Source organism: Hemitrygon akajei, chromosome 5 (assembly GCF_048418815.1).
Source record: "Hemitrygon akajei chromosome 5, sHemAka1.3, whole genome shotgun sequence".
NCBI lineage: Eukaryota > Metazoa > Chordata > Chondrichthyes > Myliobatiformes > Dasyatidae > Hemitrygon > Hemitrygon akajei.
In genome coordinates this window covers 115,376,920-115,521,098 of record NC_133128.1, presented here as the reverse complement: position 1 = coordinate 115,521,098, position 144,179 = coordinate 115,376,920, and the positions used below count along the sequence as shown (strand labels likewise).

Sequence of the window (144,179 nt, the reverse complement as noted above, 5' to 3'; positions counted from 1 at the left end):
GTGGATGGGGGTGGGCGAATGGGAGTGGGTGAATGGGAGTGGATGGATGGGAGTGGATGAATGGGAGTGGATGGATGGGAGTGGATGAATGGGTGTGGATGAATGGGAGTGGGTGGATGGGGGTGGATGGATGGGAGTGGATGGATGGGGTGGATGGATGGGAGTGGATGGATGGGAGTGGATGGATGGGGTGGATGGATGTGAGTGGATGGATGGGAGTGGGTGGATGGGAGTGGATGGATGGGAGTGGATGGATGGGAGTGGATGGATGGGAGTGGATGGATGGGAGTGGGTGGATGGGGGTGGATGGATGGGAGTGGATGGATGGGGTGGATGGATGGGAGTGGATGGATGGGAGTGGATGGATGGGAGTGGATGAATGGGAGTGGATGGGAGTGGAAGGATGGGAGTGGACGAATGGGAGTGGATGGATGGGAGTGGATGAATGGGAGTGGAAGGATGGGAGTGGACGGATGGGAGTGGATGGGAGTGGATGGGGGTGGATGGATGGGAGTGGAAGGGAGTGGATGGGAGTGTATGGATGGGGGTGGATGGATGGGAGTGGATGAATGGTAGTGGATGGATGGGAGAGGGTGGATGGGAGTGGATGGATGGGAGTGGACGGATGGGAGTGGATGAATGGGAGGGGATGGGAGTGAGTGGATGGATGGGATTGGACGGATGGGAGTGGATAGGAGTGGATGGGAGTGGATGGATGGGAGTGGAAGGGAGTGGATGGGAGTGGATGGATGGGGGTGGATGGATGGGAGTGAAAGGGAGTGGTTGGATGGGAGTGAATTGATGGAGGTGGGTGGATGGAGGTGGATGGGAGTGGGTGGATGGGGTGGATGGATGGGAGTGGATGCAAGTGGGTGGATGAGGGTCGATGTCGGGGTGGATGAATGGGGGTGGATGGATGTGGGTGGATGAATGGGAATGGATGGGAGTGGATGGATGGGAGTGGGTGGATGGGAGTGAGTGGATGGATTGGATTGGATGGATGGGAGTGGATAGGAGTGGATGGGCGTGGCTGAATGGGAGTGGAAGGGAGTGGATGGGAGTAGATGAATGGGAATGGATGAATGGGAGTTGATGGATGGGAGAGGGTGGATGGGGTTCGATGGGAGTAGATGAATGGGAGTGGATGGATGGGGTGGATAGATGGGAGTGGAAGGATGGGAGTCGACGAATGGGAGTGGATGGATGGGAGTGGATGAATGGGAGTGGATGGGAGTGGGTGGATGGGAGTGGATGAATGGGAGTGGATGAATGGGAGTGGATGGATGGGAGTGGGTGGATGGGGGATGGATGGGAGTGGATGGATGGGAGTGGATGAATGGGAGTGGGTGGATGGGAGTGGATGAATGGGAGTGGGCGAATGGGAGTGGATGGGAGTGGGTGGATGGGAGTGGATGAATGGGAGTGGATGGATGGGAGTGGATGAATGGGTGTGGATGAATGGGAGTGGATGGATGGGAATGGAAGGGAGTGGTTGGATGGGAGTGAATTGATGGAGGTGGGTGGATGGAGGTGGATGGGAGTGGATTGGAGTGGATGAATGGGAGTGGATGGATGGGAGAGGGTGGATGGGGTGGATGGGAATGAATGAATAGGAGTGGATGGGAGTTGATGAATGGGAGTGGATGAATGAGTGACTGGATGGGAGTGGATGGATGGGGGTGGATGGATGGGGTTGGATGGATGGGAGTGGATGGATGGGGGTGGATGGATGGGAATGGAAGGGAGTGGTTGGATGGGAGTGAATTGATGGAGTGGGTGGATGGAGGTGGATGGGGTGGATGAATGGGAGTGGGTGGATGGAGGTGGATGGGGTGGATGGATGGGAGTGGGTAGATGGAGATGGATGGGAGTGGATGCAAGTGGGTGGATGAGGGTTGATGTCTGGGGGTGGATGAATGGCAGTGGATGGATGTGTGTGGACGAATGGGAATGGATGGGAGTGGATGGATGGGGTGGATGGATGGGAGTGGGTGAATGGGAGTGGGTGGATGGGGGTGGATGGATGGGAGTGGATGGATGGGAGTGGGTGGATGGGAGTGGGTGAATGGGAGTGGGTGGATGGGGGTGGATGGATGGGAGTGGATGGATGGGAATGGATGGATGTGGGTGGATGAATGGGAGAGGATGGGAGTTGATGAATGGGAGTGGATGGACGGGAGTGGATGGATGGGGGTGGATGGGAGTGGATGGGAGTGGATGAATGTGGGTGGACGAATGGGAGTGGATGGATGGGAGTCGACGAATGGGAGTGGATGGATGGGAGTGGATGAATGGGAGTGGAAGGATGGGAGTGGGTGGATGGAGGTGGATGGGGTGGATGGATGGGAGTGGGTGGATGGAGATGGATGGGAGTGGATGCAAGTGGGTGGATGAGGGTTGATGTCTGGGGGTGGATGAATGGCAGTGGATGGATGGGAGTGGATGAATGGGAGTGGGTGGATGGGGGTGGATGGATGTGAGTGGATGAATGGGAGTGGAAGGATGGGAGTGGATGGATGTGAGTGGATGGATGGGAGTGGATGAATGGGAGTGGGTGGATGGGAGTGGATGGATGGGAGTGGGTGGATGGGAGAGGGTGGATGGGGTGGATGGGAATGAATGAATAGGAGTGGATGGGAGTTGATGAATGGGAGTGAATGGGAGTGGATGAATGATTGACTGGATGGGAGTGGATGGATGGGGGTGGATGGATGTGAGTGGATGAATGGGAGTGGGTGGATGGGGGTGGATGGATGGGAGTGGGTGGATGGGGTGGATGGATGGGAGTGGGTGGATGGGGTGGATGGATGGGAGTGGGTGGATGGGGGTGGATGGATGTGAGTGGATGAATGGGAGTGGGTGGATGGGGGTGGATGGATGGGAGTGGGTGGATGGGGTGGATGGATGGGAGTGGGTGGATGGGGGTGGATGGATGGGAGTGGATGGATGTGAGTGGATGAATGGGAGTGGGTGGATGGGGGTGGATGGATGGGAGTGGATGGATGTGAGTGGATGAATGGGAGTGGATGGATGGGAGTGGATGGATGGGAGTGGATGGATGGGAGTGGGTGGATGGGGGTGGATGGATGGGAGTGGATGGATGTGAGTGGATGAATGGGAGTGGATGGATGGGAGTGGATGGATGGGAGTGGGTGGATGGGAGTGGATGGATGGGAGTGGATGGATGGGGTGGGTGGATGGGAGTGGATGGATGGGAGTGGATGAATGGGAGTGGGTGGATGGGGGTGGATGGATGGGAGTGGGTGGATGGGAGTGGATGGATGGGAGTGGATGGATGGGGTGGATGGATGGGCGTGGATGAATGGGAGTGGACGGTAGCGTATGAACATAGAACACATGCTCTTTGGCCACTTTATTATATACACCTGCTCGATAATGCAAATATCCAACCTGCCAATCGCCTGGCAGCAACTCTATGCATAAAAGCATGCAGACATGGTCAGGACGTTCAGTTGTTTATCAGATCAAACATCAGAATGGGGAAGAAATGTGATCTAAGTGGCTTTGACTGTGGGATAATTGTTGGTGCCAGACGGGGCGGTTTGAATATCTCAGAAACTCTGTTCTCTTGGGATTTTCACACACAACAGCCTCTCGAGTTCACTGAGAATGATGCAAGAAACTCCACATGCAGTGAGCAGCAGGTTCTGAAGACAAAAACACCTCGTTAATGAGCGAGGTCAGAGGAGAGTGGCCAGACTGGTTCAAACTGACAGGAAGGTGACATTAACTCAAGTAACCACATTTTACAACAGTGATTTGCAGAAGAGCATCTCTGAACTCACAACATGTTGAACCTTGGAGTGGATGGGCTACAGCAGCAGAAGACCGAGAACATACACTCAGAGGCCACTTTATTAGGTACGGGGGTAGAACATAGAACCGTACAGCAGAGTATGGGCCCTTTGGCCCATGATGTTGTGTCAACCTATATAATCCTATTCCATGATCAATCTAACCATAACCCTCCACTTTCCTTACATCCATACACCTATCTAAAATTCTTTTAAATGTCCCTAATGTAACAGCCTCTACACCCCCCCCCCCCACCCCCAATCTCACAATGTATTCCAGGTGCTCACCGCTCTCTGTGTGTAAAATACTCTCTGACATCTCCCCTAAACTTTCCTCCACAATGTCCTCTGGTACTGGCCATTGCTCTCCTGGGGTAAATGTTCAGGCTGTCCTCTCATAATCTTAGAGTCAGAATCAGGTTTATCATCACTGAAATATGTCTTGAAGCATGTTGTTTGCATGGCAGCACTACAGTGCTATACAAAAAAAATTATCTACCTCAGACATTGGCCTCTATATTTGCCTCCAAACACCTTAAAACTATGCCCCTCATTTTAGCCATTTCCAGCCTGGGATAAAGTCTCTGGCTGTCCACTCTACCTAAGCCTCTCATCGTCTTGTATATCTTTCTCAAGTCACCTTTCTACCTCCTTCGCTCCAAAGAGAAAAGCCCTAGCTCGCTCAACACATCCTCATAATACCTGTTCTCTAATCGAGGCAGCATCCTGGTGGAAGAGTGGGCCGTTGGGTCCTGTACGAGGTCAAAATACTTCAGTACTGTTGAATCTGTACTTATCCAGGCATGTGATATTTTCTGTTGTTAGTCAAGGCATGGAATATAAGAGCTAGGTGTCTCTGTAAGATCTGTACAAAACTTTGGTTAGGCCTCAATGAGCATTTAATCTCGTTCATCATATTACAGGAAAGATGTGACGGCTTTGGAGACTGTGCAGCGTGGATGTTGCCAGGAATGGAAAACTGGAGCCATGAGAGCCAATTGGATAAACTTGGTTTGATTTCTTCTCCCACATCCCAGAGGTATACAGGTTAGGGTTAGTACGACATCAGCATGCTTTGTTGGCACCAGAAGAATGGTGGCACTTGCGGACGGCCCCCAGCACAATCTTCGGACAGTGTTGGTCGCTGATGCAAAACGAGGCATTTCACTGTATGGTTCGATGTACAATAGAGCTAATCTTAAAAAACAGGGGCAGCTGAGACGAGACTTAATTGACACAGATAGAATCAGGTTCATTATCACGGCCTCATACGAAGTGAAATACAATACAAAGGCATACAATTACTTTAAATTGCAAAATAAATAGTGCAAAAAAAGAAGTAATGAGAGAATGTTGATGGGTTCATGGACCATTAAAAAATCTGATGGCAGAGGGGAAGGAGCTGTCCCTGAATCACCGGGTGTGTGGAGTAGGGATGAAAAGCTGGGCGGCAGATTGGAGAGGTGGGCAGGTGAGGAGGGTGGTGGGAATTTGGAACTTACTGCTTGGAAAGTTTTGGAGACAGACTCCCTCTGCACATCTATTGGAATTGAGATGCACCAAGGTGCAGAGCAAACTTTATCCTGCCTACTGTTCACAGAGATCAGACTGTTCCACAGGGTACTGAGGTAGAACAGGTAAAACAGTAACAACGCAGAATAAAGTGTAACAGCTACCGAGAACGTGTGGTACAGGTAAACAATTACCTGCAGTCTCCTCTCAGCTGCCTCTGTTTGTAAAGATTAGCTTTATTTGTCACTTGTACATCGAAACACACAGTGAAGTGCGTCAGCTTGCATCAACGACCAATGCAGTCCAGAGATTGTGCAAGATCTTAATAAGGTATTTTGTGAGGTGCAGAGTCCAATATAATGAAGCGCCCACAGAAATTCCACGCAGTCACAAGGAGAACGTATAAACTCCTGATAGACAGCAGAGGGAATTGAACGGGGTTGCTGGCGCTGTAAAAGTGTTATGCTAACTGTACAGTACTGTGCTGCCTATAACAACATTTCCTATGAATCTGCACCTTTAGATTAGTAATGATATAGAGAGGTGGTTACACCCAAGGTGCAGGACACAGGAAACTGATGACAGTCAGGAAGGGGAAAGGGGTGAAACAGCCGGTACAGAGTAACCCTGTGGCCATCTCCCTCAACAACAGTAAATCACTATTGATACTGTCAGGGGGGAGATGACCTAACACAGGAAAGTCACAGTGAAACATAGAAACATAGAAAACCTACTGCACAATACAGGCCCTTCAGCCCACAAAGTTGTGCCAAACATGTCCCTACCTTAGAAATTACTAGACTTCCCCATAGCCCTCTACTTTTCTAAGCTCCATGTACCTATCCAAGAGTCTCTTAAAAAACCCTATCATATCCACCTCCACTACCATCACCGGCAGCCCATTCTACGCACTCACCTCTCTCTGTGTGAAAAAACTTACCCCTGACATCTCCTCTGTACCTACTTCCAAGCACCTTAAAACTAGGCCCTTTCGTGTTTGCCATTTCAGCCCTGGGAAAAAGCCTCTGACTGTCCACACGATCAATGCCTCTCATCATCCTATACACCTCTATCAGGTCATCGCTCATCCTCCATCGCTCCAAGGAGAAAAGGCCGAGTTCACTCAACCTATTCTCATAAGACATGCTCCCCAATCCAGGCAACATCCTTGTAAATCCCCTCTGCACCCTTTCTATAGTTTCCACATCCTTCCTATAGTGAGGTGACCAGAACTGAGCACAGTACTCCAAGTGGGGTCTGACCAGGGTCCTATTTAGCTGCAGCATTACCTGTCAGCTCCTAAACTCAATCCAAGAGACCCAATCCCAGAGTTATTCCTGATGAAGGGTCTCGGCCCAAAACGTCGACAGCACTTCTCCCTATAGATGCTGCCTGGCCTGCTGTGTTCCACCAGCATTTTGTGTGTGATGTTGTTTGCAATCCCAGAGTGGTTGGGTCTCTGGCACTGAGTCTGACTCTGTGACTCAGAAAGGAAGGGAGGAAGAAGAGACGCGCTGTGGTGATGGGGGATTTGTCAATTTGAGGTACAGACAGCTGCTTCTGAGGGTGAGAACAAGATTCCCAGGTGGTATGTTGCCTCCTGAGTGCTGGGCCTGGGATATCTTGGATCAAGTTCTCAGCATTCTTAAGTGGGTGGGTGAACTGCCAAAAATCGTGGTCCGTGGCAGGGGCAGGATGAGAGATGAGGTTCTGCACAGGGAGTTAGGTGCTAAGTTAAAGGGCAGGGCTTCCAGGGTTGTGATCTCAGGATTGCTACCTGTGCTACATGCTAGTGAGGCCAGACCAGGAAGATTATACAGTTTAATGTGTGGCTAAGGAGTTAGTGTAGGAGGGAGAGCATAAGATTTTGGATCATTGGGCTCTTCTTCCAGGGAAGGTGGGACCTGTACAGTAGGGACAGTTTGCACCTGAACTGGAGGGGGACTAATGTCCTAGCAGGGAGGTTTGTTAATGCTGCATGGTGGGGTTCAATCTAGAGTTGCAGGGGACTGTGAACCAGAGTGCAGAACAATTAGTGGAGAGGTTGTGGAGACATATGTTGGTAAAACCTCAGACAAAGTTAGGAATCAAAAGGTTGAGCATGGTGCAACAAAATCAAAAAAGGTGAATACAGGACTGAAGGGATTGTGATGAGTGTGCGCAGTATACGGAATAAGGTAGATGAACTTGCAGTACCGTTGCAGATTGGCGGGTATGATGTGGGGATCTGATTGAAACATATAAGATTATTAAGGGATTGGACAAGATAGAGGCAGGAAATATGTTCCAGATGCTGGGAGAGTCCAGTACCAGAGGGCATGGTTTGAGAATAAGGGGTAGGTCATTTAGGACAGAGTTAAGGAAAAACTTCTTCTCCCAGAGAGTTGTGGGGGTCTGGAATGCACTGCCTCGGAAGGTAGTGGAGGCCAATTCTCTGGATGCTTTCAAGAAGGAGTTAGATAGGTATCTTATGGATAGGGGAATCAAGGGATATGGGGACAAGGCAGGAACTGGGTATTGATAGTAGATGATCAGCCATGATCTCAAAATGGCAGTGCAGGCTCGAAGGGCCAAATGGTCTACTTCTGCACCTATTGTCTATTGTCTATCACTGAATCATGGCTGAAAGATTATAGCTGGAAGCATAACGCCCAAGGATACACATTGTATCGAAAGGACAGGCAGGAAGGCAGAGGGGGTGGTGTTGCTCTGTTGGTAAAAAATGAAATCAAATCATTAGAAAGAGGGGACAGAGGGTCGGATGATGTTGAATCATTGTGGATAGAGCTAAGGAACTGCAAGGGTAAAAGACCCTGATGGCAGTTGTATACAGACCCCCAAACAGGAGCCTACAAATTACAACAGGAGATAGAAAATGCATGGCAAAAGGACAATGTTACAACAGTCATGAGAGACTTCAATATGCAGGTAGATTGGGAAAATCGGGTTGGCACTGGATCACAGGAGGGGGAATTTCTAGAGTGCCTACAAGATGGCTCCTTAGAGCTGCTCATGATTGAGCCCGCTAGAAGATCAGCCCTTCTGGATTGGGTGTTGTGCAATGAACCAGAATTGATTAGAGAGCTTAAGGTAAAAGAACCCTTCGGGAACAAGTGATCATAATATGATTGAATTCACCCTGAAATTTGAGAAGGAGAAGCTAAAGTGAGATGTATCAGTACTACAGTGAAGTAAAGGAAAATGCAGAGACATGAGAGAGGAGTTGGCCAGAATTGATGGAAAAGAACACTGGCAGGGATGACGGCACAGCAGCAATGGCTGAAATTTCTGGAAGCAATTTGGGAGGCACAGGATATATACATCCCAAAGATGAAGATATATTCTGAAGGAAAGATGACATTAGCATGGCTAACAAGAGAAGTCAAAGCCAACATAAAAGTCAAAGAGAGGACATATAATAGAGCAAAAAATTAGTGGGGAGTTAAAGGATCAGAAAAATCAACAATAGGCAACTAAAAAGTCATTAAAAAGGTAAAGATGGAATTCAAAAGCTGGCCAATAATATTAAAGAGGACACCAAAAGTTTCTTCAGATACATAAAGGGTAAAATAGAGATGAGAGTGGATATCAGACCCCTGGAAGGATGCTGGAGAAATAGTAAAGGGGGATAACAAAGTGGCAGATGAAATGAATCAGTATTTTGCATCAGTCTCCACTGTAGAAGACACTAGCAGTATGGTGGAAGTTCCAGGAGTCAGGGGTGTGAAGTGTGTGAAGTTACCATAACTAGAGAGAAGGTTCTTGGGAAACGGAAAGGTCTGAAGGTAGATAAGTCACCTGGAGCTGATGGTGTACACCCCAGAGTTCTGAAAGAGGTGGCTGAAGAGGTTGTGGAGGCATTAGAAATGCTCTTTCAAGAATCAATAGATTCAGAATGGTTTCAGGGGACTGGAAAATTGCAAATATCATTCCACTCTTCAAGAAGGGAAAGAGGTTAAAGAAAGGAAACTATAGGCCAGTTAGTTTGACGTCAGTAGTTGGGCAGATGTTGGAGCTGATTATTAAGGATGAGGTCTCAAGGTACTTTGAGGCATGAGATTTGGCAGAAGAAATGAAAGGGTTGTCTATTTTCTAAATGGAGAGAAAATACAAAAAAATTGAGGTGCAAAGGAACTTGGGTGTCCTTGTGCAGGATTCCCTAAAGGTTAATTTGCAGGCTGAGTCTGCAGTGAGGAAGGCAAATACAATGTTAACATCCATTTCAAGTGGACTTTAAGGAGCATTTGATGTCCCTGGGCCTGTATTCACTAGAATTCAGAAAAATGAGGGGTGACCTCATTGAAATCTAACGGTGAAAGGCCTTATTAGAGTGGATGTGGAGGCAATATTTCCTATGATGGGAGAGTCTAAGATCAGTGGACACACCCTCAGAATAGAGGGGGGTCCTTTTAGAACAGAGATGAGGAGGAATTTCCTTAGCCAGAGAGTGGTGAATCTGTGGAATTCTTTGTCACAGGCAGCCGTGGAAGCCAAGTCTTCTGTATATTTAAAGCAGACTTTGATAGATTCTTGATTGGCCAGGGCATGAAGGCAGGAGATTGGGACTGAGAGTAAAATTGGATCAGCCATGATGAAATGGTGGTGCAGACTCAATGGGCCAATGACCTGATTCTGCTCTTATATCTGATGATCTTATGATCTTCCAAGAATCAATAGAGTCTGGCATGCTTCCAGTGGACTGGAGAATTGCAAATGTTACTCAACTCTTCAAGAAAGCTGGGAGGCAGAAGAAAGGAAATTATAGGCCAGTTAACCCAACCTTAGTGTTTGGGAAGACGTTGGAGTCCATTATTAAGGATGAGGTTTTGGTGTACTTGAAGATACATGATCACATAGGCCAAAGTCAGCATGGTCTGCTTAAGGGAAAATCTTGCCTGACAAATCTGTTGAAATTCTTTGAAGAAATAACAAGCAGGATAGATAAGCGAAAATTGGTGGACGTTGTGTACTTAGCTTTTCAAAAGGCCTTTGACAAGGTCTTACAGGATAAACAGAGCATTGACTGGCTGGCATGAGGCAAACAGTGGGAATAAAGGGAGCCTTTTCTGGTTGGCCTCTCTGCTTACATTATATGTCAATGATTTGGATGGTAAAATTGATGGCTTTGTGGCCTAGTTTGTGGACAATATGAAGGTAGGTGGAGGCGCAGGTAGTGTTGAGGAAGCTGTGAGGCTGCAGAAGGACTTGGAGAGATTTGGAGGATCTGCAAAGAGGTGGCAGATGGAATACATTGTCAGCAAGTGTATGGTCGTGCACTTTGACAGAAGGAATAAAAGCTTACGCTACTTTATAAATGGGGAGAAGCTTCAAAAATCTGAGGTGCAAAGGGATTTGGGAGTACTCGTGCAGGATTCTCTGAGGTTAATTTGCAGGTTGAATCGCTGGCAAGGAAGGCGAATGCAATGTTAGCATACATTTTGAGAGGACTAGAAGATAAAAGCAAGGATGTAATGATGAGGATTTATAAAGCACTGGTGAGGCCTCACCTGGAGTATTGTCAGCTGTTTTGGGTCTCTTATTTAAGAATGGATGTGCTGAGATTGGAGAGGGTTCAGGGGAGTTTCATAAGAATGATTCTGGGAATGAAAGGCTTATCATATGAGCAGCGATTAATGGCTCTGGGCTTGTACTTGCTGAAATTTAGAAGAATGAGGGGAAATCTCATTGAAACCTATCCAACGTTGGAAGGCCTAGATAGAGAGGATGTCTCTTTTGGTGGGGAAGTCTAGGACCAGAGGGTTCAGCCTCAAATTAGAACCAAGATCAGGAGGAATTTCTTTAGCCGGAGAGGGGTGAATCTGTGGAATTCGTTGCCACAGATGGCTGTGGAAGTCAGGTCACTGGGTGGGTATTTAAGGTGGGGTTGATAGGTTCTTGATTAGTCAGGGCATGAAAGGTTATGGGGAGAAGGCAGGAGAGTAGGGTTAACAGGGAAATGGATCAGCCGTGATGAAATGACAGAGCAGACTTGATGGGCCGATTGGCCTAATTCTGCTCCTGTCTCTTATGGTCTTTGGAGTATGGGAGGAAATTGGAGCACCCAGAGGAAATCCACACAGTGACGGGGAGAATGTACAAACCCCTTAGATAGCGGCAGGAATTGAACCTGGCTCGCTGGCGCCGTGCCTTGTAAACATTGTAAACGTTTCCTCCTCTGGCAGCTCATTCCAGATATCATCTATTCTTTGTCTGAGAAGTTTACCCCTCAGATCCCCTTTAAACCTCTTTCCTCTCGTCTCAAACCTATGCTTCCAGTTTAAGAACCTGTATCCATGGGCCATCTACTTCATCCATCACCCTCATGACTGTATCAACCCCCACCAGGCTCCTGCACCCCTGTGAACACTGCCTCAGCCCGTTTACATAGGAGAAGGTGCAGAGATTCATCAAGATGCTCTCATGTCTTTTGAGCATAGAATGAGCATATTTGGGGTTTTTCTCTTTGGAGCAAAGGGGAATGAGAGGTGACTTGATGGAGGTCTGCAAGATGATAAGAGGCATAGACAGAGTGGACCTCCAGAAGCTTTCTCCCGGGATGGAAATGGCTAATAAGAGGGGGTATAATTTTTGTGTGAGTGGAGGGCAGTGTAATGGGGATGTCGGAGGTAGTTTTTTTTTTAGAGTGGTGGGTGAGTGAAACACACTGCCAAGGGTGGAAATAGACACAAATACATTAGGGATGTTTAAGAGACTCTTAGATAGGCACATGGATGATAGAAAAATGGAGGGCTGTGTGGGAGGGCAGGGTTAAATTGAGCAGGTTAAAAGTTCGGCACTTTGTCGTGGGCTGAAAGGCACAGCTCTGTGTTTTGTATATTTCATTAGACAGGCACACGAATGTGAGGAAAATAAAGGATGTGGACATTGTGCGGGCAGAGGGGATTAGTTAAGTTGGCCACTTGATTACTAATTTGTTTGGTTCAGTTTAACATTGTGGGCTGAAGGGCCTGTTCCAGTGCTGTACTGATCTATGTTCAAGGCGACTGTAAGCCCTTGAGTTTCCTGATGATACCAAGGCAGTGAGTCGTATCTCAAATACGGAGATAGAGAGCCTGGTGACCTGGCAACAACCGATGTCAGCAGGACGAGAGGGCTGGTCACCGACTTCAGAAAGGTGCTTCTGCCTCCATCAGTAGTGCTGAGGCTGAGAGCTGCTGATCCTAGGTGTGAACTTCACCGATAGCTTGTCCTGGTCCAACCACATAGACACCACAGCCAAGAAAGCACATCAACGCCGCTACTTCCTCCGGAGGCTAAAGAAACTGGGCATGTCCCCATCAACCCTTACCAATTTTTATCAATACACCGTAGAAAGCATTCTGTCCAGATGCAGCACAGCTTGATACGGCAACTGCCCCAGCACGACGGCAACAGACCGCAGAGAGGTGTGGGACGCATCACATTCCCTCCACGAACTTCTCGCTGCCTCAGTAAAGCAACCAGCATAGAGACCCAACCCACCCCGGACATTCTCTCATCTGCCCCCTCCCACTGGACAGAAGATACAAAAACCTGAAAGCACGTATCAGCAGGTAGGACAGTTTCTATCCTGCTGTTATGACCATTGAATGATTCCCCAGTCTGATAGGATGCACTCTTGACCTCACAGTCTACCTTGTTATGGTCTTGCAGCTTCTTGTCTACCTGCACTGCACCTCCTCTGTAGCTCTTACACTTCATTCAGCACCTGTCCTCCCTCGATGCACTGTGCAACGGTCTGATCTGCATGAGCAGTGTGCAAGACAAGCCTTTCACTGCATCTTCGTACTCGTCAGAATCTGCATCAGGTTCAATATCACTGGCACGTCGTGAAATTTGTTGTTTTGTAGCAGCAGTACAATACGATACGTAGTCAAAAACTACAGATTACAAAAGGAATATAAAACTTAACTTAAGTAAGTAATGCCAAAAGAGAGGAAAAAAAGAAAAAAGATAGTGAGGCAGTGTACGTGGGTTCATTGCCCATTCAGAAATCTGGTGGCGGAGGGAAGAAGCTGTTCCTAAAACACTGAGTGTGTGTCTTCAGGCTCCTGTACCTCCCCTTGATGGTAGCAATGAGAAGAGGGCTCGACAATAATAGAGCAATTCCAATTCCAAATCTAAAGGCTCAAGTGACCGTAAATCCTCGTGCCTCTCCACAGCACGGAACCTTCTGGTTCACGCCCTGCAGGTTATGCGAGGGTGCAGGCTGTCACTTGCTGGGTAAGCGTTGTGGGCCGGGGGAAGCAGTCGCCTTACCCACACTAGCAGTTGCAGCTGAGCGGACGGGAGCGTCCAGCACCGTTTACTGACAGACCCAGCTGTGTCCCTGGGCTAAGGAGGGGGGGTGGGGTTGCGCATTATGGGTGTAAATAGCTCTCAGGACCTCCTGCTCCAAACTGGGCTATTTATACTCCTTCTAAATATCATCTGCCCACAGGATCCTGCACTTTAGGGCATTGCGCTGGCCTGTGTGCATTGAGTCCACGGTCTGGAGCGGCCCCTCCGTTCTTACAGGCGGGGACGCGGGCAACGTGAGCATAGTGATGTACAGCACCAGCAACCCGGGCTCATTTCCTGCCGCTGGCTGTAGGGAGTTTGTACATTCTCCCCACGACTGTCTAGGTTTCCTCTGGGTGCTCTGGTGTCCTCCCCACCCCAAAGACGTACGGGTTAGCAAGTTTATTGGTGACATGGGTGTAACTGGACAGCATGGGCTCGTTGGGCCGGAAGGGCCTGTTACTCATATTTTGCTGATGCCCAGTGGGTGTGGGGTGGGATGGGGGGTGGGGGAGGAGGGAGGGAGTTGGATGGATTTCCTATCCTCCATCTCATGGCCAAGAAAACTAAAGTTCAGTCAAACTGAAGCACAAAGGGTCAAAGTTCAAGAGGAAGACACCGGCGCCATCAAAAATCAGAGTCATAGCGTTTTAAAAAATTTTTATTTAGAGAGACAGTGCTGTAACAGGCCCTTCCAGCCCATGAGCCCGCAGTGCCAGTAACATCCATGTGAATAGTTAACCTACTAACCCGTCTGTCCCGGGAATGTGGGAGAAACCCGTTAAGTCCTTGGGATGTGGGAGGAAACTGGAGCACCTGGAGGAAACCCACACAGTCACAGGGGAGAACGTGCAAACTCTTAAAGACAGTGGCAGCCGCTGGTGCTGCAATAGCGTTACACTAGCCGTCACACTAATGAGTCACCCGAAGGATGCTGCCAGGACTTAAGGGACTTAGTTCCAGAAGGAGGTTGAGCATTAAATCCTTGTAATGTCGGAATCGGTGGGGTGACATATAGAGGTGTATAAAGTCATGAGGGGCTGTCCCAAAGTGATGCCACACATTCCAGTGCCAACATAGCATGCCCATCATGTTCCGCAGAACAACACAAGCAGCAACAGCAGCAGACAAGTCCGTTTCCCATCCTTCCCAGCAACTCACACACCCAGACAGGCCTCCAACCTAGGACAGACCGCCTCCAGGCCTCCAACCCAGGACAGGCCACCTCCAGGCCTCCAATCCAGGACAGGCCGCCTTCAGGCCTCCAACCCAGGACAGGCCGCCTCCAGGCCTCTAACACAGGATAGGCCGCCTCCAGGCCTCCAACCCAGGACAGGCCGCCTCCAGGCCTCTAACACAGAACAGGCCGCCTCCAGGCCTCCAACCCAGGACAGGTCGCCTCCAGGCCTCTAACACAGGATAGGCCGCCTCCAGGCTTCCAACCCAGGACAGGCCGCCTCATGGCCTCCAACCCAGGACAGGCCGCCTCCAGGCCTCTAACACAGGATAGGCCGCCTCCAGGCCTCTAACACAGGACAGGCCGCCTCCAGGCCTCCAACCCAGGACAGGCCGCCTCCAGGCCTCTAACACAGGACAGGCCGCCTCCAGGCCTCCAACCCAGGACAGGCCGCCTCCAGGCCTCCAACCCAGGATAGGCTGCCTCCAGGCCTCCAGTCCTTGTTCCCAGTTTCTCAGACTCAATGGAGGCTGAAATTGCTCACCTGAACCCAGCAGTGAAGCCTGTCTCTAACTAGGTTTAGCCTGCCTCGGTGCCACGTATTGCTTCACCTCCTGTCAGCGCAGGCTCCTTGCCAAATAATAAATCCCTGCATCTGGGACTCCCTCCAAGAACAGGCCCAAAAATGGGCAGAACAAAGCTTGAGCACTGCTCCTGCCAACTCACATCAAGCACAGGACCCTTTGCCAATCAGGCCTTTCACCCTCACAGACTGAAGGATTAAACTTTCCCTCTAACTTCCTTGGAGGGTTCCTACTGAGGTATGGCTAGTGTTGGGCGAGGGGCTGGGGTATTGTAAGTTAGAAGAAAATAGCTTCCTCCATACTGAACTTCCTAAAGCCAACTGATAAAACGTGTCAAATAAACTCCTAAAAGAAATGTCGTTATAATTTTGTTTAAATGGATTAATTCAATAACCGGCTATGATTCACTGAGTAGAAATCTCACCCTGTAGCAAGGAGTGCGGTGGGTTCAAACTTCCCTATGGAGAACAGTGTGTGTAATGTAGACGGACACATCAGTGCACGGGGAGTGCTGTGTTACAGAGGGTGTTGGGTTTCAACTTAAAGAGACTTGCGTCTGTCCAGAGGATCATAACACATAGGAGAGGAATTAGGCTGTTTGTCCCATCGAGTCTGGTCCGCCATTCCACCATGGCTGACTTATTTTCCCTCTCCTGCTTTCTCCCCATAAAGTTTTACGCTCTTACCAATGACCTATCAACCTCCGATTTAAATATATCCAATGACTTGGCCTCCATGGCAGTCCGTGGCAATGAATTCCACAGATTCACTCTCCTCTGGATAAAGAAATTCCTCCTCATCTCTGTTCTAAAGGGATGTCCTTCTATTCTGAGGCTGTGCCCTCCGGTCCTGGACTCCCCACTGTAGGAATCATCCTCTCATATCCACTCTATCTAGGCCTTTCAATATCCGATAGGTTTCAATGAGATCCCCTTTCATTCTTCTAAATTCTAGCAAGTACATGCCCAGAGCCACCAAAAGTTCCTCATATGATAACCCTTTTATTTCGGAATCATTGTTGCAAACCTACTTTGGACCCTCTCCAATGCCTTTCACAACCAAGAGTCAATAGTCATTGAAATACTTCTTGAACAATAGCAGAAAAATGGTAACAGTCTCTGCATAGCAAGATTTCAGAAAAAGCAGCTTCCCATGAGAACATCAAGTATTGATGGAACAGTATGGCACGGGACAGGCCACTTGGCCCATGATGGTTACTAATTTTCTTATTTATTTAGAGAAACAGTGCAGAACAGGCCCTTCTGGCCCAACGAGCCACACTGCCCAGCAACTCACCTGCTCAACCCTCGCCTAAACAATTTAGAAAGTCCAATTAACCAGCTCCTTTTTGTACGTTGGGTGGAAGCGAAGCACGCGGAGGAAATTCCCATACCCACGGGAAGGAACGTTAGAACTTCCTACAGAGGGTGCCGGAACAGAACTCCAAACTCCGACACCCAGAGCTGTAATAGCATCGCGCTAACCGCTATACTACCGTGGCACCCCCATGCTGATATTGAAGCTAATTTGTCCTAAGTGTCTCCCTCCTGTGTATCGTCCATGGTCCTCCATTCTCTTCATATTCATGTACCTAAAAGCCTGCTAAACTCCACCAATCTGCTTCACCTCTACCCCCGGTAACCCACTGACCACCCTCTGTGACAGAAACAAAACTTGCCCCTCATATCACCTTTAACCCTCTCTGTAACCTTAAAACAATGTTGTCTAATGTTTGACATTTCTATACTGGGGAAAAGATTCTGACTGTTAACCATATCCATGACCCCCATAATCTTTGAAACCTCTGTCAGGTCTCCCCTCAACCTCTGAAAAGATGGGTACTGCTGGACAGGTTAAGAACATAGAACACTACAGCACAGAACAGGCCCTCTGCCCACAATCTTTTTAACCTATTCTAAGATCAAACTAACCCTCCCCTCCTACATAGCCCCCTACTTATCTTTCATCCAGGTATGAGTCTCTTAAACATCCCTAATGTACCTGCCTCTACCACCTTTACACAGTGCATTCTACGCACCTGCCGCTCTCTGTGTAAAAAAACTTACCTCTGATATCTCCCCTATGCTCTCCTCTAATCACTTTAAAGTTATGCCCCCCTCGTATTAACCAACTCTGCCCTGGCTGTTATTATAGAAAGGTGGCGAAAGGACTGGCAGCTCAATGTTCTGTGCTACAGATGCTACAAGCGTGATAGAGGTGAAGAGTGAGAGAGGGGTGGAAGTGCACTATAAGTTAAGAAGAGCATTGTGGCAGTACTTGGAGATGATATTCCTGGGGATTATCCAGAGAGTCCATATGGATACACTGGCATGACTCCCCCGTGGTGGGCTCCTTCGGAAAGTCAGGTTCCATGAGATGCAGCGGAACCTGCTGTGTAGATTCAGAATTCGCTTGCCTATAGAATGCAGAGGGTGGTTGTAGATGGAGAGTATTCTGCCTAGAGGTTGGTGACCAGTGGTGTTCCACAGGAATCTGTTCTGAGACCTCTGCTCTTTGTGATCTTTATAAACAACTTTGATGAGGAAGTAGAAGGATGATTTAGTAAGTTTGCAGATGACACGAGGATTGGTGTTGTTGAGGATCATGAAGAAAGCTGTGGATGTTGTAGAAGGTTGTCATAGGTTACAATGGGACATTGGCAGGATGCAGAGTTGGGCTGAGAAGTGTTGGGCAGATGGAGCTCATTCTGGAAAACTGTGAAATTATATATTTTGGAAGGTCCAATTTGAAGACAGAGTACAGGGTTAATGTCAGGATTCTTAGCAGTGTGGAGAAACAGAGGGATCTTGGAGTCCACATCCATAAATCCCTCAAAGTTGCCACACAAGTTGGTAGGGTGGTCAAGAAGGCGCAAGATGTGTTGGCCTATATTAGTTGAGGGATTGAGTTCAAGAGTCGCGAGATAATGATGCAGCTCTATAAAACCTTGGTTAGACCACACTTGGAGTACTGCGTTCAGTTCTGTTTGCCTCATTATAGGAAGGATATGGAAGCTTTAGAGAGGGTGCAGAGATTTACCAGGATGCTGCCTGAACTGGGAGACATGTCATATGAGGATAGGCTGAGCAAGCAAAGGCTTTTCTCTTTGAAAGGATTATAGAGCAGGGAAAGGGACAGGATTATAGAGCAGGGAAAGGGACAGGATTATAGAGCAGGGAAAGGGAAAGGATTATAGAGCAGGGAAAGGGACAGGATTATGGAGCAGGGAAAGGGAAAGGATTATAGAGCAGGGAAAGGGACAGGATTATAGAGCAGGGAAAGGGACAGGATTATAGAGCAGGGAAAGGGACAGGATTATAGAGCAGGGAAAGGGACAGGATTATAGAGCAGGGAAAGGGACAGGATTATAGAGCAGGGAAAGGGAAAGGATTATAGAGCAGGGAAAGGGACAGGATTATAGAGCAGGGAAAGGGAAAGGATTATAGAGCAGGGAAAGGGACAGGATTATAGAGCAGGGAAAGGGAAAGGATTATAGAGCAGGGAAAGGGACAGGATTATAGAGCAGGGAAAGGGAAAGGATTATAGAGCAGGGAAAGGGACAGGATTATAGAGCAGGGAAAGGGAAAGGATTATAGAGCAGGGAAAGGGACAGGATTATAGAGCAGGGAAAGGGAAAGGATTATAGAGCAGGGAAAGGGACAGGATTATAGAGCAGGGAAAGGGACAGGATTATAGAGCAGGGAAAGGGAAAGGATTATAGAGCAGGGAAAGGGAAAGGATTATAGAGCAGGGAAAGGGACAGGATTATAGAGCAGGGAAAGGGACAGGATTATAGAGCAGGGAAAGGGAAAGGATTATAGAGCAGGGAAAGGGAAAGGATTATAGAGCAGGGAAAGGGACAGGATTATAGAGCAGGGAAAGGGACAGCAGGCAAGTGGGAGGGTTTGAAAAGTGAAGGGCAAGGAATGGTTGGGGATATTGAGGATCCGGTTAGGATAAAGGAGGCACATTTCAGGTATAGGCAGCCAGGATCAAGCGAACCCTTTTATGTAAGGAATGTTTGTCTGAGGCCTCAGTCGGCTAGAGTTGACCATAGATATTGCATCCTATCTGTCCAGATACGCAGGCCTGGACAGTACAATATGGAGAGCAAGCCACTGCCCAGTGGCAGGCTCCCTCTCCATGCATCAGATGAACCCAAAGGAACGGCAGAGACCAATACAGTCGGTACCAGCAGTGCTGCAGGAATTGCCAGGCAGCATTAAACTCAAAGTAGGACTCCAGCTCCGGATTTTACCCTCGTGGTTCACGAGGCCTTCCTCATGAGTGTGTACAGCCACAAGGCAGCAGGAGTTTCCCTTCTCCTAGGTGAGCTGCCAACCATCTGCCCAAAATGTAAGGAACGTAAAGAGCTTAATACTGATAAGACCTTGTGGACCTCCTGTGATTTTTGCCCCTCCCTACTGCCCAAAAAATCCCCTGAGGCAGGGAACCACTACCCAGAGTATAAGGGGTTTTCCACTGCACTGCCTGATGTTAGAACATGGAACATAGGACAGGCCATACAGCCCACAAGCTTGTGAAACCTTCATATCAATTCATACTAATTGTTCTCCTCCTGTGTACCATCCACATCCTTCCATTCCCCTCATATTCTTGCATCTATCTAAACTCCTCTTAACCTCCACCGGGCCTCCTGCTTCCACGACTACCCCCGGTAACCCATGTCCACTCCTTGAGTAAAAACTTACCCTTCATGCCGCCTTTAAACCTCCTCCCTCTAACTTTAAAGTAATGTGCTCTGGTGTTTGACAATTCTGTTCTGGGTCAAAGATTCTGACTGTTTATTCCATCTATGCCCCTCACAATTTCAAAAACCGTTGTCAGATCTCCCCTCAGCCTCCAACGCTGGCACAATGGGTGGCAAACCTTTTGAGAGTCAAATTAACAATATTCTTCTGAAACAATTTTCTCACGTGCTATGGTAATCTTGAACAGAGATGATCATTGATCAATGAATTGGTAACAATAATTATGGACTTTTTTAGGAAAAAGAATGAGTCTTGTAGCTTATTTACATGTATTCATTGTTCAAATATTAACAAAAGTATAACAGAGACAGATCAAAATAAATGAAGCATTTTAGAAAACCTGTTCAAAAATTTATTGATATTAATCTTTTAAAAAGACGATTGAATAACACCATTTCTAAATAGTAACACACACAAAATGCTGGAGGAACTCAGCAGGCCAGGCAGCATCTATGGAAATGAATAACCAGTTGACGTTTCGGGCCGAGGCCCCTCTTCAGGACTTCTAAATAGCATTGTTACTGCAACTGTTTACTATCCAAATGCTGATGTGTTCAGCTGTTCCACAAGGCTTGCTACACAGATCATGCAATGTCACGTGTTCTCACAAGCGGCAGGACCCTGTCCTTGTGAAAATATCTCATTGCAGTCAGGCTGTCAAAAATCAATCGCCCTTTCGTTTAGCAGTAAAGATCATTACTGTGCTTCTTCGGGTGCAGTTTAAAAAGTCAAGGGGTGGCACTGCACGTTGCGGCCAGGGAAACATTTACACGTGTTGACGATTCATCACCCCTTCTGGGGAGAACAACTCAAGTTTGTCCAACCTCACCTGCCCTCTAACCCAGGCAGCACCCTGGGGAGACTCCTCTGCACCACAGTCTCCATGTTTCCGACAGTGGGGCAAACAGAGCTGTACACAACACTCAAAGTACAGTCTGACTAAAGTTTTACACAGCTGCAGTGTGACCTTCTTATACACAGCACCCCTACCAAGGTGTGCAAGCTACATGTACACCCTCTTATCCACTTGCACGGCCACTTTCAGTGAACTGTGTACCTGGACCTCGGTACCTCGGTGTTATTATCAGATGACTGCAGATGAATTAGAGCATAGAACATAGAACAGTACTCTCCACAATGTTGCAGCGAGTCCTTAACTTACTCTAAGATTAATCTAACCCTTCCCTCCTACATGGCCCTCCATTTTTCCTTCATCTATATGCCTATCTAAGAGTCTCTTAAATGCCCCTAATATACCTGCCTCTATCACCAACCCTGGCAGGGCATTCCATGCACCTCCCACTCTGTATACAAACCCTGTACTTTCCTCTAAACATCTTAACATTATTAGCTATTGCCTCTCTGGGAAAATGTGTCTGACTTCCCAAAAGGCTACCTATGCCTCTTATCATCTTATACATCTCTATCAAATCACTCTCATGCGCCTTTGCTCCAAAGAGCAAAATCCTAGCTCTCTCAACCTCCTCTCATAAGACATAATCTCTACTCCAGGCAGAATCTTCTCTGTGTCTTCTTTAAAACTTTTGCATCCTTCTTATGATGAGTGACCGGAACTGAACAGAATATTCCAAGTGTGGTCTGACAGCTCCAAAGACGTTCAGATTAGTAATGGTTACCGAGTTGCAAGTATCACACGTTGCCACTGGAAGCATGGAGACACTTCCAGACTGCCCGAGCACATCTTCAACAAAACACCGCATCTCACTATGTTTCAATACACATGTGAGAAATAAAGACATCCTTAATTTTATCAAGTCCTTCTCCTCCGACACAAAGAACTTCTGCTTCTGTGATACGGCTCATTCCCAACTCCTCTTAATAGGAATCTGTCTCTGGGATTCGTTGTTCAAAAGCACTCGTGGCAACAGTCCCAACTCATTGGTGCCAACTCCCTAAAACCTTGCTAGTTGGTGCACGTTCCTGCTTCCCCCAAAAGACCTAGCACAGAGTTCATGACCCAAATAGCCCTCTGCTGAATTCTAACCCTCCGTACAAGCTGAGCCCGAACCCTCTGTACAAGATCAGCCTGAACCCCCCGTACAAGATCAGCCCGAACCCTCCGTACAAGATCAGCCCGAACCCTCTGTACAAGATCAGCCCGAACCCTCCGTACAAGATCAGCCCTGACCCTCTGTACAAGATCAGCCCGAACCCTCCGTACAAAATCAGCCCTGACCCTCTGTACAAGATCAGCCCGAACCCTCTGTACAAGATCAGCCCGAACCCTCTGTACAAAATCAGCCCTGACCCTCTGTACAAGATCAGCCCGAACCCTCCGTACAAGATCAGCCCGAACCCTCCGTACAAAATCAGCCCGAACCCTCTGTACAAGATCAGCCCGAACCCTCTGTACAAAATCAGCCCGAACCCTCCGTACAAAATCAGCCCAAACCCTCCGTACAAGATCAGCCCGAACCCTCCGTACAAAATCAGCCCGAACCCTCTGTACAAGATGAGCACCAAACGTGTGCTTGCTAAATAAACGCAGCCATGTCATGAAAGCAAGAATTCTTTCCCCAACACCTCAGGTTTATTTCAAAGTTTAATGCAACAAACATCCATAACTTCCCCGAACTGGGAATAACTGCCACCCTTTGAAAATGGGCTGGGTTCTGGATACCCACAACAGAGATGCAAAAAATAGACAGGGGTTGTTAACTCACCTTACGGACGTTTCCTTAAACACTTGACTGTCTTTCTTTTCCCAGTTGCTCTCCAAACCTTTCCTTTGATTGAAGTCTCTGAGTGGAATTGAACTCTTTGTTTTTGACAGTTTTTGCTCTTTTCCCCCTTCTTGTGTACCCTGCCCCTTTCCCTTTCCCCCCACCCCCTCCTCCGGGGTTGCTTGAGCTGTTAATTTGCCTCAGTGCTCTCCATTGAACAAGCTGATGTTACACGGTTTCTGTCTCTGTCAACAGCTGACACGCGGATTCCAGCTCTAATCGGCAGCACATTAACTCCTGCCTCTCTGCTCCGTGCTTCCTCACACTGTGGGAAACGTTGAGGGAATTGCACCTCACTGGATGGCGGATTCTAAAAGTTATGAGAGGCCTGGATGAGGCGGACATGCGCAGTCTTTTCCAGCAGGGAAGAGATGCTGAATTCCAGAGGACATGTTTCAATCGGGGGAGATCAGACCTGGAAGTCCTCTTGCAGGATTCCCTTAAGGTTAATTTGCAGGTTGAGTTGGTGGTGAGGAAGGAAAATGCAATGTTAGCATTTGTTTCAAGAAGACTAGATTATAAATGCAAGGATGTAATGCTGAGGCATTGGTCAGACCAGATTTGTAGTATTGGAAGCTGTTTTGGGCCTCTTATCTAAGAAAGGATGTGCTGGCATTGGAGAGGTCACAAGAATGATCCCAGGGATGAAATGGTTAATGTATGAGGAGTGTCTGATGGCTCTGGGCCTGTTGGGGGAACTCAATGAAACCTACTCAATATTGAAAAAGCTAGGCAGAATGGACATGGAGAAGATGTTTCCAATAGTGGGAGAGTCAGAGGGCATGTTCTTACAAGGACATCCCTTTATAACAAAGATGAGATGAATTTCTTTAGCTAGAGGGTGGTGAATCTGTGGAATTCATTGACAGAGATGGCTGGAGAGGCCAGGTCACTGGGTATATTTAAAGCAGAGGTTAAGTTCTTGATTAGTAAGGGTGTCTAAGGTTACGGAGGGAAGGCAGGAGAATGGGGTTGAAAGCGATAATAAATCAGCCATGATAGAAATGGGGAACAGATTTGATGGGCTGAATGGCCTAATTCTGCTCCTACATTTCATGGTCTTATCTTAAAAGTTCCCTCCCCCAGACAGTTAATCTGATCAACCACCCCCACCCACCACCCTCTCTATTACTTCAGTCACTGGGTGACAATGCTGCTCAGCTTGTAAACACTGTACATTCTGGTATTTATGCACGTAATGGGTTAATTGGTGTTCCTAGGGCTCATGGTCTTATGCTTTAGGATCGGAGAGGGAGAGAGGAGTTTGAGAGGCAAGTTTTGTACAGACTGGGGTGTGCCCGAATGAGGTGCCAGGATGGTAGAGGAAATAGATTCAGATTCATTGTCACATGTACGTACAAACATACATTGAAATGTGTCATCTGCAGCAACGACCAACACAGCCTAAAGGTGTGCTGGGGGCAGCCTGCCAGTGCCACCCCACAATCCGGTGCCAACATGTTGTGCCCACAATGGCCATCAGAACAACACTGAACGGAATACAAGCAACGAAGAACAGTAGCAACACACGAGCCTTTCCTCGCTCCCACCCACCCACACACCCACACAGACCATCCTCCAACTCCAGGACAAGCCCTCAGCCTCCAGGGCTTCAGATCCCCTGACCACTGATTGACCCTCAGGCTCCCATCTCTGGTATCGAGCCCCATGACAGGACCCCGAACTCCAGGTGCACGGACTGACTGGACCTCGCGCCTCCTGCTCGCACCAGCTCCTGGTCTCTGGTCTTCCAGCGCAAAGGGGCGGCCAGGAAGGCAGAAGTCCTTCCGCATTCGCCCACATGGGCAAGTAGTTTGGTGGCTTTTAGCTGGGCACGTGGATGGAGGGGGAGTGGAGGGACATTGATGATACGCAGGAGGAGGACATTTAGTGTCTATTGGCGTCAAAGATGGTGCAAAACCGTGGGCAGAATAGTCTGTCCTGTGCTGTGGTGTTCTATGTATCCCTTTCTCTGTCAACATCATTAGTACCGATATGAACCGATATGAACCGGTACGAACCCATTCGCTTTGTCCCTCCAGAACTGTCTGCCATCACTGTGATATCCTTATCACAGAACATTAAAGCCCACGGTTTTGTGTTGACCTTTTAACCTACTCCGAGATCAGTCTAACCCTTCCCTCCCGCATAGCCCTCCATTTCATCTATGTGCCTGTCTGAGAGTCTCCTAAATGTCCCCAATGTATCTGCCTCTACCGCCACCCCTGGGTGCACTCCACACACCCACTACTCTGTATAAAAAACTTTACTCTGACATCCCCCTAATGCTTTCCTCCAATCACCTTAAAATTTAGCCCGCTCATATTAGCCATTTTCGCCTTGGGAAACTGTCTCGGGCTACACACTCTATCCATGTCTCTTACCACCTTCTGTCTGTCAAGTCACCTCTCATTCTCTTTCATTCCAAAGAGAAAAACCCTGGCTCGCTCAACTTATCTGCACAAGACATGCTCTCTAATCCAGGCAGCCTCCTGGTAAATCCCCTCTCCACCTTCTCTAAAGCTTCCATATCCTTCCTACACTGAGCACGCTATTCCAACCGTGGTCTAAACAGGGTTTCATAGAGCTGCAACATGACATCGCGGCTGTTGAACTCAATCCCCAATTAATGAAGGCCAACACACTACATGTCTTCTTAAACACCCTATCAACTTGCATGACAACTTTGAGCCCATGTCCATAATGATCAACTTAAATTTTACTTTCTTTTGAAACAAAGTTAAACAAAGTAGACAGAGTTGTAAAGAGAACTATTGGGACATTGTCCTTCATAAATCAAAGTACTGAGTACAGAAGTTGGTATGTTATGTTGAAGTTGTATAAGTTGTGGGGCCTAATTTGGAGTATTGTGAGCAGTTCTGATCACCTGCCAACAGGAAAGATACCAACAAGACTGAAAGAGGACAGAGAAAATTTACAAAGGCTTGCCAGAACTTGAGAACCTGAGTTATAGAGAAAGGCTGAATAGGTTAGGACTTTATTCCCTGGAGTGTAGGAGAATGATGGGAGATTTGATAGAGATATACAAAATTATGAGGGGTATAGACATGGTAAATGCAAGCAGGCTTTTCCGTTGAGGTTGTGTGAGACTAGAACTAGAGGTCATGGGTTAAGGGTGAAAGGTGAAATGTTTAAGGGAAACCTGAGGGGGAGCTTTTTCACTCAGAGGGTGGTGCGTGTGGAACAAACCCCAGTCAAAGTTGTTGGAGTGGTTTTGATTTCAACATTTAAGAGAAGTTTGGGTAAGCACATGAATGGGAGGTTTATGGAGGACTATGGTCTGGGTGCAGGTTGCTGGGACTAGGCAGAATAACAGTTTGGCATGAACTAGATGGGCTGAAGGGTCTGTTGTAGTATGGAATGGAGGTGACTTCATGGGAACGCAGAGATTAGAGGGAGCTAATTCAGGCATGGTGATTAAATCGTTGACAACCTTCAAGTTCAATAGCTTTGAAGACTCTCAAGGGGACTGAGATCAGGAGCTATGGAGTCACATGCACTCAGAAACCTGCAAAGACTTGTGAGGAGCTTTAATTTCACCAGCAGATGCAGACTTGGGAAATGGAGGGTATTGTGTGACAGGGTCAGGGAACTGCAAGTAAAAATTGTGCTTATGTACTGTCCTTACATTCTTTACACACAGCGAATTGGGACATTGAACATAGAACATAGAACACAGAATACAATGTCGTACCAACTTTTTAACCTACTTTGAGATTAACCTAACCATTCTCTCCCATATAATTTTCTATTTTTCTATCATCCATGTGTCTATCTAACAGTTTCTTAAATGCCCCTCATGTATCTGCCTCTACCACTACCTCTGATAGAGTGTTCCGCACACCTACCACTCTCTATGTAAGGAACTTACCTCTGACATCCCCCTTACATTTTCTTCCAATCATCTTAAAATCCTGCCCCTCCTAAAAGATACTTCTGCCTTGAAAAAGTCTCCGGCAGTCCACTCTATCTATGCCTCTTATCATATTGTACACCTCTATCGAGGCACCTTTCACCCTCCTTTACTCCAAAGAGAAAAGCCCTGGCTCACTCATCGATCCTCATATGACATGCTCTCTAATCCAGGCAGCATCCTGGTAAATCTCGTGTTCACCCTCTCAAAAGCTTCTAAATCCTTCCTATAATGAGGCAACCAGAAATGAACACAATACTCCAAGTTTGGTCTAACCAGCATTTTATAGCAATGTTACCACGCAGGCCAACACACTATAAGCTTTCTTATCCACCCTATCAACTTGCATGACGATTTTGAGGGATCTATGGACCCATACCTCAGGATGCTTCTGTTCCTCCACACTGCTAAGAATCCTTTCATTAACCCTGTATTCTGCCCTCAAGTACAACCCTCCACTATTCTGAATTGATCTCCATCTCCTGCTTCTCAGCCCTGCATCTCTGCTTTCTGTCAAAGTCCTGTTGTTATCTACAACAAATTCCACACTGTCTACAAAGTCCATGTCATCTGCAAATATAACCAATGATTCCACCATCTCAGATAATTTCTTCTCCCCCCCCACACCCCCCTCCCGCCAATAGGCAGAAGATACAAAAGCCTGAAAGCTCATATCACCAGCCTCAAGAACTATCCTGCTGTTATGAGACCAATGAATAGCTCCCTAGCATAATAAACTGGACGCTTGACCTTACGGTCTGCATGGTTATGACCTCACTGTCCGCCTGCAGGACACATATTCAGTAACACGTTATTGCGCAAACTGTTACTGTTTTCCCTTATACTACCTCTGACGTGGAGTTATCCGTAAGGTTGGGCCGCAAAACAAAGTTTTGCAATGTACCTTGTATCTGTGACAATTGTCAATATCTGTGACAAGATATTGGCAAAGTAGAGTGATAATCAGTTTGGGTTGATGTAAGGAACAGCCTAGGGCAGCAGACATGATTGGGAGCTGTGTCTCCTATCAGTGGTGGTAATACAGTGGTATAAAGCAGACAGTCACAGAATCATCCAGCAATACAGCTCGTTACAGGCCTTTCTGCCCACCTAGTCTATGCTGACCATGGAGCCCACCCAGTTAGTCCCAATTTCCTGCGTTTACTCCGTATCCCTCCAGACCCCGCCCCAAGTACCTGTCCAAGTGTTCTGTAAATTCAACTATAGTACCTGCCGCAACCACTTCCTCTGCCAGCTCGTTCCATCCACTCAACACCTTGTCGTGGCACAATCGCTTTACAGTGCCGGCATTCATTTCCTGCACTGTACGATGTTTGTATGTTCTCCCCGTGACTTCGTGGGTTTCCTCCCACAGTCCAAAGACGTACGGGTTAGGGTTAGTAAATTGTGAATTGCTGTGTTGGGACCAGAAGCGGAGTATCCTTGGACTGTGTCAGTTGTTGATGCAAAGTTACACAATGTTTCAATGTACAGTACTGTGTAAAAGACTTAGGAACACACATATATATAGCTAGGGTGCCCAAGACTTTTTCACAGTACTGTAGTAATTTTATATCTTGCACTATACTACTGACCCCCCCCCCCAAAAAAAAATCAAATTACATGACGTATGTGAGTGATGATAAACCTGATCCTGATATGGGTCTCTACTGTGGACTGAGAGTGGGAAGGGGGCAGGGAGAGGGGAATCATGGTTGGGAAAAGGGGAAGGGAGAGGGAAGGGGGCAGAAAGCACCAGAGAGACATTCTGTAATGATCAATAAACCAATTATTTGGAATCAAATGATCTTGCCTGGTGTCTCAGGGCTGGGTGTGACTGCACCCACACCCTCTGCCCCCTGTCACACACCCCTCCCACGGTGCGCCACCCTCACCATTCCCAACATACTTTGCTCCCACGAAATTTACAAACTCGCTCCCCGTTTCACATTGACTAATACAGTTTTACGCGCCCGAGCTATGTATATGTATAAATGATAAATAAACCTAATCTTTAACCTCTCATTTTCTGCATCAAAAGTTGCCTCTCACGTCCTTTTCCCTCTCAGCCTAAACTTATGCTGTCTAGTTCTAGACTCCTCTATCCTAGGGAAAAGGTTGTTATTGTTGCCTTCTCTGTGCCTCCAATAATTTTAAACACTTCTGTAAGGTCATACATTCCAAGGAGTGGAGACCCAGCCTGGCCATCCACTCCTTATAACTCAGGCCCTCTAGTCCTGGCAACTCCCTCGTAAACCCTCTCTGCACTCTTTCCATTTTAACCACGTTTTTCCTGTAACAGGGCGACCAACTTTGAATGCAGTATTCCAAATGCATCCTGAGCAATGACTTATAAATGAGTAAAGTGGAGAATGTGTACATACCAGGGAAGCACAATAGTCATGGGCAAAAGAGATTCTGCAGATGCCGGAAATCCAGAGAAACACAGACAAAATGCTGGAGGAACTCAGCAGGTCGAGTAGCATTTATGGATAAGAATAAACAGTTTTTGTTTTGGGCAGAAACTCTTGATCAACACTGGAAAGGAAGGGGGCAGAAGCCAGGATAAGGGTGTACAAGCTGGCAGGTGAGAGGTGAAGTCAGGTCAGGGGGAAGGTGGGTGGGGAAGGCGGAGATGAAGTGAGAAGCTGGGAGGGGATAGATGGAAGGGATAAAGGGAAGTAGAAGGGGCACCAGAGGGAGATGATGGGCAGAGAAGGGATGAGAGGAGAACCAGAATGGGGGGAAGGGGGGGGGCAGAAATTACTGAAAGGAAGAAAAATCAATGTTCAGGCTGTCCGGTTGGAGACTACCCAGACCGAATATGAGATGTTGCTCCTCCAGCCTGACGGGGGCCTCATTATGACATTAGCCATGGAGGACTTCAGTCCAAAAATAGATTACTGTACACAAACTAAATTAACGGAAACATTGCGGGGATGAATGCATGGAATTTGTAAGAGAATGTTATACATATACACTGGGTGGCCACTTTATTAGGTACTTCCTATACCTAATAAAGTGGACAGTGAGTGTATGTTTGTTCATGGTCTTCTGCTGCTGGAGCCCATCCAGTTCAAGGTTTGATGTGTTGTGTGTTCAGGAAGGCTGTTCCGCACACCATTGTTGTAACACGTGGTTATTTGAGTTACTACAGTATCACCTTCCTCTCAGCTTGAACCAATCTGGCCATTCTCCTCTGACCTCTCTCCTTAACAAGGAGTTTTCCCCTGCAGAACTGCTGCTCACTGGATTTATTTTTTTGTTTTTTGCACCATTCTCTGTAAACTCTAGACACTGCCGTGCGTAAAAATCCCAGGAGATCAGCGGTTTCTGAGATACTCAATCCACCCCGTCTGGCACCAACAATCATTCCACGGTCAAAGTCACATTTCTTCCCTGTTCTGATGTTTAGTCTGAACAATATCTGAACCTCTTGACCATATCTGTGTGATTTTACACATTGAGTTGCTGCCTCATGATTGGTTGATTGGATATTTGCATTAACAGGCAGGCGTACAAATATACCTAATAAAATGGCCACTGAGTCTTTATGTTGAAAAGTCAATAAAAGATCAGGGGATCTCATTGAAACCTATTGAACACTGAAAGGCCCAGATAGAGTGACTATTGAGAGGCTATTTTCTACAGTGAGGAATTCTAGAACCAGAGGGCACAGCCTCAGAATAGAGAGATGTCCCTTTAGAACAGAGCTGAAGAGGAATCTCATTAGCCAGAGGGTGGTGAAGCTGTGCAATTTATTGCCACAAAGGACTATGGAGGTCAAGTCATTGGGTACATTCGAAGTGGAGGTTGGTAGGTTCTTGATTAGTCATGGCAACAGAGGTTATGGAGAGAAGGCAGGAAATTGGGGTTGAGAAGAATAGTAAATTAACCATGATGGAATGGAGTGCAGATTCGATGGGCCAAATGGCCTAATTCTGCCCCTATGTCATATTTTAGAGTTGAACAATGAAAGGGGGTTAATTAGTAATCTGGTAATTGAGTAATCAGAGAATTGTATATAAAGATTGAAAGAGATTTAGTACAATCTGAACTCTGAATAATGCAAACAATGAAAGATGGGATGTGAATTACCAACAGCAAATTATGAAAGCACGTCAAAATGCTAACCAGAAAATAAGCAATGGCTAATATTTAACCAATGGAAACATAGCCTACAATGAATATATTTCCCTTTAAGGCACTAAGATCCAAGAGAAAATATTTTCCCAGCCATGACTAACAGGAGAATTTAAGGATGGTATTAGATCAAAGCAAAAGGCATTGTAACATTGCCAAGAAACAGCTGTAGCGCAGATTAGGAGGAGCAAGGTTTTGTTAAGGGCTCCAACAATTATTTGCAAGCGATAATTCAACAAAGAATTATCTCGAAAACTCCATGACTCTATAAATCAATAAAAATTAAAAACAGTCTGTAAAATGTTTCTACAGCTAGAATAGAGGAAAAGATTACCTAAAGGTAATGTGGCCCCTTAACAAGACAGGAGGCAGCCACATCTCGGGATATCATTTTATAAACTCAGTCAGGGCTCCTAATGATTAAAGAGCAAAAGTCAGCTTTATTTGTCACGTGTGTTTCAGAGCGTTGAAACATACCGTGAATGCATTGTTTGGGACAATGAGCAACACGGTCTGAGGATGGTGCTGGGGCAGACTGTAAGTGTCGCCATGCTTCTGGCACCAACATAACTTGGCACAACTCACTAACCCTAACCAGTACATGTATGGAAACATGCATGGGAAGAAACTGCAGCACCTGGAGGAAACATGCATGGTTACGGGGAGAATTTACACACTCGTTACAGACCACAGTGGGAGTTGAACCCATGTCACTGACCTTGTATTATCGTTACCCAGAACTCTACCATGCCAACTATTCAATTAACGGGAACTGTCTGCTCCTATGTCTTGTGGTCTTTTGGAGGGATAATAAATCAGCCATGATGGAATGGTGGACAGACTCAGTGGGCCAAATTCTGCTCCCATGTCTTATGGTCTTATGGTCCAAAATCTCGTGCACTTTAATGAGGTCCTTTTGTAAAATCCCTCCAAACAGAAATCAGAGCCAGTGAGCGCAATTGAGTGGTTAGAGCTCATTCAGTTATAGCCACGGAGTACAAATATTGGCCTTTCAGCCCAGCATGTCTGTGATGGCATTTATGACCCAAATCCCAGCTGCATGCATTTGGCCTGTATTCTTCCTCAGGAGGCTAAAGAATTTTGTATTGATGTACCACTGGAGCATCTTATCCAGATGGTAGAACAACTTCTCTGCTTGTGACCACAAGAAACATGCTCAGTGAAACAGAAAAACCAATCTCCTTTCCATGGGCTCTGTCCACACTTCTCGCTGTATTGGTGAAGCAGCCAGCACATTCAATCTCCCCCACCCACCACTAACATTCTCTCTTCTCCTCTCCTCCATTGGGCAGGAGACACAAAAGCCTGAGAGCATGTCCCACCAGTCTCAATGAGAGCTTTGACCCCACTACCATGCTATCGCCTGATCCCCTTCACAGTCTGCCTCATGACCTTGCACTTTACTGTCGACCTGCACTGCATTCTCTCTGTAACTGTAACACTTTACTCTGCATTCTGTTATGTTTTCCCTTATACTACCTCAATGTGCGGTGTGATGATTTGATCTGCGTTAACAGTATGCAAGACAAGCCTTTCGCTGTACCCTGGTACATAAGGCAATAATAAACAAATACAAATGAACTTAATGTCTTATCTATTCAACAACTTTTAAACATTGTGGTTGTATCCGATTCCAGCATCTCCTCCAGCAGTGAGTTTCAGATATTAACCATTCCTCTAGTAAAAACTTTACTCCTTAAACTCCCTTTAAACCACCTTCCCCTCATCTTAAACCTTTGTCCTCTTGTTTTTGATATCTCTACCTTGGAAAAAATAATTCTATCTACCCTATCTGTCCATCTCATAATTTAACATACCTCTATCAGGACTCCCCTTAATCTCCTTCCCTCTAGGAATTCAACCCCATCCTATCCGATCTCTCCCCATAAGTAATGTCTTCCAATGCAGACAACATCCTGGTGAAAGGGAGACTGCGGATGCTGGGACCCGAAGGAAAGAACACACTGCTGGGAGAACTGAGCATCCACGGAGGCAGTTTCTTGGCCTAAAAGGTCGACCATCCCTCTGACTGCACAGAGGCTGCCTGATCCGTTGCGTTTCTCCAGCGGTTTTTGCAAATCTCCTCTGTCACATCCTTAGAAGAGTCCTGCTGTTCGGAGGGAAAGAGGCGCCTTTGCAGGTGAACCACAAACAGTTAACATGCAGGTACACCAAGCAAAAGGCTAATGTTATGTAGGCCTTTTTTGCATAAGGTTTGAATACAAGAGTGAAAATGTCTTACTCCAGTTACATAGGTCACTGGTGATTGTACCCCAGAATACAATGATCTCCCCACCTATGGAAAGATATTGTCTTAACAGAGAGCAAGAGAAAGACAGAAAGAGAAAGAGAACAACTTAGAACACAATGAGCAACAAAGCAATCACAGCAGAACAAGGAGCCTGAGACAAAAAGAGAGCGAGCCATGGAGAGAGACAGACAGAGACAAATAGAAAGAGAGAGACACACACAGTGCTGGAGGAACTCAGCGGGTCAGGCAGCGCCTATTGAAATGAATAAACGGCTGATTTTTAGGGCTGAGACCCTTCACCGGGACTGAAAAGGAAGGGGGAAGATGAGGTGGGGGAGAGGAGGAGGAGGACAAGCCAGAGGTGGTGGGTGAAGCTAGGTGGGTGGGTGAGGGAGGGATGCAATAAGAAGCTGGGAGGTGATAGGTGGAAAAAGGCAAAGGGCTGTAGAAGAAGGAATCTGATAGGAGGGCAGAGTGGACCCTTGGAAAAAGGGAAGAAGGAGGGTCACTGAGGGAGGTGATAGGTAGGTAGGAGGTAAGAGACCAGAGTGTGGAACTGGAAAAGAGGGAATGGGGAGGGGAAAAATGACCAGAAGTTGATATTCATGCCACCAGGTTGGCGGCCCCCTACGTGGAACATGAGGTGTTTCTCCTCCGACCTGAGAGTCGACTCATTGCGGCAGTCGAGGAGGGCATGGACTGACTTGTCAGAACGGGAATGAGCATAGGAATGAAAATGTTTGGCCACAGGGAAATTCTGCCTTTTGCGGATGGAGTGGAGGTGCTTGACAAAGCGGTCCCCAGCCTATGTCGGGTCTCACCAATGTAGAGGGTGCATCGGGAGCACCAGGTACAGTAGATGACCCCAACAGATTCACAGGTGGAGTGCTGCCTCACCTGGAAGGACTGTTAGGAGCCATGAATGGAGGTGAGGGCGAAGGTGAATGGGCAGGTGTGGCACTTGTTCTGCTTGCAGGGGTGTGTGCCAGGAGGGAGATTAGTGCGGAGGGATGAATCGACAAGGGAATCATGGAGGATGCGAGCCTTGTGTAAAGTCCTTTCTGCCCTCTTTCCACTCTAACCATGTCTTTCCCATAACAAGATTATCAAAACTGTACACTGTGCTCCAAGTGCAGCCTTACCAATAATTTAAACAACTGCAAGATAACACCCCAACTCGTGTACTCAGTGAAGGCCAGAGAGCTAAAAGCCTTCTCACTGCCATCTATCTGTGACGCTTAAAATTAAATTGCACTCCTTGGACCCTTTGTTCTGTGACACTCCCTGGTGCCTTATCATAAGAAAAGGAGTAGAATTAGTCTTTTTGGCCCATCAAGTCTGCTCTACTGTTCCATCATGGCTGATTTATTATCCCTCTCAACCCCATTCTCCTGCCTTCTTTCCATAACCATTGACGCCATTCTGCTTTAAAAGTACCCAATGATTTGGCCTCCACAGATTCACCACCCTCTGGCTAAAGAAATTCCTCCTTATCTCTGTTCTAAATGGACATTCTGCTATTCTGAGTCTGTGCCCTCTTGTATTAGACTCACTCACTATAGGAAACACTCTCTTCACATCTTCTCTACCTTGGCCTTTCAATATTTGATAGGTTTCAGTGAAAATATATACTATTCAAAGTGTAAATCCTACACTTGTTCGAGTTTCCAAAATGCATCACCTCACGCTTATCTGTTTTGAAATCCCCTTGACCCACTTCCCTAATTGATCAATGTCCCCCTGCGATCTATAAAAACCTTCTTCACCATCAACATCTCTTCATTTCATTTCATCTCAAACTTACTGATCAAGCCTTGGGCATTTGCATCAAAATAAGTTTTAGACTTCAGAAGCATCGAGTGGTATAAGTTAAATGCAGAAAGCATTCCTGAAGTAAAAAATCAACCTGGAGTTACTGAGCAGGGAATGTAAGAAGATAAGAAATAGGAGCAGGAGTAGGCCATCTGGCCCATCGAGCCTGCCCCGCCATTCAATAAGTGGTCAACAGGATCGCCTACCCACCTTTTTACCATAACTCTTCATTTCCCTGCTATTCAAAAATATATCTAACTGTATCTAAAATATATTTAATGAAGTAGCCTCTATTGTTTCCCAGGGCAGAGAATTCCCCAGGTTAACTATTCTCTGGGAAAAGCATATCCTCCTCATCTCCATCCTAAGTCTACTCCCCAAATCTTGAAGCAATGTCCTCTGGTTCGAGTCTCATCTACCAGTGGAAACAACTTTACTACCTCTATATTATGTATTCCTTTCATAACTTTATGTTTCTACAAGATTCCCTCTCATTCCTCTGAATAACAGTGAGTATAGTCCCAGGCTAACCCTCTCATCTCAATTTTTGTTCCAATTGCATTATTGTTTTGTAAAAGTTATGCTTTAAATAAATTATGTGTATATAGTGTAGCAGTTAGCATAATGCTCTACAGCACCAGTGATCGGAAGATTGGTTTTCAATTCCAGTGCTGTCTGTAAGGAGTTTCTCCATTCTCCCTGTGACCACAAGGCCTCCTCCCACATTCCAAAGATCGACAGTATGGGTTAGGGGTGGGGAACTGTGAGCATGCTATGTTGGTGTAGGGTCCTGTTGAACCCTTACTGGCTGCTCCCGGCACTCCTGCACCGTGTTGGTTGCTGACACGAGCAACACATTTCACTGCATGTTTCGATGTTCGTGTGGCAAATAAAACTAATCTTTTTGTTGAAGATCTGGGAGGCTGTGGAGGGCAGTTATGAGCACACTCCATCTCGAGAACCAGCCTGAAAATGTGCCCCTTGCCGCTCGATGCCTCCACGGGGGGAATAATCTCTCTCATCATCCCTCTCAGAATCTTTTATGTTTCAGTGGAGTGCATCTCATTGCTCTGAACCCCAGTGAGTGACCCAGCCTTCACCTCAATGCCAGCAGAACAAAGGAGCCGTCCGCTGGCTTCAGGAAGGGTGGTGGGTGGGGAGGGGGAGTTGTGCCCCCGTCTACATCAGCAATGTTGAGGTTGAGAGGTGTGAGAGCCTCAAGTTCCTTAGTGTGAACATCACCAATATCCAATGCTAGTCCAAACATGTCGACACCATGGCTCAGGAGACACACCAATGCCTCTCCTTCCTCAAGAGGCTCGTTCACGTCCACCCTTCCTGATGTTTATCAATGCATCCCACCTGGATGCTTCACGGCTTGGTATGGCAACCGCTCTGCCCAAGACCACGAGTAGTGGACAGAGCTCAGCCCATCACAGGAACCAGCCTCCCCTCCATGGATTCTGTCTACGTTTCTCACTCCCTCAGTAAAGCAGCCAACAAAATCAAAACCCCTCCCAACCTGGACATTCTCTCATCTCCCCTCTTCCATTGGGCAGAAGATACAAAAGCCTGAAAGTGTGTATCACCAGGCTCAGGAACCGTTTCCACCTCACTGGTATAAAACTATTCGAGGACAATAAGATGAGCTCCTGACCTCACATCCACCTCGTTGTGACCTCGCACTTCTCCGCCCACCTTTCTCCATAACTGTAACACTTCAGTCTGTACTCCGGATTTTCAGCATCTGCAGGATCTCTTCTGTTTTTTGATTTTCTGCTTCAGTTATTACGTTCCCTTGTACTGCCTCAATAAAGTCACTAAGAAGGCGTGCCAGCAGCTGTATTTCATTTGGAGTTTGAGGAGATTTGATATGTCACCAAAGACATATTTCTGCAGATACACCATGGAGGGCATTCTGACAGGTCACGTCACCATCTGGTATGGAGGGGCCAATGCACTGGATTGAAAAAAGCTGCAGAGGGTTGTAGACACAGCCGGTTCCATCATGGGCACCAGCATCCCCACCATCAAGAACCTTTTCAAAAGGCCATGCCTCAAGAAGGTGGCATTCATCATGAAGGCCCCTCATCACCCACAGCATACCCTCCTCTCATTACCACCATCAGGGAGAAGGTGCGGGACCCTGAAGATGCATACTCGATGTTTTAGGAATAGTTTCTTCCCCTTGCAATCAGATTTCTGAACAGGCCATGAACTCTGCCTCACTGCTTTGCTCTCTTTTTGTACTACATTTTTTAAAAATATATTTCTTGTTATAAGTTATCATAATGTTCATGTATTGCTCTGTACTGCTGCTGCAAAGGAAAAATTCCATGACATGTGTCAGGGTAATAAACTTGATTCTGATAGTACTCCAGGTATACTGTAAAGTTGTATCAAACCTTCTCAAATTTTATGTTCCATTTTCCCTGAGCTTTCTTAATTACTTGCAGAACCTCTATACAAACCCTCTATGTTTCGTGCACTAGGACTCTCAGATCCTTTACATAGCAAGACTTTGTTATCTCACCTTTTCCCAGGGTAGAAATCTCTAATACAAGAAGATGGCGGCGCGACGCAGCTTGCAGCGGCCACTCCGGAGCTGATTATCTGTTATTTGTGAAGCAGGGTGCCGTGCGCAATCATAATCGATTGAAAACGGATGTGGGAGCATGGAGGAACATCGGGAAATCTCCAGGAAGACCTTCTTCGTTGCTGCTGCTGCTGTGTGGTCCGGGACTCTGCTGAGAAGAACAGGCCCCCAGTCCTCGGGGTCGCGTTGCTGATGGCCGTTGGCGGGGGCGTCTTAATACGCTCGGCAGAGGATGGTGCTCGGAGAAGCTGTGCCGGAGGGGATGGTCGTCGGCTCGGAGGTTCGAAGGACTCGGTCACTTTCGGTGTGTGCTGCATCTGCGAGGCTGGTTTCGACGGTGCTCTCATTGTGTGCTGCGTCTGTGAGGCTGAGTTGGGCGGCACCGTGGAAGTCCATAGCGGGGGTTTTCCCTTCTGCCGCCGGCATGGGATGGCGAGTCTCTCGGGACCCTGGGGACTTGTGGAAACTGTGGTGATTTCTTTTGAATTTACAGTCCTTTAATATCTTGGACTATTTTTACTGTGCCCATAGTCTGTTTTTTATCAATTATGCTATTGTTTGCACTGTTGTAACTATATGTTGTAACTATGTGGTTTTGTGCAGGTCTTGGAGATTTAGTTTTTGGTCTTGTTTTGTCTGGTGGATTTGGAGCTCCTTTCCGGGGAACGCGCTAGACGGTAGCGCGATATTAATACGCAGCAGTCTCTCCGGACTCTGGATTGGGGATTGCCAAACGTTATGTGGATTTTCTGGTGTAGTCTGTTTTGTCATGTGCTTTTGTGATATCATTCTGGAGGAATGTTGTCTTATTTTTTAACTGCATTGCATTTGTGGTTTCTAAATGACAATAAACTGAATCTGAATCTGGATTAAAGGTGAGGGGGTAAGTTTAAAAGGAAATATGCGGGCTAAGCTTTTTACATGGAGAGCAGTGGGTGCTTGGTACAAGCTCTATCTACGCCTGAAAAAGGATCTAATGCGCTCCCGGTGTATATGATGAATAAATTTGTTTATCTATGTCTCTTATCATCTTGTACACCTTTATCAAATCATCTTTCCTCCTCCTTCTACCAAAGAGAAAAGCCCCAGCTTTATAGAGCTGCTGCTGTCCGCTTGCTTTTATTGTTTGCATGATTTCCCTTCTCTCTCTCTCTGTACACTGGGTGTTTGATGGTCTTTTTTTTGTTTTTAATGGGTTCTACTGTGTTTCTTTGTTTTGTGGCTGCCTGTAAGGAGACAAATCTCAAGGTTGTATAAGGTATAATACTTCAGTAATAAATCCACTTTGAACTTTGAACATTATTTCATGGCTCTTCAACTCAATCCCCAGACTAATACAGGCCAGCACACTATTAGCCTTCTTCACCAGCCTAACAGCTTGTGTGGCAGCTTTGTGGAGCCCAAGATCCCCTTGCCATTAACTCACTTCACAGTTTTCCAGACTGAACTCCATCTGCCCTCTCTCAGCCCAGCTCTGCAACATATCAATGTCCTGCTGTAACTTTCTACACTGTCTACAGCACTGCCAACCTTTGTATCACCCGTGAACTCACTAACCCACCCTTCCATTTCCTCATCCAAGTCGTTTATCACAAACAGCAGGAGAGCCAGAGCAGGTCCCTGCAGAACACCATGGGTCACCATAGCCCCAGAAAACACCTTTTCTGGTTTGATTCTCCTCTGGTGTTGCTTGGCGTACGTCACTGTGTAAGTGTTAGCCATTGTCGAGGGGTGACTGCGTGGGGAGCTGATACCGGTATCCCCAGTCACTGAGCCCATGAGAGTATTTATTTATTTAGAGATACAACTTGGTATCGGGCCCTTCCGGCAGAGTGAGGCCACAATGACCAACTACACCGATGTGACCGATTAACCTATTAATCTGTACGTCTTTGGCAGGTGGGATGGAAGTGGAGCACCTAGAAGAAGCTCACATGATCATGGGGGGAATGTACAAACTCCTTACAGACAGTGGTGGGAATTGAGCCCGGGTCGCGGGTGCTGTAGTAGAGTTGCTTTGGCTACTACACTACTGTGCTGCTCAAATGTCCATCACGCTCGGGCCCCCAGCCCCCGTTACCCCAGGACTTTGGAATCGCAGAGTCATACAATGTGGAAGCAGGTCATTCAGCTCACCATGCCAACCAGTAACCACTCTTCCATATCAGTCCCGTCTTCCAATAGTTGGCATGTAAGCCTGGCTTGGAATAAGATGGTAGTCCTTCCTCTCCATCTCATTCCTCATCACTCACTGTGAATCTGGTGAAAGCAGAGGAAGAGGCAGGGACCTTGGGTGAGAATGTAGAGGAGCGAGGCCAGCTGGAGGTCTCAAGGAGATAGCACAGTAATGATGGGCTAAATGGCCACCCTTTGGGGGGGGGGGGGTGGCTACAGTGCTATTGAATGTCAGGCCTCCTGTTCTCTCAGTGTCTCCTGTGTGTGATGTGGAGGGAACCTTTCCTTTCCCTGATCTCTCTCTCCCCCCCATCTCACTTTCTCTCTGCTTCGCTCCCTCTCTCCCTCCTTTCCTCCACATTTCTCTTCCACTCTCTCTGTCCATCTCTCTCCCTCTCTCTATCTCCCCTTCTCTCTCTCTCCCTCCTTTCCTCCACATTTCTCTTCCACTCTCTCTCTGTCCATCTCTCTCCCTCTCTCTATCTCCCTTTCTCCCTCTCTCTCCCTTCTCCCCCCACTTCTGTCCCTCTCCCTCTTTCTGTCTCTCTCTCTTGCGTGCGCACTCTCCTTCTCTCTAAAAGCGTAGTGACTGCCTCCATGTGAAGGTTCGAATCTGTAATCCGAGCCCCCGTCTCTGATTTACTCTGCAGAATCCGAAAGACTGGCAGATTCCGGAACAAAAATAACCCACAGAGTGCAGGGCGAGGGAACGCGTGTGACTGACCTAACAGCTGTGAGGTACAGTTCCCCAGGGCCAGCCAAAGCTTCCTCCCACCTCTGAGTGGCCTTGATCTCTCCTCCCTCCCTCACACCTTCCCTCCTGCCCTCCCAGAATTTACCACCCATCTCCCCCTCATCAGCCCTCTCGGCAACAACCAACAGCGTTTCTGAAGAGCATTACCACACCTCAGCAATGTTACTAAACAGAATATGACACCAGGCTACGTAAGGTGACACTGCACTGGTAACCAAAGTTTCAGCCAGAGGGATTTTTGACGGAATGCCTTAAAGAGACAGCAAGACTTGGGGAGGCTGAGTGAGGTAACTACAGAGTTCAGAGGCTCAGGTAACTCGAAGTGGGGCAATTAAAATAGGTGAGCAGGATCAGAAGAGGGTCAGGTCAGCGCTGTGTATCTGAGATGTGACACCTGTCAGCTCCGACGTGAAACAGGATGAGGGTTATAGAGCCCCAGAAAGGGAGAGTGATGGAAATTGGACTCCAGTTAGGGAAGAGCTGAAGGAGTGACAACATCTCTAAAGATCTATCCTGAGCCCATCACATTGATCCAAGTACAAAGAAGCAGGCCAGAGGCTAGACTTCGCTAGGAGTTTGAGGAGATTTAGTCTGTCACCAAAGGCGCTAACACAGGGGTTCCCAACCTTTCTTATGTCACAGACTCCCACCATTAACCGAGCAGATTTCTACAGGTGTACTGTGGAGAGCGTTCTACTGGTTACATCACCGTCTGGTATGGAGATGTAACCTGATGTAACTGCACAAGATCACGAATAAGCTTCAGAGGGTCGTAAGAACAGGAGATTCTCCAGATGGTGGAAATGTGCTACTTTCATAGATTTTCTTGAGATATCCTTCTCAAGAAGGCGGCATCCATCATTAAGAACGCTCACTATACTGGACAAATATGTAGAATATATATTTGTAATTTATAGCATATTTTATACCTTGCACTGTACTACTGCCACAAAACACATTTGACAACATATGTCAGTGATAATAAATCTGATGATTATCATGATAATAGACCCGGAGTTCAAGTTCATTCTGTTTATGGGCACATGTATCCCGGGTATAAATGCCAGTACAGTAGAACACAGCCCAGTACAGGCCCTTCAGCCCACGATACACCACTCTCTGTATAAAGAACTTACCTCTGACATCCCCCTTCTATTTTCTTCCAAACACCTTAAAACTATGCCCCTCGTATTAGCCGTTTCTGAGTTGTGAGAAAGTCTCTGACTGCCTGCTCGATCTATGCCTCTTATAAATGTCAATCAACTCACCTCTTACACACCTCTACAAGCTCATTACAAACTCAACAAAGATAGGTTAACATAAAACTTAACATAAGTAATGTATATCTTACACATATGCAAAATAAACAATGCTGGTGTAAGTGGAGGGAGAGAAATAAAGAAATATAGATCCCTTCTTTTTTGTTCCTTATGAAGGACTTCGGCCCAAAATGGAGATTGTTTCCCTCCATAGATGCTGCCTGAACTTTTGAGTTCCTCCGGCATTTTGAGTGTTGTTAATATAGTCTGAGGTGTGTTAGGGCTTTTCAGGTTGGTTCAGGAACCTGATGGCAGTGGGAAAGAGCCTGAGCTGTAGGTCTGTGGACTCTTGTACCTCCTGCCTGACGGCAGCATGGAGAAAAGGGCGTGGCCCAGATGGTGGGACTGGGAAGCCCCTGATGATGGACATCGCCTCTTGCAGATATCCTTGATGGTGGGGACAGGAAGGGCATGGAATGGCCATAAAAAACACATGCTGGAGTGAGAAGAGAGAGAGGTCGGGGGAGCGAGGAGAGAAAGACAGAGAGAAAGGTGTGTGAGAGAGAGAAGGATTGAGAGAAAGAGGAGAGAGAGAGGGAGAGAAAGACAGAGAAAGATATCCCTCTACTTCCTGGGCCCCAAGCTCCCTCCCTCCCTAAGTCTCTCCACTTCTCTCCCTTACTGTTAGATCCAACTTAAACCTTTCCCTTCACCAATATTTCATTCCTTATCTCAATATCTATGGTATTTTCAGTGACCTGCACCTGATTTTGCAGATTCACTGTGGAAAGTATCCTATCCAGACACATCATTGCTTTGTGTGGTAACTGCTTTGTCCATGACCGCATGAAACTGCAGAGAATTGTGGACACAGCACAGCATATGACAGAAACCAACCTCCCCTCCATAGGCTCTGTCCACACTTCCCACTACCTTGATAAAGTATCCTTAGATCCCATATCACCAGGTTCAGGATCTGTTATTACCTTTCAACCATCAGGCTCCTGTACTAGTGTGGATAACTTCACTCACCTCAACATTGAATTAACTTCTCAACATAGGAGCAGAATTAGGCCTTTTGGTCCATCAAGTCAGCTTTGCCATTTCATCATGGCTGATTTATCATCCCTCTCAACCCCATTCTCCTGTCTTCTCCTCATAAATTTTGATGCCTTGACAAATCTAGAGTCTACCAACCTCTGCTTTAAAATATAACCAATGACTTGGCCTCCACTGCTATCCGTAACAATGAATTCTACAGGTTTGCTCCCTCTGGCTTCTGAAATTCCTCTTCATCTCTGTTTTAAAGGGATATCCTTCTATTCTGAAGCTGTGCCCTCTGGTCCTAGATCCCCCCCACTATTGGAAACATCTTATCCACATCCACTCTATCCAGGCCTTTCAATATTCAATAAATTGCATTGAGATTCCATCCTCATTCTTCTAAACTCCAGCAAGTACAGGCCCAGAACCATCAAGCGCGCCTCATACATTAACGCTTTCATTCCTGGAATCATAGTCTTTGATTCCCACAATACCTAGAAACCCACTGATCTCTGTCTTAATAGTTATGGACAGAGAGTTGGTGCACTGCAAGATGCTTACCTTGTCCATCCCTGTTCTAGCCAATGTGAAGGAGGTGTAGGGATCAAAAGAGGAACAAGGAACCAATTGGGGATTTCAGGAAGGGGAAGTCAGGAGAACACACAACCGTCCTCGTTGATGGGTCAGTGGTAGAAAAGGGAAGCAGATCCCAGTTCCTTGCTGTCAGCATCTCAGAGGACCTATCATTTTTGAATGGTATCGCAACAACATCAGTAAGACCAAAGAATTGATTGTGGACTTCAGGAGGGGAAAGTTGTGAGAACACACGCCAGTCCTTGTCGAGGGGGTCAGCAGTGTAAATGGTGAGCAACTTCAATTTCCTGGGATCACCATTTCAGAACATCTATCCAGGCCCTAACATATTGATGCTATTATGAAGAAGACACACCAGTGGCTATACCTCATTGGGAGTTTGAGAAGATTTGCTATGTCACCAAAGACTATTGCAAATATCTATTGTGGAGAGCATTCTAACTGGTTGCATCACTGCCTGGTACAGAGGCATCAATACACAGGATCGTAAGAGGCTGGCAACGGTTGTCAACTCAGTCAGCTCCATCACAGGCTCCAGCCTCCCCACTGTTGCTGGCATCTTCAATAGGTGGTATCCATTATTGAGGTCCCTCATCACCCAAGACATGCCATCTTCTCTTTACTGTCCTCGGGGAGGTGGTACAGGAGCCTGAAGACCCACACCCAACAATACAGAGCAACAGATGTCGGAGGAACTCAGCAAACTGGCAGTATCTATGGAGGGGGATAAACAGTCCACGTTCTGGGCCGAGACCCTGATAAAGTGTTGGTTTATACCTCTCCATAGATGTTTTCTGCCTTGCTGAGTTCCTCCAACATCTTGTGTCTGTTGCTCAAGATTTCCAGCATCAGTAGAATCCCTTGTGGCAACAATTCAGGAGGAACAGTTTCTTCCCCTCTGCCATCAGATCTCTGAATGGTCCATGAACCCTTCCTCACTTTGCCCTATTCATTTGTTTTTATTGTAACGTAAACTAATTTTTTGTGCTAACACAAAACTGACTTCATGGCATGTGTCAGTGATAATAAACCTGATTCTGGTTTCTGTGGCTGCTGTGGAAAGAGTCAGGGATGAGGGAGGACCAGTCGAGTTGTGTTTATTCCCATGTACGATGAGGTAACATCACGAAGGGTGCTACCCACCCTGCTGGTGGACTGTGTATCCCAGTCCCATCAGGGATGAGGCTACATAGTATCGACAGCAGGACCACCAGACTCAAAAGCAGTTACCTTCCCCAAGCAGTAGACTGATCAACACCTCCACCCACTAACCCACCCCTCCACACTCTCAACCACCCACTGACCCTCCCCTCTACACTCCCAACCACCCACTGACCCACCCCTCCACACTCCCAACCACCCACTGACCCTCCCCTCCACACCCCCAACCACCCACTAACCCTCCCCTCCACACCCCCAACCACCCACTAACCCTCCCCTCCACACCCCCAACCACCCACTGACCCTCCCCTCTACACTCCCAACCACCCACTGACCCACCCCTCCACACCCCCAACCACCCACTAACCCTCCCCTCCACACCCCCAACCACCCACTGACCCTCCCCTCTACACTCCCAACCACCCACTGACCCACCCCTCCACACTCCCAACCACCCACTGACCCTCCCCTCCACACCCCCAACCACCCACTAACCCTCCCCTCCACACCCCCAACCACCCACTGACCCACCCCTCCACACTCCCAACCACCCACTGACCCACCCCTCCACACTCCCAACCACCCACTGACCCTCCCCTCCACACCCCCAACCACCCACTGACCCACCCTCCACACCCCCAACCACTCACTGACCCACCCCTCCACACACCCAACCACCCACTGACCCATCCCTCCACACCCCCAACCACCCACTAACCCACCCCTCCACACCCCCAACCACCCACTGACCCACCCCTCCACACCCCCAAACCACCCACTAACCCACCCCTCCACACCCCCAAACCACCCACTGACCCACCCCTCCACACACCCAACCACCCACTGACCCACCCCTCCACACTCCCAACCACCCACTGACCCACTCTCCACACCCCCAAACCACCCACTGACCCACCCCTCCACACACCCAACCACCCACTGACCCACCCCTCCACACCCCCAAAAACCCACCGACCCACCCCTCCACACCCCCAAAAACCCACCGACCCACCCCTCCACACCCCCAACCACCCACCGACACACCCTCCACACCCCCAACCACCCACTGACCCACCCCTCCACACCCCCAAACCACCCACTGACCCACCCCTCCACACACCCAACCACCCACTGACCCACCCCTCCACACTCCCTACCACCCACTGACCCACCCCTCCACACCCCCAATCACCCACTGACCCACCTCTCCACACCCCCAATCACCCACTGACCCACCTCTCCACACTCCCAACCACCCACTGACCCACCCCTCCACACACCCAACCACCCACAGACCCACCCCTCCACACCCCCAACCACCCACTGACCCACCTCTCCACATCCCCAATCACCCACTGACCCATCCCTCCACACCCCCAACCACCCACTGACCCATCCCTCCACAACCCCAACCACCCACTGAGCCACCCCTCCACACGCCCAACCACCCACTGACCCACCCCTCCACACCCCCAACCACCCACTGACCCACCCCTCCACACTCCCAACCACACACTGACCCACCCCTCCACACCCCCAATCACCCACTGACCCACTCCTCCACACCCCCAACCACCCACTGATCCACCCCTCCACACACCCAACCACCCACTGACCCACCCCTCCACACACCCAACCACCCACTGACCCACCCCTCCACACCCCCAATCACCCACTGACCCACCCCTCCACACCCCCAAACCACCCACTGACCCACCTCTCCACACTCCCTACCACCCACAGACCCACCCCTCCACACACCCAACCACCCACTGACCCTCCCCTCCACACTCCCTACCACCACTACTTTATCATTTCCTGTCAGGGTCACCTTATGTACAGACACTTCTGTACCTCACTTTATGGATCAATTTATCTTATGTATTGATTTTTATTGTTTTTTTTAACTATTATTTTGTTCTTACTGTGTATTTCTGTGCTACATCGGATCTGAAGTAACAATTATTTCATTCTCCTTTATACTTGTGTACAGGAAATGGCATTAAACAATCTTGAATGTTGTACAGATGTTACAGATTAGCACCATGGGCACATAGGTACACTCGGCTAGTAAAACAGCCACTGAGCATGTGTCGTGGTCTTTGAGGTTCACGGTGCTGTAGCCCGTCCGCTTGAAGGTTCGATGTGTTGTGTGCTCAGAGATGTGCTTCTACATACTCCTTTTCTAACGTGTGGTTTAATCGCCTTCCTGCCAGCTTGAACCAGACTGGCCATTCTCCTCTGACCTCTCCTATTAACAACACGCACAAAATGCTGGAGGAGCTCAGCAGGCTAGGCAGCATCTATGGAAAAGAGTTAAACAGTCAACAGTCCTGATGAAGGGTCTTGGCCTGAAATGTGGTCTATTTAACTAATTTGCACAGATGCTGCCCGACCTGCTGAGTTCCTCTAGCTTGTTTGTACGTGTTGATTTGACCACAGCATCTGCAGTGTACTTTGTGTAAACAGTCAACAGTCCTGATGAAGGGTCTTGGCCTGAAACGTGGTCTATTTAACTCTTTCGCACGGATGCTGCCCGGCCTGCTGAGTTCCTCCAGCATTGTGTGTGCTGCTCAGGTTTCCAGCATCTGCAAATTTTCTCTTGTTTGTGACTCTCTCACTAACAAAGCGTTTTTGCCCACAGAACTGTTGCTAACTAGATGTCTTTTAGTTTTTGCACCATCCCCTGTGAACTCTAGAGACTGTTGTGTATGAAAATCCCCGGAGGTCGGCAGATTCTGAGACACTCAAACCACCCCGCCTGTCACGTGTACAGTCAAAAGTTATATAGATCAAAGTTCTTCCCCAGTCTGACGTTTGGTCAGGACAACAACTTGATCCTCTTGACCGTGTCCGCATGCTTTTATGCACTGAGTTGCTGCCACGTGATTGGCTGATCAGATGTTTGTATTAATGAGATGTACCGGTGTACCTAATGAAGTGGCCACCGAGTGTAGTAACTCACGAGGGGCTCAGGCAGGGTAGGCAGCACGTAGTGTTTTACCCAGGGAAGGGAAGTCAAAACCAAGAAGACACAGGATTTAAGGTCTGAGGTGAGAGATTTAAAAGGGATGTCAGGGGCATTTTCTTCACACAAAGCGCATTTGGAACGAGCCGCCAGAAACAGCGATTGAGACGGGTGTGCTAGCAACATTTAAAAGCCATCTAGATATGTACATGGAGAGGAGAACGTGTGGGCAGATGGGATTAGCTTGCTGGGCAACACAGTCAGCATGGACTAGATGGGCCAAAGAGCCTGATTCCATGCTGCATGGCTCTGTGATCCAGATTGAAAGGGGTGGACGCAGGAAGCAGGGAACACAGCTTGAGGTGGCACGGTGGAGTAGTGATTAGCACATCAGTGTGCAGCAGCCGGCTGTAAGACTGGTGGTCAATTCCAGCTTCTGTCTGCCTGGAGTTTGTGCGGTCTCTCTACGGCTGTGTGGCTTTCCTCTCACATTCCAAAAGACGTACGGGTCGGGGTTAGTAAACTGTGGGCATGAAATTTATGTTGGCGTCAAAAGCATGGTAACACTTGCAGGCATCCCTGATGCACCATCAATAACTCTCGGAGACAGGAGGTGAACGATAGGCTTTTATTAGCAGCAAAACGGAGCACGGCATCTCGGAGACTGAGGGAGGAGCAGTGCCTCCAATCGCCTTTATACCGGGGTCTGTGGGAGGAGCCACAGGAGCAGTCAGCAGAGGGGCGTGTCCAGACAGGTATACGTAGTTTACCACAATCCCCCAGCACATCCTCAAACTCTGTTAGTTGTTGACACAACCAACGCATTTCACTGTCTGTTTCAATGTATGGACACGTCAAATAAAGCTAATCTAATCTTCAGATTCCAAGCCATCTGGTACTGATATCAGTATTGGATTTGGTTTATACCGTCACGTGTAGTGAGATACAGTGAACTTGCATACTGTTCATACAGATCAGTGTATTGAGGTAAAACAACGAGAGTCCGTCTCATCATTCGCCAGATCCATTCAGTGACCTGGTCTACACTTCCTGCAGCCTCATCAAAGCAGCCAACATAATCGAGCACCCGTCCCACCCCGGGAACTCTCTCTTCTCCTCCCTCCCATCAGACAGACGATATAGAACCTTGAAAGCACGTGCTACTGGGGTCATGCTTCCACCCTGCTGTTGCCAGACTAACAGCTTGCCTCAGGCTGGACGAGCTGAGGGGTTTGATTCTATGCTGCGGCGGCAATGCCCTCTGACTCTGTAACTCCACTGGACACTAATACACTGAGAGGTGGATCTGCGATCTCCCAATCTACCTTGTTGGGGCCTTTGAACCTCACTGACCACCTGCACTGCACTTTCTCTGTGACTGCGACACTTTATTCTGCTTTCAGTCTTCCTTTTCACCTCCTTGATGTACTTGCCTATGTACGGAATGGTCTTTATGGCTGCCGTGGAAACAGCAGCTCTTCTCTGTGGCCTAGTACAGGGGCGATATTAAAGCAATTCCAGTTAAAGTTCCTGAGCAACCAGGCATCAGATGGTCAGAGCTTTTAATGCCGATGGCTGTTGAAGAAATGAAATCTCTCATTCCTCTGGGGAAGTGTGTGGCCCAGTAGGGCAATGGGTAGAGCTCCACAGACCAGGGTTCAATCCCGACCTCCGCCGCTGTCTGGGTGGAGTTTGCACGTTCTCCCATTGGTCTCCTCTGCGTTCCTGATCAATCCACTCTGGACTTCCTCTGTATGAGTGGGGGATTGTGGAGGGAGTTGGTAGGAAAGTGAGGAGAAGAGATTACAGGGAAAAGAGGAGTTCTCTATGAGCCAGCATTGCCTCATCAGCAAAATATCCTCCTTAATAGTTGCGCAGAAATATCGAACTTAGATACAGAATGCATGTGTATGACGTGGCCGCAGGGTTGAAATAATTTACAGTATCTGATAGTATTCTGTTGAAGCTGATAACATTTTGTGCTGTGGAGCACATGACTGTGGATTAGTGGTTAAGTTACTGGGTTCAAATCTCACTCCATCAGCAGTGCTGGGGCAGAGGAATGGGGTGGTTCCTTATCAGAATCACTGGACTTCCTCACCCTGGGTGAGAAAGTTTTGTTGTTGTTGTCGTCGTCGTTCCCAACACGTTGGCACCAGAACGTGTAGTCCACATTTGCAGGCTGCCTCCAGCACATCATTAGCTTGTGTTGGTTGATAAAGCAAACACTGTACGTTTTGATGTGCGCATTAAATAAATCTGAATCTGCCACCCTTACCCTCATCACAGGAAAAGCCCTCCCCGCACTGTGCCCGTCTACATGGGGCACTGGCGTAGGAAAGCAGCATCCATCATCAGGGACCCCCACCACCCAGACCAGGCTCCTTTCTCACTGGGGAAAAAAAGATGAGGAGTGGATTGAAAAGGTTGGGGGAGGGGAGAGAGGAACACAAGGTGATAGGTGAAACCGGGAGGGAGAGGGATGAACTAAGGAGCTGGGAAGTTGATTGGTGAAAGACATACAGGGTTGGAGAAGGGGGAGTCTAATAGGAGGAGACAGAAGGTATGGAAGAAAGAAAAGGAGGGAGGAGCACCAGAGGGAGGAGATGGGCAGGCAGGGAGGTAGGGTGAGAGAGGGAAAGGGGGATGGGGAATGGTGAAGGAGGAGGAGGGGGCCATTTCTTTAGCCAAAGGGTGGTGAATTTGTGGAATTTGTGCCACATGCAGCTGTGGAGGCCAGGTCATTGGGTATATTTAAAGCAGAGATTGATAGGTTCTTGATTGGACATGGCATCAAAGGTTACGGGGAGAAGGCCGGGAACTGGAGTTGAAGAGATAGAAAAAAGGATCAGCCATGATCGAATGGTGGAGTGGACTCGATGGGAAAGATGGCCTAATTCTGACTCTAAGACTTATGGTCTTATTACTGAAAGTTCGAGAAATCAATGTTCATGCCATCAGGTTGGAGGATACCCAAATGGAATACAAGGTGTTGTTCCTCGAGCCTGAGTGTGGCCTCATTGTGACAGTGGAGGAGGCCATGGATAGACATATTGGAATGGGAGTGGGAAGTGGAATTAAAATGGCTGGCCAGCTTGTTCCTGCTTTCCACAGGGACCACGCTCTTGGAGATTTATAAGGCATTGGTCAGACCACATTTGGAGTGTTGTGCACAGTTTTGGTCTGCATATCTAAGAAAGGAATTGCTGGCATTAGAGAGGGGTAAAAGGAGGTTTCTGAGAATGATCCCAGGAATGAAAAACTTATTGTATGAAGAGTGTTTGATGGCTCTGGGCCTATACTCTATGGAATTTAGTAGAATAGGGCAGGGAGGGTCTCATTGAAATCTATCAAATATTGAAAGGCCTAGATAAAGTGGAGGTGGAGAAGGTGGTTCCAGTAGTGGGGTAACAGAAGGTGTAGCCTCAGAATTGAAGAATGTCCCTTTCAAATAAAGAGGAAGAGAGCAGGAGGTACAGGAGCCTGAGGTCCCACACCACCAGGTTTGGGAACAGTTATTACCCTGACTCCTGAACCAGTGTGGTTAACTTCACTCATCTCAGCTCTGAACTGATTCCACAACCTACAGACTCACTTTCAAAGTCTCTACAACTCATGCTCCTGATATTTTTCTTGCAGAACTTGTTTTCTTTTGCATCTAGGTTGCTTGTCAGTCTTTGTTATGTATAGTTTTTCATAAAAACTGTGGGATTTCTTTATTTTCCTGTAAATACCTGCAAGAAAATGAACCTCAAGCTAGTGTCTGGTAACATATATGTACTTTTATAATAAATTTACTTTGACTTCCCCATAGCCAGAGGGTGGTGAATCTGTGGAATTCATTGCCACAGATAGCTGCAGAAGCCAGGTCACTGAGTTCATTTAAAGCAGAGGTTGACAGGTTCTTGATTAGTAAGGGTGTCAAAAGTTACGGGGAGAAGACAGAAAAATGGGGTTGAGAGCGAAAAATAATTCAGCCATAATTGAATAGCCATGAAGACTCAAAGGGCTGAATGGACAAATTCTGTTCCACATCTTATGTAGGGTCTGCTCATCCCATCTGTCCAGAGAATAGTGGAGTTGCTCAATACATCATGGGGACACCCTTCCTGCCATCGGTAGTATCTACAGGAGGCACTGCCTCAAATACGCAACATCCATCAGTCAAGACCCTCACCATCCAGGCCATGCCATATTCTCACAGATACCATCGGGCAGGAGGTACAGAAGCCTGAAGTCCCAAACCACCACGTTCAGGAACAGCTACTTCCCTTCAATCATTCAGTTTTTGAACCAACCTGCATAACCCTCACGCTACCTCACCAATGAAACACCTCGAATGCTGCATTGGACTTGTCTTTTATTGTGCTTTCTTTACTGGTGTCCTGTCTTTACAGTCCTTTTTTTCAAGCTTCAGGATTGTTTAATGTCATTTCCAGTACGCAAGTGTAAAGGAAAACAAAAAATACACAATAAGATAAAGAACACAGTAGTGAAAAAACACGGTAAGTGTAAATACATAAGATGGACTATGTGCATACATTGACTGAATGTCCGTAAAGTGACGTTAAACACAGGAGTGTCTGTACACAGGTGACTGGCAGGAAATGATAAAGTAATGCTGACAGGAAATGGTAAAGTAGTGGTGAAGGGTGTGGAGGGGTAGGTAAGCAGAGACCTTGGTGAGCTTTCCTGACTGTGTAGAACACGCTCTGCGACCGGGGAGTTTGAAGATGCTTGCAGTTTACGCTACCGTGCCTCTGATGTAGAGAGAGGTGGGAGTGGTCCCAGTTCTCCAGAAGTCCATAACCATCTCCTTTGTCGTGTTGACGTTGATGAAGAGGTTATTTCCCTGGCACCAGGCCTCGAGCTCTCTCACATCCTCTCTGCAGGCCGTCTCATTGTTGTTAATGATGGACCCCACCACTGTTATGTTATCGGTGAACAGTTTCCAGCTCCTGGGAGTGTACCTCCCACTCAAACTCTCATGGTCCCAGAACACATTCAACACAATCAGGAAAGTTTACCAACACCTCTACTTTCTGAGGAGGCTGAAAATAGATGGACTATTCACATCATTCTACAGAAGTGCAGTGGACAGCATGCTGACAAGTTGCATCACTATTTGGTACGGAAACTGCACTGTGGCAGACAGGAAGGCTCCACAACGGGTAGTCAAAGCTGCCCAACACATCACCAGCACCAGCCTGCCTGCCATCAAGAACATATATACAGAAAGATGCTGGAAAAGGCCAGTTACATCATGAAGGATCCCACTCACCCTGCTCCTGGACTGTTTGGCTCACTCTCACCAGGGAGGAGACTACGTAGCATCCATGCCAGGACCTCAAGCCTCAAAAACAGTTACTCTCCCTAAGCAGTAAGGCTAATCGACACCTCCACCCACTAACCCACACCTTCATATCCCCAACCACCACTACTTTATCATTTTCTGTCAGTCACCCTACTTACCAACACTCCTGTGCCCGGTCTCACTTTACGGAGATACAGATTCCTACACATTTCTGAATAGACAATGGATCAGTGAACACTACCTCACTACTGCACAGGACGAAAAGAAGCTGCAGAGGGTTGTAAATTTAGTCGGCTCCATCTTGGGCACTAGCCTACAAAGTACCCAGGACATCTTCAAGGAGCAGTGTCTCAGAAAGGGCACGTCCTTTATTAAGGACCTCCAGCACCCAGGGCATGCCCTTTTCTCACTGTGACCATCAGGAAGGAAGTACAGAAGCCTGAAGGCACACACTCAGCGATTCAGGAACAGCTTCTTCCCCTCTGCCATCCGATTCCTAAATGGACATTGAACCCTTGGACACTACCTCACTTTTTAAATATATAGTATTTCTGTTTTTTGCATGATTTTTAATCTATTCAATATATGTATACTGTAATTTACTTAATTATTTATTATTATTGTTATTTTCTTTTTTTCTTTTTCTATATTATGTATTGCATTGAACTGCTGCTGCTAAGTTAACAATTTCACGACACATGCCGATGATAATAGACCTGATACTGATACTGACTATTTATTTTCCTCTCTTTTTGCAATACTTTATATATAAATAAATATATATATAATTTATAATGTTTTTATTATTATGTAATACATTGTACTGCTGCCACAAAACAACAAATTTCATGACATATGCCAGTGATATTAAATCTGATTCTGATGAATTCATTTATGTAAATAATCCTATGTGTCTATATTTATTGTGTTTTTTTTGTGCTGCATTGGATCTGGAGTAACTATTATTTCATTCTCTTTAACACTTGTGTACTGGAAATGGCATTAAACAATCTTGGATCTTAAATTTTGAATTGTAACACTTTACTCTGCATTCTATTATTGTTTACCTCATATGACCTCAATGCACTATGTAGTGACTTGTTCTGTCTGAACAGCATGGAAGACAAGATTTTCACTGCATCTCGGAACATGTGACAATAATAAACCTCAATTCCAATTCCATTTGCAATGAAGGCCAGTGTGCCAAAGTCCTTCTTCGCCATTCTGTCAACCTGTGATGTCACATTCAGTGAACTAGGTCCCACTGATCCAGTTTTTACTCCCATCCTTACCAGTCCTGATGAAGATGCCATCCTGAAATATCGATTGCTTATTCTCCTTCATAGATGATACCTATGTAGTTTGGGAGCACTGCAGCATAGAAACAGGGCCTTTGGCCCATCTAGTCCCATCAACCTACACCTGGACTACAGCCCACCACACACCTCCCATCCATGTACTTATCCAAACTTCCCTTAAATGTTGCAATCGAACCCACATCCACCACTTCTGCTGGTAGCTCAATCCACACACTTACCATCCTCTGGTTAAAGAAGTTTCCCCCTCAGATTTCCCTATTTCACCTTTCACCCTTAACCTATGACCTTTAATTCTAGTTTCACTCAACAACAGTGGAAAAAGCCCGCTTGCATTTATCCTATCATTATCTTGTATAGCTCTATCAAATCTCCCCTCATTCTCCTACACTCCGGGGAATAAAGTCCTAACCTATTCAACCTTTCCCTATAACTCAGACCTTAAGTTCTGGTAACATCCTTGTAAGTTTTTGCTGTAGTCTTTCAATATTATTGATATCTTTTATGCAGGAACATAGGTGACCAGAACTGCACACAATACCCCAAATTTGGTCTCACTTCAACATGACATCCCAACACCTGCACTCAATATTTTGAGTTATGAAGGTCAACATTCCAAAATCTATCTTTACAACCCTATCTATCCGTGACACCACTTTCAAGGAATTGTGAATCTGTTTTCCCAGATCCCTCTGTTCTACTCTACACTTCAGTACTGTGTAAGACCTAACCTGGTTGGTCCTTCCAAAGTGCAACACTTCACGCTTGTCTGCATTAAATTCCACCTGTCATTTTCAGCCCATTTTCCCAGCTGGTCCGGATCCTGCTGCAAGCTTTGATAATCTTCCTCGCTGTCCACTACACCCCCAGTCTCAGTGCCATCTACAAATGTGCTGATCCAGTTTACCACATTATCATCCAGATCAATGATATAGATGACAAATAACAACGAACCTGGCACTTCACGAGTCAAAGTTCAAAGTAAATTTTATTATCCAAGTACATATATGTCACCACATACAACCCTAAGATTCACTTTTTTGTGGGCGTACTCAACACATCTGTAGAATAGTAACTGAAAGGCCACCTAACTAGGGCATTCCACAAACTGTGCAAATGCAAGTATAACTTGCATATAGCAATAGGAAACGAGAACGTGAGATGACGAGCCCTTGAAAGTGAGTCCATTGGTTGTGGGAACATTTCAATGATGGGCAATTGAAGTTGAGTGAAGTTATCCCCTTTGGTTCAAGGGCCTGATGGTTGAGGGGTAGTAACAGTTCCTGAACTTGGTGGTGCGAGTTGTGAAGTTCCTGTACCTCCTTCCTGATGGCAGCAGTGAGAAGAGAGAATGTCCTGGGTAGTGGGAATCCCTGATGATGGAGGTTGTTTTCCTAAGACAGCATTTCATGCAAATGTGCTCAGTGGTTGGGAGAGCTTTACCTGTGATGGATTGGGCCAAATCCATGACTTTTGGTAGGATTTTCCATACAAGGATGGAAAACCCTACTGTCATGGTCCCGTCTGGTAATTCCCCATTACCTCTTTAAATGGGCCCTGACCCCCTTGCCTGATTTCCAGTTGTTCCCAGTTCCACTAATCACACACACCTGCTTCTCATCAGTAACTGCAGGATTAAAACCCTGGAATCACAACAAGGAGCTGCCAGTTCGTTGGTCAACTCTTGTATGAGTAACCTTGTTTCATGGTTATTTGGGACTGTCAGTTCTAAGTTCTACATCGTCTTCTGGATTCTCTATGTGAACCTTGTCTCTTTATAAAGACTCTCCGAGATACCAACTCTCTGATCGCGGTGGGGCTAACGCCTATTGACTCTTCCTCAGTGCCTGTGTCCTGAACCTGGGTTCATCCCTAGCCACGTCCTTGCGACGTCTACAAAAAGTCCATTCTTCTGTTGAAGTTTGTCAAAGTTTTAGATGCCATGCCAAATCTCTGCAAACTCCTCAGGAGGTAGACGAGCTGTTGTGCTTTAATTGTGCTGGGTGCGGGACAAGTCCTCTGAGATAGCAACACTGAGGAATTTAAAGCTGCTAACCCTCTCCAACTCTGATCAACCAGTGAGGACTGGCTCAGGACCTCTGGTTTCCCTCTCCTGAAGTCTATTATCAGTTCCTTGGTCTTGTTGACATTGAGTGACAAGTTGTTGTTATGACACCACTCAGCCCGATTGTCAATCTCGCTCTTGTATACTGATTCATCACCACCTTTGATTTGACCCATGACAGTGGTGTCATCAGCAAATTTGAATGCGGTATTAGCGCTGTGCTTAGACTCATGGTCATAAGTGCAAAGTGAGCAGAGCAGAGGCTAATCACACCTTGTCCTTGTGGTGCACCCGTGCTGATGGAGATTGTGGAGGAGACGTTTTTGCCAATCCAAACCGACTGGTGTCTGCAAGTGAGGACTTCTAAGATTCAATTGCCCAAGGAGGTATTGAGGCCAAGGTCTTGAAGCTTATTGATTAGTTTTGAGGGGATGAAGGTATTGAATGCAGATCCTGATGTATGTACCTTCAATATCTAGATGTTCCAGGGTTGAGTGAAGGGCCAATGAGATGGCATCTCCTGTGGACCTGTTGCTCCGAGACGCAAATTATAGCGGATCCAGGTTGCCTCTCAGGCAGGAGCTGATATGTTTCATCACCAGCCTCTCAAAACACTTCATCCCTGTGGATGTAAGTGCTACTGGGTGATGGTCCTTGAGGCGGGTTACTATGCCCTTCTAGGGTCCCAGAAGAATTGAAGCAGGTGGGTACCAGAGCGAGAGTAACAGGCCTCATCTACTACTACTAACATGGGAGAATCTGCAGATGCTGGAAATACAAAGCAACACACATAAAATGCTGGAGGAACTCAGCAGGCCAGGCAGCATCTAGGGAAATGAATAAACAGTCGACATTTTGGGTCAAGATCCTTCATCTACTGCCTTGCTGAGTTCTTTCAGCATTTTGTGAGTCCCTTTCTGTTCCATAATACTCTTGTTACCTCTAGCGTGTTTGAATTTTACCCCTTATTCATCAGTTTCAAAGGCTTCCCGAATTTCAATGCCTCCATGAAAATAGTAAAAATGGGTGAGATTGGCACTAGGGTCTATCCCCCCCGATTTGTGAGATCTACCGGTGGGGGGCATTGTAGATGAAGCCCCCAAGGCATTGTTAGCTTCCCTACTGCCCATCTCTTTGATCCACTACCATGAGGAATGAGGTACAGGGGCATCAGGACTGGGACAGCTTCTTCCCTCAGGCTGAGAGACTAATGGATACCCTTCTCGCACTGAGGTCTCACCACTAAGACAGTGAACTTTTTGCTGTTAATTGTTTACCTGCGCTGCTCACTACGTACATTTTGAATGATATATTATTATTTGCGGTAACATATGCGTTGTGTGTGATATACATTTTGTGGCTGCACCATGGTCCAGAGGAACGTTGTTTCATTTGGTTGTACAGTCAACCGATGAAAGAGGAACTTGAACTTGAAGCAGGTTAGTCCATTCTGCCCTTCCTGGTCTACTATTCAGTGAAGTGGTGGATCTGACCCCATACTGGGGTCACAGCTTCTACAGAGAGAAGCTCAGAGGATAACCTGATCCCATTGGACCTCTGTCCTCAGAAGGGCGGGGTTTGTGGGGCCAGTGGGGGCCATCCAGACCCTTCAGGAGATATTCAGTGCACTATACTTGGTGTCCTCATTATCTAGTGTCCCAGGGAGAATAATACCGGCCCTTCGGCCCATCAAGTCTGTGCTGACTATCTTTTACACCCGATCCCATCCCCATCAATTTAGCCTCTCCACACACACGCACGCACGCACGCACGCACGCACGCACACACACACACACACACACACACACACACACACACACACACACACACACACACACACACACACACACACACACACACAGATTTTACTCCTCCACTTAATTTGTTTAACATACACATACATTTTTGCGATGGTGGTGGTTCCCAGTGAACCTGCGAACTCCACACGGACAGCGGCTGAGGTCAGGATTGAACACAAGTTTCCAAAGCGGCGAGCCAGTGGCCCCTGAGTGAAGTTTGTCAGGTTGCTGGAACCCCCACGTCCCACTCTCCGGTGGGAATAACTAGTCATGGCCCCAGATTCCCTCTTCACTCGGTGCCTGTGCAGGGAGCGACACACACACAATCGATTTCTTACACAACTCACACTAGACACACACACACACACACAGATTTTACTCCTCCACTTAATTTGTTTAACATACACATACATTTTTGCGATGGTGGTGGTTCCCAGTGAACCTGCGAACTCCACACAGACAGCGGCTGAGGTCAGGATTGAACACAAGTTTCCAAAGCGGCGAGCCAGTGGCCCCTGAGTGAAGTTTGTCAGGTTGCTGGAACCCCCACGTCCCACTCTCCGGTGGGAATAACCAGTCATGGCCCCAGATTCCCTCTTCACTCGGTGCCTGTGCAGGGAGCGACACACACACAATCGATTTCTTACACAACTCACACTAGACACACACACAATCGATTTCTTACACAACTCACACTAGACACACACACACACACTTTCCCTCATAATCACTCACACACACACACACACACATATCAAACCCAGCGGGGAACCTCCAATGGTCTGTATTCCTACCTTCCACTTCCAGAACAGCGAGCACGGCCGAGGTGCGAGCTTCCCCGTGCGCGTTGCGGGCTATGCAGGTGTAGACCCCGGCGTCAGCAGACTTGCAGTCCCGGATCGAGAGCGCCCCGTAGTCGTCGGCGTCGGGGGGCAGCGGGGTATTGTTCCTGAACCAGTTCAGTGTGGGCAGGGGGCTCCCGGTCACCGACACCTTCAGTCTGATATCGCAGCCCGTGCCCACTGCCGCGTTCCTCAGTTTCCTGACGAAGGCGGGTTGGTGGCCGTACTCTCGCCCGCGGATCTCGGGGACCACTTGGTCCCCGTGGACTTTCGGCCTCTTGGCGGAGATGGCGGAGCCGTAGGGGGCCAGTCTGACCCGCCCCGAGATGTGCGGGGCCCTACGCTTGGTGTCCTCCTTGAGAGAGATTTCGGCTCGGCTGGCGTGCATGGCGGGGGCTAGCCCACGATTAGTACAAGGACGCGTGAGAAACCGGGGAGAGGAGGAATCCTGCAGAAACCCTGTTCATCCTCACAAGTTCAAAGGCTTGGTAAAACTTTGATCGAATTAAATCCAAAAAAAAATCAATGCAAGAGAGAGAGGGAAGAACTCAAGTGAACAAGATGTTTGTTCGGGGCTTAAATTTCTCCAAGAAAAGTAACGATAAAAGAATTTTAAACTCCTAAACGTTTTATTGTACTAAGTAAAAGTTTTCAATGAGTAAGAAGTTTTACCATACCTCTAACTTTTTTCCCTTGAAAGAAACTTTTTTCGTCGCGACCCTCCCCAGATTGAAATGTTCCTTTTAAGGGTGGGTGAGACCTCTCCAGCAGTCGGCGGTTAACCTTTCTGTTGTAGATCCTCGTCCGCTGGAGAGACAGACCCTTAGGAGACCACCGGTCAGTCTCTCCTCGACAGCTGCTGCTCCCTCCTCCCGACGGAATTTTTGGGAAATGTTTTTCCTTTGTTTCGTGGGTTGGGTGCTATGGAGGTTAGAGGAGCTCCTGCATCATAGCCCAGCCCGTGGTGTTTCGGCTTGGACCCGGGGGTAGGTGAGTTCCCACTGGTCACATCCCCACCACCCCCCCCCCACCTCCTGTCACTCACAGTCCGCCAGCTGCCTCTTGTCAGTCACACGGCTCTCCGTCTCCCATCGATCCTGACAGACCCCCCCCCCCCCACACTCACTCACACATACTCTCACAGACATACAGTGGTGGGGGACAGATCGTCGCGTGAGGATTGGTCGTTTTATTTATGTCCGGACAGAATGAAGGGGGGTGGGAATGATATGGCGCAGGGGACAGAGGACGATCCCCATCTCCGGCACTGTCTGTGTGGAGTTCGCACATTCTACCTGTGACCATACATCACGGAGCAACACCGACTCAGGCCCTTCGACCCAACCAGTCCATGCCAGCCACGTGCCCACCAAACTAGCCCTAATTTCCTGTGTTCAGCCTATACCTCTACAATCCATTTCCCTGCACATGCTTATCCAATCGCTTCTAAAAATACGCTAATTGTACCTGTCTCAACCACGTCCTCTGTCAGCTTGTTCCGTACACTCTCCACCTTCTGTTTGCCTGATTGTCCATCTGTCTGCCTGTCTCTTCTCTCTCTCCCTCTCCCTCTCCCTCTCCCTCTCCCTCCCTCTCTGTGTCCAACAGTTCGGTCCCGGTAAGATTTCCCCCCCACAAACTAACTCTGCCCTCTGCTGTCCACACTTCAGTACAGCACTCCCATCTCCAAGTTCATCAAAGACTGGAGCATCCATTAGCGTCCCTTAAATCATTTACGATTCTGGGAATTTAAGATCCACACGGAACAGTAGAGCCTCTCAGTACAGGAGCATTTCAGTATAGGCTCTTACAACATGGCAGTACTGAGGGAGATTCACTGTCAGTGACATCACAACACCTTTCAGACGAGTCTTTAAACCAGGGATTCACAAACTTTTTTATACTATGGACCAAAACCATTAAACAAAAGGGACTCTCCAGGAGGGAGCCTCTGCTTTAGGAATCAGAGTCAGGTTTACTAACACCAAGGTATGTTGTGAAATCTGTTTATTAGTGCAGCGATTCAGAGCATTACAGGAAATTAACATGGAAAATAGCAGCGGTCAGCGGCGCTATTCCAGCTCGGCCGTTGGAGTTCGGAATTCAATTCCAGCACCATCCGTAAGAAGTTTCTGCTTCTTCCCATGAGCGTGTGGGTTTCCTGTGGGTGCTCGAGTTTCCTCTGGGTGCTCGGCTTTCCTCTGGGTGCTCCGCTTTCCTCTAGGTGCTCGGCTTTCCACTGGGTGCTCGGCTTTCCTCTGGGTGCTCCGGTTTCCTTTGGGTGCTCGGCTTTCCTCTGGGTGCTCGGCTTTCCACTGGGTGCTCGGCTTTCCTCTGGGTGCTCCGGTTTCCTCTGGGTGCTCGGCTTTCCTGTGGGTGCTCGGTTTTCCACTGGGTGCTCAGCTTTCCTCTGGGTGCTCCAATTTCCTCTGGCTGCTCAGCTTTCCTCTGGGTGCTCCGATTTCCTCTGGGTGCTCGGGTTTCCTCCCACAGCCCACAGATGCACCAGTTAGTAGGCTAATTGATCATTGTAAATGTTTCTGTGATTAAGCTAGGCTTGTTCCACGCTGTAATTTAGAAAACAATAAAACACTACAGCTACGGAACAGGGCCTTGGGCCCAGGCTGTTGTGTCAACTCTAAGGTCAATCTGAAGAAGCTGTTCCTGAACCATTGAGTGTGTGTCTTCAGGCTCCTGTACCTCCCCTTTGATAGTAGTAATGCCCCAGATGTTAAGAGTCCTTAGTGATGGATGCTGCCTTCTTGAGGAACTGCTTTTTGAAGATGTCCTCGACGGAGCTGGCTGAATCTACTAATTGCCATCTGAGATTCTACTAACAACAGAGATGTCACTGCTGAATTTACAAACGTTGTCTGAGCTGTGCCTAGCCACACAGTCATGCATAGAGAGAGAGTAACAGTGGGCTGAGCATGCATCCTTGAGGTGGGCCAACGCTTATCGTCAGCGAGTGTTGAGTTCGTTATCGAGGGAGAGTGCAGAGCACACCAGGACCCCAGCATGCAGGATAATCAACTGAACTGTATTGATAACCCTGCTTGTACAGTATGTGAACTCCTCCCATGTGGGGGTGGCTCAGGAATAACACTCTTTAATACCACTACATCTCCCCGTCTTGGAAAAAAAACTATGTACTTCCTGTCTGTAGAACCGCACTGAAGTTATAGTCACCAAAATTGAGTGAATTAGTTCACTTTACCCATAGCACATAATTTATGCTCCTTACATAAACATACGAAAGAGTTGTCAACAACATAACTGTTTTTCTCTTTGTTTTTAATTATCTCTCTTTCTGTTTTCCTCTTTTTTCCACCGATTCCTTTTGTTTTTAAGAACAGTCTCATTTTGTGAATTGTTTTCAACATTAGAACACTGAATCTGATGGGGGTCAGGGCAGACTATCTGAACACTCCAGCAAAATGAGAGGATTATTCTGCCTCGTTAGTCGTTTGCCCAAAGCAATTAGGCTATGGAGTCTATCTCCGTGGTGGGACAGATAAATGACCTGAGCTGGTGTAGGTTCCTGGAAGCGTTGGAGTGGATGGAGATTCTTGAACAGGTGAGTCCACCTCAGGTAAGTGGTCCTCGCCATAAAGATCAGGCCACTCTATTTCTTTCTCTACCTTTCGTGGACTCTGAAGGCACACGAGCGCACTGCTCTTCCGCCTGATTTCACCGTGTGATGTTCTGATCATGAGCGACAGTGGTGCGAGCTGCCAGACCACTGTTCCTTTGATGACACGCACAAAACGCTGGCGGAACGTAGCAGCCCAGGAAAAGGCTACAGTCAATGTCCCACCTGCACCTACTCCCACACCTGCCCCTATTGCCCCTCCCTCACCACCATTCAGGGCCACAAACAGTCCTTCCAGGTGAGGTGACACTTCACCTGTGAGTCCGTTGGCGTTATCTACTGTATCCGGTGCTCCCGGTGTGGCCTCCTGTGTATCGGTCAATATACGTAAATTGGGAGAGCACTTCGCTGAGAACCATCCTTCTGGCTCCATTCGCCAGAAGAAGTGCGATCTCTCGCTGACCATTTCAATTCTACTTCCAATCCCACTCTGACACGTCAGTCCTTGGTCTTCTCTACTGCTGCAATGAGGCCACACTCAGGTTGGAGCAGCAACACTTCATATTCCGTCTGGGTAGCCTCCAACCTGATGGTATAAATATCGATTTCTCAAACTCCTGGTAATTGCCCCTCCCTTCACCAGTCCCCATTCCTGTTTCCCTCTCTCACCTTATCTCCCTCCTTGCCTCTGGTGCTCCTTCTCCTCCTGTTTTCTGTCCTCTCCCATCAGATTCCCTCTTCTCCAGTGAGTGAGGTTGGAGAAGGGAAGGAGGCTTGTTCTCAGTCTCCAGCCCGTTGACAGCTCTGATGGACTGTAGCCATTCACAAGAGGTGTGGAGTGATAAGCTAACAGTGCTTTGTAGGGCTCTTTGGCCTTCAGTAGGAGACACTTAGTAGTTGGCACTGCTCTTTCCACTTCTCCATTTGCCCGTGGGTACTGTGTGTGGCTTGTCTGGTGTTTGAACTCAGTCCATAGCAAAGGCTTTGAATTCTGAGCAGCTGAATTGTGGACCACTGTCTGACACACGTGTCTCTGGTGTTCCATGGTGAGCGCATACAGCTTCCAGATGCTGCTGAGGATGGAGAGGGCAGCTCAACGTGTGTCTCTTGTCAGCTCGTAAATGTCCGTGCCTGCAATTTCCCATGGGAAGTCTGGGAATTCTGTGGGACAGCGAGGTTCAGCGTGGTTTTTGCGCAGTTTATCTAATCTCCCAGCTGTGTGCTCGCACCAGGACAGCAGACCGATTGCTTACTCTGAGGTGACATTTGTTTGATGTCCCTGGTGGATTTGACTGAAGATCTTGGTGTGCATAGGAGCAGGAATGATGAGTCTGGAGCCCTCTAGCAGCAAACTGTTAAGAATGGTGAGTGTGTCTCTTTCAAGCCTGAGTGGGTGCGCTCCGTTTGGAACAGTTGGCCATCCATGGTCACAGAACTGCGTGACCTTGCTGCAGATGTGCTCCTTTTTCAACTCAGAGTGAACTCTGGTTGCATGCTGTCTCAGGACAGTTGGTGGCATAAGAACTTCAACTCCTACTTTATAAATTCACATTTATTTTTGCTTGGGCTGATTCCAGCCTGTTTCAGCTTCCCCAGTGCGGCTTCCACTCCTCACTCGAGCCTTCGAAGGTGAGAATATCATCCGTGTGGCAGAAAACTCCTTCCAATCCCTCCAAAGTTTGGTTCATCCTCATCTGAAAGAGTTCAGGGCTGATGAGATGCCGAACGGGAGTCTCTTGAAGGCATAGTGTCCATATGGTGTGATAAGGTTTGTGAGCCTCTGTGAGTCAGGAGCTAAGCAGATCTGCCAGAACCCCAAGTCTGCATCTAGTTTGGTGAAGAACTTTGCTCCACACCTCAACAGACAGCAGAATAAACTTCTCCCACCTCACTGCATTATTCAGTTTTATTTGGATCAACACAGATTCTCACTTTGCCATCTGACTTGGGAACAGGAACAATGCTCTCACACCAGTCAGTAAGTCCATTCTCTCCGGTTACGATGTCGAGCGCTTCCATCCTCTCAAGTTCAGCTTTGATTGTGTTCATCAATGGGAGTGGAATATACCTCATCGTGGTCGGAGGGGAGGGCGTCACTCCTGGCCTCAGCTGGATAAGGTTCTCTTCTTTCATTACCCCCAGGCCTGTGAACAACTTCTCCTGCCACTGAGCATTGTCTAGTGAATCCAGCCTTACAATGAGCTTCAGCTTCTCCGTGGTAAGTCATCCCTGTAGTGGTGAGAAGAGATTCTGAACTACATAGACATCCTCTTTTAACTGTTCCTTACTTTTACGGATGGAAGTCATAAACATTCCTTGCACACTGAGCTTACGTTTTCCTGGTGATGCACCATCAATAACTCTCGGAGACGGGAGGCAAACGATAGGCTTTTGTTAGCTGCAAAAGTGACCACAACATCTCGGAGACTGAGGGAGGAGCAGTGTCTCCAATCGCCTTTATACAGGGGTCTGTGGGAGGAGCCACAGGAGCAGTCGGCAGACGGGCGTGTCCAGACAGGTATACACATAGTTTACCACACCTGGCCCAATGAGCATTTCCTTTGTTGTGTTTAGCATAATGCCTGCTTTCTTTGCCAGTTTTGTGAACAGGCATTCGGGGATGGCTGTGACATTTGTCCCAGTGTCCATTTTGAACACCATTGCCTCATTTTTGTAACTGAACCTTAGTACACCAGCCCTGTCTATTTGAATCTAGAGCCCCCAAGGAAAGCTCTGAATTATGGTCCTCTTTGTCCCCCTGCAGAACTTTTTTTTGAGTGACACTGGCTTTTATAACGGCCAACTATAACTATTGGCGTTTCACTTCTTCCACTGGACTGAGCTCCCTGATGTGGAATGTGTTATCTCCTGCAGTCGGACATTTTTCCTGCTCTTTGTTTCACTTGCCTGTTTTGTTTGACCTGTGCTCTACTGTCCCCTCTTTCTGTAGTCTTTCTGACCGCACCTTGCTTGTACTTTTCTCTCTGTACAGTTTCTAGCTTTACCTCAGCGTTGTTTTCGTGCCTGGGTCCTGCCTGTTGCTGAAAAACATTCTCACTCTGCCTGACCATAGTAATAACTTTCTCTAGTGTGAGGTTTGCTTGCAACTGAAGTCTCGCTGACAATTTGGTGTCTAGCAGCCCGACAACAATCCTGTTTCTGATGAGCTGATCTGTCAGATTTCCACATGCACAGTTGTCTGACAGGGCATACAATACTGTGATGAAGTCATTTACACTTTCATCTGGCTCCTGTTTCCTGGAATTGAACTTTGGCCTCTCATATATCACACTTTGCTTTCCTGTGAAATACTCTCTGAATTTATCCTGCACAGTTTTGTACTCCTTTTCCTGAGCGTCTGTCAGTCCTAATCCCCCAATGATGTCATCTGCTTTGTCCGCATGCAGTCTATCAGTGTGATTACTTGATGCTCTTCTGAAGCCTGAGTGAGATTGCTAAATCTCTCAAGGTGTCTGAGCTATCTCTCAAAGTTCTCTAGTTTAGAGAAATTAAATTTCTCAGGGAGCTTTATTAAGTAAATGGACGTAGGTAGTGCAGGTATTTGCTCCATTTTCCTCTTTGTTTGTTTGTTTGTTTATTTATTTGAACTACAAAAGTCTTCTTTTCTCTCCCTGAGAGTTTAGCTGACTTCTCTGCTGTGTCTGTGTCTCTGTGCACTTCCCCAGACAGGTAGCCCATTGATTATTACAACGTAACAGTGACCATAACCCAGTAATTTGTCACGCAAAAGTAAAACTAAAGAAGCAAAAGCCTGAACAATCCCTTGACTACTCGCAATTAATTAAAGAAGAAAACTTAAGACAGAAATTTACAATTGAAGTAAAGAATAGATTTCAAAGTTGAGAAACAGAATCTGTTGAAGATGATAGCAATCATGTAGAAATGAAGTTTAACTCTCTAAGAATGCCTTGGTAGAATCAGCTAAGTCAGTGATTCCTAAAAAAAAAGCACAAAGAATAAATGGATGACAGATGAAATCAAAAACCTCGTGGAAGAAAGGAGACGGAAGAAAGCAAATCCTAAAGAATATAAGTCCTTAGATAAAAAAAATTTAAAATCTTATGTCAAAAAGCCAAAGAAGAATGGTTAAATGAGGAACGTGAGCAATTAGAAAGAATCTCTATTACTGATCCAAAAAGGGTACATCAACAAATCAAGAATATCACTGGTAAAAAGCTCCACCGTTCTTCAGGTGGATGTTTGAAAGCAAAGGACGGTACCATTATCATGGAAAAAGATGAGATTATGAACAGATGGACTGAGTATGTTCAGGAATTGTTTGGAGACGATCGAGGCGAAAAACCAGAAATTAAGAAGAACATTGAAGGTCCAAGTATTTTAAAATCTGAAGTTCATAATGCAATAAATAAGATGAAGAAAGGAAAGTCCTGATGAATTAGGAACAGAACAAATTATTGCCCTTGAAGATTTTGGAATTGAAAAACTTACTGATTTAATCAATGACATTTATGAGACTGGAATAATACCAGAAGTGATGAAAAAAATTAGTATTTATCATTCTTCCTAAGAAACCTGGAGCAATAGAATGTGAATTACATCGGACCATAAATTTAATGAGTCATATCACCAAGATACTTCTAAGAATTTTGATGACAAGAGCTAAAAGTAAGTTACAAGCTGAAATAGGTAAAGAACAATGTGGTTTTGTGAAAGACAAAGGTACAAGAAACGCGATATTGATGTTAAGGATACTATCAGAACAAGCTATTCAAGTGCAAAAAGATTTGTTTGTTTTATCGACTACACAGAAGCATTTGATAAAGTGAAGCACAATAAGTTATTTGAAATATTACAGGAAACTCTAGATCTAGATTTGTAAGACCTCCGCCTAATCAGAAATCTGTACTGGGAACAAACTGCCGCAGTAAGAATAGATGAAGAAGTGAGTCAGTTTACGAAAAATCAAGAGAGGTGTTAGACAAGGATGCGTTTTCTCCCCTGATTTGTTTCATGTGTACAGTGAAACAATATTACAAAAAAAAGAGGCATCTTGGGAATCAAAGTTGGTGATGAAAACATCAATAATTTCAGATATGCAGATGACACTGTGCAAGTACGGAGGAAGAACAACAAAACTTAATTGATATAGTTGTTGAAGAAAGTACAAAAATGGGTCTATCTATCACTTGCAAAAAGACAGAATATATGGTGATATCCATACAGAAGGAGAATCCTATCTGCAGGCTGAGAATAAACGGGGAAGACATAAAACAAGTACAGAACTTTTGCTACTTAGGAAGCTGGGTGACATCAGATAACAGGTGCGACATGGACATCAAAAGAAGAATAGGGATGGCGAAAGACACCTTTACGAGAATGAAGAGTAGACTGACCAATACTAAACTAGGCATGACAACCTGCCTCAGAGTACTGAAATGTTACGTTTATCCAGTTATGTTATATGGACAATATCTAGTAACATGAGGAAACGAATTGAAGCAGCAGAGACGTGGTTTTTGAGGAGGATGCAAAAATATCACGGACGAAACGAACATCTAAAGAGGATGTCATGAACAGAGCAAACACAAAAAGAGAAATAACGTATGAGATCATGAAAAGGCAACGTGACTTCATTGGAGTTGTGATTAGGAAAGAGGAGTTAGAATGCACGGTAATTAAGGGAAAGATTGAAGGGAAGAAAGCAAGAGGAAGGCAAAGACAAATGATGATGGAGACAGCAGCCAGAGAACTGGAGATGAATTGATCCACTTGACCCGAAACAGGAGTGTGTGGGCCATGGCAGTCAAAACTCAAACTGGGCATGGCACCTGATGAGGATCCACTTTTGGGTGTAGCTTGAAGGCACTGCCTAGCAACCCTATCCTTCTCAGCTCATGCCTCATGGTGCATACAGTTAGCAGAGAAGAACAGGCAGTTTAGATTGATAAATCTTTGGATATTTTTCATAAATATTTGTCACCAATGATCAACCACTTCTGACACCATATTGTGTTCATTATTGAGGGAGAGTGCAGAGCACACCAGGACCCCAGCATGCAGGATACTCAACTGAACTTTACTGATAACCCTGCTTATACAGTATGTGAACTCCTCGCATGAGGGAGTGGCATAGGAATAACACTATTAACTACCACTACAACGAGGAGGAGATGTTATTTCCAATCCACACAGACTGCTCGCCGGGTGAGGAGGATCCTGTTGCAGAGGGAAGTACAGAGGACCAGGTTTAGAAGCTGTTCCTGAATCAGTGAGGGTGGGCAATCAAGCTCCTGTACCTCCTTCACAATGGTAGTAATGAGAAGAGGACATGTTCTGGGTGATGAGGGGCCTCAGTGAAGTACAGAGGCAAGTTTTGAAGCTCGAACATTGATTTTTCTAACTTCCATTAATGCCTCTCCTCCCCTTCTTACCCCATCCCTTATCTATCTATCTATCTATCTATCTATCTATCTATTTATTTATTTATTTATTTATTTATTTATTAATTATTTCCCCTTTTTCTCTTTTTTTTCTCTCTGTTCATCACTCTGCCTGTTCTCCATCTCCCTCTGGTGCTCCCCCCCTCCCCCTTTCTTTCTCCCGAGGCCTCCCGTCCCATGATCCTTTCCCTTCTCCAGCTCTGTACCTCTTTTGCCAATCGCCTTTCCAGCTCTCAGCTTCATCTCACCCCCTCCTGTCTTCTCTTATCATTTTGGATTTTCCCCTCCTCCTCCCACTTTCAAACCTCTTACTATCTTTTCTTTCAGTTAGTCCTGACGAAGGGTCTCGGCCCAAAATGTCGACTGTACTTCTTCCTATAGATGCTGCCTGGCCTGCTGTGTTCCACCAGCATTTTGTGTGTGTTGCTTGAATTTCCAGCATCTGCAGATTTCCTTGTGATGAAGTTTTGAAGCTTGTTGATGGAAGATGCTGGTGAATATTGAGCTGTAATTGAAGCCCTACCTACTCTCTGAACAACAAGAATTTGCCTCAGCCGGCATCTCTGAAGTGACTGTAGACTCAAGAGACGGCATGTGCTAGAATCTGGAACAAAAAAACCCCTCACAAATCTGCTGGAGGAACTCAGCAGGTCAAGCAACATCTGTGGAGGCAGAGGGGTGGTCAATGAAGCAAGGTCGCGATCCAAAATGTCAACCGTCCCTCTGCCCAACTCACTGAGTTCCTCCAGCAGTTTGACTTAGAACATAGAACATTACAGCACAGTACAGGCCCTTTGGCCCACAACGTTGTGTCAACTTTTTAACCTACTCTAAAATCAATCTAATTCTTCCCTCCTACATAGCCCTCCATTTTTCTATCATCCAGTGCTTATCTAAGTTTCTTCAATGACCCTAATGCTTTGTGCTTGATGAAATGAAATGAGGGTCCAGAAGATGCTCACAAGGATGATCCCGTGGACTAGATGGGCCAAAGCGCCTGTTTCTGTGCTGCAGTGCTCTATGACTCGGCTATGACATAAAATTTGATATCCATTATTCTGCAGCAGCAGCAGTAAGACAAAAATATATATATTTACAAAAATAAGTAGTACAAAATAGCATTCATGGGTTCATGGACCTTTCAGAAATGTGATAGCAGAGGAAAAGAAACTGTTCCTAAACTATTGAGTGTGGGTCTTCAGGCTCTGATGGTAGTAATGAGAAGAGGGCATGCCCTAGATGATAGCTGATGCCTCCTTGAGGCACCGCCTCTTGCGGATGCCGTCGATAGCGGGGTGGCTTGCTCCCATGACGAGGCTGGCCGAGTCTACAACCTCCTGCCATCTCTTGTGACCCTGTCGCAGGCGGTGAAGCTCTTTTGAAATCTGCGAGAGCCTTTGGTGATGGGCACAACTCAACCCGCCATCGAGGACATCTTCAGGAAGAACACGTCAGTGATAATAAACCTGAGTCTGCTTCTTCTCTGCCACCAAATATCTGAACAGTCCATGGACCCATCTTACATCGTATAGTCCTTCTGCACTCTGTTACTGGTTTAGCTTGTAGGACTGCAGGAGCAGTTTTTTCTGTACCCTTACAAACGTAACAATAATAAACTGATCTACCAATTTACCAAGCCCATGAACACTACCTTGTTATTCCTTTTTTGGTACAATTTAGTTCTTTTGTGATTTATAGTAATTTTACATCTTTGCACTGTGCTATTGCTGCAAAACAAATTTCACGTCATAAATCTGGTTCTGAAGTACAAGGTTTGGGTCAATTCTTCTTTCTCAGAATCAGAATCAGGTTTAATGTCATTGCCGTATGTTGTGATTTTGTCGCTTGCGGCAACAAAATAATTTTTAAAGCTATAAATTACAATAAGAAATACATTTAAAAATAATTAAATAGGTGATGTAAGAAGAAAGCAAAGAAAGAGAAAAAAAATGAGGTAGTGTACATGGGTTCATTGTCCATTCATAAATCTGACAGTGGAGGGGAAGAAGTTGTTCCTGAAACGTTGAGTGTGTGTCTTCAGGTATCTGTACTGTAGCAATGAGAAGAAGGCATGTCCTGGATGATGGGGGTCCTTACTGGTGGGGGCGGCCTTTTTGGGGCATTGCCTTTTGAAGATGTCCTCGATGCCAGGAAGACTGGTGCCCATGATGGGTTCACAACTCTCTGCATCTTTTTCTGATCCCTTGCAGTGGCCCCTCCATACCAGACGGCATTGCCACCGGTTAGACTGTACATCTGTAGACATTTACGAGAGCCTTTGGTGTCATACCAAGTTTCCTCAAACTCCCAATGAAATATAGCCGCTGTTGTGCCTTCTTAGTAACCGCATCAACATGTCGGGCCCAGGACAGATCCTCAGAGATTCTGACACCCAGGAACTTGAAACTGCTCTCCCTTCCCACTACTGACCCCCTCAATGAGGATTCCCAAGCTGGATATAAAATTCAGTCATACAACAACCACCACTGCAAGGCTACCTTCATAGTGAGGTCAGTTATTAATTAACTGTGTCCCATTGCATAACGCCAGGTTAGAATATGCTTCTCCCTGGCTCCAGAACGTGGTGTTCTAAGAAATTATTCCAATAACTCTGTGATCTCCTCTCCTGAACTTTCAATGCCAATCCGATGTTTCTAGTCTACACTTAGCTGAAACTAACCACCACCCCCCACCCCCGGCTATTGTGACGCCTTTCTGTCAAGAATCTGTTATTCTCCCACTATCCCTCTCTGTTTTCAATCTACTCAGAATGCAGAGCTGGGCTGAGAAGTGACAGATGGAATCAATCTGGGGAACTGTGAAGTGATTCAATTCGAAGGCAAGGTTAATTGCAGGATTCCTGACAGTGTGGAGGAACAAAGGGATTTTGGGTTCCTGGTCCAAAGATCCCTCATAATTGCAGGGCAAGTTGAGAGGGTTGTCGAGAAGGTGTATAGTGTTGTTGGCTTCATTAGTCAGGGACTGAGTTCAAGATTAATCAGTTAGACTACACTTGGAATATTGTGTTCTTTTCTGGTTGTCTAATTACAGGAAAGATGTGAAAGCTTTAGAGAGAGTGCACGGGAGATTTACCAGGATGCTGTCTGGATTAGAGAGCATGTCTTAGGAGGAGAGGTTGAGCGAGCCAGGGCTTTTCTCTTTGGAGCAAACGAGGATGAGAGGCGACTTGATAGAGATATAAGAGACATAGACTGACTGGACGACTGGAGACTTTTTTTCCTAGGGTGACAATGGCTAGTACCAGAGGACGTCCTTTTAAAGTGATTGGAGGAAAGTTTTTTTGGGGGGGGAGGATGCACTGCCAGGGTTGGTGGTCGAAGCTGATTCATTAGAGACATTTAAGAGACTCTTATATAGGCGCATGGATGATAGAAAAATGGAGGGTTATTTGGGAGGGAAGAATTAGATCGAATGTAGAGTAGGTTAAAGGTCCCATACTGTGCTGTACCGTTCTATATTCTATGTCCATTTCTGGTTTCCCAGATACAGGAAGAATATCATTGAGCTGGAAAGACTGCAGAAAGGATTCATAAGGATGTCACCAGGACTCAGGTTACAAAGAGAGATTGGGTAGGCTGGCACTGAGATAACTGGAGTGCAGAAGGTTGAGGTGTGACTTTATAGATCATGAGGAGCATGTCTTTTACCCAGGGTAGGGAAACCCAAAACAGAGGGTGTAGATTAGGTTGTTTATTCTGGAGCAGCAGAGACTGAGGGAATCCGATAGTGTTTTATAAGATTACAAGGGGCATGGATAGAGCAGACAGTTGGTATCCTGTTCCCCAGAATGAAATCTCTAATACCAGAGGGGACGCATTTGAGGTGAGATGGGGTAAGTTCAAAGGAGAAGTGTGCAGGCAAGTTTTTGTTTAACACGGAGTGGTGGGTGCCTGGAATATGCTGGCAAATGTGATGGTGGAGGCAGATCTGATAGGAGTGTTCAGGGGGCCCTTGGAGATGCGCATGAATGTTTAGGAAATTAGAAGGATATGACATCGTGTAGATAGATCAAATCAGTTTAGTTGGGCAATTGATTGCTAATTGACTGTGGGCTGAAGAAGCTGGTCCTGGGCTGTGCTGTTCTGTGTGTTTTTAAGGTAGGAAGGGAAAGGTTTATAGGGGAACTAAGGAGTAAGTTTTTCACATAGTGGGTGCTTGATCTGTGTAATGAGCTGCCAGATGAATTGGTGGAGGAGAGTACAATTATTTTCAGAAGACATTTGGACAACTCCATTGACAGGATTAAATGGATATGGGCCAAACATGAGCAAGTGGAACCAGTTCCAGCTCAGGTAGGCAACTTGGTCAGCACAGATAAGTTGGGCCGAAGGGCCTGTTTTCACACGGTATGATTCTAAACTAGGCTTAAAAAAGCAATGTTAAATTTCCTCCGTCACTGATAACTAGCAACATATTGTTATGAGTTTACAGTATTTTATTAGGTTGCCCTATATCTGGTAAACAATTTAAGATTTATCAATTAACCTATCAGCAATGAAATTACTAGTTATTCCTTTTCTGGTGATCAAAATCAAAGTAAATTTATTTACTGCAAGACCCTTAACAGCGTTGATAAGCGGAGGGATCTTGGGATCCAAGTTCATAGCTCCCTGAAAGTGGCTACACAGGCTGATAGGATGGTTAAGAAGGCATATGGCATGCTTGCCTCTATTAGTTGAAGCACTGAGTTCAAAAGTCAGAAGGTTATGTTACAGCTTTGTGATGCACCATCAATAACTCTCGGAGTCGGGAGGTAAAAGATAGGCTTTTATTAGCTGCAAACGTGACCACAACATCTTGGAGACTGAGGGAGGAGCAGTGCCTCCAATCGCCTTTATACCGGGGTCTGTGGGAGGAGCCACAGGAGCAGTCAGCAGAGGGGTGTGTCCAGACAGGTATACACATAGTTTACCACACTTTATAAAACTCTAGTTAGGCTAAATCTGGAGTATTGCACACAGTTCTGGTCACCTCAATATAAGAAGGATGTCGAGCCTGTGGAAAGGGTGCGGAAAAGGTTTATTACGAAGCCGTCTGGATTAGAGAGCACATGCTATATCGAGAGGTTGGACAGCTCTGGAGCAGAGGAGGCTGAGGGGAGATCGGATAGAGATTTATAAGATTATGAGAGGCACAGATAGAGTAGGGAGGCGGTATCTTTTTCCTATGGTTGAAATGTCTAACATCAGAGGGGATGCATTTTAAGTGAGAGTGGGTAAGTTGAAAGGAGATATGAGGGGCAAGTTTATTACACAGAGTGGTGTGTGCCTGGGCTGGTGATTGAGGCAGAAACATTAGGGACTTTTAAGAGACTTTTCAATAGGCACATGAATGTGAGGGAAATTGAGAGGTAGGGACATTGTGTAGGCAGAGGGGATTAATTTAGATGCCCATTTGATTACTAATTTAATTGGTTTGGCACAACATTGTGGGCTGAAGGGCCTGTTCCTAGGCTTCTATGTTCTATTACAAAATATGTATACCATACGTTACCATATACTACATGGAGATTCTATTTTTTCAGGCATTTACAGGAAAACAGCGAAATGCAACAGAATTTATGAAAAACTAGGGCTTAATTCCTTGAAAATGGCATCACGGGCAGGTAGGGTAATGGAGTGTTTGGCTGTCACAAATCAAAGTATTGAGAATAAGAGTTGGGATGTTATGTTGAAGTTGTACAGATGTTGGCGAGGTCTAATTTGGAGCACTGTGTGCCGTTTTAGTTGCTTACGTACAGGAAAGCTATCAATAAGATTGAAACAGTGCAGAGAAACTTACAGGGATGTTGCTGGGATTTGAGGACCTGAGTTATAGGGAAGGGTTGAATCGGTTAGGAATTAGAAGAATGAGGGGAGATTTGATAGAGGTATACAAAACTATGAGGGGTATAGATAGGGTAAATGCAAGCAGGCTTTTTCAACAGAAGTGGGCTGAGACTAGAGGTCATAGGTGAAGGCTAAAATATTTCAGGGGAACTTCTTCATCCAGAGGGTGGTGCAAGTGTGGAATGAGCTGCCAGCTAAGGTGATAGATATGGGTTTAATTTCGATATTCAAGAAGGTTCCGATAAGTACAAGGATGAGAGGGTTATGGAGGGCTATTGTCTAGGCGCAGGTCAATGGGACGAGGCAGAGTGACAATTCTACACGGACTAGAGGTCCACAGGTTCTCGATCAGTGAGCGTTTCAAAGTTTACTGGGAGAAGGCAGGACAATGACGTTGAGAGTGGAATTAAATCATCCATGATCGAAAGGCTCGATGGGCCAAATAGCCTAATTCTGCTCATGTATCTTGTTGCTTTATGGTCTAAAATGTGCAATTAAAATAAATAATACTGAGAACGTGAGTTGTGGAGTCCTTGAAAGTGAGTCTGTAGGTTGTGGAATCAGTTCAATGTTGGTGTGAGTGATGTTATCCACACTGTTTCAGAATGGGGTTACTAGTTTTAATGTGTTAACTAGCAAGGTTCTGGCTAAATACTCTGCCTTGGCTGGGTTCATTTTATTGATCTCTCTACCTATTTCTTTAGATAGTGCAGAACAGGCCCTTCCAGCCCAACCAGTTGCACCAGCCAGCAACCCCAGCCTAATCACGGGTAATTAACACTGACCAATTAACTTACTAACCAGCTACCTTTGGACTGTGTCCCACAGGGTCCGCGGGGAGAACGTACAAACTCTTTACAGACACTGCAGGAATTGAACTGCGCACTCCAGACCACCTCAAGCTGTAACAACATCGTGCTAACTGCTATGCGACCATGTATACTGGCTGGGCTGCCCTGTTGATTAGCCTTGTTTACTGCTCGGGCTTCTGCACACTCCCTCTGCTTTCCCCCATCTGCGGTTCAGGCACTGCGCTCACTGGGTTGGAATGCACTGACGGTGGGACATCAAAAGAAAACAAGCAGAAAATATCAGGGGCCTCCAACGGGAAAACTCTCTGACGGGAACAGATTGGCAACGGCACTGGTCTAGCCACCTCCGATAGCTCTGCTTCTCTTCCAGCGCCCGTCTCCTTCTCTCGTCCCCAGGCTTTTACATTTATTTTTCTCTCTTCCTCAACCGCTCCTGAACTCTCTCACACCCAGAAACCGGGTCGGCATTCCTTGCAGCTCACATCCTCCTCTTCCCCTATCCATTCTTGGAGTGACACTTGCAATTTTCCAGTCCTCCGGAACCATTCCAGAATCCAGTGGTTCTTGAAAGACCATTACTGATGCCTACACGATCTCTTCAGCCACCTCTTTCAAAACCCTGAGGTGTAGCCAACAATTCCAGATAACCTACCTTCATAACTTTCAGTTTCCCAATCACCTCTCCTTAGTGATAGCGACTACACTCGTTTCTGCCTCCAACACGCTCGCATCTGTGGCATTCTGCTGGTGTCTTCCACAGTGAACTGATGCAAAATACCTATTAAGCTTGCGCCCCATTACTTCCTCTCCTGCATCATTTTCCTGTGGCCTGATAACCACTCTCGCTTCTCTTTTACTCTTTATATATCTGAAAAGCCTTTTTTAAGCCCCTTTGATATTATTGGCTGGCTTATCTTTATATCTACAGGGGAAACGTAAGCCAAACAAGAGTGAGACACATGAAGTGCTGGAAGAACAATAGCCATTCGGCCCTTTCGGCCCTTTGAGCCAGCACCACCATTCACTGTGATCATGGCTGATCATCCACAATCAGTACCCCTGAGGTCCCCTGAGTACTCAGCAGGTCAGGCAGCATCCGTGGAAGGGAACAAACAGTCGACGTTTCTGGCTGAGATCCTTCATCAGGACTGGAAAGGAAGGGGCAGGAGCCAGAACAAGAAGGTGAGGGACAAAGAGTACAAGCTGGCAGATGGCAGGTGAGACCAGGTGGTTGGGAGGGGGGGAGTGGGGGTAAAGTCAGAAGTTGGGAAGTGATAGGTAGAAGTAGCGAAGAGCTGAAGAAGAAGGAATCTCATCAGTTTCTCCCGGATTTTGTGTGTATTTCTTTTAAGCATTTCTATCGTGTCCTCCTCGATCACGACTTCCGGCTGCTCATTCCAAACCCAAACCTCTCCGTATGAGGAAGTTGCTCCCACATCCCTTTCAGTTTCTTTAGCCAGAGGATGGTGAATCTGTGGAATCCGTTGCCACAGACAGCTGTGGAGGCCCAGTCATCGGGGTATTTAAAGGGGAAGCTGATAGGTTCTTGATTAGTCAGGGTGTCAGAGTTTATGGGGAGAAGGTAGGGAAATGGGATTGAAACAGATAATAAATCAGCCATGATGGAATGGATGGAACAGACTTGATGGGCCAAATGGCCTAATTCTGCTTCTGTCTTATGCGCTGTGTAATGATTTGATCTTTATAAACAGTATGCAAGCTTTTCACTGTATGTCAGTACATGTGACTTTCTCTCTCTGACTCCCTCTCCTTCCATCCTTACTGCTTCTCTCCTCCCCTACACGAAGTCGTTCTCCCACTACTTATTTACTTATTTCCTCTCAACACCTACAGCATGAAGGGGGCAGTAGTGCATTTACTGGCACCCAATCCTTACCCAGACATGCAGCAGACCAGTACATCACGAGGTTGATTCCCGGAATGGCGGGACTGTCATATGTTGAAAGATTGGAGCGACTGGGCTTGTATACACTGGAATTTAGAAGGATGAGAGGGGATCTGATTGAAACATAGAAGATTATTAAGGGATTGGACACGCTAGAGGCAGGAAACATGTTCTCGATGTTGGGGGAATCCAGAACCAGAGAATATTTAAGAATAAGGAGTAGGCCATTTAGAACGGAGTTGAGGAAAAACATTTTCGCCCAGAGAGTTGTGGATCTATGGAATGCTCTGCCTCAGAAGGCAGTGGAGGCCAATTCTCTGGATGCTTTCAAGAGTTAGATAGAGTTCTTAAAGATAGCGGGGTCAAGGGATATGGGGAGAAGGCAGGAACGGGGTACTGATTGTGGATGATCAGCCATGATCACAGTGAATGGCGGTGCTGGCTCGAAGGGCCGAATGGCCTACTCCTGCACCTATTGGCTATTGTCAGCAAGCCTGAGGAGTTGCTGTGGACTTCAGAAAGGTGAAGTTGGGAGAACCCACACCCGTCCTCATCGAGGGGTCAGCTGCGGGCAGGGCGAGCAGCTTCAAGTTTCATGGGGCTGACATCTCGGAGGCTCTACCCTGGCCCCAACGTACTGATGCAATCACAAAGAAGGCATGCCGGTGGCCATATGTCACCAGAGACTAGCTCATTTTTACCGATGTAGAAATTTGGAGAGGATTGCCGCCCGGTATATCAGAGCACAGGAGCAGGAGAAGCTGCAGTGGGTTATACACTCAGATAGCCCCTTCCGACCATCCAGATCATACCCACCAGGTGGTGCCTCGAGAAGCCACCCTCCACCATGAATGACCCTCACTGTCCAGGACAGGCCCTCTTCTCACTGCTGTCATCGGGGGGATGAAGACACACACTCAATGAGTTGGGAACAGCTTCTTGCCCTCCACCATCAGATTCCTGAACCATCTGTGAACCCATGAAGACCACCTCATTATTCCTCTATCACACTATTAATTTATTTTTTACGTTTTGCACCACACTGCTGTCACAAAACAACAATTTTCATGACTAGCGTCAGTGACAACAAACGTGATTCTGATTAATTAGGAACTTTTGCCGGAGTCAGTGGGAGGGGGATCCTTCCCAAGTTTTCACCCACCTAATTCTTGATAGCTGATCGTTAAAAGAAAAGATTCAGGGGAATTTAATAGAAGCGTAACACAAGGCATAGAGCAGCACAGTACAGGCCCTTCAGCCCACGATGTTGTGCCAATCTTTTAACCTATTCAAAGATCAATTTAACCCTTCCCTCCAACACAGCCCTCCATTTTTCTATCATCCATGTGCCTGTCCAAGAGACTCTTAAATGTCCCAAACGTACATGACTCCATCGTCACCCCTGGTAGTGTGTTCCACACACTCACCACTCTTGGCGTAAAACAGTTACATAACAGGCCCTTCGACCCATCTAGTCTGCACTGAACCATTAATCTGCCTAGTCCCATCAACCTGCACCCGGACCAGTGCCCTGCACACCCCTCCCATCCATGTGCCTATTCAAACTTCTCTTGTGTTGCAATCAAACCCACATCCACCACTGGCGCTGACAGCTCATTCCACACTCTCACCACCCCGAGTGAAGAACTTTGCCCTCATGTTTCCCTTAAATATCTCACCTTTCACCCTCAAATTCAGACCTCTAGTTCTACTCTCACGCAACCTCATGGAAAAATAGCCCGTTAGCATTTACCCTATCTGCAATTCTGTGTAGCTCTAGCAAATCTCCCCTCATTCGCCTATGCTCGAGGGAGTAAAGTCCTAAGTCTATTCATCGTTTCCCAATAGTTCAGGTCCTCAGGTCCTGTCAAAATCCTTGTGAATTTTCTCTGCACTTGATGTCTTTCCTTAGGTCTCTGCTGAGACCCATCTACCGGCATCTGGACCATAGCCCTCCAAACCCCTCCTGTCCATGTACTTATCCAAATATTGCCTTTGAATCTGCAATCCAGCACTCAGCTGGCAGCTCTTTCCAACACACTCAGTCGTCCGAGTGAAGAAGGCCCCCCAGTTCCTCTGCACCTTCGCTCTGAAACTCTGATCGCTGGTTCCAGTGTCACCGAACCTCAGTGGAAATCTACTCCTCAGCTTTTTTTCTCCAGTCCTGCCGAAGGGTTTCAGCCCGAAACGTTGACGGTACTTTTTCCCATGGATGCTGCCTGGCCTGCTGAGTCCCGCCAGCATTTTGTGTGTGTTGCTCAGTGCAGAAAGCCTGCTTGTATTTAACCTTTCCACGCCCCTCAAAAATCCTGTTTTCATTTAGCCTATCTATACCCATAGCAGTGGGAAAACCCTTCCTCCTCGTGTTTTATCTAACCATTTCATAACTTCACACGTTTCTATCAGATCCTCTCCCATTCTTCTCAGTTACAGGTGACTCGATCTCCCTTCATAGGGCAACCTCCTGGAATGAGTATTTTAATGCATGGGGTGAACTCTGCAATGCAACATCTGTCAGCGCTGACATGAAACAGGATGAGGGTGGTGGTAGGAAGTGGGATGGTGACAGAACTGGAAGGGTGTGTGTGTGTGTGTGTGTGTGTGTGTGTGTGTGTGTGTGTGTGTGTGTGTGTGTGTGTGTGTGTGTGTGTGTGTGTGTGTGTGTGTGTGTGTGTGTGTGTGTGTGTGTGTGTGTGTGTGTGTGTGTGTGAGAGAGAGAGAGACACACACACACACACAGACAGGAATGGTGAGGGTTATAAAGCCCCAGAAAGGGAGAGTGATGGAAATTGGACTCCAGTTAGGGAAGAACTGAAGCAGTGACAACATCTCTAAAGATCTATCCTGAGCCCATCACATTGATCCAAGTACAAAGAAGCAGGCCAGAGGCTAGACTTCGTTAGGAGTTTGAGGAGATTTAGTTTGTCACCAAAGGCGCTGACACAGGGGTTCCCAACCTTTCTTATGCCACGGACTCCCACCATTAACCGAGCAGATTTCTACAGGTGTACTGTGGAGAGCGTTCTACTGGTTACATCACCGTCTGGTATGGAGATGTAACCTGATGTAACTGCACAAGATCACGAATAAGCTTCAGAGGGTCGTAAGAACAGGAGATTCTCCAGCTGGTGGAAATCCAGAGTAAGGCATACAAAGTGCTGGAGGAACTCAGCAGGTCAGGCAGCATCCATGCAGAGGAAAAATGCCATTGACTTTTCAGGCTGAGAGCTTTATCGGGACTGGAAAGGAGGGGGAAGAAGCCTGAGTAAAGGGAAGAGGGAGGGGAAAAGCTGTAAACTCAGCCAGCTCCATCATGGGCACCAGCCTCCCCACATCAAGGACACCTTCAAAAGGTGATGCCTCAAAGGTTACATCCATCATTAAGAACGCTCACTATACGGAACAAATATGTAGAATATATATTTGTGATTTATAGTATATTTTATGTCTTGCACTGTGCTACTACCACAAAACAACACATTTGACAACATACGTCAGTGATAATAAATCTGATGATTATCATGATAATAGACCCGGAGTTCAAATTCATTGTGTTCATGGGCACATGTATCCCGGGTATAAATGCCAGTACAGTAGAACACAGCCCAGTACAGGCCCTTCAGCCCACGATACACCACTCTCTGTATAAAGAACTTACCTCTGACATCCCCCCTCTACTTTCCTCCAAACCTTAAAATTATGCCCCTCGTATTAGCCGTTTCTGAGTTATGAGAAAGTCTCTGACTGCCCGTTCGATCTATGCCTCTTATTGTCTTATAAATGTCAATCAAGTCACCTGTTACACACCTCTACAAGCTCATTACAAACTCAACAAAGATAGGTTAATATAAAATGGAACTTAAATAATGTATATCTTGCACATATGTAAAATAAACAACAATTCCAGTGCAAACTGAGAGAAGAAAAGAAGATACATAAACCCCTTCTTTTATGTTCCTGACGAAGGGTTTTGGCCTGAAATGGAGACTGTTTCCCTCCATAGATGCTGCCTGAACTTCTGAGTTCCTCCGGCATTTTGAGTGTTGTTAATATAGTCTGAGGTGTGTTAGGGCTTTTCAGGTTGGTTCAGGAACCTGATGGCAGTGGGGAAGAAACTGTTGAAGGTGTGGGTCTTTGGACTCTTGTACCTCCTGCCTGATGGCAGCATCGAGAAGAGGGCGTGGCCCAGATGGTGGGACTGGGAAGCCCCTGATGATGGACATCGCCTCTTGTAGATATCCTTGATGGTGGGGACAGGAAGGGCATGGAATGGCCATAAAAAACACATGCTGGAGTGAAAGGAGAGAGACAGAGAGAGGAGAGCAAGGAGAGAAGGACAGAGATAAAGGTGTGTGTGTGTGTGAGAGAGAGAGAATGAACAGAGGGAGAGGAGGACGTGCCTCTGACTTCCTGGACACCAAGCTCAGAATTCCCTCTCCACCTCTCTCCGTCACTGTAAGGTCCACCTTAAACCTCCTGCTTCACCAACATTTAATTCCTTATCCCAATATCTTTGGCATCTTCAATGACCCTCATCTGTTTCTACAGATGCGTCACAGCTTTGTGTGGTAACTGCTTTACCCTCGACCACATGAAACTGCAAAGGGTTGTGGACTCAGCTCAGCACATGACAGAAACCAACCTCCCCTCCACTGACTCTGTCCACACTTCCCACTACCTTGATAAAGCATCCTTAGATCCCATATCACCAGGTTCAGGAACAGTTATTACCCTTCAACCATCAGACTCCTGAACCAGTGTGGTTAACGTCAACTACCTTATCACTGAATTGATTCTGTAACCTACAGAATCACCTTCAAAGGCTCTACAACTTGTGTTCCCAGTGTTATTTATCTGCTTATTTATTCTTATCATTATTATTTGTTTTTTTTTGTATTTGCACAGGTTGTCTTATTTTGTACATTGTGGGTGTGTAACGTTTCATTGATTCTATTGTAGTTCTTTGTTCTATTTGTGAATGCTCACAAAAAAATAAATCTCAGGGTAGTGTATGGTGACATTTGTATCTTTGGATAATAAATTTACTCTGAACGTAATCAAAGACTCCCCACCCACCTAGGACATTCTCTCTTCTGCCCCCCCATCAGGCAGAAGATACAGAAGCCTGAAAGCAGGTATTTCCAGGCTTTTACCCCACTGTTAATACCCTATTGAGTGGACTTCCTTTACAATATGACGATGGCTTGAATTTACAATCTACCTCCTCATGGCCCTTGTGTCCAACTGTCTGCCTGCATTGTAACCGTAGCGCTCTGTTCTGAACTCTGCTCTTAGTTTCCCTGTACTACGTCAATGCACTGTTGTAATGAAATGCCCTCTATGGACAGCAAGCAAGCAAGGTTCTTCACTGTCCCTCAGTATAAGCGATAATAATAAACTAATCTGCATTTTGTTTGATAACTCTCCAGTTAAGTGATCAGGAAATGTCCCGTTGTATTTACCAGTTTGTGTAAGTACAGTTGTTGGGTTTGAAATGCCACCAGGATGCTGCCTGGATTAGAGAGATTATTTTACGAGGAAAGGTCGAGCGAGCTTGGGCTTTTCTCTTTGGAATGAAGGAAGATGAGAGGTGACTTGATAGAGGTGTATAAGATGATAAGAGTCACAGATCAAGTAGATATGAGAGACTTTTTTCCCCAAAGCAGAAATAGCTAATAGAAGGGGCATAATTTTAAGATTATTGGTGGAAAGTTTTTTATAGGGAGGCTGTTGAGTGCATTGGGCACACTGGTAAAGGCAGATAGATACATTAAAGACAACTGAGAGACTCGTAGGCATATAGATGAAAGAATAATGGGGGTCCGTGTAAGAGATAATAGTTGGATTGATTTTAGGAGGAAGTGAAAATGTCAGCACACCATCATAGGCCAAAGAGTCTGCACAGTGCTGTACGGTTCTGTGTTTATGTGTAGGACTCAGGGTTTCAGCCTGAAACATTGACTGTTTATTCCTCTCCATAGACGCTGCCCGTCCAGCTGAGTTCCTCCAGCATTTTGTGTTGGTGCCAGAATGTGTGGTCACACTTGCAGGCGGCCCCCAGCGCGACCCTGTAGGTGTGTTGGTTGTTAAATACAACGTGCTTCTCTGTACATTTCAATGTACATGTGGTAAGTTCAGATTCCGATACGTGATAACTAAATCTGCATCTGAATCTAAAACCCTGGTCTGGTCTGCTCTGCAATTATTTCTTAAATCTAAATCTTCCCACCACCACCTTCAAAACAAATGCCTGCAATTCTGTCCTTCCGTTCAATGCTGGCCTGCACATAACCACCTCTGTTTCACAATTAATTGGTGTGTATTTATTTGTTTGATTGGTGGGGCTTTAAGAGATCATGTGCCAGCCAATCAACATTCCACAAAATGGAAGTTAGGGAGCGTGGCTAAATGTATGGAGAAGCAACATTTTGGAGAAGAGTGGAATGGAAGCACACTAGGGACTGGAGAGGGAACACTGCATCCACAAAAGCCTTCCAATATATTGGTGGGATAGGCAAATGAGGGTTTGCATCACCCTCAGGCCAACATTCCTGCTCCCCACGTTCAACTCTTTACACACAGTCCCTGCCCCATCTTGGTCCCTGACGACTGTGACCCTGGTCTCGCCCTGTCAAAGACTGTTCCGTCCCTTACCTTTCTCTCAGCTTCAACCCAATAGTCCCCATCTTTCCCAAATCTAATGAAAATAATTTGGCACGAAACATTAGCTTTCCTTCTCTCTGCACAGAATCAAAATTGAGTTTGTTGTCATATGCCAAGTACATCAGAATCAGAGTCAGGTTTATTAACACTGACACACGTCAGTCATGAAATGTGTTGTTTTGTGGCAGCAGTACATAAAAAATTACTATGTTACAACAATCAATAAATAGTGAACATAGAGCATTATAACAGAGTGCAGGCCCTTTGGCCTACGATGTTGTGATGACCTTTGAACCTTCTGGAAGATCAATATAACCATTCCCTCCTATGTGGCCGTCCGTTTTCCATGTGCCTTCCTTAAACATCCCTAATTTAACTACCTCTACCCCCACCCCTGGCAGCCCGTCCCTCCAGGCTCAAGGACAGTTTCTACCTCGTTGTACAATGCTGTTAAATGGTTGGGACTCAATGGGCCAAATGGCCTGATACAGTTTCTGTGTCCCTTGGACTCCTGACATCATAATCTACCTCATTATAATCCTACACTTTATTGTCTACCTGCACTGCATTTTCTCGGCAACTGTTACACTTTATTCTGCATCGCTATTGTTTACCTTGTTTGTCAGGGACACAACCCTCCAACCGTCAAGGATGTCTTCAAAAGGCGATGCCCCCAGAAGGCAGCATCTGTCACTAAGGACCTTCACCATCTGGGACATGTCCTCTTCTTGTTACCGCCATCAAAGAGGAGGTACAAAAGCCTGAAGGCAGACACTCAACGGTTTAGGAACAACTTCTTCAAGATTGTTTAATGTCATTTCCTGTACACAAATGTAAAGGAGAACAAAATAATTGTTACTCCAGATCCAATGCAGTGCAGAAAAACCACAATAAGAAAATAACACAATGATAAAAAAACACGATAAATACAAATATGTAAGATATTGTATATACATTGATTGATTGTATGTCTACAAAGTGATGCTAGATCGAAGAGCATCTGTACATAAGGTGACTGACATGAAATGATAAAGTAGTGGTTGTTGGGGGGACGGTGCTTGTGGGTGGAGGTGTCGATCAGCCTTGCTGCTTGGGGAAAGTAACGGTTTTGGGTCTGGTGGTCCTGGTGTGAATGCCGCGTCACCTCCTCCCTGACGGCAGTGGGATTAGCAGTCCATGAGCAGGATGGGTGAGATCCTTCATGATGTTACTGGCCCCCTTCTGGCACCATTCTGTATAGATGCCCTTGATGGGGGGGGGGGGGGTAGGTTGGTGCCAGTGATGCACTGGGCGGCTTTGGCTACCCATTGGAGAGCCTTCCCGGGCATTTTCCATGCCACGCAGTGATGCAGCGTGTCAGGATGCTCTCTACTACACTTCTGTAGAAGTCTGTGTATTGAGGGGATGTCCTTCCCCTCCGCTATGAGATTTCTGAATGGTCCCACCATTCCTCATTTGCACTATTTATTTATTTCCATTGTAATTTGCACCACAAGGTATAAAAATATTTAGTACTTCTGCCACGAATTAATTATCATGACATATGTCAGTGATAATAATCTTGGTTTTGGTTCTGATCTAGATCAATAGTATGCAACAGCAGCTTTTAAATGTATCAGTACATGAGAAAATTAAACCAAATTTCAATAAACATAAATTATACACAAATTTTAAGAGCACGGTTAGAACGACTTCACCATAGACTTCTGCAAGGTTCTCCAGATGTACAGAGGAGACCGTTCTGACCGCTTGTGTTGGGACTCCGATGCCCAAGATCACAAGAGGTTGTGGACTCATCCGTCTCCGTTATGGGCACAACCCTCCCACCATCGAGGTCTTCAAAAGTCCATCGTGAAGGACCATCACCATCCAGGACTTAGCGTTACTACCATTGGGAGGAGTTACAGGAAACTGAAGACCCACACTCAATCAACACACACCAAATGGTGGTGGAACGCAGCAGACCAGGCAGCGCTGTTGGCGTTTCGGGCCGAGACCCTTCGTCAGGACAGACACACTCAATGTTTTAGGACCAACTTCTTTCCCTCCGACATCAGATTTTTGAACGGCCCATGAACACGATCTCACGTTTCCTCTTTTGCCCTAATTATTTATTAATAAATAATTAAATCTATTTATTTTGTAACTTGTAGTAATCTTTATGTCTTACACTGTACTGCTGCCACAAAACAACACATTTTATGACAGATGTTGGTGATAGTAAACCCGTTTCTGATTCTGGTGCTGCATCTCTGAGATGTTGCCAACCCTTCGAGCGTCTTCTCCATACCCCAAGAAGCGAAAAGACCTACATAAACAGGCATGGATGCTGGTCTTCGATTCAATCAGTCCCTCCACTGACTTTGTCTCCTCTTCCCACTGCCAACATAATCAATGCCCCGGTCATTGGCTCTGCTCTCCCATCAGGTAGAAGATATGAAATCCTGACAGCGTGTACCAACAGGCTCAAGGACAGCTTCGACCTCACTGTTAACAGACTATTTGTACGATAAAAATTAACTCTTGCTCTCTGAATCTACCTCACTGTCACCCTTGCACTTTGACCGTCTGCAGTGCACCCTCTCTGTAACTGGGACACTATATTCTGTTCTCTATTATTGTTTATTTTTTCTTTTGTACTACCTGGCTGTAATTACGTATGGAATGATCTTCTAGATGGCACGCAAACACCAGCTCTTCATGATGGGGTCAGTGTAGAGCGCTTGCTTTAGGACATTAGAGTTGTGAACAACACGGCCACACGGCAGAATTGGCTGAGTAGGGAATGGCAACACAGGTTGAGGCACTGCCTCTCAATCTTTAGGTTCGGTCCTGACCTCCAACGCCGTCCAATTATGCTGTCCATAATTTCATAACTCCAGAATGATCCGTGCTCGGCAGTAGGTTAGCTCCTGTAACTTGCCCTTAAAGGAAAGGATTCGGTGGGTGTGGCTGAGCAAGTAGGAGTGTAGGGAAATTAGGAGAGGAAATGGATTGTGCACAGTTCTGGTCACCCCATTACAGGGCGGATAGAGATTCCCCAGGATGCTGTCTGGATTAGAGAGTACGAGCTGGTGGGTTGTTCCCTCTGGATTGTCGCAGACTGAGAGGAGATCTGATAGAAGCTTGTAGAATTACGAGTGGTGCAGATAGGGTAGACAGCGAGAGTACGTCTTGCAGCTTTGGCATCTTCTAATGAGTTCGTCTGTGTTCAGGGCACAGCCTCAGACTTCAAAAATGTCCCTTTAGAACAAAATTTCTTTTGCCAGAGGATGGTGAATCTGTGGAATTCATTAGCACAGATGGTTGTGGAGGCCAGATCTTTGGTATATTTTAAAGCGGAGTTTGACAGGTTCTTGATTCGAGATATTTATGGAGTGCTGCATACTTTGTCAAGGATCCCTCCCTGTCATCTGACCGACAATCTCTTTGACCCCTACCATCAGACAGGAGGTACAATAACATTAGGACAAGGACGGTTAGGATGTGAAACAGCTTCTCCCCCAGGCCGTGAGACAGCTGAACTCCCTGCCACACCCAGGTCTCATCGCGTATGAAGCACAAGTACCGTTATACTGTTTACTTTTTAGCTTGAGTTGTAAATGCATCTTACGCTAAATGTCAGTCTTCTGGAATTATATTTTATTATTTCTTTATTTATTTGTAGTAATATTACTTTATATGTTGACTGTGAAGTGTATGTACTGTGTTGTGCACCTCGTTCCGGAGGAACATAGTTTTGGTTGAATGACGATAAACTTGAACTTGTACTTGAGTAGTAAAGAAATCAAGTATTACCGGGAGAAGGCAAAAGAAAGGAGTTGAGCGAGAAAATAAATCAGCCATGATTGAATGGGGAACAGACTTGATGGGCTGAATGGCCTAATTCTGCTCATATGTCTTATTTTTCACAGGATAGAAATGTTAAGTTTTAGAAGACACAGATCTAAGATGAGAGGGCAGAAAATTTCAAGGTGATGTGCAGGGCAAGTGTAGTAGTTGCTGCCTGGAATGGGCAGCTGGGTGAGGTGGTAGAAACAGATATGATAGAGGGATTTAAATAGGCACAAAAGTGCCAGGGATTAGAGTGATATGGATCACATTCCGAAAGATAGGATTAATTTAACTTGGCATTATGTTTGGCCTGTTCAGGTGCTGTGCTGTCCTAAGTTTCTCTGGAAGCTTGTATAGACCTGATGGGCCAAAAGGCCTTATAGACAATAGACAATAGGTGCAGAAGTAGACCATTCGGCCCTTTGAGCCTGCACTGCCATTCTGAGATCATGGCTGATCATCTACTATCAATACCCGGTTCCTGCCTTGTCCCCATATCCCTTGATTCCCCTATCCATAAGATACCTATCTAGCTCCTTCTTGAAAGCATCCAGAGAATTGGCCTCCACTGCCTTCCGAGGCAGTGCATTCCAGACCCCCACAACTCTCTGGGAGAAGAAGTTTTTCCTTAACTCTGTCCTAAATGACCTACCCCTTATTCTCAAACCATGCCCTCTGGTACTGGACTCTCCCAGCATCTGCAACATATTTCCTGCCTCTATCTTGTCCAATCCCTTAATAATCTTATATGTTACAATCAGATCCCCTCTCAATCTCCTTAATTCCAGCGCGTACAAGCCCAGTCTCTCTAACCTCTCTGCGTAAGACAGTCCAGACATCCCAGGAATTAACCTCGTGAATCTACGCTGCACTTCCTCTATAGCCAGGATGTCCTTTCTTAACCCTGGAGACCAAAACTGTACACAATACTCCAGGTGTGGTCTCACCAGGGCCCTGTACAAATGCAAAAGGATTTCCTTGCTCTTGTACTCAATTCCCTTTGTAATAAAAGCCAACATTCCATTAGCCTTCTTCACTGCCTGCTGCACTTGCTCATTCACCTTCAGTGACTGATGAACAAGGACTCCTAGATCTCTTTGTATTTCTCCCTTACCCAACTCTATACCATTCAGATAATAATCTGCCTTCCTGTTCTTACTCCCAAAGTGGATAACCTCACACTTATTCACATTAAACGTCATCTGCCAAGTATCTGCCCACTCACCCAGCCTATCCAAGTCACCCTGAATTCTCCTAAAATCCTCATCACATGTCACACTGCCACCCAGCTTAGTATCATCAGCAAACTTGCTGATGTTATTCTCAATGCCTTCATCTAAATCGTTGACGTAAATCGTAAACAGCTGTGGTCCCAATACCGAGCCCTGTGGCACCCCACTAGTCACCACCTGCCATTCCGAGAAACACTCATTCACCGTTACCCTTTGCTTTCTATCTGCCAACCAGTTTTCTATCCATGTCAATATCTTCCCCCCAATGCCATGAGCTCTGATTTTACCCACCAATCTCCTATGGGGGACCTTATCAAATGCCTTCTGAAAATCGAGGTACACTACATACTTATACTTACATAGTGTTCAGGATAGGTTTGTCCCATCAAGGCAGGGAGAGGATGATAGGGTGAAGGAACCATGGTTGATGAGCGATATGGAACATCTAGTCAAGAGCAAGAGAGAAGTTTTCTTAAGCTTCAGGAAGCGAGGATTCGACTGGGCTCTAGAGAGCCACAAGGCAGCCAGAAAGAAGCTCAACAGTGGGCTGAGGATAGAAGGGGCCATGAGAAGGCCTTGGTGAGTAGGGTATGGAAAACTACAGGGCAATGTGTATGCATGTGAAGAATAGGAAGAGGACTAGGGTGAGAGAAGGGATGAAAGAAGAAACATGTGCCTGGAATCAGAGGAGATAGGGGAGGTCCTTAACTTTGACGATTGTGAAGACACCATGAAACAGGCTAATATACTGGAAAATGTCAATGTTAAGAAGAAGATGTGCTGAAACTTTTGAAAAACATTAGGATAGATAAGTCCCTGGGGCTGGGCAAGATACATATACCCTAGGTTACTATGGGAAGCAAGGGAAGAGATTTGGTGATGAACTTTGAATCCTCACTAGCCACAGGAGTATACCAGATGATTGGAGGGTGGTAAATGTTATTCCTTGGTTCAGCAATGGGAGTAGGAATAACCCTGGGAATTATACACCAGTGAGTCATACTTCAGTGATGGGCAAATTATTGGAGAAGATTCTTAGAGACAGAATTTATGAGCATTTGAAGAAGCATAATCTGATTCGGGATTGTCAGCATGGCTTCGTGAGGTACGGGTTGTGACTCGCGAGCCTGATTGAGTTCCTTGAGTAAGTGACAAAACAGCTTGATAAAGGCAGAGCAGTGGATGTGGTGTATATGGACTTTAGCAAAGTGTTTGAAAAGGTTTCCCATGGTAAGATCATTCAGAAAATTAAGGAGGCATACGATCCAAAAAAAGATGGTTGCTTGGATTCAGAATTGATTTGCCCATAGAAGGCAAAGAATGGTTGTAGATGGACGTATTTTGCTTGGAGGTTGGTGACCAGTGATGTTCCACAGGGATCTGTTTCGGGAATCTCTTTGAGATTTTTATAAATAACAGATGAAGCGGAAGAGTGCATTAGTAAGTTTTCAGATGACGCAAAGGTTGGTGGAATTGTGGACAGTGCAGAAGTTTGTTGTAGGTCACAACAGGACATTGAAAAGATGCCGAGCTGGGCTGAGAACTGGCAGATGTTCAATCTGGAAAAGTGTGAAGTGATTCACTTTGGAAAGTCGAATCTGAAAGCAGAATACAAGGTTAATGGCAGGATCCTTATAGTGTGGAGGAACAGAGAATGTTCAAAGATCCTTCAAAGTTTCCATATAAGTTGACAGGGCAGTTAGGAAAGAGGATGAGAGGTGACTTGATAGAAGTGTAGATGGAGTGGACAGCCAAAGACTTTATCCCAGGGTGGAAATGACTAATATAAATAGAGCATAATTTTAAGATGATTGGAGGAAAGTCAGAGGAAAGTTTTTTACACCGAGGGAGGTGGATGCATGGAACACCTGTCGGGGGTGATAGTAGAGGCAGGTACATTAGAGATGTTTGAGAGACTCATAGATAGGTACATGGATGATAGAAAAATGGAGGGCTATGTGGGAAGGAGGAGTTGGATTGACCCTAGAGAGTAGAGTAGTTGTGCTCTTTGATCTACTCCATGATCAATCCCTCCCACAAAGTCTTCCATAGGGATGTGTGTCAAATATAATCAACTGGAACGATGTCAGTAAGGCTCCTTGGTCAGCATGCATGAGGTAGGCAAGGGGACCGTTCCTCTGCTGTGTAACTATGGCTCGGTTACTCTCTGTTAGCAATATTAATTATAAATAGTTGAGGTCGGATCACTGATTCCTGTGGCAACTCATTAATTACTGACAGTCAAACTTAAAATAATTCCTTTATCCTAAGTGTAGGAGGAATTGAATACAAAATTATGCTTCCTACATAGGGCAGTGGTGAGACCACATCTGGATTGGGGTGTACAGCACTGGGCTCCAACGCACAGCTTTCCAAAAAGCTGCAGAGGGACGTGGACTCGGTCATCTCCATCACAAACACAACCCTCCCTGCCATCGAGGACACCTTCAAAGGGCGATGCCTCAAGAAAGCAGTGTCCATCGTGAAGGATCCAAACCTCCTAGGGAAGTAGTAAGACACTGGGAGTTTGGGAGCAAAAGCCGGGCAATGGAAAGTTCAGGGTGAGTAGAGGGTGCAGGAGAGCCTGGAGAGAGGGGCGAGTGGAAATGAGGGAGACCACCAAGGTGGTGGGGGACACAGTGGATAATTCCAGAAGACAAGGCCCCCCCACCACCCAGGACATCCTCTTTTCTCATTACAAACATCGGAGAGGAGAAGACTCACACTCAACATTTTAGGAACAGCTTCTTCCCCTCCACCATCAGATTTCCAAATGGACAATGAACCTAGGAACATCACCTCACTATTTCTGCTCTCTTTGCACTTCTTATTTATTTTATTAATATTTCTTGTAATTTATAGATTTTTTTAACATATTGCACTGTACTGCTGCTGCAAAACAACACATTTCACGGCACATGTCACAGAACCATAGAACACTACAGCACAGAAACAGGCCTTTTGGCCCTTCTTGGCTGTGCTGAACCATTTTTCTGCCTCGTCCCACTCAGTGATAATAAACCAGATTCTGATCCTGTTTCTTCTTAGGGTAGCAGTCCCTGGATTGGTGTATATTCTTATTGAAGGAGGGATATACAGTAGGAGCATTGCACATAGCCCAGAGAAACTTTACAAGACTGAAACCTGGAATGGGTGGTCAAATGAAAAAAGATGGGACCGAAAATCATAGACACATGAGATTCTGCAGCTGCTGGAAATCCAGAGCAACACATAAAAGTGCTGGAAGAGCTTAGCAGGTCAAGCAGGATCGAAGGAGGGGAATGAACAGTTAGTGTTTCGGTCTGAGACCTTTCATCAGAGCTGGAAAGGAAGGAGTTCAGGCCAGCGGGTGATAGGTTAGTCCAGGTGAGGGGGAAAGAGGGTGGGGAGATGAAGTGAGAGGCTGGGAGGTGACAGACGGAAGAGATAAAGTGCTGATAGGAGTGGCTAGGAGAGGACAGTGGACCATGGGAGAAATGGGAGGAAAGGGGCACCAAGTGGAAGTGATGTGTTGATGAGGAGAAGGGAAGTGGTGAGGGGGGATGTAATTGAAATACTCAAGATCTTGAGGGGTCCACCATAGATGTAGAGAGGATGTTTCTTTCTGTGGGAGAATCTCAGAATCAGATTTACTATCACTGGCAAATGATTTGAAATTTGTTGTTTTGCATTAGCAGTAGGAATAAACCATACTTCTCCAGGAATTGTCATCTTGTCATGGTGGAGGGGTTTGTGAGTTCCTGAGATAGCGAAGGCAATGCTGCGTGGAGCTTATCTCCTGCTCCTGGTGGGGTCTCTCATGGTGGTAAGATCAGACAAGGGGCGATCTAACCAAGATCGCAACGGTGGAGCTGGCAGAAGCTGATGACACATCAGAATGGCCCGAGGGAGGCTGTAGCAGTGAAGGGCTCCCTGTCATCTTGCACTCTATGCTTTGGATCCTGACCCCGATCTGCCAAGGACCCTGTGGTGTCTGCCTGCGAATCCACCTCCCCACAGTAAACAAGGCGTTCTCCATGAGGTGAATCTGCCCTAACGCCCTGTATCCCAGGTTTGCCTCTGTAGCGACCTGAGGACCCACCAATAGATACCCCTTTCGAGAACATCATACTCAACCTGCGGGCTGCAGTGCAAACACATAACAAATACGATAAATTGCAAGATGAATCAATAGTGCCAAAAAAGGAATAATAAATTGGTGTTGAGAGAGCTAGGGGCTTTTCTCTTTGAAGTGAAGGAGGATGAGCAGCAACCTGATGGAGGTGTACAGAATAATAAGAGTCATATATAGAATCAACACCCAGTGGCCTTTTCCCAGGGCGGAAATGGTTAATGCCAGGGGGCATAATTGTAAGGTAATTGGAGGAAAGTACAGTGGGGATATCTGAAGGTTAGTTTTTTACACAGAGTGTTGTGGGTGCTTGGGATGCCCTGCTGGGGGTGGTGGTAGAGGCGGATACATTAGGGACATTTAAGAAATTCTTAGATAGACACACGAAGGACTATGTAGGAGAGAAATGTTAGACTGATCTTAGAGTAGGTTAAATGGTTGGCACAACATCAAGGGCCGAGGGGCCTGTACTGTTCTATGTTATATTTTTATTCTCTCGGGGGGGGGGGGTGTGGAACTCTCTTCCTCAAGGGGCAGTGGAATCCAAGTCTTTCACTCTTTAAGGCAACGTTAGAAAGATTCTAGAAGGGTGGCAGAGGATGGGAGGTTAATGGTTGGCAGGCGTAAACAGAATGACATTAGAGACAGATCTGAGATGACATAATGCACGGCCCTGAGAGATATTGATTTACACCGGGACCTTGGGGTCCCGGTTCCCTGACAGTGGCTGCACAGTTTGACAGGGTGGTTAAGAAAGCATATGGCAAGCCTGCATTCACTAGTTGAGGCTCTGAGTAGATCGGCTTTATTTGTCACGTGTACGCTGAGACATACAGTGAAATGTGTCACTTTGCATCAACGACCAGCAGAGTCTAAGGATGTGCTGGCGGCAGCCTGGAAGTGTCGCCATGCTTCCAGCGTCTACAGAGCGTGACCTCGAGTTCTGCTCTGTGTGGCATTGGAATGTGGGAGGAAACTGGAGCCCCTGGAGGGAGAACGTAAAAACTCCTTACAGACGGAGATGGGGATTGAACCCGATGTCTGTTGCTGTAAAGCATTACACTAGCCACCAGACTATTGTATCTCGTCTGAGTACTGTTTGCCTTTTATAGGAAGGGTGTGGAGGCTTTGGAGAGGATGCAGTTCACCAGGATGCTTCCTGGATTAGAGAGCATGAGGCTGAGCAAACTTGGGTTTCTCTGGAGCAGCAGTAACTGAGGGAAGATCTGATGGAAGTTTATGAGAGGCAGCTAGTATCTTTCTCCTCATGGTCAAAATGTCTAATATCATAGGGCAGGCATTTAAGATTTGAGGGGGGAAGTCGAAAGGAGGTGTCTGTGGCAAATATTTTACACGGAGACTGGTTAGAGGTGTTTGAGAGACACATGAATGTGTAGAGTATGAGTGGATAGAGACTATGTGGCTGGGACTCGAGGACCTAAGCTATAGAGAAAGGTTGAATAGGTTAGGACTTTACTTCCTGGTGTAGGAGAATGAGGGGAGATTTGATAGAAGTATGTACAATTCTGGGGGGGTATAGATAGGGTAAATGCAAGCAGGCTTTTTCCTGTGAGGTGGGATGAGACATGAACTAGAGGTCACAGGTTAAAAGTGAAAGGTGAAATGTTAAAGGGGGAACTTCTTCCCAGAGGGTGGTGAGAGTGTGGCATGTGGTGGACGCAGAGTCGATTTCAACATGAAGAGAAGTTTGGATAGGTATGTGGATGGGAGGGGTGTGGAGGGGTATGGTCCAGGTGCAGATCAATGGGACTGGGCAGTCTTTGCAGTGGATTAGATGGGCTGAAGGGCCTGTTTCTGTGCTGTAGTGTTCTATGACTCTGTGTACATGCAGAAGGAATTAGTTTAGTTGCATGTCATTTGATTAATTATTTGGGACCACTGTGAGCCTAAGGAGCTGGGCTCGTATTCTACTGTTCTATGATATTACTAAGTGGGATGGCAGGACAAGGGCCATGTACACCGATACTGCAAACATTTAGTGTGTCCAGCCTTATGTCACTCTGCTGAAACAGACATCACGTCAACATCTTTGATGCTGCACATCTCAAGATCCTTAACACTGGTACACATGTAATGTCACATTGCAAACGTGGCCTGAATTGCAAGTCTGAGACTCACATAGCATTGGAATAGAGATGTTTACATGTAAGATCACTGAACTACAATTGCAAGTTAGCTTCACTTCTGGAGGACCAGAATATAAAAGCAAGCTGAGGCTCTATAAAGGTTTGGTCAGATTGCCCTTGGAGTGTTGTGAGCAGCTTTGAGCTCATTATCTAAGAAAGGATATGCTGGCATTGGAGAGGGTCCAGAGGAGGTTCACGAGAACGACCCCAGGAATTTAAGGGTTAATGTACATGGAGCAATTGATGTCTCTGGGTCTGTACTTGGTGGAGTTTAGAAGAATACCGGGGAATCTCATTGAAACCTATCAAATATTGGAAGGCCTGAATAGAGTGGGTGTGGAGAGGATGTTCCCTACAGTGGGGGAGTTTAGGACCAGAGGGCACAGATAGAGTGGATGTGGAGAGGATATTCCCTACAGTGGGGGAGTTTAGGACCAGAGGATACAGCTAGAGTAGTCATTGGGAGGATGTTTCCTATAGTGGAAATTCTAGGACCAGAGGACACAGATAGAGTGGATGTGGAGAGGATGTTCCATACAGTGGGGGAGTTTAGGACCAGAGGGCACAGATAGAGTGGACATAGGGAGGATGTTCCCTACAGTGGGGGAGTTTAGGACCAGAGGATACAGCTAGAGTAGTCATTGGGAGGATGTTTCCTATAGTGGAAATTCTAGGACCAGAGGACACAGATAGAGTGGATGTGGAGAGGATGTTTCCTATAGTGGGGGAGTTTAGGACCTGAGGACACAGATAGAGTGGATGTGGAGAGGATGTTCCCTACAGTGGGGGAGTTTAGGACCAGAGGGCACAGACAGAGTGGATGTGGAGAGGATGTTCCCTACAGTGGGGGAGTTTAGGACCAGAGGACACAGATAGAGTGGATGTGGAGAGGATGTTCCCTACAGTGGGGGAGTTTAGGACCAGAGGGCACAGATAGAGTGGATGTGGAGAGGATGTTCCCTACAGTGGGGGAGTTTAGGACCAGAGGGCACAGATAGAGTGGATGTGGAGAGGATGTTCCCTACAGTGGGGGAGTTTAGGACCAGAAGGCACAGATAGAGTGGATGTGGAGAGGATGTTCCTTACAGTGGGGGAGTTTAGGACTGCAGGGCTCAGCCTCAGAACAGAAGAATCTCAGAACCAGAATCAAGTTTATTATCACCGACATATGTCATGAAATTTATTGTTTTGTGGCAGCTGTTCATTGCAATACATAGTACTAAATTTATTAAATTAAATTTAATAATTAGAGCAAAAAGAGAGGGGAAAGTAGTGAAGTACTGTTCATGAGTTTATAGTCCATTCAGAAATCTGATTGTGGAGGAGAAGTTGTCCCTAAATCACTGAGTGTGTGCCTCCTCTCTGATGGTAGCAATGAGAAGAGGGCATGTCCTGAGTGATGGGGGTCTTTAATGATGGATGCCGCCTTTTTGAGGCATCACCTTTTGAGGGTGTCATGGATGCTGGGGAGGCCAGTGCCCATGATGGAAACGGATCAGTTCACAACTTTCTGGAGCTTTTCCAATCCTGGGCAGCGGCCCCTCCATACCAGGTGGTGATTTAACCAGTTCAAGTGCTCTCCACGGTACCTCTGTAGAAATTTGCAACTGCCTTTGGTGACATATCACTCCTCAAACTCCTAATGAAATATTGCCATTTCCATGCCTTCTTTGTAATTGCATCAACATGTTGGGCTCAGAGATGTTGACACCCAGGAACTTGAAGCTGTTCACCCTTTCCACTACTGATCCCTCAATGAGGACTGGTTTGTGCTCCCTCAGCTTCCCATTCCTGAAGTCCACAATCAATTCCTCGGTCTTACTGATGCGGAGTGCAAGGTTGCCGTTGTGACCTCAATCAGCCGATCTATCTCACCCTTGTACGCCTCCTCGTCACCATCCGAAATTCTGCCGACGATAGTTGTGTCATCAGGAAATTTACAGATGGCTTTTGAGCTGTGCCCGTCCACACGGTCGTGGGTGTGGAGAGAAGAGCACATTCTTGAGGTGCGTCAGTGTTGATTGTCGGTGAGGAGGAGATGTTGTTTCCGATCTGCACAAGCTATGGTCTCCTGCTGAGGAAGTCAAGCATCCAGTTGCAGAGGGAGGTACAAGAGGCCCAGGTTTTGAAGCATTTTGGTTAGACCTGAGGGCTGAGCTGCTGTCAACAAACAGTAGCCTGATGTAGGTATTACTATTGGCCAGCTGATCCGAGGCTGAAAGGAGAGCCTGTGAGCTTGCATTCGCTGCAAGTTGCCGCAGGTCCAGGTCCTTGCTTAGCCATGACCAACCTCTCAAAGCTCTTCATCACAGTAAATATGAGCGCCTCTGGATGATGGCCATAGAGACAGCTCACCATGATCTTCTTGGCCATCATCATGATTGTCAGCGTTGTGAAGCAGGTGAGAACGTCTCCCTGCAGCAGTGAGAGATCGAAGACCACTCCCACAGGCTGGCTGGCAGAGCCCTACAAAGATATACCGTCAGGGCCCGATGCCTTGCGGGAGTTCAGCCTCTTGAAAGATTTTCTGATGTTGGCCTTCTGAGACAGAGATCACAGGGTCACTGGATGCTGCAGGGGTTCTCATAGGTGTGGCTTTATTCTCCCTTTCATAACGTGATTGTAATGTCCCTTTAGAACAGAAATGACAAGGAATTTCTTCAGCCAGATGGTGGTAAATCTGTGGAATTTAATGCCAACACATGACTGTGGGTATGTAAGTTGATAGGTTCTTGATTAATAAGGGCATCAAAGGTTAGAGGGAGAAGGCAGGAGAATGGGTTGACTGGGATATTAAATCAGCCCCGACGCAATTGTGGAGTAGACTCGATGGGGAATAGCCTAAACACCAGGAAATCTGCAGATGTTGAAATTCAAGCAACACACACAAAATGCTGGTGGAACACAGCAGGCCAGGCAGCATCTATAGGCAGAAGTACAGTCGACGTTTCAGGCCGAGACCCTTCATCAGGGCTAACTGAAAGAAAAGATAGTAAGACAATATCCTAATTCTGTTCCTATGTCTTATGGTCAAATGCTAATTTTCATCTTTATAGGACTTAAGTTGGTGTGGAAGGGGTGAGTTATCTGAATTACAGCGAATTAAATTAAATAACCCAGTCCTGAAGCAAAGTTTCGAGCCTATATGTTGACAACTCCTTCCTCCCCCACAGACGCTGCTCGACTGGCTGAGTTCCTTCGCTAGGTTTGTTTGGTGGGTTGAATGGCCTTGCGCAGCCTTCACGTTGTGTTCCTTTCATAAATCAACAGCGACAGGGGGAAAAAAATATGGCGCTACGTTCTCTTTGAAACGGCACGCAATTACCGCGGGTTGTTTATCACGATTATAAAACAAGAATGTTGCCTTTCGCAGCGAGCGCTTTGGAGACGGTCCCTAACCCTGGGGGCTCCGCTCTCACGGTTTCCAGGCTCCCCGCGCACTCCCCCCTCAGCAAAAAACAACCACGCCACTCCGGGCTGCCGAACTTTGTTTTCGTTTCATTCTTAACTGGGTGTGTGTGTGTTTTAAAAAAAAACAAGCCCGGGGTTCGCGAATTGCGATCGGGTTGCTGAGGAGGAAGGAAGAAGGAGGGAGAGAGAGAGGAAGGAGGGGGGTAGGAGTTGAGAAGGGGTGCAGAAGCCGGGAGGAGGGGTGGGGAAGTAGGGGAGGGAGGAAGGAAGGAAGGAAGAACGGACGGACGGACGGACGCCCCCGCCGTTTCGGAGCGCTCGCCAGCCGAGCTGGGAGCTTGGAATCGCGGCCGCATCATCTCCGGAGGAGGGCCGCCTTGAAACCGACGAGCACGATCCATGTTAGTTTCGTCGCTTGGCTTTGAAACTGACGGGGAGAGGTTTCCATGTTGTGAGCGAGCTCCCGAACCGCGCTTTTCCCTCTCTTCCCCCCTCCCCTCCTCCCTGTTCGCTCCCGATCTATACAGATATATGTGCCTGGAGGAGGGTGGGAGGGGGGATTCTTTTTTTACCCAAAATAACAGATCTAGCTCATGGACAGCCCGTCCATAATCACCCAAGTCAGCAAAGAGGAGGCGAACTGCCCGCTGCGAGAGAAAGGTAACAATTTAGTAACATTCTAACTAACGCGGCAACATTGTTGTTTTAAATGTCGAAAGTTTGTAGCAAACTCAACCGCAACATTGTCACGATCCTTTCCCCCTTCTCTCGCCGAGTGCTATTTCTGCTCTGGTTTACTGTGTGTGTGTTTACCCCTCCTCCGCCTGTTTGTTTATGTTCCATTCCTGTTTGCATCTTAGTACATATGATTTCGTGGGTTTTTTTTCATATTTCGTAAGATTTCGGCTTTTCTCGGAAACGACGGCTCGTTTAAAAAAAATCAAGTGTTTTTTTAATATACAGAAATGGGTGTTAGCTTGTCTTCTGGGGGTTTGTACCTCTTTCGATTTCTCTCTCCCCCCCCTCCCCCGAGCAGCGAGAGAGCGGAGCACCTCTCTAAACAAGTTGTTGTTCCTCTGGGCGGGAGCGTTGCTGAACTCGAAGCGGGCAGGCGGGGAGGTTTGTTTTTAAATGTCTCTCCTGCCACCCTCGGCGATGTTGCATCAGTTAGTAATTTGGCCGGATGGTTATTTTTCTGGTGTGAAGCGATCGGATGCCATTTTTTTTCATGGAACTCCCGCGGTGGGTGTGTCTGTGTGTGTGTTTTTCAGTTTTGTGTTGGGGGGAGAGAGAGGGACGCTAGACGGTTTTGCGAGCGTCGCCTCCCTTCCCCAATCTCTTCTCCCTGATTGTTTCAAAACAGGGAGCCTCCCGAAGATTTTCGGTTAAATTTAGCAGTATTCCCGTCCCTTCTGACTAAAGGGTGTTGTTATTTCGGCTGCGAGGGATGCTTGGCACTAGCATCGGGGCTGGAGTCTGCTGCCGGAGAGCGGGGGCCGGGTGAAAGCTGGCTGGATCGGTCCGCTGGCCGAAGTTAACCGCGCTGCGCCACAGGTCCGATCTGGCACACTTCCTGATCTCGGGATGGGTTCTGACATACGGCCACGGGGGCTGCCACTTCGACACAGGCCGAGAGTGAGGACGATACGAAGACAGGCGGAGGGGCAGGTAGTTTTGAGAAAGCAGAAGGACTTGGACAGATTGGGGGGGAAAAAGTGGCAGATGGAATACAGTGTAGGGAAGTGTATGGTCAGGTACTTTGGGAGGAGGAATAAAGGTACAGACTATTTTCTAAATGTGAAGCAAATTCAGAAATCAGAGTTGCGAAGTGACTTGGGAGTCCGAGTGCAGGGTTCCCTGAAGGTTAAATTGCAAGTTGAGTCTGTGGTGGGGAAGGCAAATGCAATGTTAGCATTCATTTCAGGAGGACGAGAATATAAAAGCAAAGATGTGATGCCGAGGCTTTGTAATGCACTGGGCAGACTGGAGTATTGTGAGCAGTTTGGGTCCTTTAAGAAAAGAATTAGGCGGGATCTCATTGAAACCTATGGATTATTGAAAGACTGAGATAGAGTGGATGTGGGGATGATGTTTCCTGTACTTGGGGAGTCTAGGGCCAGAGGGTGCAGTCTCTGACTAAAAAGACTCCACTTAGAATAGAGAATGGAGGAATTTATTTAGCCAGAGAATGGTGAGTCTGTGGAATTCATTGTCACATGCTGATACCAGGTCATTGAGTATATTTAAAAAGTGGAGGTTGATAGGTTCTGGATTAGTAAGGGTGTCAAAGGTTACAGGGAGAAGGTTGGAGAATGGGGTTGAAAGGGAAAGTAAATCAGACATGATGGAATGGTGGAACTATCTCGATGGGCTGAATGGCCTAATTCTGCTCCTATGGCTTGTGGTTTTTAACTACTGCCTTATGGCCTAGCTCCTCAATTCAAGTGTCAATTTGACTCTCTCCTCCATTCAACTCTACTCATCCTCAATCCGAGTTGGATCTCCCATCCCGGAGATTTGAGGATCAGAAACTCGGCAGGCATACCATCATAGCATGCGGGACCATGTTTAGGAAATTCCACCTCCTTTCCCACCTGAGAGCTGGCACAACATTCCTAGTTTCTGTGGGCAACATTCATAGCCGATTAGACCATAAGCATAGGAGCAGAGTTAGGCTGTACAGCCTATGGAATGTGCTCCATCATGGCTGATTTATTGTCCCTCTCAACCCCACTCTCCTGCCTTCTCCCCGTAACCTTTGATACCTTTACTAATCAGAATCCTTCAACCTCCGCTTTAAATGTACCCAATGATTTGGCTTCCACAGCCGTCTGTGGTCATGAATTCCACAGATTTATCACCCTTTAGTTAAAGAAATTCCTCCTCATCTCTGTTCTAAAGGAACATCCCTTCTATTCTGAGGCTGTGCTCTCTGGTGCTGGACTCCCCTCTATAGGAAACAGCCTTTCCACATCCACTCTAGGCCTTTAATATTGACAGGTTTCCAAACGAGCTTCTGTTTAGAATCAATAAACCCGATGAGTACAGCATGGAACAGGCTATTCAGCCCGTTATTCCCATACCAACCAGTTCAACTTCAAGTTTATTGTCATCTGACTACATATATACACCCAAAGGAAACAACATTCTGCCAGTCTACAGTCCACAATACATGTATCATGCACAGCACGTAAAACAAAATATTACCACAAGTAAGTTAATAAAATATAATTCAGAATGCATGTCAAGTGTGCAACTTGGGTAAACAGTGATCCAGCTCACTGTCCTAGTGAGGAGGCCTCTGTTTTGACCGGGTATTCGTTAGTCTTACAGCCTGGGGGAAGAAACTGTTACCCAGTCTGTCAGGACTAGTCCTGAAGCTTCTGGACCTCCTTCCTGATGGTAGTGAGTCAGAGGTTGTGGGATGGGGGGTAGGAACCTTCCCCCATCCCTGGTCTGAAGTCCTCCCTGTCAGGGTGATTCGAAAGTTCGTCTGGACATTTCTGAAATGCCATCTGTGTTCCAGGCAGTCCCCATTCTCTGAATGTGGGGTAAAAAGTCCTCCCCTTCCTAAATCTATGCCCACCAGTCTGATCTGCCTCGGGCATCAAGAAACTGGGACATGTCTTCAAGATTCGGGGGAGTAGGTTTGAGGTGGAGATGAGGAGGAACTTTTTTATTCTCCCCAGATAGGCGGAATAATATTTTGACATGGACTAATAGGCGAAAGGACCTGTTTCAGTGCTGTAGTGCTCTATGACCCTATGTGAAACTAGATCTAGGGGAGACAGCCTCAAGATTCGGGGGAATAGATTTACAAAAGAGATGAGGGGAGTAGTGAATCTGCAATTCTCTGCCCAAGGAAGCAGAGGCTATCTTATTAAATATATTTAGGACACAATTGGGTAGATCTTTGCATAGCTGGGGAATTAAGGTTTATGGGGAAAAGCAGAGAACCTGAATCTATGGTCAGATCAGCCATGTTCTTATTGAATGACAGAACCATTAAATATGTTAACTATACTTTTAAATATTTCACATTTCACCCAGTAAGTTCTTGTTTTGATGAACCTCAGTGGGAAAAGCCTCTTGCATTTACCCTATCTATACCCCTCATAATTTTGTATAACGCTGTCAAATCTCCCCTCACTCCCCTGTGCTCCAGGGAATAAAATCTTACTCTATTTGACGTTTCCCTATAACGCACATCTTCAAGTTCCGACAACATCCTTTTAAACTTTCTTTGCACTTTTTCAATCTAATTGATATCTTTCCTGTAGATAGGTATCTGGAACTGCACACAGTACTCCAAGTTAGTCCTCAGCAATGTCTTGTACAACAATCAACATACCATCCCAATTCCTGTAGAGTCATAGAGTTCTACAGCACAGAAACAGACCCTTTGGCCCATCTAGTCTGTCCAAAACTCCTAATATGCTCTCTTCCATTTGATTGTAATCTCTGGATTAAATGTAGAGTAGGTGTTTCAGAATTTTGCATATGGTGCATAAGTTATCAGATGAGGAACAGATACAGACAATGGGAAGTTATCAACAAACTGGGCAGAGAAAGGGCAAATGCAGTTCAGTATAGGAATGCAAATGTTCCTGGAGTTTAATAGTCAAAGTAAATTTATTATCCAAGTACATATGTCACCGTATATATTGAGGTTCATTTTCTTGTAGGCATTTGCTGGAAATTAAAGAAATACAATAGAATTTATGAAAAGTTGTTCATAAACACTGACAAACAACCAATGTGCAAAAGAAGACAAACTCTGCAAATAAAAAATATAATAATAAATAAGTTATTTACTTATGGTAAATAACTAAATACTGAGTTGTAGAGTCATTGAAGGTGTGTCTATAGGCTGTGGAATCAGTTTAGTGTTGGGTGAGTGAAGTTATCCACACTGGTTCAGTAGCCTGATGGTTGAGGGGTAATAACTGTTCCTGAACCATATACTACCTTAAGATTCATTTTCTTGCAGGTGTTTACAAGAAAATAAATCAATACAATAAAATTTATGAGTAACTATACATAAGCAAAGCTGACAAATAACCAAGGTACGAAAGGAGACAAGTTGTGCAAAAATAAAAAAAATGTGTAAATAAATAATACTGAGAACATGCGTTAGAGTCTGTAGGTTGTGAAATCAGTTCAGAGCTGAGGGGAGTGAATTTATCTACGCTGGTTTGGGAGCCTGATGTCATTGTCTCTCTTCAGTACACAAGTGTAGAGGAGAATGAAATAATGGTTACTTTGGATCCTCTGCAGCATATAAGAAACACAAGAAGCATAAAAACTACAATAAATATAAAGCAATCCTATAAAACAAAAGTACAAGTAACTTAGACTGGTTGCGTGCCCATGAAGTGACAGTAGCTACACAAGGATCTGTACCTAGCTTGACTCTTAACAGAACATGATAACGTGGTGTGAGTGAATGGGTTGAGGAATTGATCAGCCTGGTGTGAGTGAATGGGTTGAGGAATTGATCAGCCTGGTGTGAGTGAATGGGTTGAGGAATTGATCAGCCTGGTGTGAGTGAACGGGTTGAGGAATTGATCAGCCTGGTGTGAGTGAATGGGTTGAGGAATTGATCAGCCTGGTGTGAGTGAACGGGTTGAGGAATTGATCAGCCTGGTGTGAGTGAATGGGTTGAGGAATTGATCAGCCTGGTGTGAGTGAATGGGTTGAGGAATTGATCAGCCTGGTGTGAGTGAACGGGTTGAGGAATTGATCAGCCTGGTGTGAGTGAATGGGTTGAGGAATTGATCAGCCTGGTGGCTGCAGGGGAGTAACTGTTCTTGAGTCTGGTGGTCCTGGCATGGATGCTACATAGCCTCATCCCTGATGGTTGTGGGACAAACAGTATATTAGCGGGGTGGGTTGGATCCTTCATGATTTTGATTGTAGGGTAATAACTATTCCTGAACCTGCTGGTAATTGTAGATGCTTCGCTGTAACTCCACCATGAGTTGGTCCTGTTGGTCTTCCATTTTATCCACAACTGGCACTTGTGGCTTTAGTTCTGTGACTCTGGGCCTAACCTGAGACAGAGTTCAGGATTCAAACCCCAATCCAGGGCCTTCAGCTCGAAGTGAAAGTGGACCTGCCAGTCATACACAAACGATTCTGCAGATGCTGGAAATCCAGAGTAACACACACAAAATGCTGGAGGAACTCAGCAGGTCAGGCAGCATCTATGGATGGGAATAAAGAGTTGATGTTTCGGGCTGAGACCATATATCAGGATTGGTAAGAAAAGCCCTGACCCACAAGATGGACTGTTTATTCCTCTCCATAGATGCTACCTGGCATGCTGTGTTCCTCCAGCACTGTGTGTGTGTGTGTGTGTGTGTGTGTGTGTGTGTCTGTGTGTGTGTGTGTGTGTGTGTGTGTGTGTGTGTGTGTGTGTCTGTGTGTGTGTGTGTGTGTGTGTGTGTAGTCCATGTATGCACAGGTACAATGAAAAACTTAACTTGCAGCATCACAGTCACAGAGCTTCAGATCCACAGCATTCACCAGAGAAACACACATGATATACATTCTTAAAAAAAGAAAACACGATTAGAACGATAAAGAACATGGTCCATCCTAGTGGTCATTGTGTTGTTACACTGAGGGAGTGATTCCAGTTGTGCTAGTTGATTCAAGAACTGACAGGCTGAAGGGACGTGGCTGGGCGTGGCTGTTCCTGAAACTGGTGCTGTGAGATTGCTGCATCATCTGAGACGCCACCGTTCCCCCCGCAATGTTACGTTAAAAAGGCCCTCCCTGCACTCTGAAAGGCATGTTAAAGTTTGTTTTTGGGGGGGGGGGGGGTGCTTTGGAGAGGGTGCAGAGGAGATTTACCAGGATGGAGAGCATGTCTAATGAGGAAAGTAGGGCTTTTCCTCTTTGGAGGAAGGAGGATGAGAGGTGTACAAGCACAGACTGAGTGGACAGCCAGAGACTTTGCCCAGGAATTGGCTCATACAGGGCTGCATAATTTTAAGGTAATTGGAGGAAAATACAGGGGAATGTCAGTTAGGGTTTTTCACAGAGAGTGGTGGGCGTGTGGAATGCCCTGCCAGGGGTGTTGATAGAAGCAGATACTTTACGGGCATTTAAGAGACTCTTAGATAGGTACATGGATGAAAGAAAGGTAGAGGGTTATGTGGGAAAGAAGGGTTAGATTGATCTTGGAGTAGGTTAAAAGTTCAGCACATTATTGTGGGCTGAAGGGTCTGTGCTGTTCCATGTTCTACGAATTCCATGGCTGTTGTTTTGCCAGACCATTCTCCCTGGAGTGAGGGTTGGTTTCAGTGGTGGGGAATGGTGGAGCATTCCTGTGGGTGAGTCTTTGCCCAGGACCTCCCACTGGGTGAATCTTCATTGCCTGGGGGAGCAGGAAAATGAGGGGTGGCTTCTTAAAAGGTTGTAAATTCCTGAGGAGTACAGAGGGGGAAAAAAAACTACCTCTGACATCTTCTCCCCATTGCCCCATACTTTCCTCCTTGAAGATGTTCCCCCTCGTACACATAGAAGTTTATATGTGAGAGGTATGGATAAAGTCTCTTTCCCCCAGGGCTGGGGAGTACAAAACTAGAGGGCACAGCTACAAGATAGGAGGGGAGAGATTTAAGAGAAAAAGTGAGTACCTGGAACGAGCTGCCAGAGGAAGTGGTTGAGGCGGGGCACAACTACAACACTAAAGGGGCATTTGGTTAGGTGCCTGGAGGGGAGGGGATTGGAGGATTATAGGTTGATGGGACTAGCAGGAAGGATGCTACAGCCTCTTGGTGTTACTCTATAACACTATCCTGTGAAAGGCACAGTGGTCACCGACCTACAGGAAAGATATCAATAGGATTAAAGAATACAGAGGAAATTTACGAGGATTTGAGGAGCTGAGATAGTGAAAGGGTGAGTAGGTTAGGACTTTATTCCCTGCAGTTTAGGAGAGTGAGGGGAGATTTGATAAGGGATATAGATATCAAGCAGGCTTTTTTCACTGAGATTGAATATGACTAGTATTAGAGGTCATGGGTTAAGGATGAAAGATGAATTGTTTAAGGGGCGCATGAGTGGAAACTTTGTGGGAACGAATGGTGGGAGTGTGGAACGAGCTGCCAGTGGAAGTGATGGTTGCGGGGTTGATTGTAACATTTAGTACAAGTTTGGATAGGTGTATGGATGGAAGGGGTTTGGAAGGCTATGGTCCAGATGTGGGGTGATTGTGGTAGTTAGAATAATAGTTTGCCATGGACTAATGTTTAAAAAAAAACATTTCTGGAAACTTTCACCAGTTCGACAAAGTGTCTATAGAAAGAAAAACAGTTAACATCTCTGGCGTGAGATGGAGAAGTTGGAAAGCAAGTTAACTTTGAGTTGCAGAGAAGGTGGGATGGATGGATAGGACGAAGGGAATATGGGTGAGACCAGCTGGCTGAGAGGCTTCTTTGTGATCCCGTGGCTTGTGGTGTAATTAAGCAGCAGTCAGAGCCCAGAGACTGAGGGTTAGCAGGATGATTAGTCAAGGGACTGAGTTCAAGAGCTGCAAGGTAATATTGCAGCTCTATAAAGCCCTGACTAGAGGTGTTCAGTTCTGCTCTCTTCATTATAGGAAGGATGCGGAAGCTTTAGAGAGGGTGCAGAGGAGATTTACCAGGATGCTGCCTGGATCGGAGAGCGTGTATGTATGAGGAGGATAAGTTGAGCAAGCTAGGGCTCTCTTTGGCGTGAACGAGGGTGAGAGTTGATCTGATAGAGATGTACAAGGCGATAAGAGGCATAGATTGAGTGGACAGCCAGAGATTTTTTCCCAGGGTGGAAATGGCTAATATGAAGGGGCATCATTTTGAAGTGATTGGAGGGAAGTATAGGGGGGAAGTGAGAGGTGGAACACACTGCCGGGGTGATGGTAGAAGTAGATACATTAGATCCTTGCCAGAAGAGTTTAGCAGCCACCATTTATAATATGATCATGAAAATACAGCCAGAAGTATCAGAAAAAATTAAGAAGGAATGGGAAAAAGAACTTCATTGTCTTATACCCACTGAGCAGTGGGAGAAAATTTTACAATTAGTCAATTCTTCCTCTATTTGTGCTAAACATGCCCTAATACAATTTAAGGTTGTACATAGAGCTCACATGTCTAAAGATAAACTTGCTTGATTTTATTCTCATGTTAATCCAACCTGTGACAGATGTCATTCTGAAGTTGCTTCATTGACCCACATGTTTTGGTCTTGCCCTTGTTAGCAAAATAAATGGAAAGATATTTTCGGTATTATTTCAACAGTTCTGAATATCAAATTGCAACTGCATCCTATTACTGCAATTTTCGGTTTACCAATTGTGGATAATAGTTGTTTATCCCCCTCAGCCCGGCGGATGATTGCATTTGTTACATTAATGGCTAGAAGATCTATCCTATTGAACTGGAAAGAAATTAATCCTCCAACTATATTTCAGTGGCTTTCTCAAACTATCTCTTGTTTGAGCTTAGAAAAAATTAGAAGTGTTGTCTTCGACCCTTCAGTTAAATTTGAAGAAACTTGGAGACCATTTATTCAACATTTTCATATGAGCTAAACCGACTTTTCCTAAACCTTACTTTTATTATCCTTAATTATTTGGATGGAGGTACGGAGTTATTGACGCTACTGTGTATATTTGACATAATGCAATGGCCCATGTTGGTTAGTTTTCTTTTTTGGGGGGGGGGATTTTTTTTAAATTTTCTCTTTTCGTAATTACTATGAATTTGGGAGGTTATATATATATATGGATTATCATCTATTTGAATGTATACTTAATCTATTAATTATGTACTCTCAAACTCTCTGTGTTCATGTTTCACTTATGTTTGTTTAAAATTAATAAAAAGATTTAAAAAGAAAAAGAAAGATACGTTAGGGACACTAAAGAGACTCTTTAGTCATAGGGATTAAACAAAATGGAAGGCTATGTGGGAGGGAAGGGTTAGATTGATTTTGGAATACATTAAAAAGGCTGGCACAGCATTGTGGGCCGAAGAGCCTGTACTGTGCAGAAATGTTCTATGTAAGGATTAATGTATGAGGAGTGTTTGGCTGTGGGTCTGTACTTGCTACAGTTTAGGAGAATGGGGAGGTGGGCGCGGGGGGGGTTCTCGTTGAAACCTATTGAATATTTAAAGGCCTAGACAGAATGAATGTGGAGAAAATGTTTCTTATAGTGGGGCAGTCTAGGACCAAAGAGCTCAATCTCAGAATAGAAGGACATCCTTTTAGAACTGAGATGAGGAATTTCTTTAGCCAGAGGAAGGTGAATCTCTGGAATTCATTGCCACAGATAGCTGTAGAGGCCAAGTCATTGAGTATATTTAAAGCAGAGGTCGATAGGTTCTTTACTAGTAAGGGTGTCAAAGGTTATGGGGAGAAGGCAGGAAAACAAGTTTGAGAGGGATAATAAATCAGCCATGATGGAATAGTTGAGCAGACTTGATGGGCTGAATGGCCTAATTATGTTCCTATGTCTTATGGTCTTATAGTCTTCTTGCTTGATGTACAGCAGACCAGCCTTTTGTCGCAGAAGAAAGACAGATTGAATTTCCCTGTTAGCTCCCACACCCTGTGACCTCCATCCCTTCTGGACCCGTCCTGACTGGAAACGAGCCCCGGTGTTTTACAATGAATCATTGTAGGTTGTTTGACTATTACATGGTCTGGTCTGACCCTTTCCTACTCTTTGTACAGGCGTGGTATTGTGAGTAATGGCCATTTCCAACCCCACTGTGCACAGACTGTGTTTGGAGCGATGGGCGTCTCGATCACACACTGTGCGCTGATCATTGTAACATTGAGTGTACCACGTGTAAACACCAGCAGGTAGCAGTGTCTTGTGTGTGGTCACAAGCCCAGCTGGGTGTGCCATGGGTTGGTGTAGAGGAAGCCTCACTCTGTGTCTGAACCCGCGAGTGTGTGATGGGACAGTGTGCATGGAACTTCACTCTGTGTCTGACCCTGGGAGTGTGTGATGGGACAGTGTAGAGGGAGTTTCACGCTGTGTCTGACCCTGGGAGTGTGTGATGGGATAGTGTAGAGGGAGCTTCACTCTGTGTCTGACCCTGGGAGTGTGTGATGGGACAGTGTGCATGGAACTTCACTCTGTGTCTGACCCCGGGAGTGTGTGATGGGACAGTGTGGAGGGAGTTTCACTCTGTGTCTGACCCCGGGAGTGTGTGATGGGACAGTGTGAAGGGAGTTTCATTCTGTGTCTGAACCCGCGAGTGTGTGATGGGACAGTGTAGAGGGAGCTTCACTCTGTGTCTGACCCTGGGAGTGTGTGATGGGACGGTGTAGAGGGAGCTTCACTCTGTGTCTGACCCCGGGAGTGTGTGATGGGACAATGTAGAGGGAGCTTCACTCTGTGTCTGACCCCGGGAGTGTGTGATGGGACAGTGTAGAGGGAGCTTCACTCTGTGTCTGACCCTGGGAGTGTGTGATGGGACAGTGTGCATGGAACTTCACTCTGTGTCTGACCCCGGGAGTGTGTGATGGGACAGTGTGCATGGAACTTCACTCTGTGTCTGACCCTGGGAGTGTGTGATGGGACAGTGTGCATGGAACTTCACTCTGTGTCTGACCCTGGGAGTGTGTGATGGGACAGTGTGCATGGAACTTCACTCTGTGTCTGACCCTGGGAGTGTGTGATGGGACAGTGTGCATGGAACTTCACTCTGTGTCTGACCCCGGGAGTGTGTGATGGGACAGTGTGCATGGAACTTCACTCTGTGTCTGACCCCAGGAGTGTGTGATGGGACAGTGTAGAGGGAGCTTCACTCTGTGTCTGACCCCAGGAGTGTGTGATGGGACAGTGTAGAGGGAGCTTCACTCTGTGTCTGACCCCAGGAGTGTGTGATGGGACAGTGTGCATGGAACTTCACTCTGTGTCTACGCTACGCTCTGCTCTGTCTTTATCCCTGGGTGTGTGTGGTGGGACAGTGTATTGAGAGCTTTAGAAAAATTCCACTAAATCTGCTTCCACCAGCGCTCTGGGTAGTTTATTTCAAATCGTATCACAACTGCAACAGTCTGCAGAATATACCTTTTTTCCTCTTCTGTTTATCAGTCTTTATTGCTATCTTCCCAATACTCTATCAATCAAGGATGGGAGGTGTACAAAATGATAGAGGCAAAGATCGAGTGGACAGCCAAAGACTTTTTCCCAGAGCAGAAATGGCTAATACGAGGGGCATAATTTTATGTGATGGGGAGGGGGGGGGGAATATTGGAAGTAGAATTGTTTTACACAGAGGGTGGTGGTAGAGGCAGACACATCAGGGACATTAAGGAGACTCTCAGATAGACTGATGGACGATAGAAAAACAGAGAGCTATGTGGAAGGGAAGGGTTACTTTGATGTTGGAGTAGGGCTGAAAGTCGTGTATTGTGCTGGACTGTTCAATGTCTATGCACAACTGCAAAAATGGTTGAATGTAGCCTGTGAGTAGGAGGCTTGGAATTGTGACCTCCCTGTGCGCCACCCCCACCCTACCCTGACCGCAGGATACTGAGTCTAATGACAACAACAATCACCAACACTTAGGAAGTACTGTTGTTGCTAAAATCCCACATGAATTTTAAAGGATGAAAATCAACTTTGAACAAGATCTTTGAATTAGGACGTAGGTTATGATTGCCCTTCAGATGAAATGGTGTAGAGAGATAGGGTGAATTCACGCAGTCATTTTCCCGGAGGTAGCGAATCAGGATCCAAAGGGCAAAGGGGAAAGAATGAACAGACAGGCGTGGGAGTGGAAGGGACAGGGAGAAGCTCGGCTGCCTGCTGGTATTTCAGGGTGTTGCCTGGGTTAGAGGGCATGTGCTGGAATGAGAGGCTGGAGCAGCGGAAGCTAGGGAGAGATCTGATAGAGGTTTATGAGACTGTGAAAGACAGAGATAGTCCAAAGACAGTATATTTTTCCCAGGGTTAAAAAATATCTCATACCAGAGGGCACGCATTTAAGGTGAGAGGGGAGTAATTTCAAAGGAGATGTGAGGGGAAGTTTTTTTACACGGAGAGTGGTGGTGGTGGCAGAGGGAGACTCATTAGAGATTTTAGGAGACTTTTAGGTAGGTACATGAATGTGAGGAAAATGGAAGGATATGGACATTGTGAAGATTAATTGTCCATTTGATTACTAATTTAATTGGTTCGGAACTGCACTGTGTGCTGAAGGGCCCAGTCCTGTGGTACGTTCTATGTTTTCCCCCCCACCCCATGACTGCCAGCATCTCTCCTTCAACAACACTCCCCCCCCCCCCCTCCCCACCACCAATCTCCCCTCAACGTGATGGCTGGAACCTCCCCTTCAAACTCTCCTCACCGAGTGGTTGTTTCAGATACAGTTTGACCTGTAGCACATGGTCCCCGTCTCTGTTAATGCCAAGAATCCTTCTATTAACCCTATGATGCACCATCAATAACTCACTCTGAGACGTAAAGGCGAGATATCGGCTATTATTGACTGGAAGAAGGAACAAGCAGTGAGTGACCACTATACTACATCCTGGAGACAGAGAGGCCGGGCTCAGACCTCCAATCGCCTTTATACCGGGGTCTGTGGGAGGAGCCACAGGAGCAGTCATCAGGGGGCGTGTCCAGACAGGTATACGTAGTTCACCACATCCTATGTTCTTCCTTCATGGTATCTGCTGTTTATCTTCTTGACACTCTCCTTGTGTCCTCCACTCTGACTTCGGCTTGCCCTGCTAAGCCTCTCCTGTGAGGGCCATCCCTCTGATTAAACCCCTGTAGGAACCTCTGCCAGAATTGGGTTTATTATCACTGACATATGTCATGAAATTTGTTGTTTTGTGGCAGCACTACAGTGTAAGATGCAGAAAGCTTCTATAAATTACCGTAAGACCAACGTTCCCTCTAATTGTTTTCACAACTACGTGGACCAACCATTGCTCTGAGCAGACGAGCGTTACGTGTCCTGCAAACTGTACTGGACTTTAGTAATGTGCGTACTATGCGTGTCCTGCAAACTGTACTGGACTTTAGTAATGTGCGTACTATGAATATTTAGAATGAAAATTGAAAACTCGCATACTTTTGCTTTTATTAGTGAAGGCTATAATGGAATACGGCACGACGAAGAAAACCTTCCACGTTTTGTAGATTTTTACTCACCTTTCGTAATTCCAGCTGCACAGCAAGAAAGGCTATGTGCACGGGGGCATTTCAGTCACTGCAAGGCCGCGCAACTACACAGCTTAGAGGAAATAACGCGATAAGTCAAATGGGCAGAATTAGGCCATTCGGCCCATCATGTCTTTACCATCCCATCACGGCTGATTTACTTTACCTCTCAACCCCATTCTCCTGCCATCTCGCTGTAATCTTGAATTCTCTTACTAATCAAGAACCTATCAACCTCCGCTTTATACCCAATGACTTGTTATCCACAGCTGTCTGTGGCAATGAATTCCACATATTCACTGCTCTCTGATTAAAGAAATTCCTCCTCGTCTCTATTCTGGTGCTGTGCCCTCTGGTCCTAAACTCTGACTATTAGAAAAATTTTCTCCATGCCCAGTCTGTCTAGGCCTTTCAATATCTTGACGAAGGGTCTCGGCCTGAAATGTCGACAGCGCTTCTCCCTATAGATGCTGCCTGGCCTGCTGTGTTCCACCAGCATTTTGTGTGTGTTCCTTTCAATATCCAATGGTTTCCATAAGACCAAATACAATAAGAAACATACACTCAGTGGCCACTTTATTAGGTACACCTGTACACCTGGTTAGTGAAAATGTTTCATCAGTCAATCACGTGGCAGCAACTCGATGCATAAAAGCATGCAGACATGGTCAGGAGGTTCAGTTATTGTTCACACCAAACATCAGCATGGGGAAGAAAGGTGATCTAAGTGGGATTTTCTCGCTCAACACTCTCCAGTTAATAGAGAATGATGTGAAAAAAACAAAAAAAAATACAGTGAGCGGCAGTTCTGTGGGTGAAAGAGGTCAGAGGAGAATGGCTAGACTGGCTCAAACTGACAGGAAGGTGACAGTCATTCAAATAACCACGCGTTACAACAGTGGTGTGCAGAAAAGCACACAGCACTTTGAACCTTGAAGTGGATGGGCTACAGCAGCAAAAAACAATGAACGCACACTCATTAGGTACCTAATAAAGTGGCCATGGAGCGTATGTTGTGAAATTTGTTGCTTTTCCACATCAGTGCAGTGTAATACTGAAAATTACCTTGCAACAAGAAATGTATATTAAAAAATAAATTAGCAGTGTACAAAGAGCAAAATAATGGGGTAGTGTTGATGGGTTCATAAGCTATTCTGAAATGTGCTGGCAGAGGGGATGAAGCTGTTCCTAAAACGTTGAGCTATTCCAAAAGCCCAAGTTAAACCAAATAGTGAATGTAATCTGTGTCATAATGACAAAGGGTGAGTCCTCTCCTTGCTTTTTATTTGCTCTGATGTTGTCGGGGGTATTGTTGATATTGCTGTGTTGTGAGATTTTGCTAATCCGTGTCAGCCAGCTCGGGATGATATCCCTTTAACATCATGGCTGGTTTGCCAGCCAAATCTATCACTAAACATTTATCAGTAGATGGGCCAAAGGTCACGTTCCTGTGCTGTGCTGCTCCATGGCCCTATGAACATAGAGACATACTGTGTTTGATTCTGTACTGCGTACTGTATACAAACAGTAATGGGGATCTCATTGAAACCTACTGAATATTGAAAGTCTAGACATGGGGAGGATACTTCCAACAGTGGGAGAGTAGAGGACCAGAGGGCACAGCCTCAAAATAGAATCTCCATCTAGGCTACCTTGCCTTGTGTGGGGGCCAATTCAGAATCCTCACAGCTGAGTTTCTATGATTGCCATGCTTCCTGACTTTTTGGAAAAACTGTGAGCCGTTTCGGGCCCCTTGTCAAAGCAAAGATGTGTTGGCATTTGGAGAATCATCCCGGGAATGAAAGGGTTAATGTATGAGGAGAGTTTGATGGGTCTAAGCCTGCATTTACTGAAGTTTAGAAGAATGACTAGGGATCTCATTGAAACTCCTTGAACGTTGAAGGGCCTAGATAGAGTGGATGCAAAAAGGACCCTTCCAATAGTGGGAGAGTCTAGGTCCAGATAGCAAGGCACCCCTTTAGAACAGGTGGTGTAGCGGTTAGCATGACATTATTACAGCTTGGGGCATTGGCAATGGTGATGGAATTCTGAAGTCATCTGTGAGGAGCTTGTATGTTCTCCCTGTGACTGCTAGGGTATCCTCCTGTTGCTCTGGTTTCCTCCCACAGTTGTGTGTGTTCGTAGGTTAGTTGGTCACTGTAAATTTTCCTGTGAATGGACGAGGGTTAAATAATTGGGTTGCTGGGGAGTGTGGCTACGTTAGGCCAGAAGGCTCCCCCTCTCCAAACAAACAGATGAGGAGCAGCCTCTGGCCAGAGGGTGTGAATCTGAAATTCGGTGTGGGGGCCAAGTCATTGGGTATACTTAAAGCAGAGGTTGATAGGAGTTGAAAGAGAAAATAAACCCACCATGATTGAATGGTAGAGTAGACTTGATGGGCCAAATGGCCTAGTTCTCCTATGTTCTAATGAACATCGGAGAAGCAGGTCCTTCTGTCCATTGAGCTGTACTAAATATGAACCACTTGTTTTACTCTCCCCACATTCCCTCCAGTTTTACCCCTTGTCTTCATCCCAGGGGCAATCAGCGTCCTGAAGTATACGCCTCTGGAATGTGGGAGAAAACTGGATCAGCTGGGGAAACCCACTCTGTCACAAACTCCACACAACACGGCTGGAGGTCGGGATCGAACCTGGTTCTCCGGAGCTGAGAGTCGGTGCCTCTGCCCGCCGTGCCGCTGAAGCCCGAACCCCGAAACTGCTCTTACGTTGCCCGACTGTTCTACGTAGTCGTGGATTCTTGTTTCTTCTTGTCCCACATCCACCTCGCCTCGTTCCGCTAACCGCCAAATTTCACGTAACTTTGTAGGGCGGCGTGAGAGCGTAGCGGTTTGTGCAACGCAACCCCAGATTCTGTTCCCGCCACCGTCTTTAAGGAGTTTGTCATTTCTCCCCGTGACCATGAGGGGCTCCAGTTTCCTCCCACATTCCAAAGACATACGGGTTCGGGTTAGGGATAGTGAGACAGACATGGGCTTGCCATTTGGTGTGGGGGCATGACACGGCCACTTGCAGGCTGCCCCTGGCACATTCCTCGGGGCGTGATGGCTATTGATGCAAAGGATGCATTTCACGGTATGTTTCAACGTGCGTGTGTCAAATAAAGCTAATCTATCTGTAACCAAGCCTCCCCAGCCCAAAGGTCCCTGAACACTCATTAATAGATTAGTTAGTGCCAAGCTACGGTAAATGACCGACGGGGGAGGTGCCCCGCCCGGTGTAATAGCAGGATGCACACAGCAGAAGGTACAAGGTCCGTGTGAGTATTTGTACAGAGTCCATTGAACCTTGAGATAGCCAGGGAGACTGTCCCCTTTCCAATCCCGTCCTCTACCCCTTCCAGAGTGGGGCAGTGAGCTTGGGTTGGTGTCTTCCTAGGAAGCCCTCTTGTCAAGTAGAACATGGATTCATTCTTACACAAAGGGATGTATCTGTGTGGAACGAGCTGCCAGAGGAACTGGTTGAGTACATTAACATCTTTTAAAAGACAGTGGGGCAGGTGAATGGATGGGAAAGATTTTGAGGGGTATGGGCCAAACTCGGGCAGATGGGGAACCCCAGCTGCACCTCTGCTTCCCCCAGGTGGAGTTGCAAACACGGGCGCAGAGGAGGCTTACCAGGATGCTGCCTGGATTCGAGAGCATGTCTTACGAGGATAGGTTGTGGAAGTTAAGGTTTTTCTCTTTGAAGTGAAGGAGGATGGGAGGCGACTTGATAGAGGTGTTACAAGATGGTAAGAGGCGTTGGTTGAATGGATAGCCAGAGGCTTTATCCCAGGGTGGAAATTGCTAATACAAGAGGCATAATTTTAAGGTAACTAGAGGAAAGTATAGGGGAGGGGGGAGAAATATCAGGTGTTTTTACACGGTGGTGGGTGCATGAAACTTGCAGCCAGCAGTTTGATGATAGAACTATGTGGATTAGATTGATCTTGGAATGGGCTAAAAGTTTGGCAGAAGGGCCTGTACTGAGCTGTAGTGTTCTGTGTACTAAGTGGAGCATGGATTGATTAACAGGGGACTTTTTTTTACTTGGGGACCTTGTTTGGGACTGGGGAAGGGTTGCACTGACACCCCGCCTCTAACCCTGCCAGATCAAGTTGGGAGCAAGGAAGATCAAAATGTTGTCTGTTTTCAGCTCTCAGTTAAAGTGTCACATCTCTCAGGAACAGACACAAAATGGACGCCTTGGGGTGGGTGGGTGAGGGGGGGAGCGACGCTCTGTCACCAAATACCTAAGGTCATTACTGTTTCTGTGTCTTGGGACGTTAGTGGGTTTGTGTGTTTGGTGCACATATTGAGGAATGTCCTGGTGAATCAAAGGGCTTAATTATCATCCTCTAGCACACCAGTCCTGCATTTCACCCCAAGGGGCATTCTGGCTGAATTGGGGATTGGTCACCAAGGGACGTGACGGGGCCTGCTGCTCTGCATTGTGGGAGAGGTGTTGACTTCAGTCCAGCCACCTGCAGTTCCGCGGTTGGCCAATAGGGGGGGGGGTGCGTGGCATAGTGTGGTGCATGCTGGGAGCACTCAATAAATGAAGAGGTTCCCCGTGATGCCCACTGGGATAAGTGGTTTGGGACGTTTGATCTGCCCCTAACTGTGCTGGCATTGCTCTTGGTTCCAGGCCCCCTGCCTGTCTCTGGCAAGAAGTCACACCGACATGGCCTCCTGCGCGCCCTCTTCTGCTGCATCTCCAAGGCTGAGGATGATGGCGGACAGACCCTGGGCGGCAGTGACAACAACACTCCTCTGCTGGTTGACGGCAAGAACAACAGCAACAAGGTAGGACGCACTGTCGGATCTGGGCAGGGCACGGGAACCACCACTCCTCTGCACGGGGAATGTGGAACACACAACCATACACCACTGTAACAGGCCCACAATGTCTGTGCCGAAATTAATCCCAAATTAAACTATCTCTCTTCTGCCTGTCCATCTCCATTAGACATAGGAGCAGAATTAGACTACTCGGTCCATCGAGTTTTCTGTATTATTCCATTATAGCCTATTTCTTTTCCCTCTCAACTCCATTCTCCCACCTTCTCCCTGTAACCTTTGATGCCCTGACTATCAACCTCAGCTTTAAATATACCCAGTGACTTGTCCTCCACAGACATCTCTGTGAATGGCAATGAATTCCATAGGTTCACCACCCTTCTCATCTCTGTTCTAAATGATTGTTCTTCTATTCTGAGGCTGTGCCCTCTGGTCCTAGACTTGCCCGTTATAGGAGACATCTGCTCCATTCCCTGCAAATTTATGTGTCTGTTTAACAGCCTCTTAGACACCACAATTGTATCTGTTTCTACCACCAGTCTCTGTAAAAATAAACAAACATTTGTCCCACACATGCCCTTAAAACTTTCCCCTCTCACCTTTCGTACTCTAGTACTTGACATTCCTTGAATCTCGTTCCCTGGGAGTACGATTCTGAATGTTCCCCCTTTATCCCTTTACCCCAAGTTCCGTTTTATTTTGTATTTCTACCCTGGAGAAAACACTGGCCACTCTGTCTATGCCTCTCATAACTTTACAAGCTTCCGCCAGGAATCCTCTCGGCCACTTCCGCTGCAGAGGAAACACCCCTAGCTTAAGCAACCTTTCCTTGTAGCTCTTGCCCTCTAGTCCAGGCAGCATCCTGGTGAACCACTTCTGCACCCTCTCCAAAGCTCCCACATCCAGCGATGCGGTGACCAGAACTGCGCACAATAATTGTGCCAGTGCAGCTCAACTTTATATGCACTGTAACGTGGCTTCTTCACTCCGGTACCCGATATCCTGACCTGTGAGGTATGAACGCCACACAATCTCCACCCTATCTACTTTCAGGGAGCTGTCAACTTGGACCCCAAGATCCCTCTGTACATCAACACTGTTAAGGGTCCTGCCATTAACCGTGTACTTTCCCCTAACGTTAGAGCTCCCAAAGGGCAACATCTCACATTTGCCACTCTCTGCTCATACTGCAGCTGATCGATGTCCCACCGATTTCTTTGGTAGCTCTCTACGCTGTCCATGCTATTTTGCGTAGAATGAGCTCCTGGGGGATTTGGGGCATGGAGATGTCCTTGATGGATAGGGAGGTGTTGGTGGGGACCTTGCACCTGATTGTCTATCTGCACTGCACTTCCTCTGTAACTCCAGCACTGTTATAGTTTTTTTTCTTGTACTACCTCAAAGCACTATGTAATGAATCGATCTGGATGAAAGGTATGCAACACAAAGTTTCACTGTACCTCAGTACACGTGACAATAGTAATCCAACTTACCAAATTTTAGAGAGACAGAGATGGTACACAGCCCGGACACTGACCCCTTGACTCAGCCTGTCCATGCTGACCAGCCAAGTCATTGGGTGTATTTAAAGCAGAGGTTTAATTGTTCTTGACTAGTCAGGGCATCAAAGGTTATTGGGAGGAGGCAGGGGAATGATGTTGAGAAGGAAAATAAATCAGCATGAACACATGGCAGAACTCACTTGGTGGGCTGAATAGCCTATGTTTTGTGGTAATATGGTCTTAAGACTACCAAAGCTGGTCTAAACCTCTGCCCTCTGGTTTTAGATTCCCGTGTCCTGGGGCAAAGACTGACTAACCACTTCATCCTTGTCCCTCATGGTTTTCTAAACCTCCATGAGGTCACCCCTCGGTCTCCTACGCTCCACAGAAAGCAGTCACTGACTATCTAATCTCTCCTTGCGATTCAAGCTCTCATGTCATGATAATATCCTCGTGAATTTTTTTCTACACCCACTCCAGGTTAACGACTTCCTTCCTATAGCTGGGTAAACGGGGCGAGAATGAAACCAAAAGACACAGCAGCAGAATTAGGCCATTTGGCATATCAAATCTGCTCTGTCGTTCCATCCTGGCTGATTTATTATCTCTCTCAACTCCATTCCCCTGCCTTCTTCCTGTAACCTTTGTCACCTTTAAACACAAGAACCTATCAACCACTGCCTTAGATATATCCAATGACTTGGCCTCCACGGCCGTCTGTGGCAATAAATTTCATAAATTCTCCACCCTCTGGCTAAAAAACTTCCTCATCTCTGTTGTATTCTGAGGCCCTCTGATCCTAGACTCTCCCAATATAGGAAACATCATCTCCATGTCCACTCTATTTAAGCCTTTCAATATTTGATAGGTTTCAACGAGTTTCCCCCCCACCCCCATTCTTCTAAACTCCAGCCAGTACAGGCCCTGAGCCATCAAGCACTCCTCATACATTAACCCTTTCATTCCTGGAAGTTTTCTTATGAATCTCCACTGGACCTTTCCAATGCCAGCACAAATTCTAGTTTATGGAACCAGTGGGAGAGAAGGGATTAATGTACAGGTGGAAGCATAGACTTGATGGGCTGAAGGGACTGTTCCTGTTATGTGTGATGATGATGGTGATTGATTTGAGGAACAGGGAGGGCGAGAGGGATTCAGGATCAGATTTGTTATCACTGACTTGTACGTTGTGAGGTTTGTTGTGGCAGCTGAACATACTACATAACAGCACAGCCCACAATGTTGTGCCAACCCTTTAACCTACTCCAAGATCACTTTAACCCCTTCCTCCCACATAGCCCTCTGTTTTTCTATCATCCATGTACCTACCTAAGAGTTTCTTAAATGGCCCTAATGCATCTGCCTCATCACCCCTGGTCGGGCGTTCCACGCGTCCACCACTCCCTGTACAAAGAACTTGCCCTGAGCATTCTCCCTATTATCCCAGACAGTCACCTTAAAATTATGCCTTCTCATATTTGCCATTTCCACCTTGGGAAAAGGCACTGGCTGTCCACTCTATACACGCCTCTCGTCATGTTTTATTGCTCTACACTGCAAAGACATAAAATTAAATAATGAAATAAATCGTGTTTAAAAAAAGAGTAACCTAGTGGTGTTTATTGGCCCCTCTTCTACACAAAAATACAAACAGGACACAACAGAACATCAACACCACCCCCCCCCCCCCCCCCGCCCGCCAAAACACCCTCCCCTCACACAACAAAACGGAAAAGGAACGGGTGACTTTAAAACCACAAGTCTGAAAAGATCCGCAGTCCATAAGTGCAATAGTTGAATCCGTAAACGTGGAACTGCAATACCTTCCTACGATATCATGGAAATTCATCGAAGGAGGCAGGGAGGCCTACCAGTCTGCCACAGCGACCGAGGCGCACAGCGATAGGCCGCTCACAGAATTCTCCAGCAGCGAGCAAAATGCAGGCAGTCCGTGCTGAACTCCCGCTCAACCTTGCCTCGATGTCTCTATCTTCCTCAACACTTTAATCGTCAACAAGAGTCCAGCTAATTTTATGTCAACGAAGAGTCTGGGTAACTTTTACAGATGCACCATGGAGGGATTTCTAACTAGTTGCACTGCAGTCTGGAATGGAGGGGCCACTGCACAGGGTCGGTAAATGGTTGTAAACTCAGCCAATTCCACCATGGGTACGAGCCACCCCAGCATCAAGGATGCCTTCAAATGCTTCAAAAAGGCAACCTCCATCATTAAGGACCCTGTCACTCACGATATTCCCTCTTCTCATTGCTACCATCAGAGAGGAGGTACGGGAGCCTAAGGACACCCACTCAATGTTTTAGGAACAGCTTCTTCCGGTCCACCATCGGATTTCTGAACGGTTCGTGAACCTATGAGCGCGGCCTCACTATTTTAGCTCTCCTGTACAGTATCTCGATTGTAATTTATAGTTTGTTTTTTCCTGTTGTGTTGTTCTGCAGCTGCAAAACAGCAAGCTTTACGAGATATGTCTGTGGTAATAAGCCCGATTTTGATTCAAACTTCACTTGTATGTCCCCGTGGATCCTTCGTGATGGATGCACGTTATGGCTGCGTTTCTCATATGGGTGCATTCTATGAAACGGTGTGGAATTTCAGCGGCAGAGGAGTTATGGACACTTCTGCAGCGAGCGGTTTTCTCCTGCAGTATACTAGACAGCCTTTCCCGAAGAGCATCACCCTGTTGAGGTGGAGAGGCTTCTGAGCTCCTGAGACCCCGCGAGTGGCGCTGCTTGGAGCTTGGCTCCCGGTAGGGTCACCCGTGGCAGTGAGGTGAAGTGGGAGATTCCAGACAAAGAGCGATCTGACCAAGACCGCAGCGGTGGAGCTGGCGGAAGATGATGACTCATCACAATAACAGTGAATACAGAGGAAAGGTGCCCCGTTGCCATGCCACTGGACCTCTGACCTGTGACCTTGATCTATATGATCACATTCAGCAAAGTCTGAGGGAAAAATAACCCTGGACTGAAGTGATTGCACCAATGTCAAGTGGCCAGTAGGCGGTAGCGCTGTTCCATTTGATTCGGTGGCCCAGCTCTCTGGTACAAAACAAAATAGCAAGGCAAATGGAATTCAAGGAATGTCAAAGCTGACAGGGAGTTAACAGGGCCTCAGGAGAGGAAGGGGTGCTGATTGAAAACAGCAATACCCAAAAAATGTAGTGGGATCTAAGTTTTTCAGACACACTCTCTGACCTTTGTGATTTTTTTTTAAAGAGGTTTGAATTCGACCATGTTAAAAAATCTCCTTCATGGTGTAAGAATCCAGAACTTTCCTAGATTGCAACATACCAAGGGGGTGGAGTGAAAATCTGGCAGCCGGCCTGTTTGGAAGGGAGTGACAAAGATTCAGAGGGGCACCGGCAGAGGGGGAAATGTTGAACTGCTTGGAGAAAGATGGAGTAGGTTAAAGATTGTTTTCATTTCCAGTACATAATCGTTACTCCGGATCTGATGTAGCACAGAAAAAGCACAGTAAGATAAAAGAACACAATAAAAAAAGACAATAAACATAAATACATAAGATAGCTTATGTACATAGATTGATTGTATGTCCATAAAGTGATGCTAGGAGTGTCTCTTCACAAGGTGAACTGACAGGAAACAATACCGTGGTGGTGGTTTGGGGTGTGGTGGGATGAGTTAGTGGGTGGAGGTGTTGATCAGCCTTACTGTTTGGGGAAAGTAACTGTTTTTTGAGTTTGGTGGTCCAGGTGTGGATCTACGTAGTCTCCTTCCTGATGGGACTGGGATATGAGCGGGTGGATGGGATCCTTCAAGATGTTTCTGGCCCTTTACACACTTGATGCAGTCAATACAGCTGAAAGCAGTATCAGAAACACAAGAGATTCTGCAGATGCCGGATATCCAGAGAAACACATACAAAATAGTGGAGGAACTCAGCAGGTCAGGCAGCATCCAGGATGTACCTAATAAAGTGGCCACTGAGTGTTGTGAAATTTGTTGGTACTGTGAATGGACGCAGCAGGATATAGATGAGATGGAAATCTGGGAGAATTTAGTTCCATTAAGTGCAAGATGATGCATTTGGGAGGCAGGAGATGTACAGTAAATAGTAACACACAAAACGCTGGAGCAACTCAGCAGGTCAGGGAGCATCTATGGAGGAGAATGAACAGTCAATGTTTTGGGCTGAGTCCCTTCATTAGGACTGGAAAGGAAGGGGCAAGAAGCTAGGGTAAGAAGGTGAGGGGAGGGGAGGGGAAGGAGTACAAGCTGGCAGGTGATAGGTGGGACCAGGTGAGGGGGGGAGGGGGAATGAAGTAAGAAGCTGAGAGGTGTTAGGTGGAAGAGGTAAAAGAAGAATGAATCTGATAGGAGATCAGTCCATGGAAGAGAGGGGGAGGGGAACCAGAGGGAGGTGATTGGCAGGTGAGGAGAAGGAAAGGGGTGAGAGGGGAACCAGGATGGGAAATGGATAAAGAGAGAAGGGGGAGAGGGGAGAACGAAGAGGCATACAGGAGCAAGATTGATCAGCTGGTTGAGTGGTGTTTCAACAACCTTGCACTCAACGTCAGCTGGACCAAGGAACTGATTGTGGGCTTTAGGTAGGGAAGTTGAGGGAACCAGTCCTCATCGACAGATCAGAAGTGGAAAGGATGAGCAGTTTTCAAGTTCTTGGGTGTTAACATCTTTGAAGATCTATCCTGGCCCAACATACTGATACAGTTACAAAAAAGGCACAACAGCAGCTGTATTTGATTTGGAGTTTGAGGAGACCTGGTATGTCACCAAAGACTCCAGCAAGTATCTACAGAGCATTCTTACTGATTGCATCACTGTCTGGCACAGACAAGCCACTGTGCAGGATCGGAAAAAGCCGCAGAGGCTTAGCAACTTGGCTGGCCCCGTCACGGGTTCTGGCCTCCTCAGCAGCGAGGGCTCCTTCGAAAGGTGACACCTCGGGAAGATGGACCCCCATCACCCAAGACATGCCCTCTTCTCATTGCTATCATCAAGGAGGTGGTACAGGAACATGAAGAAACACACACTCAACGTTTCAGCATCAGTTTCTTCCCCTTCGATTTCTGAATGGACAATGAACCCATGTACACAATCTCACTTTATTTGTGCCCTTTCTGTTTTACTCTTTTTGCACTACTGTACTTATTTAATTAAATTTTGTGTATATATAATATGTATGTAGTATATGAAATAAATATATTTCTTACTGTAATTTGTAGCGATTATGTATTGCGATGTACTACTGCTGCAAACAACACATTTCACAACATATGCCAGTGATATTAAACCTGATTCTGATTACCGGACGTTGGAGTAATCGATGTTCATGTCATCAGGTTGGAGGCTACACGGGCAGAATACGAGGTGTTGCTCCTCCAACCTGAGAGTGGCCTGGTCGTGGCAGTAGAAAGGGCGTCTTTCTGAATGCAGAGGATATGGAATTGGTTTCGTATTGTCACATGAATCAAAGTACTATGGACAGTTTGTTTTTACATGCCACCCACACAGACAATTTCATTACATCAGTGCATTGTAGGACAGGGTAAAACAATAACAGAGTACAGAATAGAGTAACCGTTACAGAGAACGTGCAGTGCAGGTAATCTATGAGGTAGATTATGAGGTCAACAGCTCTTCTTACTGTCCTGGGGACTGTTTGAGATAGAAGGGAAACAGTTTGGTTTAGCTGGAAAAGCTACTGCTGTACAGCTCCAGTGATCTAGGTTCAGTCCTGTCCTAGGGCAGGTGTGTAAGTCTGTGTGTTCTCCCTGTGACCATGTATGTTTCCTCAGGGTGCTCTCGTTTCCTCCCACTTCCCAACCACATGAGGTTGATGGGTTAATTTGTGGCTTTGGTGTGTAGGTGAGGGGCAGTGTCTTGGGGAGCTGCGGGGAGTGTGTGGAGGGTAGATTACAAGGAGAATCAGGAAGGATAGTGTTGTCTTCTGGGCTGATGTAATGGGCAGAAGCAGTGTCTGATGTTATAATGATGCTGGTTCGTGGTGTAGTGCCATCTGCATTGGTCTTTGAGTGATCTTGGGTTCAAATCCAGCCAGCTCCTCACACCCTTCCTATCCGTGCTGGGTTGAGTATTGGGCTAGCAACTCGGCCTCGTACGAAAAACAGACAAAACTTCTTAAGAAAAGACAAAGTTGCTACCTGATGTGCCACAAGCTACAAAGAGGAACAGCGATGACATAGATCTAGAAGCCTAAGTGGCTTTTGAAACACTAGAAATTACAGGAGACACCTGTTCCCACAACAAAGGAAATGAAACATCATTCTGGGTAAATATAGGGCAGGAGCTTTCTGCTACCTGTGTGTGGGGGGGGGGGGGGGACATTCTCTGCAAGAGGAAGGCCAAGGGGTACTGCAAAAAAAAACTAAAATGGAGGGAGTGAGAGAGGAGGGGAAGAGATAGAAGGGTGATAGGAGAGATGGGAGTTGGGGAAGGGATGTGGGGAGGAGATGTAGCTGGAAATCTGACCTTTTACTTGAACGAAGTATCAGCAACTCTGCTCACTTCCCTGTTGTATTTCTACAGACTTCTGAACGCACTGCCCTCCAATCTCTCTGCACTAGTCCCAATGTTATCATGAAACCCGCAGACGGGGGTGGGGGTGGGGGTGGGGTGGGGGGTGGTGCTGTTATAGTGTGGTGGACTGACATCTACCTGGTGGTAAATCTCAGACACCTCCTATTACATACCTCTTGAAAAGGACCTCACTCAGGACCCAGCAGATGGTGTCTCCTGCGTCATCACTAACCTCATCAAACCTGGAGATCTCCCATCCACTGCTACCAAACTCATAGTTCGCTTACCCACCCCCACACCCCCCTCCCTCTCCTACCCAAGATCCACAAACTTGGCTGTCCCCGTTGGCCCAATGTCTCTGCCTGCTCCTACCCACTGCCTGCCTTAACTCCATTCAATCTCCCCTTCGTTCAGTGCCTTCCCACCTACATCTACAACACTTCTCATGTTCCTGATCTCTTTGATAGCTTTCAGTTCCCTGGCCCTGACCACCTCATTTTCACCATGAGTATCCAGTCCCGATACACTTCTCTCCCCCGTCAAGAACACCTTAAAGCTCTCTGCTTCTTTCTCACCAAAAGGTCCAACCATTTGCCCTGTACCACCACCACCCTCTGTCTGGCTGAACTAGTCCTCACCATCATCCTCCTGATGAAGGGTTTCGGCCCGAAACTTCATCACTACCTCCTCCCATAGATGCTGTCTGTGTTTTTGTTTTTCTTTAAAAGTTGTTTTTGTACCTGCCTCACTATAATCTCCCCCCAGCCCTACCTTTCTTTCCCTTTTATTTCCCATAATTCTCCACCTTCCCCCAGCCTATTTCCCTCCAGCCTATCACTTCCCAGCTCTCTACTTCATCCCTCCCCCCACTTCTTATCCCCCCTCAACCATCCCATGTTATTTCACTCCTGATGAAGGGTTTCGGCCCGAAGCGTCATCACTACCTCCTCCCATAGATGCTGTCTGGCCTGCTGAGTTCTGTCAGCATTTTGTGTTTTTATTCCTCACCATCAACAATTGCTCCTTTGACTACTCCCACTTTCTCCAAACTGGGCTAGCCATGGACACCCTGCAAGGGCCCCAGCTACGTTAGCATTGGCTAGGTAGAACAGTCCACGTTCCAAGACTTTCCTGGTAATGCTCCCCAATTTTTTCTGCACATCGATGACTGCATTGGTGCTGCTTCTTTCACCCATGCTGAGCTCGTTAATTCACTTTGTCCAGTTCTGACACCTCCCTCCCCTTTCTCAATCTCTCTGTCTCCATCTCTGGAGACAAACTGTCTACCGACATCTTTTATGAACCTAATGATTCCCACAGCTATCTTGATTATATCTCTTCCCATCCTGTCTCCTGTGAAAATACTATTCCAATTTCTCGATTCCTTTTTCTCCGCTGCATCTATTTCCAGGATGAGGCTTTCCTTTCCAGGTCATGAGAGGTCACCACCTCCTTGAAAGACTGGGGTTCCTTTCTTCCACCGTTGATGCTGCTCGCCACACTCACCACATCTTCCCGCCACCTTAATAGAGTTCCTCTTATTCTCACACACCCTTGAGCCTTGGTGTCCACAATATCTGCCATCTTCAATGGGATCCTGTCACCAAGCACATCTTTACCCCCGCCACCCCCGCACCTAATTCTCTACTTCCCTCAGGGAATGCTCCCTCTGTGATTCCCTTGTCCATTTGTCCCTCCCCACTAATCTCCCTCCTGGCACTTATCCTTGCAGCAGAACAAGTGCTACACCTCCATTCAGGGCCCCAAATGGTCCTGCGAACCTGTTGGGGGTCACCTACTGTATCTGGTGCTCCCAACGTGGCCTCTACATTGATGAGAGCTGACGTAGACTGGAGGACTGCTTTGTGCGTTACCTTCGCTCCATCCACAAAAGTGGAATTTGCTGGTGGCCAATCTTTTCAATTACAATCCCTGTTACCATCCTGACATATCGTTCCAGCCAAGATGAGGCCTCTCTCGGGGGGAGTAGCAGCACCTCATATTCTGTCTATCTGGCCTCCAACCTAATGGCATGAATATCAATTTCTCTTTCAGGTATTTTTTTCCTCTTTTTTTTTTCTTTTTTCCTCCCCTTCATCCTTTTACTCACCACTCTGGCCTCTTTCCTCACCTGCCTATCGTCTCGACCTGGCCCCCTCCTTCCTTCCCTTTCCCCCATGGTCCACTCTCCTCTCCCGTCAGATCCCTTCTTCTCCAGCCCTTCACCTTTCCCACGTACCCGGCTTCACCTTCCACCCTCCAGCTCGTCCTCCTTCCCCTCCCCCCACCTTTTTGTTCTGGCATCTTCCCCCTTCCTCTCCGCTCCCAATGAAAAGTCTCAGCCGGAAACATTGACTGTTTACTCATTTTCATGGATGCTGCCTGGCCTGCTGAGTTCCTCCGACATTTTGTGTGTGTTGCTGTGGATTTCCAGTATCTGCAGGATCTGTTTTGTTTATGTTCTACAGCCTCCAGAATTGTCTGAAAGGCGTGAAGCTGGCACCAGGAGGGTCAGAAGGGGGGAAGTCACCAGGACTTTAGCAAAGAGGGGTGGTTTTGAAGACTGAGTGTGTGGAGTAGTGGGAGAGGGGCGGAGGTGGGGGTGGAGGAGGATGGTGGGAATATGGAGGGGAAGGTGCAGAGACAGGGACGAGAGGAGAGGAGATGGTACCCAAAGCTTAGGGTTGAAGGCACAGCTGCTGCTGATCAAATCGGGGATGATTGGGAGGCTAGAGCAATGAAGCGGACCCAGAAGAGTGCAGCAGGGAAGGGTTAGGTAGCGGAAGGGTTTGAAGAAAATGATAAATTGGTTGATTACTGTCACATGTGACATGGTCCAGTGAACAATTTTGCATGCCACCTACACAGATCATTTCATCGTGTCTGTGTGTTGAGGTAGTACAAGGGAAAACAATAACAGAGCACAGAATAAAGTGTTAAGAGTTACAGAGAAATGCAGTGCAGGCAGACAATAAGGTGCAAGGACATAATGAGGTTGAGGGATTGTTAATTAGTCTTATAACAGTGGGACAGAAACTCTGCGTGAGCCTGGTGGTATGTGCTTTCAGGTTTTTTGTCTCTTCTGTCCGGAGAGGAGAGAGAATGGGTATAGACGGAGTGTATGGATGGGAGACTGGTTCCTGTGATATGCTGAGCTGTCTCCAAAACTGTGCAGTTTCTTATGGTCACGTGTAGAGCAGCTGCTGTACCAAGAGGTGATGCATCCGATTCGAACGTGTTGTTGTACACCCTTCTATGGTTTGGATCACTGTTATGTCTCTCTCTTGTCCCTGCATGTACAGTCTGCGGTGAAACACCTTCTCCCTGAGGTGAAAGTTCAGGACACTGGGAAGAAGTGCGTGGTGATCGACTTGGATGAAACGTTAGTTCACAGCTCGTTCAAGGTATGTAAAAGTGATTTATTTTGGAAAGTCGAACTTGAAGGGTTAATGGCGGGGTTCTCAGCAGTGTGGAGGGACAGAGAGGTCTTGGGGTTCACATCTGTAGACATTGGGGTTCACATCGTAGGACCTATACAAAGTCGGCATGCAAGTTAATAAGGGGGTTCAGAAGATACAAGGTGTGTTGGCTTTCATTAGTTGAGGGATTAAGTTCAAGAGCTGTGAGGTAATGTTGCAACTCTACAAAACTCTGGCTTAGTCCACCTTTGGAATATCGTGTTCAGTTCTGGTTGCCTCGCTATAGAAAGGATGTGGAAGCTTTAGAAAAAATTTGCCAGGATGCTGCCTAGATCAGAGAGCATGTCTTATGAGCTTAGGCTGAGCAGACTGGGCTTTCTTATTTCTAAGGAATGAAGGAAGATGAGAGATTATTTGATAGCGGTGTGTGAGATGATAATAAGTAGAGATCAAATGGACAACCAGAAACTTTTCTGGCAAAAATAGCTTAATCAAGGGGGTGTAATTTAGAGGTGATTGGAGGAAAGTTTAGGGGATAAGTTTTTTGGACTGAGAATGGTGGGTGTGTGGAATGTCCTGCCAGGGCTGGTGGTAGAAACATATATATTAGGAATGTTTAAGAAACTCTTAAGCATGTGCAGGAAATGAAGGGCTATGTAGGAGAGAAGGGTTAAATTGATCTTACAGTAGGATAAAAGATTGGCATAGCATTGTGGGCTGAAGGGTCTGTACTGCGTTCTACTCCAAGATCAAGCTAACCCTTCCCTCCCACATGGCCCTCAGTTTTTCTCTAGGGAGCTGGGGATCCAGGGATTTAGCAATGGGTTACAAAGATGATTTGAGGTGTGGGATTGGCATTCATCATACTGTGAGGTAGAACGAGCTTGTGGGGCAAAGCCAGCACAGTAGACTAGCGATTCCCAACACTGTCCGTAAGGAGTTTGTATGTTCTCCCTGTGACCGTTTGGGTTTCGTCCCCCGTTCCAAGGATGTGTGGGTTAGGGTTAGTTAGCTGTGGGCGCTGGAAGTGTGGTGACATATGCCCCCAGCACATTTTACTGATTTGCTTGCTGAGGACGATGCATTTCACTGTAAGTTTTGTTGTACATGTGACAAATAAAGCTAATCTTTATCTTGTCCTCGCCCGGTCACTGCAGTCGGCCGTAGGATGGTGCTGGACAGATTGGGTAGTGGGGGCTGTGCCAACAGGCTGGGATGGTGGGTAGGGGTGCACTGTTCACTGGAGTCTGACTGGACGATATGCTTCTCCTGCAGCCGGTGAACAATGCGGACTTCATTATCCCGGTGGAGATTGACGGAACCACGCATCAGGTGAGAGAGTGTGATGTGTCGAGAGAGGCAGTGGAGCGAGTGTCCGTTCCCCACTCTTCTGCGGGCATTTGGATCGGATACAGCCAGGTGTCGGGCGTGGTTAGTAGGCTAGAGTAACCCGATAGTAAACAGCACCTGTTTAGTCCCAGTACGGGCGGCATGGCAGTGTCGCGGTTAGTGCAGTCACTTTACAGCGAAACTCCTTCCACTGCTTGTAAGGTCCCTGTGACGGCATGGGTTCCTCCAGGTTCCTGCCACTTTCCAAAGGTGTACGGGTTAAGGTTGGTACATTGTGGGCATGCTGTATTGGCACTGAAAGCATGGCGACACTTGCGGGCTGCCCCCAGCACATCCTCAGACTATGCTGGTAATCGATACAAACAACACACTTCACTGTATGTTTTGGTGTATGTACATATCACAAATAAAGCTAAGCTTTTAATTAATGGATCCAGCCCCTTCCCAGCCACTCTCTGAGCACAGAATCCCAGTGGATCCAAATCTTTCCTACTCCCTGTACTCAGAATCCCACTGGATCCAGCCCCTTCCCACTCCCACTGCACAGAATCTCTGCGGATATGGTCTCTTCCAATTCACTCTCACTGAAGAGAATTCCAGAGGTTCAAGGCCCTTCACACTCACTACCGTTTGCGGAATCCCACTGGATCCAGCCCCTTCCCACTGTGCTGCGTCCTAGTCAGTCACCTCTGAGTGTTGTTCCTGTCCTGGGTCTGCGATCTCAGCCCCCTTCGCCCATGCGTTCCAGAGGCCTCTTTACCCACCCTGCCCCACCCTCCCCGTGTTTGATGTGAGCTTTGGTCGTCGCCGAGGGGCAAGTGATACAGCATGGAAGCAGGCCTTCAGCCCAACTGGGCCATGCCAACCCAGATTCCCGCCTAAGCTAGCCCCATTTGCACACGTCCAGTGGAAGTGGCGGATGTGGGCTCAAATACAGTATTTAAGAGAAGTTTGGATAAGTACATGGCTGGGAGGGGAATGGAGGGCGATGGTCCAGGTGTAGTTAATGGGAGTGGGTAGACTGACTAGATGGGCCAAAAGGCCTGATTCTATGCTGTGGTGCCCTATGACTATGTCCCTCTAATCCTTTCCTGTCCAAGTACCTTCTAAATGTTAATGGATCTGCGCCATCTACTTCCTCTGGCAGCTCGTTCCACACCGACCATCCTCTGTGTGAAGAAATTACCCCTTGGAGACCCTATTAAGTCGCTCCCTTTTCTCTTTAAACCTCTGCCCTCGGGTTCCTGATTCCCCAACCCTGGGAAAAACAGACTCGCTGTACCTGTGCCCCTCATGATTTCCTATAAGATCACCCTTGAATCTCCTACGCTCTGAGGAGTAAAGTTGTGGCTTGTGCCCAGGGTGGGGCAGTGACAGTATCCCTCTCCAAGCCGTGGTCTGGGTGAACAAACGTGCCTTGGCTTTTAGTGCACTTGCTGTGGGGAGTTGGGGGTATGTAGCCAGGTGCTGCTCACCCCCACCTGCCTTGCCACGCTGTAATGGGGTGGAGGGTGGGCCTGAAATCTCGAATGCTCGACGACGCAGGAAGCCAATGGGTGGAGAGCACACACCAAATGTCTCTACTGAATACCGAAAGGCTTGGACTGGATGTTTCCCGTAGTGCGGGAGTCTGCGACCAGAGGGCACAGCCTCCGAGCAGAAGGGCGACCCTTTAGGGCAGCAATAAGGAATTTCTTTAGCTGGAGGATAGTGAATCCGCAGTTCATTGCCACAGATGCCTGAGGAGGCCAAGTCATTGAGGATACGGAAAGGAGATTGATAGGTCTTTGATTGGCAAGAATGTCAAATGCTATGGGGAGAAGGCAGTGAATGGGGTTGAGAGGGAAAATAAATCAGCCATGATGGAATAGTGGCAAAGGCTCGATGGGCTGAATGGCCTAATTCTGTCCGTATGACAAATGGTCTTACATGCGGAGGAACTCTGCAGGTCAGGCAGCATCTATGGAGGGAAATAAACCATTGACGTTTCAAGTTGAGACCCTTCATGGGGCATGGAAAGGGAAGGGGGAGATGCCAGAATAAGACAGTGGGGGCAGGGGGGAGTACAATCTAGGAGATGAGAGGTGGGACCTGGTCGGTGGGGGAGGGAGGAAGGAGGGAAAAGCTTGGAGGTGAAGGGTGGAAAAGGCAAAGCGCTAGAAAAGAAGGAATCTATTGGAGAGGAGGGTGGACCATGGGGGAGGTAATAGGCTGCTGAGCAGAGGAGGTAAGAGGCCAGAATGGGGAATCATAGGAGGAGGAAGGGGCAGGGGGAAAGAAGAAAAAAGATACCAGGAGTTTGAGAAATCGATGTTCATGCCATCAGGTTGGAGGCTACCCAGTCGGAATACAAGGTGTTGCTCCTCCAACCTGAGAGTGGCCTCACCGTGGCAGAGGAAGAGGCCGTGGATCAGCAAGCTGGTAGGGGATAGGAGAGACCAGGTGGGTGGGAAGGTGATAGGTGCAAAAGGGCAAGGGCTGAAGAATAAGGAATTTGATAGGAGAGTGGGCCATGGATGAAAGAAAAGGAGGTAGGCACCAAAGGGAGGTGATGGGCAGGTGAGAGGGGAACCGAAATGGGAAATAGAAAAAGAGGAGGAGGAGTGGCGGGGGAGGGGGGAGAGATTACTCTAGTTTGGTGGAATCGATATTCATGCCATCAGGTTGGAGGGGGCTGGTGTTTGTCTTGGTTACTGGGGTGCCTCCCCTCAAGAAAGCACAGCATTGAGAGTGAGGGGAGGGGCTCCTCACCCCACCCACCCACAGGCGTGGAGCTGCTGGCAAGACAAGGCCGTGGGCCTGGTTCAAGTAATCCAGGATAGGCTGTTGGTATAACTCGGGCCTGTCCTTGACTACTTGGCTCGGGAGCCGGTCCAGATTCCAACAGGAGCAGCCCCTCGCCTTCCGGTTACTGCAGGAGAGCTCCCTCCCCGAGCCTCTTCACCATTTGGGTAGAGCAGGGAGGGGCGAGGATTGGGATGGGCTGGAGGTGCCAGGAAGTTGTAAGGATGGGCCACAGGTTGGATGGTGGCCGGGAGTTACGTTTGTAACTCCAGAACCTAATTGAAAGAAAAGCACTGGAGCCCCGGGAGATGCGCATCTACTCATTTTCACTTTAGTGAGGCGTGCGCTGTGCAGTAATGACGTGTGCCATTCGCATACTTTTACATATGTAAACATCAAGGATGCTTAATCAAACAATATATTTACAGTATTACTCAAATATTACTGAAACATTAAATACACAACACTGGGTGGTGCCTGTTTCTTTTGACAATGATCCTAATGCAGCCTCCTTCTTCCATTACTCACTGAACAGTCAGTCTCAGTCACCTTGTGATCCTGAATCTCCTTCCTCCCCTCACAGCCCTTTCTCTCTTCTCCTTTTCTTCCTCACTCTGCCCTCCCTCCCTCAGGTCCCTCCTCTCCCCTGTTCTCAATCCCCTCCCTCTGCCCTCCTCTCCCCCTCTACTTTGAGGAAATGCTGAAATGCTCCGAGGGCAGACTGGGACAGAGGAGTTTGTAAGGGGGTCTGATGGAGGGGCGATACAGCGGGACGTGAGACGTCAGACTGTGTGGGGAGTGCCGGGACGTTGGGCTGGGTCCGTATGAGAGAGGAAAGAACTTTCCGCGGAGTGGCAGCAGCTGGAGTGATCTTGCAGACTGCTAGCATGGACCCGATGGGACGAATGGCCCCTGGCCATTGTGTGATAAGCCTCTGCTCTCCCTTATCCAGTGTATTCTCTGTTCCAGGTCTACGTGTTGAAGCGGCCTCATGTGGATGAGTTTTTGAGGCGAATGGGTGAACTCTTTGAGTGTGTCCTGTTCACAGCGAGTTTGTCCAAGGTGAGATTTTGCCTCAACCCCTCAACACCCTGACTGTGTCCCTCACTTTTCCCATATCTTTCTGTCTCCTGGGGTGCTGTATCGGAGATTTCGGACTTGTTCCATTCTGAGAACTCTATTGCCGTAAGACGCAGGAGTAGAATTAGACCATTCAGCCCATCGAATATCCACTGCCATTCACTTATGATTGAATTTTGTTTATCAACCCCATTCACCTACATTCTCCCTGTTACCCTTAACCCCCGACCAATCAAGAACATGTCAACCAGTGCCTTAAGTATATCAAGCAATGTGCCCTCCACAACTGTCTGTGGTAATGAATTCCACAGGTTCACCTCCCTCTGGTTAAAATAAGTTCCTCCTCCTCTCTGTTCTAATGGGACGCCTCTCCATTGTGATGATCTTGACTCTCCTACACTCTCTCCATGTCCGCTCAATCCAGGCCTTTCAGTGAGACCCGCCCCCCGACCCCTCATTCTTCTAAACTTCACCATTGAGAACATCATCAAGAGGCAGTACCTCACGAAGATGACGTCCCATCACTTGGAACCCTCACCATCCAGGACGTGCCCCCTTATGCAAGAGCCCAAAGGCCCTCACTCAGTGAGTCAAGAACAGCTTCTTTCCTTCACCATAACATTCTGAACTGTGGGTCCATGAACGTTACCTCACAGATCTCTTTCGCACTGTTTATTATTTATATATTTAATAATAACTTTACGTCTTACACAGAACAACAAATTTCACAATAAATGTCGATGATAACAAGCCTGATTCTGGCCTTCATTGAGTACACAATCGAGATGTCAGAATCAAGTTTATTATCACTGACATATGTCATGGAATTCATGGTTTTGTGGCAGCAGTACAGAAAAAGTTACTGCAAGTTACAACAAGAAATATATTTTTTCAAAAGTGCAAAAGGAGAGCAAAATAGTGAGGCAGTGTCTGTACTTGCTGGAAGTTAGAAGGATGACAGGGGATCTCGTTGAAACCTTTCGAATGTTGACAGATCTAGACAGAGTAGATAAGATCATAAGATATAGGAGCAGATGTAGGCCATTCGGCCCATCGAGTCTGCTCTGCCATTGAATCATGGGCTGATCCAATTCTTCCAGTCACCCCCACTCCCCTGCCTTCTCCCCATACCCTTTGATGCCCTGGCTAATCAGGAACCTATCTACCTCTGCCTTAAATACACCCAATGACTTGGCCTCCACTGCCGCTCGTGGCAACAAATTCCACAGATTTACCACCCCCGACAAGTAATTTCTCTGCATCTCAGTTCTAAATGGGCATCCTTCAGTCTCGAAGTCGTTCCCTTGTGATGTGGAAAGGATGTTTCCCATGGAGGGGGGTCTAGGACAAGAGGGCACAGCCTCATGTTGAGGGTCCTTAGTATTGAATGCTGCCTTCTTGAGGCATTGCTTTTATAAGATGACATCCATGGTGGGGAAGGCTGTGCCTGTGATGGAGCTGGCTGACTTCACAACCCGCTGTAGCTTTGTCCGATCCCGTGACTAGGAGTCTCCATACCAGCCGGAGCTGCAACCAGTCTGAATGATCTCTGTACATCCTCCAAACTTTGCTAGTCGGATCTCCTCAAGTTCCAAATTAGGTATAGCTGTGGGCATGCCACCTTCATAATTCCATCGATGTGTTCGACCCGGGTTACATTCTCGTTTGTTAAACTGCGTCCCTCACTGCTCTTGTGTGTGTTCAGCTGCTGCTGTCTCTGTGTTTCTCCTCCCCCACCCTTGACTCTGTTTACTTTCTCCCACCCCTCCCGCAGTACGCGGACCCCGTGGCTGACCTGCTAGACAAGTGGGGTGCCTTCCGCTGTCGCCTCTTCCGGGAGTCCTGCGTCTTCCACCGGGGCAACTACGTCAAGGACCTCAGCCGGCTGGGGCGCGACATCAACAAACTGATCATCGTTGACAACTCGCCAGCGTCGTACATCTTCCACCCGAATAATGCGGTGTGTGGCTTGCCCTTTCTCATTCGACACCTCCCACCCCTTCCCTCTCCAGGGGTGGGGTACCTCGCCCGTTCCAGTGACCCACTGTCGCAGGGTTAACCATTCCCCCCCGCCACCTGCTTCTGCAGGACTACCGCACCAGTCAGGGTTCCAGCAAATTCTGAGGAGGATTAGGGATTGGAGAGCGTGGAAGCAGGCCATTGGGCCCCACTGTGTCCTGTTGGATTCAGGTGTTTCAATCCAAGGTTCTTTCAGAAGGCACAAAACCTGTTGCTTCACAGTTGCTTTGCTAGGTGTAAATAGAGTTGGGAATGAACAGGTCTACTAGTGAAGGGAGGTAGAAGCAAAAGAAAAAAGCCAGACCAAAGATGGCGTCCAACGTGGAGCAGCTCTGCTTACACTACATAGATAAGGAAAATCCCATCTGAGTTTGCAGGTAAGAGTCAGAGAATCGGAAAACTTCTATTCAAATAAGCAATTCCAAGTGAAGCTTCCAGAACTTTCTAGAATCATACAAATTTAACCTTTAGGGGATACACTAAACTCTTACATGTGTATAAGACCTACTTAAAATACAAGCAGACAATTAATTGTTAAATTTCAAAGAAAATCACAATAAAACAGTCAGGTGGATACTGAACAGTGATTTGTTTTGCTGTCACATGTACGGAGTGTGTGCCAGTGCAAGCTGGACTCCAGGCACTCAGAACGCGTAGAACATAGAACGGTACAGCACAGGAACAGGCCCTTCAGCCCACAGTGTTGTGCTGAACCAATTCAATTAATAATCAAATGGCCAACTGAACTAATCCCTTCCGCCTACACGATGTCCACATCCTTCCATCTCCCTCACCAGCATGTGCACATTTAGATGTCTGTTAAAGATCCTGAATGTTTCTGCCTCTAACGCCGCCCCGGGCTGTGTATTCCAAGCACCCACCACTCTTTGTTTAAGAACAACATGCCCCTCACATCTCCTTTGAACTTACCTCCTCATCCATTAAAACTCATCTGCATTAATCCCATCCCTCCACACTTGTCCTGGGAGTTTGACGTATCAGGGTGATGGAAGTGAAATAACAGTTTCTACCCAGCTGCTTTTGGACTTAAATGGTTCCCTAGTGTGACTCTTGACCTCACAACCTGCCTTGTTGTGGCCGTGCACCTCATTGTCTGCTGGCACTACACTTTGTAGGGGTAACAATTTGTTCTGCATTCTGTTGTATCTTTTAGAGTCATAGAAAAGTATAGCACAGAATCAGGCCCTTCAGCCCATCTATTCCAGTTAACTTGCCTACTCCCATCAATTTGCACCATGACCACAGCCCTCCATACCCCTGCCATCTATGTCCCTATCCAAACTTCGCTGAAATGTTGAAATCAAGCTCGTGTTCACCACTGATGTTGGCAGCTCATTCCACACTCTCACAACCCTCCGAGTGAAGAATTTTTCCCTCATTTTCCCCTTAAACACTGCACCGCTCACCCTTAACCCGTGACCTCTGGTTGTAGTCCCATGCAACCTCAGTGAAAAAAGCCTGCTTGCATTTACCCCATCTATACCCCTCATGATTTTGTATACCTCTATCAAATCTCCCCTCAATCTTCTACATTCTAAGGAATAAAGTGCTAACCTATTCAATTTTTCCTAATAATTCAGGTCCTCCGGTCCGAGCGACATCCTTGTAAATTTTCTCTGTGCACTTTCACCTGATTGTTAACTTCCCGGTCGGTAGGTGACCAAAACTGCACACAATACTCCAAACCAGGCCTCACCAGCTTCAACGTTACATCCCATCTCCACTACTCAATTCTTTGATCTATGAAAAGCTTTCTACCTGTGAAACCACTTTCAATGAATTATGAACCTTTCTTCCCAGGTCCTTTTGCCTTACCACACTCCACGGCACCCCCACCTTTCACTATGTAAGACGTACCCTGGTTGGTCCCACTGAAGTGTAACACCTTGCACTTGTCTGCATGCAATTCCATCTGTCATTTTCCAGCTGATCCAGGTCCCTCTGCAAGCCATGATAACTTTCTTTGCTGTCTGCTACAATCTGAGTGTCATCTGCAAATTTGCTAATCCAATTAACCACGTTATCATCCAGATCATTGATGAAATACGACAACAGACCCAGCACCAATCTCTGCGACACTCCATTAGTAACAGGCCTCCAGTCTACCCTTCTCTGGCTTCTCCCACAAAGCCAATATCTAATCCAATTTACTTCCTCATTTTGAACACTGAGGGACTGAACCTTCTTGACCAATCTCTTGTGTGGGACCTTGTCAAATGTCTTAATAAAGTCCATGTAGACAACGTCCATCACCTTGCCTTCGTCCACTTTCCTGGTAACGTCCCCGAAAAGCTCTATGAGATTGGTTAGATGTGACGTACTATGCATAAAACCATGCTGACAATCCTTAATCAATCCATGTCGATCCAAATACTCATATCCGGTCCCTTAGAATACCTTCCAATAACTTTCCCACAACTGATGTCAGGCTCACCAGCCTATAATTCCCTGGTTTATGTTTAGAGTCTTGCTTAAACAGAAGAACATTAGCTACCCACCAATCCTCCAGTACCTCACCTGTCGCTAAGGATGCTACGTATCCCTGCTAGGGCCCGGGCAATCACTGCACTTGCCTTCTGTAGGGTTGGTGGGAACAACTTGTCAGGCCTTGGGGATTTATCCACACTGATTTACCTCAGGACAGCAAACACCTTCTCCTCTGTAAGCTGTACAGGGTCCACGAAGGTGATGCCACTTTGCCTCACTTCTGTAGGCTCTGCGTCAGACTCCTGACTAAGTCACTCATTTGAGGTCTCCCCCATCACTCTTGGCTGCACACATGGATTACCATTCACTTTTCCTTGTGTAATAATTCAGTGTGCAGTTGTAATGTGTATTTCTCTGTACCTTGGTGCATGTGACAATAGTCACATTCTTGTATTTATCACATGTACTTCAAAACATCCAGTGAATTGAGATGTTTGTGTTAATGAGCAACACAACTATGCAGTTTGCTAACCCCTCCTACCCCAAGCATCTTCGGAATGTGGGAGGAAACTCACTCCTGAGAGACAGTAGTGGGGACCGAACTCCAATCTTCTACACAGACAGGCCTCCGACCCCAGGATAGGCTGCCTCCAGGGTTCCAAACTCCAGCTGCTGGCCTGGGTTCGCAAACAGAGGGCCTCCAGCTTCCGGGTGCTGTCTGTAAGGAGTTTGTACGCTCTCCCCGTGACTGCGGGGGCTTCCACCCGCGTTCCAAAGGCGTATGGGTTAGTCGGCTCATTGGTCATTGTGAATAGGCGAGTATTGCGTAGGTGGGCTGCTGGACGCTGTGGCTGGTTGGGTCAGAAGGGTCTGTTCTGCACTGTATCTATAAATAAATGAAAAGGCCAACCCAGGGGCTTCGACCGTTTTCCCTTGACTTGTGGATGGGCAATGTTGGAAGAACTGAATTGGGATAGTGAAGTGGCTGGCATTTGGTAACTGGATGGTTGACGTGTCAGAGTTAAGTGGTCCCGAGTGTGAGGACTTCCTTTCCCCTGCCAGTTTCTAACACACTGTCTCCCTCCACCCTCTGGTAGGTTCCCATTGCTTCCTGGTTCGATGACATGTCTGACACGGAACTTTTGGATCTCATCCCATTCTTCGAGAGACTATCGAAGGAGGAGGACATCTATGCATTGCTGCAAGAACACAAATCGAGCTAGCGCTGAGCCAAGCGGAGACCGAGGGGTGGCGGCTGGACCCGCCTTCGATTACCTCCTCACCCTCCACACCACCTTCCTCGAGGTGTGCCCACCCCTCGTTCCACACACCAGCCCACTGCCTCTTCTACTTGGGGAAGGAGTGGCAGTTTTCTAATGACTGCACTCCCCAATGGGAGTAAACCGGGCACAATGGACTATCAGACCCTCGTAAGCACTTAATAGGGCATCAAATGCCCCACCTCAGCCTTGGAGAAGATCCATGTTTCTGCTGAATTTGGGGGTTAGAGGAGGGGGGGCAGTTTCTGAAACTGTTGACGGGACTCTTTCCTTGCTTTGAACTCCACCCCCAAGTTGTCGGCCACTGGAAAGGGCCTTGTTTTGGGGTGATGAGATAATGCAGGAGGACGTACCCACACATAAAGGCCTCCTCTCCTCCCCCCACCCTCTTCCCTAAGTCATCCTCACCGTGAGGGAGAACAAGGTGGTGATGACTCCCACTGTGGCACAACAGATGATCTCTTAAAGAGAGCTCGTAATGAACAGGCAGAGATTGTGAAGGAAACAGTTTCTGATTGAACATGGTTGAATTTATTGGACCCGGTTTTAGGGGTGTGGGGGGATGGGGGCCAGATGAAACCAGAGGGAGAGGAAATTGTCTTCCCCCCCAGCCTCCCATGCAGATGTGTTCTATGATCTCTCCTCTCCCTCTGCACGCACTCAGGCACCGCACCGGGGGTGGGGGTATGGAACCTATTGTGACTTCTGGTTCCCTCGCACTGCACGTGGCTCACCATCGTGGATAGTCTGTCACTATGGCGAGTCTGAGACACCCGGGTGTTGGATGGTGTGAACGAAGGTCAAAGGGGTGTGTGTGGTCCTGGAGGATGCCCTTTATGACGGACTCTGCCCCCGCCAACCTCGGTAAGACTTTGTCTCGAGTGTGGTCCAGGGGCTCTCCTTCCACTCCAGGGTGACTGATGTCTTCCAAGAGGAATCCAGCCATCTTTTGCCCACCCATCTCCCATGCCTTGCTGTTCTGCTCAGCCATTAGACCATGAAAGGTGGTCCAACCCTGTTCCTTCCACCACACCCCCATCAGGACCTAGGTGCTCCTCCTGTTGGAGGCAAGTTTGGTCTCCTGCCCTGGGGTGGTGAGGGGCGGGTGAGGTTTATAGTGCCAGATACACAAGGGGGTGGGGGGGATAGTTTGGTTGAAACTTTTCAGTGGCTTGACTAGCCTGATTCCACGATGTTTGATTGGCCATTTTCCTCGTCCAGTTGCGGTTTCACCTCCAACTGTTTTCCCCTGTACCCCTCTCTCCTGTTACACTTGCAGTGGGGGTGAGCAGGCTCTGTGTATTGGGAGTGGAGGGAGGGCAGTGTTTGTCGCGGGGACAAACTCTTTCCACCACCACCACCTGGAACGGAGTTACCTATGAGGTAAGTGAGTGACGTAGCTATGGGGGAAAGTGTGTGCCTCATGGTGAGAGGATGCTATGCGGGCTCTGGTTCTGAGCGAATTGATGGATTACTTTTCAAAGATTGAATGTCGATTGCAGTTTTGGTTGCACCGTGATGGGGATCTCCATTTGCTGTGGGTGGGGGTAAAGGGAAAGGGACCCACCAATGTCAGTGACCTGTCACAGTAAGACCCCAAATTCCGGGCCGAAGGTTCTGGGCCGGTGCTGCCTTGCGTGGTTGAATGGGCGCCCTGACCTGTGTGTGCTGAGAGGCTGTTAACGTAACCGAGCAACCTGACGACCAGGAGGTGGGGGTGTGATGGGGGAGACTGGACCAGAGTTGGGACAGCCGGAGCTGGAACCCCGAGATTTGATCAGAGCGGCACTTCCAGAGGGGGGGAGAGAAAAGACTTGAGACTCTCTGCCTCCATTATGCACTGCAAGTCTAGTGACCAGGAGATCCCATCCCAATTCTTGAACCCCGCAGAGAGCTGGCCCACTCCCCTTGCCCCTTTGACATTGCCCCATCTGAAACAAAAAGGGTCCCTTCTCCGACCCCCCCAGTTAACCACTGGAGCCTGGCTTTTCCAGCCAGGATTTTTGCTGGGAATATTTCTACCGGTATAGAAGTTACCTTGGTGGGTATCAAACCTTTGCTATAATTCTTGAAGCACAACTCTCTCGAAACTGTTCAAGTGCCTTCTCTATATTTATAGAGCTTATATACTGTATAAGAAATGTAATTAAAGATTTGAATACAATGGCAGATTGGAGTTAGAATAATATTTTTGTTAGTATTTTTGTACTGCACCAGCGTGTTCACTGTGACCAGCATACCTGGAGGTGTCTTATACCTGGGTGTCTGACTTGATGTGGGTGGGATTACATTTGATCAAATTACCTTTTTCTCTCGTGTTTTGAAAATAAAGAGGCTTCTTTAAAGCAATAATGAGTGTCTGCTGATTTGTTTCCTGCTAATTCTGTGACGTACAAACAAGGTGGGTGGAAGGGGGGTGCGGGAAGAACGAGGGCCCCTTACACGCGCAAGCAAAGTTAAAGAGTATTTATTGTCAATCTTCAATACACGAGTGTAAAGGAGAACGAAATGATGCAGCATAAAGAACAGAATGAGAAACAAAAAAACAAAAGCTATCCTATAAAGTAATTGCTACACTGTATGTACATAATTGTGACACTAGGTGATGGATGGGTATGTGTTTGTGGGGTGGGTCGGTTAATGGGTAGTGGTGTTGATCTGGAGGTAGTAACTGTTGTTAAGGTTACTGGTCGGCATGGATGCCTCTCTGTTGATGGGACTAGGACAAACAATCCTGGAGCAGGGTGTATGGGATCCTTCATGATATTTTTGGCCCTTTCTGTATATGTGTCCTTGATGGCAAGTGAAACAAACCTGAATTGAATTACACAGCATGGAAACTTGTCATTTGGCCCAACCAGTCCATCCTAGCCAAGATGCCATCTAAATCAGTCCCATTTGCCTGCATTTGGTCTATTTTCCTATCCAACACCTTGTCATTGTTAATTTATCTGTCTCGACCATACCCTCTGACAGCTGGTTCCATATACAGAACACCCTCCGGGTGGAAAAACTTGCTCCTCAGGTTCTGTCAAGCACGCCCTCTTCTCACTACTGCTGTCGGACAGCAGGTCCCACACCACCAGGTTCAGGAACAGTTATTACCCTCCAAACACCAGGCTCCTCAACTTCACTCACCTGATTGCTGAACTGACTCCACAACATAATAGGCTCACTTTCGAGGACTAACATTTATATATTTATTGAAAGATGCACCGTGGAACAGGCCCTTCCAATCTTCTCAGTATTATTTGTTTATCATTTTTCTATTTGCACAGTTTGTCATCTTCAGCACATTGTGTGTCAGTCTTAGTGTGTAGTTTTTCCTTGATTCTGTTGTAGTCCTTGTGCTACTGTGAATGCCTGCACAAAGATTGACAACCACCTTGGTGTTGTATATGGTGACAGGCGTACTTTGATAAATTTATTTAGGATTTTTTTCAGCTTTGAAGAAATAGACGACTGGTCTCATTCAAACAATTATTCCACTTTTGAGGAGTCCTCGGCCTAATACACAGCTGACTGGTGTGTACCTTGTGAAGTCATTTCAGTTCCACACGGTAATCCGGGAAAACACCTTGCAAGTAAATAAATTTCACGTGTTTATTTATTGTCATAGTAACCCTGGCAGAAACCTACCTCAGCGACTGAATCTGAATCTAGATGTTGCTATTGCAACGGGCTCCACCATCTCCCCCGGCACCCACCCACCACACTCTGTGTAAACTACCTGCCTCACACGTCTCCTTTAAACTTACCACTTTAAATCTGTTCAAAGTCAGAGGAAATCCATTACCAACGTACCAGATACACCCATGGGATTCATTTTCTTGCAGGCATTCACAGGAAAACAAATGGAAAAT

At 46.8% G+C, this 144,179-nt stretch overlaps 2 protein-coding genes and 1 long non-coding RNA gene across 10 annotated transcripts in view; 2 read left to right on the top strand and 1 right to left on the bottom strand.

The window, feature by feature from the left end:
• spega (striated muscle enriched protein kinase a) overlaps nucleotides 1-60,501 on the bottom strand; it is a 705,926-nt gene extending 645,425 nt beyond the window's left edge. For 3 of the 8 annotated variants that reach the window (XM_073046255.1, XM_073046256.1, XM_073046257.1), the window contains exon 1: nucleotides 58,885-59,935. In XM_073046255.1, the coding sequence (XP_072902356.1) occupies nucleotides 58,885-59,320 (436 nt within the window). In that variant the 5' untranslated portion in view covers nucleotides 59,321-59,935. Of the gene's footprint in view, nucleotides 1-22,824; nucleotides 22,984-58,884; nucleotides 59,937-60,399 lie in introns of those variants that run through there. The other 5 variants (XM_073046261.1, XM_073046260.1, XM_073046254.1 and 2 more) reach the window with 4 other exon arrangements.
• A 16,153-nt stretch (nucleotides 60,502-76,654) lies between these two features.
• Nucleotides 76,655-85,053, top strand: LOC140728080 (uncharacterized). Its single transcript, XR_012098995.1, has 3 exons — nucleotides 76,655-76,789; nucleotides 83,495-83,641; nucleotides 84,803-85,053. It is a non-coding gene; the product is annotated as an uncharacterized lncRNA (long non-coding RNA).
• A 14,112-nt stretch (nucleotides 85,054-99,165) lies between these two features.
• On the top strand, nucleotides 99,166-142,668 carry LOC140728077 (carboxy-terminal domain RNA polymerase II polypeptide A small phosphatase 1-like). The gene is made up of 7 exons (XM_073046253.1): nucleotides 99,166-99,571; nucleotides 117,743-117,900; nucleotides 129,239-129,340; nucleotides 130,631-130,687; nucleotides 134,459-134,551; nucleotides 136,344-136,529; nucleotides 140,134-142,668. The coding sequence occupies exons 1-7, from the start codon at nucleotides 99,505-99,507 to the stop codon at nucleotides 140,257-140,259; spliced, it is 789 nt and encodes a 262-aa protein (XP_072902354.1). The 5' UTR covers nucleotides 99,166-99,504; the 3' UTR covers nucleotides 140,260-142,668.
• The last annotated feature ends 1,511 nt before the right edge of the window (nucleotides 142,669-144,179 follow it).

Coding starts and splice junctions, on each gene's coding strand:
- LOC140728077 (XM_073046253.1), top strand. CDS start 99,505: ATGGACAGCCCGTCCATAATCACCCAAGTCAGCAAAGAGGAGGCGAAC. Junction 99,572..117,742: donor CTGCCCGCTGCGAGAGAAAG/GTAACAATTTAG, acceptor TCTTGGTTCCAG/GCCCCCTGCCTGTCTCTGGC. Junction 130,688..134,458: donor TTGACGGAACCACGCATCAG/GTGAGAGAGTGT, acceptor TCTCTGTTCCAG/GTCTACGTGTTGAAGCGGCC.